At 43.9% G+C, this 144,179-nt stretch overlaps 1 protein-coding gene across 2 annotated transcripts; it reads left to right on the forward strand.

Moving 5' to 3' along the window:
• The first annotated feature begins 30,343 nt into the window (after positions 1 to 30,343).
• Positions 30,344 to 85,862, forward strand: C4H14orf132 (chromosome 4 C14orf132 homolog). 2 transcript variants are annotated; one of them, XM_042858680.2, is made up of 3 exons: positions 30,490 to 30,779; positions 51,131 to 51,193; positions 82,517 to 85,862. In XM_042858680.2, the coding sequence occupies exons 1-3, from the start codon at positions 30,753 to 30,755 to the stop codon at positions 82,739 to 82,741; spliced, it is 315 nt and encodes a 104-aa protein (XP_042714614.1). In that variant the 5' UTR covers positions 30,490 to 30,752; the 3' UTR covers positions 82,742 to 85,862. The 2 variants fall into 2 exon arrangements, with proteins under 2 accessions (XP_008164167.1, XP_042714614.1); XM_008165945.4 differs by lacking the exon at positions 51,131 to 51,193 and having other exon boundaries at positions 30,344 to 30,779.
• Positions 85,863 to 144,179: the final 58,317 nt, after the last annotated feature.

Consider the following 144,179-nt stretch of genomic DNA (forward strand, 5'->3'; position numbering starts at 1 on the left):
ATCCTAAACTTTGTATTTCCTTGTTTTTTATGCTTATATTTAACTAATATTACATGAAGTTTTCTGCTTGTGAATTTAATATGAAGTAGAAATATAGTTAAAAATGAATAATGGAAGTCTGCAAGTAACATTTCTAAGCTCTGACAAAAAGATGTTGAATGATCCTACCCCACAGGCTAGAAGCTGTTTGTCTGATCTAGGAGATAAACATTTGAAAGGAGGTTAATTAGCACTCCTAAAAGACATCTTGACATGTACGAAGGTGTGACTGGTAGAAGCCTAATTTTTTTTCCATAACAGTTTATTGATATGAATCATGGGAAACTAATGCTGTTGACAAGAAGAAAATTTAAGCTTTTAAAAGGGATGCTGACAAATACTCTTGCATCTCTCCTTGACAGAGAAAAAGATGAATGCCTATGGTAGAAATATTATTGGAAACAAGCAGGCTCTGACATCAGAAATCATAGATGCAAACTTGTATACTTTGGTCACGCTAGGTATAGAAATGGGAATAGCCTTGAGAAAGTTATTAGGGAAGGAATGGTGGAAGGTCATCGTAGTAGGGGACAACCAGAAAGGAGGTGGAAGGATGTGCGGCAGTTCACTAGAAAGTCAGCTGCTAAGTGCTTGAAGATAGCAATGGATTGTAAAGAATTCAAAAAATTCTGCTATGATGTCACTGATAGTCAGACATGAATAAATATTTACTTACTAAGAAGGCATTCTTCTCCTAAATGCATGATCACCCTGAGGATAGGGGAAGGGCTGAGGTGGGATGCAAAATGTTTACCCATGTATTGTGTGGAACTTCCCACAAAGGACTACGGGGCAAGCAGGTGTCTGGAATTAGGGGAGGGGGGAGGGCTTCAGCTGGGGGTGTGGGCTCTGGGGTGGGGATGAGGAGTTTGGGGTGCAGGAGTGTCCTCCGGCAGGAAGAGAGGACTCCCCCTCAGCTCTCTCCCCGCAGCAGCACCTGGGCTGTGGGGAGAGGCGCCTCTCCCCGCAGTGGCAGCTCCAGGGCTGGGGCCACAGGATAGGCGCCCCTGCAGGTCTGGGCCTGGGCTGGGTTCAGGGAAGGGCACCTTGGCTACGACAGGTCCGGGCCAGGGCTGGGTTCGGGGAGGGGTGCCACGCAACAGGTTTGGGCCGGGCTGTTTAGGCCGGGCCGCCCAGGTCACCCTAGCCATGGCTGGGTCCGGGCCATGCCACCCGGGTTCAGGTTTGGGCTAGGGTAGTGGTGCCCTGGCCATGGCAGGTTGGGGGCTGGGCTATGTTGGGGCCAGGGGAGGGGCACCCCTCCCCAGGCTGTGCCAGGTCCCTGGGCGGGTTCCCGGAGCACCTGCACAGCGCTAAATAGGCTGCTGTGCGGCCGTGCAGCTTACAGGGAACTTAGATCTGAACATATATAAACGTACACGTTTGAAGCTGATAGCAGGTAATGGTTTAAAGATTTGACACACTAAAATGGGAAGAAAATGAAAATCTGTATCAGATCAAAAGTTTTAAAAAAACAAACAGGAGAAAAGGCTGAAGTTGAGTGTATGCGCTGAAAATGGTGTGGCCCAATTATTAAATCTAAATATTTAGAGGCTAATAATTCTAAGTCTACAACAGTAAACTGTTTATTCAAATGAAAAGTTTTATTTGGGGATTAGGGATATATAGTTTTCTTAAACGCAGAGGTGGCATTGTGTTTTGAGTTCTGTTTTAGTTCTGCAGCAAACCACACTGATGAACAGAAGTCAAAACATTAATCTACTTAATACTTTTCCCCCTGTCTTTCCATCCACCAAAATAAACCCTGATATTTACCCGGAAAAATTAATAATTTTTTGCACTGATTTTCACCAGTTTTTGTTGTTATGGTAATAAACACTGATAAATTCCTGGGAAAAATTGAATACAAAAACCTGAAAACGAAGGGCCCTACTTCTGACGCAGTAGGGGGCTTAGCTAGCTCTGGGGCACCAATCCTCCCTCTCTGAATTCTGGGCTCTGTGCTGGGGAAGAGGCTGGGGATATGAAGTAATTCCCACTCTAACACTATGGAAATTGTTTTTAAAATGTTATGCAGCCTGGGGCAGCTGTATTGTCCCATCCACGGAGTTCTACCCCATCAGGATGGCAGAAGCAGTTCTAGCTAGAGGTGGGCCTACAGTTTCAATGGAGCTGTACTGTCAGGAATCTGTAGTGGGAGCCAGAATAGGGACAGTAGTGCAGAATAACCTTGACCTCCCACGCATCCCCAAGGAGCCACACAGAACCTTTTGGGGCTTTTTCTGTGAGAAGACAAAGTTCACACTGGGGGCACAATGGGTCTCCACATGCAATCATCACCAGCACTTATTCTCTCTGAGACCCTGTCCTGCTGATTTTACCATAGCAGGGGACAGCTGGTGACATACAATTTTATCTGTTTACTGTTGGTAAAACCTTAAAAAAAGAAAGTCATAATAGTCACAAGGGGGCAGAAGCAGCTCAGGATAAGTATTGAGTGTGTCTCCTAATAGTGAGTATATCTAATAAGTTCTCTTACAATAGTTTCTGGTTTTAGGTTCTGATAAAATCCCACTAGAGCAAAGATGTGAGTGTAGGATTTCATAAAATGAACACCAGATATACCCCAATTGGGTCGTTATTATTGCCGTGGTGAAAAATGTTTTCAAAGCGGGTTGATTAGCAGCCCCTAAAAGTTAAGGCCTAAGATCAGGCTTCCTGGGAGTGTGGGGCTATGGAGTGGGTGTTTGGTTGGTTGAAGTTCTTGAAAACACTTTCTTTTAAACCTCAACAGAGATCCTGGTTTTACACCTAGAAAAGGTAATTACAAAACTTACCAAATCAATAACAAATATCTGAGGTCTATACACACACTTTGTATGTATGTGACTTTCTCCAGGAGTACTATTCACAGTGTGTAAGGATTTGCAGGCTCAGGGCCTTGCACTGCAAAGATTTTTTTATGCAGAGATTATAGCTACCGTTATGGACTTGGCTCTGCAAGCTGCCCCGGGCTCTTAGAGCTCTCACACCCATGAAGAGCCCAACTGGTTTTGGAAGAGCTTGTGTTAAACATGCTCTTTTATTTTTAATTTTACAGCCATGTAATGGCATCCAAAGCAGAGCCTGATCCTAACTTCAGCAGGCAGCCCTCTGTTCTGATCAGCATTCAGAATCCTGAATTGACTGGCAGCTTTGAACTTGCCAGTCAAACCCAACAATAGTAACTATTCCACGCAAACACACCTACCTGCATGGAGCAGCTTACAGGATCTGGGCCTATATTTGTACAGCACCTAGTAGAATGGAGCTGTGGTTCTTAAGTGGGCCTCCGGATGAAACTGTGACAGAAATATTAAATAAAACTAATCCTTCAACTTAAAATTCTGAATGGTCTGACTGTTTTGCATATAAATGAATAACTTAGCTACTGAAATGTACATTATGGATCAAGCCAGTGAGAGCAGTACTGCATGATAAAATCAATACAGCTAATAGGGAAATACACCACTTTTAGAAACAAAACTGTCCATCACTTCATGAAAAAGACAGAACACTCAGAGAACTGGATTATTCACCTACCAAATGGAACACGTTGCACATTGCATCAACCCATTTATCAATATGCATCTGGAGAGAATTTAATCTACTTCATGTGATGATAATGCATCTCAAAAATAAACACAAACATTAAAAATGGCAAACATTTCCTGGAACAAATCTTGCAAAATCTTGCAATACAGGTGCCTGATGTAGCAACTCTTGGTGTGGTAAAAACACCTTTTCCCTTCACTTGGCTGAAAAATCCTTGGAGTAGCAACCTGAAAAATAAAGGCTGCAAAGTAAAGAAGGCAAAATGTAGGGCAACATTCTCCTTTCCTATCAGATTGAACTCCTATGTAAATGCATAGACACCAAATAATTGGAGGAAAATACAAAGTGAGTTGCTTCATTTTGTACTAATCAATAAGACAAATGGGTGCAGTTATCTAATTGTGAATTTTATTCTTGCTTAAAGACTGGCTCAAAACTAAATCTTAATTCTCTGCAGGTGTCAGAATTTGAACCTTGATCCATCTCCATCTACTAATCTATTACTGACAATGTTCTATAAGTTGGCCCTTAATGGGTGTGAGAAATTGGTTCCTATATGAGATGAATTTGTATTTGTTCAGCCTTTTTGCTATACTTTCCTAGTTAAACTTTTCTTCTCCCTGCATTCATTTAAATAAAGCTGCTGTGGGTGGACTGCCCACCTTCTGCATTCGCACTGTTCAGTTTTTGTGTATTCATTGATTTCATTAGATTATCTACCATATAGTTTTACACTGCTGCTCACCTAAGTAGTAACTGAGTGCCTTCCACGTAAAATCAATAGGGAAGTCCCTGGTGGGCTTCATGAAGTCTCTGGCCTTCTCCATTTTCAGGTTGAAAACTCTGCAAGGGTTAGGGTTTTTTTTTTTATTTTTTTAGATTTTATTCATTTACTCTTTTTTACTTACTCTAAAGGCTTGTCTTCACTACTGGGATAAGTCTACCTAAGTTACGCTACTCCAGCTGGAGTCAATGTAGCTCAGGTTGACTTACCCCGGTGTCTTCACTGCGCTGAGTCAATGGGAGACACTCTCTGGTTGACTTCCCTTACTCTTCTCGGAGAGCTGGAGTACTGGGGTCGACTGGAGACCACTCTGCCATTGATTTAGTGAGTCTTCACTAGACCAGCTAAATCAATCCCTGCTGCATCAATTGCAGCAGTGTCGATCTCCCTGTAGTGGAGCCCAGTCCAAAGTATTGCTATTATAAGTGTAAGGACAGTCTCCTGAGGGCAGGAACTAAAATCATCATTCTGGTTATGGAGACTGTTTCCCTAGGTACAGGCACAGCACATTCTAATATTTGGTACTGGCCTTTTTCCTCCTGGACAGTCTATACAGAGTTCTTGTAAACCTAAGTCTTTTGCTCCAAACTTGAGGAAAATTGCCCAGAAGCAAATGGATAGAGTCTCTATCAGGGAGACATTACAGCTTTATCTGTTTTTATTTTTTTGTCTAAATAGTCGGAGTCCATTAACTGGCACCTTTCATGAGCATTAGAGTCACTTTTAAAAGAATGTCCAATGCAAATAACTCTTTTACTGAAATGTTAAGTTAAAGACACTAACCTCCCCAAAGCCAGGAAACTTAGACATACTGTAATTTTGCAAAGCAACTTCAACTTTAGCGCCCGCTTCCTGCCCTTTCAATAATCTTTGGTGAAAGGGATTTTCTATACATTTTCACATAATGTAATGTGGTGGTTTGTGCAGAGAGGGTTAACACACTTCGGCCTGGTCTACACTGGGGGATGGGGGGAATCAATCTAAGATATGCAACTTCAGCTATGAGAATAGCGTAGCTGAAGTCGACGTATCTTAGATCGACTTAGAATCACTTACTTCGCATCCTCGCAGCGTGGGATCGACGACCGCCGCTCCCCCGTCGACTCTGCTTCTGCCTCTCACCGTGGTGGAGTTCCGGAGTTGACGGCAGAGCGATTGGGGATCGATTTATCCGTGTCTACACTAGATACGATAAATTGATCCCCGATAGATAGTGTAGATGTACCCTTTCTCTGAGTAGCATAAAGAAGGCAGCTGCCTGTCTAAAGATCAGGGATTGTCCAGGGTAGAAGGTTAACTTGGGCCAGCTGTGTTTGATTAAATAAATCCCACAGTACACTAGGAGATGGTAGAGATCTGGAGAACTAGGTTGTTTGTTTGGTATTAAGAGTTAGAACCTCCTTGATGGGGGAGACTCAAAATTTGGCTGCACTCAGCCTGATAGACCATACTCATGAAAGTTCTTTGCTTGAGCAGGGTCTGAGGCCGTGCTGAAGGAAGAGTTTAAACCCTGACAATGGAAATGTTTGATTATTTTGGAAGGCCAGATGCCTCTGTCAGTTGGACTTTGTGACTTTCTGCTATTGGTCCAGAACCCAAATGCAGCTCCCCAAGCTCTCTGCCTACAGTACTACAAGACAATCATGGCTTGTTCAGCAGATTGTCTCCTAACACTAACTCATATAAATGCAACCCCACACAATGGAATAGATCCTGTAACAAAACTGTGGCACATTTGAAACTGCATGAGAAAATCGGAGAGGGGAATGTGAATCAGATGGTTTAGAAATCTTGCTATCAATATGCTGATATGATATTCAGAGTCTTGTTTCCAAGTGAATTAAAAACATCACTTGGCTAGAACACCCAAAGATTGTGTATTGCCAGGCTATTACTCAAATTGCTCATGAGGAAAACTCTAAACAAGCTCCGAACACCATATCAAATGCAGGAACGTGTGCTTCGGTGACACTGAACTCTGTTACAGTGTAGACAGTAACAAAGCAGCTGAAAGTCATCTTATTCTAAATAAAAAATGTAACTTGAATTACATGCTCAACCAGCTCATTCAGTTTTATGCTACATGATGATCTTATAAGGCAAATAAGTTCTAAAACAGCTGCACAATTGCACAACGCCTTCTAGTACTCTGGAAACTAAGACCCTTCAAGGTCCAATAATTCCACTTAAGGTCCAATAATTAAGGCCCAATAATTCCTATTTCAAATTACAGCATGAGGCAATGAACAAGATAATTTATCTGACAAAATATACAAATATTTTATTTGAACACATTAAAGATATTTAATGCTGAGGGATCTATTATCATGAGAGGATTGTAATTGCACTCAGTTAATGATCAACTTCAGAGAGCAAGAGACAGTGAAACAGGCTTTAGCATACACTGTATATGCACAAATCCCCACGTATGCAGCACAAGCACATTATATTTCTACATTGGTTCCCCTAAAGCAATTTTTGACAGCTGATGATGGCTGGGTTGCTCAAGCTGACGGCACCTAAATTTGTACATCCAGGATGTTTTCAGTTGGAGGGTCTGCAACTTTGGGGCTTCCTTTCCCAGCAGAGCCAGAGTTTCACACATTCATAGTCTGACTTCCAGGGTATGTTGAAAGGCAAATCTATTTATTGTGGCTAAGACTTTAAAAAGTATTCATAATTCTGGGTATCCACTTTGAGACATCGTAAAGGGCAGGGGCGGCTTCAGGCACCAGCGCAGCAAGCGCGTGCCTGGGACGGCAAACTGCGGGGGGCAGCGTGCTGGTCGCCATGAGGGCAGCAGTCAGGCAGCCTTTGGCGGCATGCCTGCGGGAGGTCCACCGGTCCTGCGGCTTCGGCGGCATTTAGGCAGCGGGTACGCCGAAGGCGCGGGACCGACAGATCACTGCCTGACTGCCGTGCTTGGGGCGGCAAAAAACATAAAGCCGCCCCTGGTAAAGGGACCTGATTTTCAAAAGGTGGATGCCCAGCAATTTCTGAAAACCAGGCCCTTAAAGGCATTGCCAACAGTCAGCTGGAAGTCGGGGCTCCCAAATGACTAGTTGCTTTTGAAAATCTTGGCTCTTCCTCTAGGGCGTGGGTGATTCTGGTCTTTTGGAAGCTGTGTGGGGCATTCTTTTAGTATTGTTTGCACTTTGTCAGTGTAATTGGGTTTTTTGGTATGTTTTACTGTAAATGTGTTTAGAGGACTGTTAGACACATGATATAAATTTGAATAAATAGCTATAGCCCCTCAATAGTCAACAATCTAACACTTCACTTATTTTAATAACATTTAGGGCTAGAGTCACAAAGGGACTAACTGTCACTAAATGCCAGAATCAGGCACCACTGGTATGCACAAAGTTCCCGCTCAGCTGTGGCCAAACTCTGTAGAGGCCTAAACTCATTTGGCACCTAAATGTTTCCGGTAAAAGTTCTCTGACTCCTATGTTTCTGCCTCTGTTCATGTGCACTGCTGATCCTAGGCATTTGAATGCCTAAGTCCCAGTGCAATGCACAACCTGAAGAAAGAGAGGTGTTTCTATGCCTAGCTCGCCTGCGTGGTCCGATCCAGCGAGCATACTCAGCTCTCACCTACTGGTGGGAGCCCTGCAAGTGAGCTCTCACAAAATGGCAAAAGGAAGAGGACCTTCCTCACAACTTTTAGGCCCCAGGGTTAGAGTACTCACTTGGGATGTGGGAGACTCCCTGCTAAATACCCCCCTCCACCACATGGGGAGAAGGGATTTGAATGTGGGTCTACCACTTCTTAGCTGAGTGCGTTAATCAGTTAGCTATGGGATATTCTGATGTGGGAGTCCCTCCATCTTTCCTTCGAAGCTATTCCATCATTGTGGATAACTAGAGTCAGTAGAGCAGGGGAGTGGATCCTGGGCCTCCCACTTCTATGGTGAGTGCCCTACCCGCAACCCTACAGCGTCATTCTCATGTTTGCGCTCATGCTCACTCTCTCTCTCTGTCCCAATAACTTCTTAGTTATTTAGCCACAGTGGACTAGCTTCAACAGGAAAGATTGAGAGAATCTCACACCAATGTTCCAAGCTCAGAAGTTGGGGTACTGACTCCCGGTAGAAAAGGGACTTGAACAGGGCAGGGATCTCCCATATCCCAGCAAAGTTCCCTAGCCACTGGGCTGAAGGTTTTGATCTGAGAATCTCCACTAGAGGGAGGCACCTTCCTGCAACCAGAATTTAGATGCTAAACTCCCTCAGAGGGGTGGGGCTTAGGACACCCCCCTCCTCTTGGCATTTCCCATTGGCTAGCATGCTGGTTTTTGTGAATCCCATTTTTAGGTGCCCATCTCCCTCCATTCATTGTACAGGGAGCCTGAGTGTATTACACTCCAGACGTTGCTAGTTACCACCCTTATCCTTCTACCTGCTAGTTCAAACAAAACATCCATTATCCTGTCATCCCCTCCTTATCTTTACGAGGAGTTGGTGTGTTCTTGTACCGTTTCTTAGGAATGTGTTTACGTAGTTATTTGAGAGATCTGTGTGTTTTTATACCATCCTCTCCAGTCAGAAATGTGCTTACTTGCTCTTAGCTAATACCTAGTGTGTTGTTGTTCTGCCAAGTCCAGGCCTATTCTGGTTCACAGCCTTTGGTTCACACTGCTAGTTATACGTAGGGCTCCAGCAAGGCCTACAGTCTCAATGGGAGTTAGGTGCCACAATATATTTGAGGCTCTGGGCCTAAGTGACTTGCCCAAGGTGACACAGTGAGTAACAGTCAGAGCCAGGACTGGAAAGCTGTAGCAGAGCTGGACCAACTTTGCAGTGAACAACTTATTCAATCAATTTCGCCTCTTTCATTTGTCATAAACAATCTGCAGACAAACTTAGATAATTTTGAACAACAAATTCCATGAAAATCTAACAGTTTGTGAGCAGTGTTTAAGCATGTAGCCCAAATCAAAACCTTGGATATGAATAAACATACCCGAAGGCCAAGGGCTTTGTGAAATTAAGATAATTGTCTGCATTTCAAATGGCCCTTAACTTTAGAGTAGGCTGAACTATAAGCCCAGATCCAAACATCCTGGAATGTTAGGATGATTGAAATCTGCATCTGTTTTTTGTGTCTTGACCCATCTCAGATTGAAAGGGAAGAACAAAATGTCTGTGTCAGAACCTTTGACTTATTAACAGTACTCTATGCAAAATGACAATGCCGAGCAAACATGCAAATCATACATATGCAGCCCACAAATGAGCAGCCTACAGAAACCAGCCGCCATGCTGTGCTCTCATTATGGTGGCATCAGAGACTGCTGCTTCAGCTCCTACATCCTTCTGTACTCGGGACTTTGATATATCTGCTTCCTGTGCTACTGAATCCCACTTGAACATGAGAGCACAAGTAGCCATTGACTGCTGTTGCTATGCAATGAGAAGCTGAGTGATGCAAAGGGAAGGTAAGTTTATCTTTCTGGTGATTGAACTGCTGTTGATGCAGAAAGAGTGAGTAAGCACTAAGGACTGAAGCTTTTTTTTTAAATCTGGGCACAGGGGAGGGAAAGAGACAGACAGAGAGAGATACTGTCATAAAAGAAAAGACTTAGAACAGAATCCAGCAGCCTGTAAACGCCTTAGACAGTTCTAGAAGGACCTAAGAGATGAAAATGGAATGAATCTTTATGGGCTGCAGTTTAATCATTTAAAAAAAATCTTTGTAATCAGTTTTTGGAAAAGCTGACCTCCCTTTAATAGTTTGTGATGAAGGCCATTAGCTGGTGGTATCACAATGCTGGATGCCTCTTGAGAAGGGACCTCTGAAGGAGATGGACTTTGGTCTGTCAATTGGGGTATCAGTTCTATCCTCCAAAAGACTTTATTGTAGAGCCACAAGAGTTCTCCATTAGCCTATGGCATAGTGTGATGGGGTTCAGATTCACCACCGCTGGCGCCTCCCGCTGGTTGCTCTGGGAATTAGCTCTGTCTACTGCACGTGTTGTGTCTTGTCTGCTGTCTGTTCTGTTAGGGACAGTACTTGGTCCTGCTAGTGAAGGCAGTGGACTGGACTCATGACCTTTCAAGGTCCCTTCCAATTCTTTGAGATAAGGTATATCTCCATAAATTTATTTTTATGTTTAAATACCCTAGTTGGGAGGGAGATAAATGCAGGTCTCTTACCAAGAGAAGTGACGGATGAGGAACCTGGAATCTAGGGTGGGTGCTATTGCTGGACCTTAGAGGGAGAATACAGATGTAGTTTCTCTGAACTGTGATGAAGAACAAAAGTTACATCAGAGTTTTATCTCAGTAGTTAACTTACATCCCTTCAATGTCTGATTTGATAGGTGATTTGTTTCATTATATAGGCAATGTATCTGATTTGATTAGTTCATGGTGTGTTTGACTTGGCAGGTGCTATATATTTGTCAGGGAACAATGGATTTATTTTGTCAGATAGTAATGGTCTTTGGCAGCATGAGCAACATAGGTTTTACTAGGAGATGTGTTCTGCACATCAAATTAGTGATGTACAAGGCAATACAGGTTACCCTTTTGGTGTATGTTTTAGTAATTAATTTCAAGATGTAATCTATCCACATGTTTTCCGTAGTGAATCTTTATGGCATCACAAACCTTTCTTGTTAAAGGCATTTGCCTGACAGGGTTTGGGGAATAAGATTTGACTCACTGTAGGAGTCTGGTCCTTTACAACCATTTCTGAAAATAGTGGAGTTGTGTGTAATGACAGTATCTTTATTATATGTTGTATGTGCACCCTGAGCTTTATGCCAGGAAGTATTTTATTTATCTAAAATATAACTAAATAATATGAACATATTGTTAATGACTCTTAATGACTGCTACAAAGGTTCCTAAAGTAGCTTCTAGTCTGTGCTGAAATGTTACATACAGTATTTGTCATCTGTTTGGGGCAGGAACTGTCTTTCACTATATGTTAGTTGTACAGCATCTAGTTCCAATCCGTTTGCTTCCTGAAACATAAATGTTAAATCATCATCATTTTGGATATTGCCTGATTTTATGCAGAAATGGCTGAACTGATTTCTGAAAGTAAAGATTAGGTTATTCAAGAGCCTGGGAGCGCCTTAGAATTGGTTTCTTTACCTAACAATAAATGTTTCCGGGGCTCATGGTGCACTACACTTTTTCAGATACCACAGGGAAGGACATGGCATAAAAACCTAAGTAGAAGTCTGTTTCTTAATAAAAATAAATAACTAACAAACTAAATGTGAATCCAATACAGAGTTTCATATGTTTTATTTCAGGACATAATCTTGTACCCAAGACATTCTGCAGGAGTCATTAGGATATTGTCTCGCACTTGGGTGAAAACCAATTAATGTTGGCCTTTTATCTGCAAGGTAGAGCTTGTTATATTGTAACTTTTATTGAACGAAAATGGAAGCCATATAAAAATAAGAAAAGCTTAGTCCCCAGTGTAAGACATACTGGATATCATCTGTGCATGTATTATTTTTAAAGAAAGAAATGGTTTTAAGGACAAAGTTTGTCTCCTCCCCTCCCGAATTCCTCTCAAATTATATAACTGACAGGTGAAATACAGATTAAAATACCCACCACAGATTTTCAGAAACATGATAGGAAGCTGCTAGGCAGCTTGCCATAGTGATACATTGTAAAGGCTGACACCGTTAGGTTTTGGTTTGATACTCAGCATTTCAAACAGCAATCTGGGTTTGAGCTGTGTCGTTCTAAGATATAACCACCTGCTCCTCTGCTTAGAAAACGGAAGAATATGGGTGAAATCCTGACTCCAGTGAACTCAATGGCAAAACTACCATTAACTTTAATAGGTCAGGATTTCATTCTTTGACTTCAAAACAGAATTTAAAGTGGCAGTCAGGGGCGGCTCCAGGCACCAGTGCAGCAAGCGCGTGCCTGGGGCGGCAAGCCGCGGGGGGGCGGCCTGCCAGTCGCTGTGAGGGTGGCAGTCAGGCGGCCTTCGGCGGCATGCCTGCGGGAGGTCCTCCAGTCCCGCGGTTTCGGTGGCAATTCGGCAGTGGGTACTCCGAACCCACGGGACCAGCAGATCACCCACAGAAATGCCGCCAAATCCGCGTGATCGTGGACCGCCCGCAGGCGTGCCGCTGAAGGCCGCCTGACTGCCATGCTTGGGGTAGCAAAAAAACATAGAGCCGCCCCTGGTGGCAGTGTACAGCCCTTTTAAGTGAGGTTACAGTCAGAGTGACTATTGGCTTCAGCCAACACTTGTTGAAGTCGATGGGATTCTCTCCATTTACTTTCACAGACACTGGATCAGGCTCTGTGTAAAAATGCCCTCTCTTTGCTCAACAGATTTGCTTCCTGTGTACATTTCAAGTCCTGTCTGCTTACGTTTCTGACTAACATAATATTAGTGAGACAAGATGGGTGAGGTTAGATCTTTTATTGGTCCAGTTTCTGTTGGTGAGAGAGACGAGCTTTTGAGCTTTCACCAAGCTCTCCTTCAGGTCTGGAGAGATCTGCGCAAGCTCAAAAGCTTGTCTCACTCACCCACCTTGTCTCTCTGCTATCCTGGGACCAACATGACTACAACCGCACTGCAAACATATTTGACTCTTTTTACTTCTCTTAGAACTTGAGAGCCAATACAGTCCTGGGAGACTGAGCTGGATTCTGTTCCGACTCACAAATCATCATAGGACTTCTTATGCAGAATCTTTATTAGTGATGATAAATGAGCCAGAAAGAACCCAGCTTGACAGCCAGAACCTATTTTGAGATTGCAGGACTAGTACTTAAAAAAAAACCCTCTCTTTTACTTGTTAACTGAGGAAATTACATATGGAAATTTAGACACAGTAAAGATGGAAACCCATGATGATACTCTTTTCAGGGTATAACCACATTGTAGGAAATACTTCATGTTTTGGAAACCTTAATGCCGTCTTTTTTGTCCTTCACAGGTCAAATACACCCCTATATTTACTGTTGCAGAGTGTGGCAATGGTGGTGGGAGGGATCTATGTTATCCTATGACCCTAGCATACTGTGCAAGTGATATGGAGGATAGTAACTGTGCAAAGCCAGGTCCAGGGCTGAGTGATGGGCCTTATGTATGAGCTACTTACAATCTGATTACCTGCTATAATGCTGCTGTAGTCTGAAATGTAATGAGGACATGACCATATACTTACATGTAGTAACAGAAGAAAAAAGGAAAACCCAATGTCCATCAGTCCCCAGTTTCTGTCTTCCTCCTGCAATCACCAGAAATTGATCACAAGGGATATGTCATCATAGGCTCTGAAGGAAAGGAAACATTCCCAGCCTACTCTCCACAAATAGGCCTGGACCATACACCTGAGGAGGGGGATTTCTTTCAAACCTCAGGTCAGGTTCATAAGTTAGAGCTGACTAAGAAACTAACATTGAATTATGTGCCCTAGAAAGGAGTGTTTTAAGCTGGTAATTTTATCACAAAAATTACCAAGAATTTACAGTGTTGTGGTATCTGTGTTGGTCCCAGGCTAGTAGAGATACAAGGTGGGTGAGGTAATATATTTTATTGGACCAACTTCTGTTGGTGAGAGAGACAAGCTTTTGAACATACACAGAGCTCTTGCAAGCTTGTCTCTCTCACCAACAGAAGTGGGTGGCATGGATCAGCGTTCATGTCGCATTCCCAGTCAATACCCAGCCCAGGCTGGGGAAGCTAATGATCCAACCAACGGACCAAATTTGGTGATGAATCCTGGTCACATGCCACTCGAGGCATGTTGTGCATACGCTAAGAAGACGACCAACAGAAATTGGTCCAATAAAAGATATTACCTCACCGACCACGTCTCTTTAAAAAATTATAGTCTAGAGAAACAACAAATAGTCTGCCAAATCTAATCATTATTTCTTTTAATGCCAATTCAAGGATATTACTCCCTCTATTTTAGTCATATAGATTCTTGGCGTGGCTTAGGGGACACCATGATTAAAAAGTGCCCCAGCCACTAGGCTATTAGCTATTCTCGTGTGTCTCTCTGGTTTCATTAGAAATTCCATCCTGGACCAGAGAAACTTTCCCAGCAAAAGTGTCATCAAAATTTTGGTTTTAATGAATCACCATTTTCCAACAAGCAATTCTGTTGAAAAATTCCTGACCAGCTCGAAGAAACTGTCAATTTTTTCTAAAATCTTAGTTCAGTTCTACAAATATCTCCAATGGACACAGTTCATGAGAATTACAGCCATTGTTTACACCTTCAATCCCTTTGCAAAAAGACTGCTGAATGAAATGAAATGGAAATGAAAGGTTCTACACATGCTTCTGCATCTCAAAAGAATTGATGCTTCAGTAAGGACTCACAGGACACCATGCACTAAATTACAAAATCTAAATGGTTATATTTCATGGCATCAGAGGGTCACTACTCTAATGAGCTAGTGCACCATAGCAACAATTGTCAAGAATGGCTAGTTAGTTCAGGTGACTGAATTTTGGGTGCCCAACAAGAAATATCTTAGAAGGTCCTGAGTTCAGAGGACAGGTGCTGAGCACTTCCTGAAAATCAAGCCCTTTTGAGATGCCTCAGGTTGGGCACCCAAAATCACCAGTCACTTTTTTGAAAATCTTGGCCAAGGCTCTTTGAGGACTAGGTATAATTTTTTCCTATCGAGAACACACATGTTTTTGGATGTATTTTGAGTATGTCTTTCAGTAGGTTATCATCTCTTGTATTCATTCATCAATACAGGCTAGTATGGGGCCGGGGGGTGGGGGGGGGGGGAGGAATCAAAGCCTATTAATTTTGGCTACATGATACGTCTTCTCTTTGCCAGCAAATGATGAATGTGCACTAACTGGTTATTGGCTGGGAGAAGGTGGCAGAGTGAGTTGTGAACAACTCTCTAATTGACCATAAAGTAGCAGAGCTGTTGCTGGGGTGACAGGCAAAAGGGGAACAGTTTTCTTTTTTCTTGTGCATGGACTGCTCCCTGTCCCTTAAGAAGTTGCACATCAATATACAGGATACCAGGATTTTCTGACCACTTGTGCTCCCTCTTCAGCCAGAGTGAATACAATAGCAACGGAGTGGCAGCGAAGATAAGACAGAGAGTATGTCTGGTAAGCTCTCTAAAATGACAATCTCACATCCTCTTAGGGTTGAAGCTTCTGTTAAGCCTTGCAAAGTCAACTCAAAAGAAAGAAAAGTGCCCTTTTGTGAAGGGGAAAAGTAAGCAGACGCCTTTCCCTCTTTAGTAGAGATGGGAAGAGCATTAGCAGGGAGCAAAACTGTCTTTTCCTTCTTCTGAAGCCTGCAACTGGAAATGATGTGAAAGGTGCTCATTAAACCAGAAGCTCCTTTCCAGATTCTCTCCTGCCTTCTCTCTGTTCTCTGCTTTAATAAGAATTCTGGAGGATGTGTTGTGAAAATACATTCATTTGTACTCTTGCTTTTCAGGATTAATTACCTAATGTCAGAGAGGCTGGAGGGGAGAGAGTTCCCAAACAATCTCCTTTCTTCAGTTCATATTTTAGTTGCCACACATCCCCAGGGCTGACACTGCCACTCAGGCTGAAGAGGGGTGCTTAGGGACAGTATAATACTAGGGACAGCAAACAAAGTTTAATGCCTGTTCATTGGATGAGTGACTTTGGGTTCCAAGGAGGTAGACATGTTGCAGTTTGCTTAAAGTGGAACAAATTTTGTATATCCCCTCAGGAGGCCCTGCAGTCCTATAATTTCTCTTTGATTGCATTAAAGTGTTTTAATTAAAAAAGTGAATGAATTTGGCCATGCAAAACACTGTTAACTGAGAGGAAGAAAATTGGCTTCTTTGGTAAATGGAGGCCGTTTGATACTTTTTGGACTAAATAGTACTGATGTTTCTTGATGGTAAAAAACAGTGGGAAGTACTGATGTGACTTACCTGGTTCTTCAGGAAACCGAAGTATTTGTTGCATTTACATTTATGTTTCAGCTAGACTTTTTTTTTCTGTCCTGAAAGCTTGCTGGGGTGCATTCTGTCACAGAGCTCACTGGAAGGTGATACAGTACCACTGTGATGGCTGTGGTATAAAGACCTAGATTGATCCACAGGGCAGGATTTGAGCCACTTCAGGAAATGCTGGACAAATGGGAATGTTTCTTTTTAAAAAAAAATTACAAACACTTTCTATCCTTTTTAGTATTCACTAATGGAGCAGGATATCCTCTACCCTGTGACAGTGCAAGCAGAGGCAGTGCAAGATTTCCCCATGCTGCTCTTCCATTGTAGCTCATCCATGACTAGGAGGGATCACCTCTAGCACAGAGGATCTCGTGTTTTGACACCATATAATGATTTTTCTTTGTGTGCGTATGTCCTTTAGGCAGTAGCTCTGCACCCAAGAGATGATCCAATCAGAGATTCAGGAAGAGAGGACAAATCTTACTGTTGATAGGCACAACTTCTAAAAGGAACTGCCAGACAGCTCTTGCAGCACCGGTAACTGTTAACTCTGTTGATACATCAAATAAAAAGAACATATTGTATAAGACCGTCTGTAATAACACCATCTGATCACTTCTATAAGAACTTTATAGGGGTGAGGAGATGCTATAGTATTCATTCTTTATTTAGAACTTGGGCTCTCTACTGAGATTGCCAACTGGTGGTGAATTTTGTGACCTGAGGGCCTCTTCGGGGGGTGAGATGGATGGAGACCCTCAGACTCCTCTCACATAAAGAGGTGGCGCTCCAAATGTTGCCATTTATTTAAGATATATGTAGCCACCTACAATTATTTGAAGGTTGCAACCATCATTGAGACAGGAATAAAATGGTGTACACAGCAGAGGAATGGGATGAAACGGCGAAAAAGAAAACTTAGGTTCAATGTCAGGAAATAAGTCTGGAAATAAGGCATACATTTTTAACAGTGAGTAACTACTGGAACAATTTACCAAGGGTTGTGGTGGATTCTCCATCGAAAGCAATTTTTAAATCAAGATTACATGTCTTTCTAAAAGATCTGCTCTAGTACCAGCTCCATGACCCTTGTTTCCCCAACTTTAAAATGGGGATGATGATACTGACCTTCATAAAGCGTTCTGCGACTTACACATGGACAGTGCTACATAGGCGCTACAGTAACACAAATAATAATACACCTCTACCCCGATATAACGCAACCCGATATAACACAAATTCGGATATAACGCGGTAAAGCGGTGCTCTGGGGGGGGGGGGGGGAAGAGGGGTGGCTGTGCACTCCAGCGGTTCAAAGCAAGTTCGATATAACGTGGTTTCACCTATAATGCGATAAGATTTTTTGGCTCCCGAGGACAGCATTATATCGGGGTAGAGGTGTATATGGGCTATGAACTATTATTATTACGCTGGCAATTGGTTTAGAAGTAGTCAGTGGAATACAGCAGGGATGAATTTGGCCCTGTACGTGTTTTCCCATCTCTTTTTACTTTTGTATATATCATGTAATCTAAAGATAGAAGAAGCTGTTTCTTTGATGTAGCTATTTTGTCTTTCAGTGTTAGGAGAAAATGAAATCTCATTATTTTCCTTCTATTTGTATTTTTTTAATGTAGAAGCCTCAGACTCGCCCAATGTACACTCCTTTGAAGTTTCTATGTCACTTTTCTATCAACAGTATCCAATTATAGATCCCAGACAAGTTGCATATTAAGGTGACATTCTTTGCTTGCAGAATATCTTGCCATATCATGCTTCTATGATTTTAAAGTTTTTAATGGGCTTTTGCAAAACACAGTATAGCTTTGTGTCTAATTCTCTTCTCTTTTATTGTGATTCCCTCCTTTATAATATCCATTAGGTTTCTTTTAAGGATGGAAATTCTCTTCCAATAGAGCACTGACATATGAAAACATGCTGTTCATTGTATGGAAACAGGTCTGCATAAGTTTTGCTCATTGGTAAAGAAAATGGAAGGTTTGGTGATGAACAAATTCAGTTAGCGTCTGAACACCAAAGGCTAGATCATCTCCCATTTTGGAAAATTAACATGCAGGTAATAGGAAACTTGATGAGATTCCCTTTGACTTTCACTGGATAGCTCCCTTGGGGGAGAAAGGAAACAGGATTTACCCCCTATGGAATCACCATTGAGTTTGCTCCTGCCCACAACAAACCTTGTAAAGCTAAACAATTCCATTCCCCACTATTTTTATGTGAATGTGGGACTTAGCGGTTTGAGTCCAATACTAAACCAGAAATTCCTGTGTTCTAATCCTGCTGAGCGAGTTCTGATACAGACTTGTGATAAGGCCTTGGTAAGCTCCATAACCTCTGTTTCAATTTCCTTGGCTGTGAAAACTGGGCTAGTAACACTGACCTACCTTTAAGGACTGAATCGCTAATGTTGGTACAGTGGTTTAATGATATGAATCATTTTGTAAACCCTGAGGGGAATGAACTGTAAAGCACTCCAACATGTTGCATGCTCACTTCATGATCCGTGGAACTGGAGGCAGAGGGCTCATGTGTCCTGAAAGACTATTATTATGTGGATACCAGGGAATGGCAGGTAGTTAGGGACAGAGCAGTCTAAAGGGTGTAAAGTTGCATTTGTTCAACTTAACCTGCAAGCATCTCTCTTTGCAAATGAAATGATGTAGAGCCAGCTGGCATGCACTAAAAGTTGCCTAGGGCACATTAACGTAGTACTGTTAAAAAGTACTTTTGTTAACATGCACTAGGGAATGTTTCCTGTGCGCCAGCAGGGTCTGCATGGGCCAGTTAGTGCGCAACATGTTGGTGCACTTTAGAATTCACACCCCTCCAGTTCATGTTGCCACAGCACACAGACCAGCCCTAAATATTCCTTTAATATCCATGTAGGGTTATCTGACCAGACACACAGCCTTCTGTGCTCTCCTTCACTGTGTAATGTGGAAGAGAGGAAATAAAAAAGGAAAGGGACAGTATGCTCCCCTGCTCTTTGAGAGCACGTGGAAGCCCCCTAGAGCCTGCCTTGAGGTAGGCACTCACAGTTGTGAGGCACTCCAGACATAAGGTTGCCAGGTGTCCGGTTTTTCGACCGGAAAGCCCGGTCAAAAAGGGCCCCCTCTCGGCTCCGATCAGTGCTGCTGACTGGGCCATTAAAAGTCCAGTTGGCTGTCCGCAGCGGGACAGGCAGGGTGCCTGCTCAGTTCTGCGCGGCTCCCGGGAAGCTGCCGGCATCTCCCTCTGGCTCCTAGGTGTAGGGGCAGCCTTGGGAGCTCTGCACGCTGCCCCTGCCCTGAGTGCTGGCTCTGCAGCTCTCATTGTCCAGGAACCATGGCCAGTGGGAGCTGCAGGGCTGGCGCCTGCAGGCAGGGACAGCATGCGGAGCCACACCTCCACCTAGGAGCCAGAAGGAGATGTCACTGTTTCTGGGAGCCACCTTAGGTAAGCACCACCTGGAGCCCACATCCGAAACCCCCTCCCATGCCCCAACCCCATGTCCCAGCCTTGAGCCCCCTCCCACACCCGAACTCCCTCCCAGAGCCCACACCCCCTCGCACACCTCAACCACCTGCCCCAGCTGAGAGCCCTCTCCTGCACCCTGGACCCCTCATTTCTGGCCCCACTCTGGACCCTGCACCCCCAGCCCATAGCCCGTACCCCCTCCCACATCCCAACCCCCTGCACAGCCTGAAGTCCCCTCCCATACTCCGAACCCCTTGGTCCCAGCCCGGAGCCTCTTCCTGCATCCCAAACCCCTCATCTCCGGCCCCATGCCAGAGTCTGCACCCCCAGCCAGAGCTCTCACCCCCTCCCACAGCCCAACCCCCTGCCCCAGCCCGGTGAAAATGAGTGAGCGAGGATGGGGAGAGTGATTGACAGAGGGAAGGGGGATGCAGTGAATGGGGTGGTGGGGCCTTGGAGAAGGGACTGGGCAGGGGCAATGCCTGGGGATGGGGTGGGGCAGAGGCAGGGCAAGGGTGTTCGGTTTTCTGCAAATAGAAAGCTGGCAACCCTATCCAGACAGCCTGACACTGGTAACCCAAGGAAATATATGTGATATTTGTTTGGGTTTCGTGGGCATTATTGCTTGTAGTACTAAATTCTTAAGGATGCTCAACAGCCCTGCACTGTTAAGAATTCTCAGGCGGTCACTGCTGACATTTATGATATTATTGTTTTCAAGAGGGACTTGAATCCATCCCTCTTCTGAAAGGAATATTTTGCCAGCCCTGATTTGAAGATAGCCCCTAGTATTATAATTCTTAAATGAGTAACTGGCTGAACTTGTGGAAATGTAGGTGTCTTGTAAAATATTGCAAACTGTTTTTTTCCCCCAACTAGTTGCAATTAATTTATTTTACCAGCTAGTTATGTATGGATGAATGGCTGTGAGGGTACGTCTATACAGCAATTAAACACCCACAGGAGACCAAGGCCAGCTGGCTTGGGCTGTAAAATTGCTGTGTAGACGTATGGTCTTGGGCTGGAGGCTGAGCTCTGGTACCCCATGATGGGGGAAGGTCCCAGAGCCCAGGCTCCAGCCTGAGCCCGAATTTCTACACAGAATGTTTTAGCCCTGCAGCACAAGCCCCGCAAGGTCTGAGCCAGCTGACCATGGCCTGGCTGTGGTTGGCCTGGGTCTTTATTCCAGTGTAGATGTACCTTGATAGACTTGTGCCCATTAAGTATGCTTGATACTGTAAATTTGAAGCAAGTTATGGATGCTGATGAAACCTACATCAACTCAACGTGACACTCTGTTTCCCCTCTGTTGGTGATTAGGACACACAGAAGTTGACAAACCAGTTACAGTTTTGGTTAACAGAAAGTTTCTTTTAGTTCAGGCAATAGAGGCTCATGGTTTGGATTTTGAGGTAATGGGTTTGATCCTCACTGTTGACTCAGCCAGGAACATGGCCGTGTACTGATAACAAACCAAATAACAGTTGTGGTATGGAAGTTTTTAAAATTTCAAAATATAGGTTTATGTGGTGCCTTTTCAATGATTGGAATGTGAAAATTCAGGATGACATGAGAGCATACTGATTTATGCCACAAGCAAGTTTATTGATGTCAAGAAGGTATATGTTACTGCGAGGAAGCATGAGCCAAATTTTAATGAACTCCTTCATGAATATTGCTCGAGGTAGGGACAGTCCAACCAGATATATACAAGTATCTTTTATTTCCAGCTGGATATTTCGATGTTCACTTTATCTTAGTTGTTTTCTGTTAAGCTGAAATAGGCTAAAAGACTCATTCCCTAGAAGCTTTTGTAAAACACATATAGCTAAATGGAAGTGGTATGTTTGCAAGACATATTTTGAGATGGCAAAAAAACCAATAGTTCAGGACATCAATTGTAATGTATCGTAAGCAAGAGTAAAGGAAGTGACTCATACAAAAAAGCCTTACGTATATTGATATCCATCTATAAAAGCTCCAAAGAAGCAATAATGAATCCAACCTGATCCTGGGTTGTATTTACAAGGAAGATCAAGTTTTTATGCCGAGAAAAGAGAAAGAGGGGACCTGGGTTCTGTTCTAGCCACTGCCACACAGAGTTGGCATGTCACTGAGCAAGTCATAACTCTGTCCCCCTGTTTCCTGTAACATGGGTATAAAAAGTCTTATCTCGGTGTCATGAGGCTAAATTTCTTCATAGCATTCTAAAATCCTTGCTTTGCATTTCTGTAGCACTTCTGATGTATTAATTGGGGAATATAGTGCAAAATACTTACATTTTAAGCCAAAATCTTCAAATTTAGGCATTGAAGGGCTTGTCTCCAGGAACACTTAATTCATGGCAAGTTGGGGTGTAAATTTTCCCCCACACTAGCCTGCCGCACACTGATTTTCCATGAGGACTCTGCTGCCGTGCACTAAAAGTTCCCTAGTGCACTTAGATCTACTCTGCTTTGAAACAGGAGTAGATAAAAGTGCACTAGGGAATATTTAGTGAGTGGCCATAGGGTCCACATAGACACTTAGTGCATAGCAGGCCAGTGCAAAGTAGACTTACACCCCAACTTGTTACTAACAAAGTGTTCACACAGACAAGTCCCAAACTTCTGTTTTGAGCTATAGCATATCTTTTAGAAACGTTAAGACAAAGTAGTGTTTGTGGCCTACAAATACCTACATGAGGAAAAGATTTATGAGAAGAGAGAGTTCTTAGATCTTGCAGAAAAAGGCATGATGAGATCCTGTGGTTGGAAGCTGAAGCAAGACAAATTCCAACTAGAAATAGGGTGAGTTTCGTTGGATAACACTGAGTTTCTGTAACAAGAAAGGCGGTATTTTAAGGCTCCTGGATTTAACTAATACCAAAGGCCTGGACTCTGGAAAAATTAAAAAAATATGGGCTAGATCGTCAGTTAGTGTAAACTGGAATAACTCAGTTGACTTCCATTACTTCAGTGGAGCTCTGCTGACTTACACCAGCAGAGGATCTGGCCTTGTGTTTTCAAGATAATGCCAAGGAAGAGGATAATGCTTCTGGGTGGGTTGTGATGGCAAGATGGAGGAAGACAGCCGACTGACTGAATAGGTCAGCTTCACTATAGTGGATCATTGGCACCACTATATAGGTCTGCCAACAATGCTTGTCCTTTTGGCTCAAACTCTTAAGGGATTTGGGATAAATACCATCCTTGCCAGCAGCTTTTCCCACTGCTATTGGCCATAAGGGCCTTGTTTATTTCTTTTGTAGTATATGGAGATGATATCGGTGGAGTAGCAGGGCTCTGTCAGATGTTTATAACGAGCTCTTTCTGAGCCTTCTATCTAACCAGCTTGTCACTTTTGGTCTTAGAATTATGGAGAGGGTGTGAGGCAATAGCCTTCGCTGACACTTTCAGCTGACTGCGTTATACTGAGTCAGCAGCTCCCAGTTTACGGAGGAGTGCCCAGGCTTTGCAACTGGAATGAGCGAAGTCAAGATAAGGGCTAGTAAATGTCTGTAAAAACTTTGAGACCTTCCTATGAAAGGTGCTACAGGGGTGAAGGCTAAGAGGTGACTTACAGTTCAATAAGTCTCTGCACAGGAAGAAGATTTCTGATAGTAGAGCATTCTTTAATCTAGCAGACAAAGCCATAACAAGATCTAATAGCTGGGAAGTGAAGCTAGACAAATTCAGACTGGAAATAAGGCATACATTTTTAACAGTGAGGGTAATTATCCATTAGAATAACTTCCTAGGGATATGGCAGATTCTCTATCACTTGAAGTCTTTAAATCAAGATTGAATGTCTTTCTAAAAGATACAAACTCTTGCTCAACCATAAGTTACCAGCTTGATTCAGGAAGTATTGGGTGAAATTCTATGGCCTGTGTTATGAACGAGGTCAGTATAGAATATCATAATGGTACCTACTGGACTTATAATGCATTAATTTATAAATGCAAAGTGTTACCAAACAACATTATTCTCCTTACTGATTAAGCATTCAGTTCCCTGAATGGCACCAAAAAGAATGATAAAGGGAAAATATTTCTAAGTGAATTATCCTTTGGTAATTCAGTCCAATCAGGCTCTGTATTAAAAATTCAGAATCCCTCTGCTTAAATTATGATGTATTGTAACAACAGGGGTCTGTCAGAAACAATGCACTCAGTCTCCAGGTAGGGTTCCAAACATCACTTTGAATGATTCCTCCTGAAGAGAACTAACTGTCAGCTGCAGCTGTGAATGAACCAGGCTTGGTACAGTGAAGAGAGTAGGTTAAAACTGAGGTTCAGAAGAGCATAGCATTTGTTTAATTATATCACAAATTCACCAAAACCTCAGATTCACCTTCTCTCCAACATGGAGAAATATTATCTATGTAAATATAAAATTTGAGATCAAAGGGAGGCAGAATTGGGAATGCTACAGCACTGCTTTGGTAGTAAAATACAACATTACAATAAATATGACTGTACAGATACAAGCACACTTAAAATCCTTTTCAGTAGCAAGACTCAATTGTCAAGTTTTGTTAAGTCTGCATTGTGAAGCAAAAACAGAGCTGATGTATGCATTCAGTGCAACAAAGGATTTCCTACTATGCCCCAGGAAATCTAACAAACCAAACTATTCTTTAATTGACTTATGTTCCACTGCACTGAAAAATGTGGTCTTTTTAATGAACATCTCTAAGCAAATTAAGAAGCACGTTAGGCAATTGTAGCTTGTTTTTGGAATGCAATAATGTTACACAACTGTATTTGCATGTTAAGCTAGGTGCTTTTATGCTGAATTTGTCAAAGGCACTAATAAATCATAACTCTATTTAAATGTTCTCAATCTACTTCATGAGACCCATGGTTGGCATGCTAGCTACTGGACCTCTATTCACACCTTCCACCATCATTAATAGAAGACAGAAGCAGCCCACAGATTTATTTTACAGCAGAATTTAAAGAATTTGAATGATACTATAGAGTAGTTTAGATGCAAAATTTAGTTTTGCATAAGGAAAAAGTGTTTATAAATTCTCTTCTAGTAAATTAATGAAAGCAGTTCATTTTTCATGGCATAGTGTTTGCAATTAAAACTTTTCTGCATTGTGCTGTTGCAGGAGCCAAGAAGAGAAATTGACAATGAATAGAAGTGAAAATTGACTAGTCTATTTCCATCAGGCAAGCAGAGTGAAATGCAAAAAGTAAACAAACAGCGTAAATCATATAAAAAAATTATCTGTCAAATTCTTTTACTTAAATCACCTAAGGCCTTGTTAGTAAGGGAGTTGAGGACATTTTGTTTTTAAAATGTGGAGCTTATGACTTCCGTTTAGAACAAAACATGACCAAATATCATACCCATTATAAACAAAAACAGTAAATTTACCTCTTTCGAAAAAGAATGACATCTGAAACAGTAACCTCCATTGTGGTGAAGAAGGAAGCTGGAAGTTATAAAGTTCTCTTAGGCAGTTTTTCCCAGGCAACACTGGCAAATTCTGCCCAGGTATTATTCCCAGAAAGCAGACTGCCTAAACAGTGTTGACAGGCCCCAGTAGACAAAGTTCTAGCTCTGGTCAAGCCATTCAGGAAGTAATTCTCAATGGTAACCATTGGACTTCACTACTGCTTATAGCTAGATCCCATACTGAGTACATCTTGAACCTGCAATAATCCATTACTTTATTATTCCTCTACCATCTGCCACTTCAGTCAAACTTCTAGAGTGCTTAGCAAATAAAAGATATAATTTACCTTCTGTATATCCAATGAATGGATATACTGCAAAGTATAATACTGGCACCATATTCCAATGGCACCAGATGTAATGAGACCCTCCTCCTTCTCAGATAGTAGAAGAGCATGTAAGAAATCAAATGTAAGCAAAGTTCTACATAACCCAAACTATGGAAGTGAAGAAGAAGAAGAAGAAATGAAGCTAAGCATTTGGGGTTCAGAGTAGGAACAGACTGGGGGTGAGTTGCTGTCTTCTGTGCTAAGCGCCACAATGTTAAAAAATCGTTTATATTAAGTAGTTTTTCTACTAAGTCCAAACTATGCTCTCACCTACAAGGGTGTCATTCCACAAGGCATATGCACCATGGAAGTGAAAATTTTGAAACTTGATTCCAAATGGAAGACCAGTCTAGGGTCTGGGCCATTGGCCCAGTAGACTGTCTCATCAATACTGCACAAAACCGGACACCGTCACCTTGATTTCCTTTTGCTTGAGTTTGTGCCTTTCTCTGTTGTATGACATTCCTTCATAGGCCTTTGGCCTTTGAACTATTGTAACTGTTGATTAATGTGTTGCGTATTGTGCTATTCCAGCTGTATTCTCCCTGACCTTAAGTTACGTAGGTCTGCAGTGGAATTCAGGAGTTGGACACGTTTCTTGTGACTCAAGACTACAACGAATAAGAGAATATCAGCGGTTTGATGCTCGAGCTAAATCACAAACTTGGCTCTAATATGCTAGTCCTACACCACTGGGGGGGGGGGGGGGGGGGGGAGGGGGAGCACGGAGACAAAAAAAACCCAACCCCTCAGACCTTAATGAGCAGATTGAACGACTGCCAGTTAACCACCTAAGCATCATTTGATTGTCCAATAAACCTGCAGGAAATTCATTGCACCCTTCCAAAATCAAAACTGGAGAGAAAACCACAGGTTAAGCTATATTCCTTCCTTCCTGCATATTTCTGGCCATCTTTCACAGGATTAATGCAGAGATAGGCCGAATGTCAGTGCCAGAGCCATGCCCCTGCAAAGCTCTTAATACACAGATCAAATAATATCCTCCTTTAGGCCCCAATTCTGAAGAGACTTAAGCACATGCCTAATCTTATGCACTGTGAGTAGCTTATTGGCTTCAATTAGATTGCTGAAAGTGCATAAAGGTAAGCAAGTGTGTAAGTAATTGCAGTATCAGGGCCCTTGCTACTTTATTTTCCTACTGAAGTGATACTGCTATAGCTTTGATTGTGGAGGGAGCCAAATGACCCTATTACACTCACAGGGATGGCTATAAATGCATGGAAAGTTCATCTCTAGACAATTAATTATTGCAACTGCTTTGAAATTACCTTATGGCTTGTGATGCATGTGTCAATAACCTTTTAAACCTTTTAAGACTTTGGAGGATTTCCCAAAGTGAGACAATTCCATTATTCATAGAATCTAATTTAAAATCTTAAAATGAGAGAGCCTCATTTAGATTCTGTTGTGGGTTTTGTTTTGTTTTTTCCTTCAGTTAATGGGAATCTTGACATGTAGGAGAATGTTTGGCAGGGACACAAACCAAGTCATTAAAGTAACTGAGAATTGATTTTTTTAATATATCATCATCTTTCCATTGTCACCCTCTGCAAAACTATACATAATTATATTGAAAAAAATTGTAAAAGATGTGTCTACTGATTGGAGGGAGGGGGAAACATAGTTTAAAACCCTAGTGGACAGAATCAGGGTAAAGCTGATTCTCTAGATATTGCTGCCATTAATATGCTCTTACTTTATTATTTGTATCATAGTAGCATCTAGAAGCCATGATCAGGACCACATTGTGTTAGGCTCTGTACAAACATGAAGCAATAAAAACCCAGCTCCATCCCCAAATAGCTTAAAATCTTGAAGCTGTTGCAACATGGATGAAACAACCAGATGTGTGGCAGGGGCAAGATGAGGTAACAGCAATACAAATAAGTCTAGCATAGTGAGCAGTAGTTGCAGCTTTCTACCACAGTTGCCAACTTTCATGCGGTAAATAAGCATCCCGACTTTCACAATAAGCCAAAAATCAAACTAATCCCATTTCAAAACAAGGCCAAAACAAGCCAATCCCTAAGAACCCCAACACTCTATGTGACTAGATCCCCCCCAGGCGTACAGTCTGGGACCATGGTGGGCCCGCTGTGCACCCATGACTCTCTCCCCCCCCTTGCTCCCACTTGCTGGGAGCTGATCAAAAAAAAAAAAGCTAAAAGCTACAAGCCAAACAAGCAACAAGCTACAAACCAAAAACTACCCAACAAGCAACTCACAAGCCAATTAAGCCAAAAACAAGCCCAATTTCTGCATTTTTTTCATGGGTTTGGCATGTCTGCTTTCTACCCATCTAATGATGGCCAATGGGCAAGGTTTTTAAGGCATCTCAGCAGAGGTGAGACTTCAGGAGGGATCTAAAAGTGGATAAAATAGCAGCTGTATGGGTGATTTTTTTCCTATGTGTAAGGGACAGCATAAGAAAAGGTGTGAAGATGTTTGAGGATGAAGCTGCCTATTGAGTGGGAAAGGCTGGTAATGCGGGGGGAGTGAGGGCACCAGTAGATGTCATAATGAATTAGAGTGGCTAGGTAAGGTGGGGCTAAGTCATGGAGGGGCTTAAAGTGTGATGTGGTGGAGCAGAGGGAACCAATGCAGTGATGCAAAGGGAGGGGTTATGTGGCCAGAGTGAGGAGCCAGGAAGATAACCTCAGCAGCATTTTGGATAGACTTGAGGGAGGCAAGTTTACAGCAGTCAAGTACCTCCGTGAACCGGGATGGATTGGTACAATGTAATATAAGTCTCTGTGAATGAAATGCAGGCAAACTGGAAACTCTTATTCCTTATTCTGTTAATTGGTCTGGCCCTGTCTTACTGGGAGTTCTACAGAACCCAGCACACACCCCCACACTCAGTACCATCATAATGCATACACACAAGGAGGCTGAATTAAGGTAGCACAGGCAAGTTTAATTTTTGGCACTCAAACCTTAACCTAACTTTTCTTACCCAGCCAGTCCTTACCCATCTGGGCTCACTGTCCAAGCTCCAGCCCTCCACTGTCCTTGCTTCCAAATCACTCCCTGCCCCAATCTCAGTCTCCTTGCCCAGCCAGTCCCAGTTCCCCCCTGAAATGTTTTCCCCAACTCCACTAGTTCCCACTTATTCTCCCTTCACACTCCTCTTCCAGTCTGTCTCCTCTCTTTCCCCTCCCTGCTTACTTACCCCAGTTTCTTCACTAGCCAGTCCCACTTCTCTACCTGCATCCCAGCTCCTTGTCAATTTTGTCTTTCCTTGTCGCCTTCTCCTTCTCCAGCCAGTCCCAGTCTCCTTCCTCCTCCCAGCTCCTCATCCTGATCTGTGTCCACCTTCAATTGGCTGGTGCCCAGTCATCCCCCATTCCCTTGCCAGCTCCCACTCCCAGTCTCCTTGTCTAATTAGCCCTTGCCTCCCCTCCCACCCAGCTCCAAGTTCCAGTCTCTCCACCCAGCCAGTTCCAGCCTCTCTTCCACAATTGCCAGTCTCCCCAGACATAGTTTTGTCTGGTATCAGACAGGAGTTTGTGATTTTTTTTTTAACGAGGTCACGCCAGTGGGGGTGGGGTAGCATGTTCTTAAAAATGGCGCCCTGTTGCAATGTGACTTCATACACACCAGCATGACCTTGCATGTATGGTGGGGACTCATGCCAGTCTCATAAGTACCGGAATGTCTTATATTAGAGGAACGTGTGAGTGGCCTAGTCCTAGTGCCCAGCCCAATCTCGCTGGGTGCAGACATAACAGGGATAGTTCTTCTGAGTGCCTGTACTTCTGGGCTGAAATATGCTTAATCGCTCTGTGGGGATCAGGCAGGCGCAGTCTGGAAACTTCTGAGATTTTAGTTGTTAAGCTCCAGAACGTCTCTACCAAGCATGTGCAAATTGTGATTTTTTTTCAAAGGCTTATATCTCAGCCAAATTTGGGTGGATTTTCATGGAGATGAAAATTATCCTTGACACTAAACTATCCACCTGCCCAATTTCAAGTCTCCGCTCCAAAGCAAGGGGGGTATTAGAGCATTTCAGAGGCAAGGTCTCACATTTTTAATGTTTTTTCCCTAGCCTCCTTCTTAGAAACAGCTGGAACATTTGGGCTGAAATTTTCCACTAATATTTCAGCCCGAGGCAGAATCCAGCATGGACATTTTTAGTCCAAATAAGTGTGGCAAAGTTATAAGCAACTGAAAACAGGGTCTTATGATGGGAAGTGTCAGGCAACCTTATGGTCTACTAAACCTGCCTCTAATATCATAACTAATTGTATTAGCATCTCAAACACTTGCAGAAAAGGAAGCTTGCACCCTGATAGTTATCACCATTACCCTACAGTACAACACAGGGGAGTGATGGGTAGTTTTTAATCAATGTAGCGTTCAGGGGTTGATTGTTCCTGGATAGGGAAAGAGAGCGATGCCACTTCAAGCAAAGTTGAGGTCTTGGTCTCCCCCAAGCCAGAGGCCTTGCCCTTCCTTTCAGGCCTAAAAGTGTTAGGCTTTGCATGCACTAGTAGTCGTCTCTGGGAGTGGTCTTTTTTTTGGGGGGGGGGGGAATCCCCTTAGAGGCCAGTACATCCCCTCGCCCCAGGTTTGAAGGCTTGCCTGTGCCTGACGCAGTGAGCCTGGTTCCCGCTGCCCTGGCAGGAGTAAGTGGGGTGAAACCAGTGGCAATGCGCTGGTGGCGCAGCGGGGCCAGGGAAGGCGCAATGCCTGTCCAAGGGCGGCAGTGGATTGGAGCGGGGAAGGCCCGAAGAGCAGGCGCCGCACGCAGCTAATCGCTATGACAGGCTCAGCCAGGCTGGCGCGGCCCCGCTGCGGCTGGCAGCAGAGCGGGCTTGTCCCCTGGGCAGGCGAGGGAGAGCCCGGGCAGGGCTGCGGGGCTTTGCCCGAGCAGCAGGTGGGGAGCGGGGAGGGGTGGGGGGATCACATGACAGCATGGGCTGGCTCGGCGGCTGCTGCGCTGGGAGCTGCCGCTGCCTGAGCCGCTGCCCGCGCAGACCATGAGAGGAGGCTGCGGGGAGTCGGGCTGCTGGCGGGGCGCCGCGATCGCACTGAGCTGGAACTGCTAACGCGCCCGCGGCTGCTGCTGGGGGAGGACCAGCTCCCTCCTCCTCCTCCTCCGCAGCGCCACAGGGACCTGCCGACCCCGGGCAGCAGCAGCAGCCTCTCCAGCAGCAGCACCACCACCAGCAGCAGCACCATGGACCTTTCCTTCATGGCTGCACAGGTAAGTGGCCAGTCCCGCCAGAGGCACCAGATTTCAGTGCCTGGTTAGCCCCCGCCTCTCCCTTCCCCACAGGATCTGAGTCCCCTTCCTCCCCAGAAACTCCACCCTCTCCCGCCCCCAGGGGCTGCCCGGCCTTAGCCTCCAGTCCGGAGAGCTTGGCAGGTGCGCGGGGTGACACGGGAAGATGCTGCTTTCTCCCCGCTGCTCCTGCCTGAGGCTCCGGGGTGGCCCGTGCCCGGCAGGGGCTGCTGTATTGCCACAGCTAGCCAGAGGCTGCGAGAGGGAGCGGGGCATGTGGATCAGAGCGGATGCATTGTGATAACCGATCTTCCCCCACTCCCTGCCCAGCAGGGAGGGTCCTTTTCCTAGTGACTCTGAAGCCCTGTTTAGAACAGAGCGAAAAGCGAGCACGGACCCAAACAGCTGGCAATAGAGGGAGTGTTTTGTGTACAGTCAATCCTGCTCGTTTTCTTTAAAGGGCACTTAATGATCATTTAAATTGTACATTGTCATTATTTGGCAAAGGGGAGAAGGGATTCTCCTTGTGCTCCCTGGGGAAAGAAAACCAGCAAGATTTCAATGCCAGCCACTACCCTTTCACATAAATAAAAAATTGTATTGACTTGATTACAGAAACTGTTAATCACAATTGGTTTCATAACAATCATTAAAAAATACCCAGTACAGTCGCTTTATTTTCTCAAAGACCTTCCAGGAAATCAGTAGGCACCATATTAATTAGAGTTCCTATGCGCAAATCAGCATACAGCACAACAGCTGTTTACATTGAACAGAGCTGCACTTCTGAAAATGGAGCTGCTGTTCTCTATAAATAGTTTCACAGTTGCCTCTCTACTGCTAGGTTTATATTCTTGCAGGGGCACAACAGCAGCAACATTAGAAGCAAAATCTTATTTTTTAGTTGCCTATTGGTACTCAGCTGGCTGCCAGACCATTCGTTTATATTACGTTACGCTTCAAGTTTATGCTGGGTGATTTCATGTTAAATTGGATTATGTTGTATTCAGGGAGGAGGAAACATGAAATATTTCCAGTGCTAATGTCTGCTGGGTGCCTCCAAGGCTGAAATATGGTTGTATAAAATCAATGGTCATCTTCTTATGTAGCCCTGCTTTATATTATATTTATTTTGTTTGCAAATTGGAGTGAGAACAGTATTTTTCCCACCAGAGCCAGAGATTATTTTATCCCCTGAAATATTAATGGGAGTACAGTGGACAATTTGTTTTTCTCTCTTTAAGTGTGCGTTTGTGCATGTCTGTGTGTTTATATATATTATTTTCTGGTTCTGAAAACTGTTTCTGTATATGTCATGTGCATGTGCAAACGTATGATAAGCTGCCAACTAAGTTCTGTGGGGTAGTCCTATAAATATATAATTAAATAAACATTTGCTATGGGGAGAGCGACTCAGTGGTTCCAGATATCCTCAAGGCCAGGAAAAGTCTGTGACCTGTGTGATACAGACATATTTTTTTTGTATTGTTTTGTTTTGAAGAGAGAAGCTGTATCTAAGATATGCTATGAAAACACAGGTTTTTATGCCAATAGGGCATCTTCAATAGACTACTTTTAGGAGACCTTAAGGTCATTTTTAGTGGGTTTTGTTGGTTTGTTTGTTTTGGTTTTTACAGAGAGGTGGGTATGATCTGCAAAATTTGGAACTTTGCCAAAGGATTCAGCCCATCTCTCTTTAAAAATATACTAAGGGCCAATTTCTGGTCTCAGTTTACATCAGTGTAATGGCCTGGACACTGCATACAAGTGCATTTTATGAGTGTAACTGAGAGCAAAATTTGGTCCCAAGTGTGCTGTATTTCATTAATGAGATGGTAGTGTTCTCTTCTATGCAGTCCTCTCCTCTCCACAGCCTACATTTTCTTGGTGTGGGTATTGGGCTATGTCCTCCTGAAGGAGGGCTGACCCCATTGCCCAAAAGTGAAGTAGTCTTTTGTGTTTAGTGGAAATGTCCATAATAAGAATATTCTCTAAGCAATGTCATACTGGGGGGGGGGAGGCAGACGGGTGGTGGTGGGAATCAGTGGTTCATCTAATCTGCTCTCGTTCCTTCAACAGAGTTCCATGCTGGATTATTCAAAGAAAATTGCCATGCATGCCAAGTGTCCCTTTAAGAGAGAATATACTTCTTTAGTTATAGGGTTTTCTATGGTTCCTATTACCATAGTCTCTGGGTGAGTGGACTTAGACAGGGACAAATGATTGTCCCAGTGGATTGTAGGAGGAAAAGGTTAAACAACCTGGAGCTGTATTATCTTTTCCACATGCCCCTCCCCCCCCCCCGTGGTCCCGGGAATTGCCATGGCCAAAGGAGTCCCTGGGAGTGCAGCTCCAAAGCCATGCTGCCAGAGGCCAGAGCCAGTATAGCGGCAGAGGGCCCCTATGGGCCTTCTGTGCTATTCCCAGGAGCCAAATGAATTCCAAGGGATCTGCCCATTGGGGGAAAAGGGGGAACTCCATGAGGAGATCCTCGTGCAGATTTCCCTCCATAAAACTCTGTTGCATAGGAGGTGATGATCTGGGGTCTTATGTGCATACTATGTAAATTCATGTTAAGGATTGCTATGTTTAGTAGAGATGTCCAACTAGCCTTCACTAGACTTTTACCACAACACCGCTTACTCTGTCTTCTTTCTGAACGAAACAATCCTTTCCCCAAGTGGAATTTCGTACAGACAGACACACGTCTCAAATTTTTGTTGCCCTTCTTTTTCTGGCCTCCTTTTCCTGCTGTTTTTGTAATTCAAAGTCAAGACGTATGGTCTGTTTGACATAACGGCATTATCCTAAGGGTTCCAATGCTTAGTGTTGTCATCATGTCGCCTACTGTATTTACGCAACTCTTCATCTTTCAAACTACCCCTTGGCTTTCAATCTGCTCGATGTGGCTGGAGCCATCTGTGTCCATAGCGTCTGTGGTGACATGGTGCACTGACAAGGAAAGTGAGGAGTTGGTGGTTAAAGGAGAGGATGTGTGAGGACAGCAGATGAGATGGGGGCAGGAGGAGATCCAGTAGGATTGTGTTTGCCATTTTACTGCATAAATGCCCGATGCATAAATATTATACCTGATTTTTATGACAAGGTAGGCAGTGCTTATGAGCGAAGAGCATAGTTGGCAAGGGTTAAATCTTAATTGAATTTCCTTGCTCTTGTGAGTTCATCAGGCTATTAATATTTCTGTGAGAGAGGCTTTGTATATTGATCTTTAAGTAGTGCATTCACACAATACATCAGGGATGAGCAACTTTAAGGTAGCAGAGGACCACTAAAACCCTTTGTTTTTAGGCTGCATATTGCATAACTCAGAAATGTTTGCTACATATAGCATGTTGACCATACAAATAACTATGTACTAAGAGTGTAAAAACGGAAGTATTTTTAAATATAAAAGCCCCTTATAGCTCAACCTTTAATTAACTACAAAAAAGTTTAAACAAATCTTTCATGAATCTTTTTTTTCAGTGTGCAGAAGAGCAGGGGATTAGAGGTTGTCCATTAATTATGTAACACATTAAGGGTGGATCCTTAATTTTCATGTTTGTTTCAGTGTTACAAGAGTCAGAGGAAGGTCTCGAAAAATTACTAGAAAAGATGTTATGTCATTTATGGACAGCCCATTAGTAAAAGAAAATAACAAAAAATAACTATGAAAGATGTTTTTGTCTTTGTTGCTCTTAGTCTGCCTCCGCTCTGCTTCCCCATTAGGGTGACCAGATAACAAGTGTGAAAAATCGGGACAGAGGGTGGGAGGTAAAAGGCACCTATGTAAGAGAAAGCCCCAAATATCTGGATTGTCCCTATAAAATTGGGACATCTGGTCACCCTATTCCCCATGGACTCGGGCTCCACCCTGGGAGCAGGAGCCCATGCGCTGGATCAAAAAAGACATTCAAATCTGACCCAGCCCCACCCCTTCATCATGCCAGCAGGGAAGAGAATCTGATATTACCCAACTCTGGTTATTGCCTCCCCATTGAACCCACCCATGACTGAGGGAGGTGTGTGTGGGGGGGAGGCAGACTGGGGCTGGCCATAGTCAGATTGTCTGTGGCAGATGAGATCCAATGGGAAGGCAGTAACCAAAGTCGGGAGGCATGGGACAGAGCCCCTCCCCTGTGTAAGTGATGGAGAGGTGGTTGGGCCAACGAGTGCCATTGTGACCTGGCACATGGGCACCTATGCCTAGTCCTGGGCTGTGCTGTGTTCCCCATCAACACAGGCTCCAGCTTCATCTCATGCCACTCAGCTCTGGGTATTTCCTCCCTATTGGCAGAGGTGTGCCCTGCCCTAGCCCTTTGTTAAGGGAGCCTGGCCAGAATCTGATTAGCTCTCAGTTCCCAAGCAATTAGACAATGGGGGACAGTAAGTGGAGCAGGGTGGTGTGGGGTGGCACTGGAGTCTGCGTTGATTGGTAAATGGAGCCAAACAGAGGCACCAGCAGTTTTATTAAAAGATTGCACCTCTCAGCAACCTGACTCAATCTTAAATTCTGAGGCTGCAACCCTGCTATGGGTGGGACAAATAAAATGATCTGGTGTACTGGATACGGCCAGTTGCCCACCTGTACCATATATCATGAGCCAAAGCCTGAATGGGTGAAGCCTTGTGAAACACCATGAAACAATACTATATATCTCAGAGCTTCTTTGAGCTACACACTTTGGTGGCTGGTATAAAATGGGTTAGCTCAAGTGACCTCAGTGGTACTAGGCTGACTTACACTGACATAAGATCTGGCCTCATTTAATTTACACAAAGTCTCCTTCTCTTCATGTCTCAGTGAAGATGTAATGCTGGTAGTGAAGTTCCCTCTTAGACTCCAGTGTATCTACTAAAAATGAGCTGTTGGTCAAAATTCGCAAACTTGTACATCTTTAAAATTAGGCACCTACATTCCCATTTAGGCATCTGTATAAAAGTCGCCTGGTTTTCAGAAGTGCTGAGCACCCAAAACTATTGAAATCAATAGGAGCTTTGAATGCTCAGCACCTCTGAAAATCTGACTACTTTTGTTTAGGTTCCTAAATATGGAGTTAGTTGCTTAACTTTGGACACCCATAGTTAGAAAATCTTGGTTCGAGTGCATTTATTCCTATGTTCTGAAGTACTATACTTGATCACAACAACTAAGTCACAGTTGTCAAAAAAACACATTTTGCGAGGCTGTGTCCGTGCTTTCTTACTGTGTGTGTTCACTTATGGCCCAATCTCGCAGACCTGAACAATCATTACTCTTGCAAACGCTCCCATTGATTTCAGTGGGGTGACTCATGCTAATAAGGTTTTGCATTTTAATACAGACTTTGAAGAGTATAGTTATGTACTACCGAAAAACAGTACACGAGATATGTTGGAATGTAAGTTTTGAGCTATATTGTAGTATATATATTTTTCTTTTGTGTGCTGTGTGTTCACCTGGGAGCACATTTGTACTGTAAATAATCTTAGAAATAAAATTGGCTTCTCTTTATTTAACATAGCGATTCAGTCTTTCAAAATAAAGGCCCAATTCTGTGAGGTGCTGAACACCCTCAGTGCCCAATGGGAGCTGAGGGCATGCAGGACTTTGCAGGACTGAGCCCTGAATTCTGACTGCATATCAGAAGGCTGTGCTGGTTAAAAAACTGACCTAGTTTAGGGGGGGGGGGGGAGTGAAAGCAGCTATACAAATAAAAAACGAATAGAAGAAAGAGGAAATTGATAATAATGACTATAAATCATAAGTTAGAAATTGTAGAAAATCGATAAGGAAAGCAAAAGAACACAAGGAGAAATCTATGGCCAGCAGAGTTAAGAACAATAAGGAGTTTTAAAAATATATTAGGAACAAAAAGAATCATGACAGTGGTATTGGTCCATTACTAAATGGAAATGGTAAAATTATCAATAATAATGTAGAAAAGGCAGAAGTATTCAATAGATATTTCTGTTCTGTATTTGGGGGAAAACAGATGATATAGTCTCACTATATAGTGTTGATAACACTCTTTTCATTCCACTAGTATCTCTGGAGGATATTAAGCAGAAGCTACTGAAGTTAAACATTTTTACATCAGTAAGTCCAGATAGCTCGCATCCAAACATTTTTAAAAGAGCTGGCTGAGGAGCTCACAGGACAGTTTAATGTTGATTTTTCAAAAAGTTCTGGAGCACTGGGCAAATTCAAAAAGACTGAAAGAAGGTGACTGTTGTGCCAATTTGGGGAAATGAGATGACATGGGTAGGCCTGTCAGCCTGACATTGATCCTGGGTAAGATATTGGAGCGGCTGTTCTGGAACTTGATTAATACAAAATTAAAGAAGGATAATGTTGTTAATGGAAATCAACATGGGTTTATAGAAAATAGATCCTGTCAAACTAAGTGGATATTATTTTTAAATGATATTACAAATTTGGGTGATAAAGGTAATAGTGTTAGATTTCTGTAAGTCATTTGACTTGGTACTGCATGACATTTTGATTTAAAAAACTAGAACTATATAAAATTAACATGGTACACATGAAACAGATTAAAAACTGGCTGATAAATCTCAACATGTAGTTGTAAATGGGGAACTGTCATCAAGCAGGTGTGTTTCCAGTGGGATCCTCCAGAAATCAGTTATTGGCCCTAGGTTATTAGAAATTTTATCAATGACCCGGAAGAAAACGTAACTCATCACTGATAAAGTTTGCAGATGAGACAAACTGGGGGAGAGGTAAACAATGACGAGGACAAGTCACTGATTCAGAGCAATCTGGATTGCTTGGTAAACAACATGTGTTTCAATACAGCTAAATGTACATATATACAGCGAGGAACCAAGAATGTAGGCCATACTTACATGATGAGGGACACTATCCTGGACACTATCCTCTGACAAAGATTGGGAGGGGGGTTCATGGTGGATAATCAGCTGAACATGAGCTCCCGGTGTGATGCTGTGACCCAGCGAATGTAATTCTGGGATGTGTAAACAGGGGACTCTTGAGTAGGGAGTAGAGAGGTTATTTTACTTCTGTATTTGGCACTAGTGCAACCACTGCTGGAAGATTGTGGCCAGTTCTGGTGCCTTCAGTTCAAAAAGGATGTTGATAAATTGTAAAGGGTTCAGACAAGAGCCATGAGAATGATTAAAAGATTAGAAAACGTTCCTTAAAATAATAGACTCAAGGAGCTCAATCTATTTTGCTTAACAAAGAGAAGGTTAAGGGGTGATTTGATTACAGTCTAAGTACCTATATGGAGAACAAATATTTAATAATGGGTGCTTCAGACTAACAGATAAAGATGTAATGCAATCCAATGGCTGGAAGCTAAAGCTAGACAAATTCGGACTGCAAAAAAGGTGTAAATTTTTGATTGTGAGGGAATTAACCCCAACAGTTGTGATTCTCCATCACTGACGATTTTAAAATCAAGGTTAGATATTTTTCTAAAAGGTATTTTCTTGGAATTATTTTAGGGAAGTTCCATCGCCTGTGTCATACAGAAGATCTGACTAGATCACAATGGTCCCTTCTGGCCTTGGGATCTATTAATTATTTTGTCAGTGAACACAACTCAGTACCAGGCAAAGATGTGTTTTCTGTTTCTGTTTTTGTTTTGTTCTTTGTTTTTAAAAACTCTGTAATTAGACAACAACTTTAAGTGATTAAAAAAATGTGGTGAAAAAGAATGGTTATATGGTCTTCAGTGTAATACATATCATTGCTATGGTACATGCCAATTGTATAACTAGTTCCAGTGAGTTATGTTTTAGGATTTACATTTGCAATATTCCCTACCCCCACAATGATTAAAAGAATAGAAAAGATAGGAGTAATTTTTGCTCCATAGTGAAAATGAAAATTGAGGAATCCTGCTTTCCTTTCTTTGTATTTTTATTGCACTACGTGCTATGTAAACTACTACTATTTTCTGGACCCCATCAATGTCCTTTGCATTGTACCAACAAAAAGAGTACCTGGTAAGGAAAAAACTAAGCCATTTAAGACTCTAGAGAATGTGGTCAAGGTTCTAAATGAGTTCATTGACACAAGTGTAAATTACAAAATTAAATGATCTTTGTGTTCTGCCTGGTTCAAAAGATATTTTTGTACAACTTCTGAGAATCCAAGATCAAGTTAAGGTTAACTCTTAGGGCTGCAATTTGAGTTTGCTCAGATTAAGTACAAATTCTTGACATTGCTAGAGTGACTTTTCTAACCTTGAATTTGTGATAGGGCTAGGTACATCTTATACCTTGTCCTCCATAGACATTAAAGTTCAGCTCAGCAGTGCACTGTGGAGGTTAAAGAAACACATTTAAAATAATATATAGCAGATTCTATTTTAATTGTTCCCCTATTCTGTGTAGGATGTGAGTCATTCCATTGACTTTAATAGGCATGGATCAGGTCCTTTTCACAGGAATGTGTTCTTTATCCCCAGTGCAGCTTAGAGAAACTCCAGGGCTCTAAATTGTGCCATCTTGTTAATATACTCCATGGACTGTTACACTAGCACAGAACAGCCAGATCATAGTGTGATCTTGCCATGATCCCACCTCCCCAGTCAACCCTACCACATCCTCTACCAGAGGGTCCAGGAAGTGATGCCAGTGTAGAGCTATTATAAAGACTGTATGCTATTTGGAGAACCTCCGACAATGAGGTTATTCTGTAGGGGCCTTTTAAAACCTTTATGGCCCCTTTACACTACTAGAGCAGCATAAAGGGGTCCCAGCATAAGGCAGTATCTTGACTACTGATTCTAGATGAGTGTGTTCAAACCTGGATTCAGTATCAGCTTAAAGAGTTAGATCTTGCAGACTTGCTTGGTACCTTGAGTAGGTGTGTCTGATATTCAGGAATGCACTGATCACACTTGGGAACTTGTTCTTTGTCTGGCACAAGTTCAGGAAAATGTTCTGATCTTCAAAACAGTATATCATGTGGAAGAAAACAAATTAGAAAAGGAGATTTAAAGATGCATGAGTATCACACGTCAGCTTTTTAGACTTAAAAGCCAAATCCTCTTTGATTCTTAGAATCCAACATTAATAATCCTACCTAAGTGGATGCAGACCTTCCCTTATATGAAAACTTAATCGTTTCAATACAAACTTGCATAAACTCTTACAATATAATAAAGCACCATAAATTCCTCTACCAGCTTTTCTGTTTTCCAAAAGTTAAAGTAATTTTCAAAATTCAGGTCCAGATCCAGGTTTCAAATCCTCAAAGTTCAGGGCATCTTTTAAAATCAGGGGTTTTGATATGGCCCACTTGTGAAATTTAGATACAGATCAAATTCCACCCCATTCCCCTTTACCACAGAAGTCAGTCGTGTTCAGATCCAGGACATTTGTTGGAGCCCATTACTATACAAAAGGCTACCTGCTGCTAGGGGCTCTGGTGTGAGCAGTCTTTGGTTTGGCCTGTTTGGGATTTGATCCCATATGCGATTTATTTCTCTCACCAACAGAAGTTGGTCCAAAGAGAGCGATTACCTTACCCATCTTGTCTCATTGGAAATTACTAAAACTTTTAGGGAAGGAAAGGTGGGTGGGTAGGATTGTGTGTGTGTGTGTATGTGTACTTATTGTGGACACCAGGGTTTCACATTCACTAGTTTGTGTTTGTGTGGGGTTTTGCACATGTGCATGGATACACAGTTTAGTGAGAACAGTGCCCCTCTTTGCTGTCAGTTTTATGTGGCAATCAGCTAATAACTGAATTTTATGAAGCATTACAATTATGATTTTATTTCTGAGTCTGTTATGAATCACCGCATCCCCAGTCACTACATTCTGAATTTTTGACAATTAGTGTCTGAGTCTTTTTTAAAATTTCCTGCTAGTGCAAAAATGAAGTGGATAAAAATTTCCCAGTTTTGTTATGGCAGCTCTGTCGGGGTCCCATTGTAAAGAGGAAATTGCAAGAGATGGAAGTGTGGAGAGGAACCAAGATTGAAGAAGCACCACATGCTGGTTGAATATACTGCTCATGTTTATGTGCGTATTTTGCCTTGCCCTTAGATCCCAGTACTGCAGTGTTCTGGGCACTCTTTAATGGGCTGAGCACTGTCAACTCCTTTGAAATCAATGGGAAGTGAATTCTTGGAGTACTCCCTTCATTCTTATATTATTGGGTTCTAAGTGTACATAAACAGAGTTGCAACCTGTATTCTTTAGAAAATTTGGCCCTGAGTTTTATACAAATCCCCTTTTCATGGACATAGACTGAATCTCACAGTGCAGGAATAAAGTGCAAACAGAAAAGCGTGCTAAATTAGACAGACACTTTATGAAGAATGAATAAACTGACAAACTTTACTGGCAAGTAACATTCTTTGTGGGCTAGAAAGTTATCATTAGTTGTTTTAATTATAATAATCATTACCGTTGTTACAAGGATTTTTTATGGACCGTGTGGCAGGGCCTGCTCGCTCCTGTCCCTGCTCAATTCCACAAACAGCTCAGAGACCTTTATGCTAGTAAAACATTTGGTGCAGTTTATTTACAATGCTGGTTCCCATTACCCTTGTATACTATACAGCCTTATACCTAGGGAGCCCCCCGGCTTAATTAGCCTTTTAGTTCTCCTCAGTCCATCAATTAGGCCCAGCTCTTCTTAATGAGGTGTGCTCTGGAGAAAGTACAGCACTTAGAACTGCAGTGACCAGAGTGCTGACTTAGCTGCTGTTGCTCAGTTCTCTGTTGCAGGCTGATACACTTTCTTGAGAATTTTGTATGGCTGCTATAGATATTGGACAAGATTCTGTGGCCTGTGATTGTTCTCTTTGCACCACTTCTCCACCACAGCATCCCTCCTAAGGCCACTCTGCCAGTGGGAGACACTGCCTGGCAGAATCTTTCAGTTGTGCTGGAGATGCAGTTGAGAATTAGGGAGCCAGTTCCGGCTCTTGATGCACCTGCTCCAATTCCTGTGCCAGGCAACACTCAGTATAGAAGAGTTTAGCCCAATGACACCATTTTATTTTTTTTTTAAAGCAAACTATTTCCCCGCCCCACTCAGAAAACCCCCAAACCAACCAAAACTTGGTAGGAGACTTAGAGCTACAAAATGAGAATCCATTCTACTGCTTGTTTGCTTTAAGTTCCAGAGATCCCAGGTTCGATCCTGCCCACTGACGGCACTAGGCATAAGCAGGCTAAGCAATTGCTTAGGGCAATGGTTCTCAACTAGGGGTAACGTACCACTAGGGGTACGCAGAGGTCTTCCAGCGGTACATCAACTCATCTAGATAGTTATCTAATTTTACAACAGGCTACATAAAAAGCACTAGCAAAGTCAATAGACTTTGACTCGTTTATATTGATCTATATACTACACACTGAAATGTAAGTACAGTACTTATATTCCAGTTGATTTATTTTATAATTATATGGTAAAAATTAGAAATACTGAAAAATTGCTTAATAATGTGCTGTGCCACTTTTGTGTGTTTATGTCTGATTTTTGTAAGCAAGTAGTTTTTAAGTGAAGTGAAAGTTGGGGGTACGCAAGACAGATCAGACTCCTGAAAGGGGTACAGTAGTCTGGAATGGTTGGGAGCCACTGGCTCAGGGCCTCAGGCAGCTCAAGGGGCCCCCTATTAATTATTATGCATTTTGGGGGGGGTCAAAAATATTCCTACTTAGGACCCTGAATGGGCTAGTGCCGGCACTGCTATGATTTCACATAGTCCCTTGACTAGGTGAGTGTTAGACTATAAAAAGAACCTGCTAAATCAGAGGTCCCCAAACTTTGGGGCATGCCCCATAGGGGGGCACAGAGGAACGTTCACGGAGGGCGTGGCTGGGCACGGGGAGGAAACACCACACAGCTCTGTTCCTGGCCCCAGCCCTGGCTGCCGGCTCCGTGCCTCGAGCTCCGCTCCCGGCCCACGCCCAGGGCCCCGGCTGCCAGCCCCACACCCAGGGCTCTGCTCCTGGCCCCACTTCTAGGGTCCCGGTTGCCAGCCCCATGCTTGAGGCCCTGGCTGCTGGCCCCGCAGCCGGTGCCCCAGCTGCTGGCCTCTGGCCAAGGCTCTGTCCCTAGCTATGGGCCCAACCTCGGTCCCTTACCCTGGTCTGTGTCCCCCTGTTCCAGAGCTGCAGCCCCACTCCCGGCTCTGGCTCCTGGGGCGGGGGGGGCGGGAGGACAGACAGGGTAAGGGGTGGGCGCGAGATAAAATATTTGGGGACCACTGCCCTAAATGGCTTACACGGACCACCATGTAAAATGGGTGCCTTAAAATAGAAATGGTAAATCAGTCTTGCTCTTAATAAAAAAGTGCTTTCAACAGACGAGTGCTGTCATCTCACTGGAGGTCCACCCAGGGCAGCAGTAAATCAGCAACATTTGTGCCATCCACTAAGGGCCTGATTCTCCTCTCACACTCAGGGCTGAATCGGGACTAATTCCATCGACATCAATGGAGTAACACCTGTGTGAAACCGGTATAAGTGAAAGGAGAATCTGGCCTGCATGTTGTTCATGCCAGAAGCACAAATAACTTGCATATCCGGGATGTCTGTAATTCCCATTGTAGGGCCAGGGGCCAGATGCACTCAAGGGTGCATTTTGAAGAGTTAAGTGATGCGCAAACCTTGCACTGCCCTCACCTGTGGAAGAGTAAATTTAACCTACAAATGGTTAATGCCCCTTCCCTCCAACCCCAGCACATGGCCTGAAGATGTCTGGTGCTGAATGTTTGGTGAATGTCCTCTCCACAGCTCTGGGAGAAAACCAGGAGCAGAGGAAAACATTCCCCGTTATGATACCTCTCTGCGTGCAAATGCTCTGACATGAGTTTCTGGGTGGATGATAGCCATAATTTGGTTTATTACTTGCAGCTACTGTACGCCCACACACACACACAGGCTCACACCCACGCGCAGCTCCTTTTATGTACGACTCCCAGCAAGGCAAGTTTGAAACCACAATTATTCCTGCTCCTCGACTGAACCTTTCGTCGCTCCCATTCAGTGTTGAATTCTGCACTTGTATTAGCTGTCAGGCCCTGAACCTGCCAAGAACCAGCTAACTAGGAAAAATTAGTATTCCAGTCACTTCAAGTGAGCTGGAAGCCTGTTAGGAACAGACGTTGGGAGGCAGAGGCAGACCAAGTGCCAGTTCTTTTGTTATATGACAAGCTGAGTCCTCTGTGCTGAATGATCAAATAGTACATTTTTGACCCCAAAACTGGCTTTTTAGCTGCTACTGCTGCTGTTCTGCTTATTTCTGAGAAGTGGTTATAATGTTATAAAAAGGGGAAACATCTCCGAAATGATGTTTAGTTTTTTAAACAATAATACTTACAACATTATTTATCCTCTGCCAAACCCACCAGTCAAGCATCAGTAAGGCACACGCTCCCCTGCTGGGTATCAGGGTTTGGGCTGCAGGAACCTGGAGCTGGCAGGAGCTGGTCGCACGGTAGAAGCAGCATGTTCAGTCCCGCGGGAGGAGGAAGAACCTAAGAGTCACCCCCCTCTGGAGGGCGCTGCAGCATGCGCATGCTTGGAGCAGAGAGGAGTAACGGGAGAATGAGGCAGATCAAAAAGAGTCTCCCCAAATAAAAGAGTTTCCAAGACAGAGCATCTGATGCTGAAGACTCAGAGGGGCTGGTTCTCTGCAGCCGATCTATGGCTCCAACTGAGCGAGATACTTAAGCATGTGCCTAACTTTGAGCTTGTGAGCAACCCCATGGACTTCTCTTGTGATTAAAGTGCCTTGCTGATTTGGGGTCACTGGCTCACAACTCTGGGGCTACATGTGATTGCTGTGATACAACGGACTCTGCTTCAAGTGGATGTAGGATATCTGGACAATCGGACCAGAGGGAGAAAGGTCATTTTCCAGAGCCAGGCTTCTATTATCACACAGTTAGCATTTGCTAGGCCTGTCCCATAACCTTCCTTTCTACGCCTGTGTCTTCAGACTGTATGAAAATTTTCTTTGAGGAAGGAGTCCCACAGATCTGCCTGGCACTTCTTGGACTTTCCAGTCTCATTTCCTAACTCAGCTTTTGTGCTCTAGTGCAGGGATTCTCAACCTTTTTCTTTCTGAACCTCCCCTCCCCCCCCAACATGCTATAAAACAGAGGTATGCAAACTATGGCCAGCGGGACCGTCCTGCCCGGCCCCTGAGCTCCCGGCCAGGGAGGCTAGCCCCCGGCCCCTCCCTGCTGTCTCCCCTTCCCCGCAGCCTCACCTCGCTGCACCGCCAGTGCGTGGCTGGCTCCGGCATGGTAAGGGGATGGGAAGCAGGTGGTCCCGGGAGGCAGTCAGGGGACAGGGAGTAGGGGGAAGTTGGATAGGGTGGAGGTTCTGGGGGGGGCGTCAGGGGACTGGGAACGGGGGGGGGTTGGATAGGCGTAGGAGTCCCGGGGGGGGGGGCGTGTCAGGGGTGGGGGTGTGGATAGGGGGTCGGGGCAGTCAGGGAGCAGGGGGGGTTGGATAGGGGGTGGGGTCCTGGGGGGCGGTTAGGGGCAGGGAGTCCCGGGAGGGGGCGGTCAAGGGAGAAGGAGCAGGGGGGGGGTTGGATGGGTCAGGGCTTCGGAGGGGGGCAGGCTGTTTGGGGAGGCACAGCCTTCCCTACCCGGCCCTCCAAAAAGTTTGCCCACCCCTGCTATAAAAGCTTCACAGCTCACTTGTGCCACAATAACTGGTTTTCTGCATATAAAGGACGGGGCTGGTGTTACGGGATAGCAAGCAGAACAGTTGCCTGGGGTCCTATGTTTACAGGGGTCCCTGCGAAGCTACATTGCTCAGGCTTCAGCTTTGGCCAGGGTGCCGGGGCTCAGGGCCCTGGGCTTCAGCCCTATGTGGTGGGGCTTTGGCTTTCTGCTCTGGGCCCCAGCAAATCTAATGCTTGGCGGCACCCATGGAACCTGCTCGCGGCCCCCTAGGGGTCTCTGGACCCCTGGTTGAGAACCGTTGCTCTAGTGCACTCAACAAACTAAAGCCCCGATCTTCAAAGCCTTACATTCATAGCCATGCTTGGGTCTTTGTAAGATTTGGGCCAAAAGGTGAAATTTGTTCTTGTGGAGAGGGCCACCATAAAACAGGGATTAAGTGGGTGTGCTGGCCCGCTGCTTAAAGGGACCCCAAACTTGCAAATGTCTGCATTATTGCCACTACTACAATTGTCTGTAGCCAGTTCTCTCACGTTTTAGCACAGCCCTTTTGGAAGGACTAACAAGAGCCATTGCTTTGTGGCAGAGCTGCAAAGTTCAGGTTGGCCAAGGCGACCAGTAGCACAGATTAGGAGGGCATCTTTATTGGCCTATGGGACTCAGAGCCAACAGACATAAATTCTTGTCCTGATAGTGACACTGGTTCAGCGTGTGAACTTGAGCAAATAACTTAATCTCCCCATGCCTCAATTTCCCCATCTGTAAAATAGGGGTAATAAACACTACCTTGCAAAGCACTTTGAATTAAGTGTGCTATATATTATTATTTAGGTGGAGGATTTTTATAATATTTGTACATAGTTTGTGAATTGTGCTGGATTAGCAGCCCAGCAGACTGAACTCCTGTGTTCACTGAATACGCAGAATACAGGCAGCAGCAGCATAAGCTTTCCCATGCTGCTCTGTACCAGTTTGCCTTTGATTTTTATAGGAGAAAAGGTACTTCTGTCTTTGTTCATTCTTCTCTTGGCTTCTCTGCCGAGTCTCCCAACCAGAGTGCCAGTTAGTGTCAACTGTGATATAGAATCTAATGCACCTGGCATGAAAACAACCACACTCATTTCATAGAGGTCATCAAAATATCAGAGGGTAAAATCTTGTGGTCACTCTTAATCTGGGCTGATTGATCCAGCAACCCAGATCTGAACAGCTCTGAATCCCATTTTCAGTACATGGCGACACCTAATCACTTGGAGAAAAATGTTTAAAATGTAAAAATAAAACAATTGAGGGGAAGGGAGTGAGTTCAGACACCTCCTTTTTTTTTTCCTGTTCACCTGTCCTCAAATTTCCTCCCTTGCTTACCAACATTGTGGGTGGACTTTATCAACATAAAAATGCTTGTTATTTGTCATGTCCTAACTTTAATGAGCATCATTTGGTATTACTGGCAACCCCTTCTGTGCTAGTCTTTGCCAAATGTGCTACCTTTTCACAATTCTAGGCCTCGCACCACTTGACCAGGCATGCTGTGAAAATGCACAGATGGCTACGTCAGTGAAATCCTGAACTGATTCATTGTCAAAGTGTAACAGTTGGTTTATTCGCCTGGTGTGTTCTTTGGCACTCAACATGTAGATGGGATAGAAAGAGCAGAAAATCAGTTTTTTTTCTCCCAGATGCCTTGCCTTCCTGTGTAGCTTTGCAAATCATTATCTATGTAATGTCCTAGAGAATGAATAGAACCAGGCCTCCTTTGAAAACTTTCTTTTACAACTGTGCTTTACGCTTTCCACGTGGCCCTCATCTTTACCCAGACATCCCTGATTTAGCATGCAGAGAGGATTTAGAATAGAATACACTTTGTTTTGATAGTATCTTCCTTACTCAGCATGAAGGGGTATGATGTATTCTTAACAAAATTTGAAATGCAAGTATTTTTCAAATGTTGTTAATACATAATTAATCCCATTTCCATAATATTTGCCTGGTGATATCTGTTCCCTGGAATATGCAACAGCCATAAAAAGAGAATTTAGTGATCTGTCAGCAAAAGGTAATATGCTAAAGAAGCTGCCATTGAGGGCCCCAATTCAACAAACCATTTCTGTTCAGCAAAGCAAAGGGTGTCGGGGTGAGGAGAACATGGGAAATGGAAGAAAGGCAGTGGCCAAATTCTGCCATTTGATAGCTGGACCTTTCTGATATCAAGAAAAATAGCTTCAGCTGTGTGTGTGTGTGAGAGAGAGAGAGATCTGTTCCTCTCATAATACATCAGTGCATGCTCTCTGGAATGCTAAGAACTGGATGTGCCTTTTATGATAACATGGCACTGATTACTGTCTACTTATTGGGTATACAATATAGAATGGTTTGAATTGATTTTGAGTATGTTTGCCATAGTCTGGATGCCAGCTCATTATTTCCAGCAGTGTTGGATTAGGAAACTGCATCTAGGTTATAAAATTTTAATTCAGTGCTAGAGGAGAGACTATGGATTTATCGAGGTCTCCTGTGAAATTAAATCAGTCCTGTCATGCTGTTTAACCCGTGTTATTTAAGAAATTTAATAAAACAAAAACAATTGAAAATTATATAAATAAAGTATTGTTAATATATTAAGAAACTGTATCAGTGAATAAACAGCAGTCCTGCTTTGTCAGGCCAGACAAGGTGATTTAATTAAATGTTTCTTCCCTCTCTAATTTCCATTTTAACAGCGATACTGTTCTGTATATTGCTCTTGCACAAGAAATGTCATATGAAGGAACCACACTTAAAGCCTAAGTAACTATATTTACTAAATATATATCACATGCGAGGCCTAGCTACAGATATACACTGCTGCTCTCTCATAGGTCTGGTGGCTTCTAAAACAGAAGATGGTTGGGACCACTGGAGGGCTCACACCCTATTTAAAAGGATATTACCCAATTCCTAAACGCTACAGATGCTTGCCATTTTTAGGCCCTGATTTAACTTCAATTATGTGCTTAAGTCCTGTTGATTTCAAGCCACTTTCCAGAGGAAGGTAAGTATCATTTACAGACAGGGCACCTGAGGCATAGAACAGTGGCATGACTCACTTAAGATGTCAAGGAGTAAATTAGTAGCATAATCAGGCCTGGGGGGAGGGATAGCTCAGTGGTTTGAGCATTGGCCTGCTAAACCCAGGGTTGTAAATTCAATCCTTGAGGAGGCCATTTAGGGATCTGGGGCAAAAATCTGTCTGGGGATTGGTCCTGCTTTGAGCAGCGGGTTAGACTAGATAACCTCCAGAGGTTCCTTCCAATCTATGACTCCCAGTTTGGTGGTGTGTCCAGTGGAACATACTGCCTCCTCCAGGTCAAGTTGAGACTAGTCCTTCATGGGGGCAGGAAGGTTTCTCCTACTTCCTGTGTCATGCACAGCGAGCCAGCTGTGGTGGTGTGCACATGTGTCCTATTCCACTGTTCACCCCTCTCCCCCTGCCTGGGTTACATGAGGAACTTATACTACTGCATATCCCCATCCAGTATAACCAGTATTTCAAAGCCAACATTCTGATTCTCTTTGAACTTGATGAAGTCTAATCTCCTTCCCCATCTTAAGCAAGTCTTGCCCTTCCACACTGCACACACTGCAATCGAACTTCTACACAATCAGTTATTAGGGCCCCCTTTCATTCGAAGTGACTTCAATAAGTATCATCGCTGTGCTGTGAAAGCAAAAATAATCTTTTCAGGCCCAATCTTGCAAGCTCTCTGAGGGCAAATCTTTCAGTAAAGCCAGGGCAGGCTGGCAGGATCAGGCTCTACATGTACACATCCCAGGCAAAACTCAGTGATTGTTGATTTACTCAGAGGCAACAAATGCAGGGTTGTGGGAGGAGAACCCACTTTCAGCTTACGTAGGGCTATTTATTGAGGGTTATCCCATATTCAGCTCAGTTATGGTAGCTGCAAGTTCCTTACCTTCTCTCAAAGAAGGAACAAGATGGTGACAAAAGAGATAATACTCCAACTGACTGTCATATTTAGACCTTGTTGTTCCATGTCTGCCAGCGTGCACCTGTTTTTGGCACAGAAAGTTCTAAAACACAGGAGTAAATGGATTCAATATTCACTCAGTAGTATGAAAATATTTTCTAATTATTTTTAAAGTAGACCATTAAAAAACTAAGTCACAAGTAATAATGTAATATCCCTGCTAGTTGCTTAGACAATATTGACAACATGCCGTATAAGTTGGTAATTGAATTTCTTCTACTTCCTGTACTAAATTAGTAGGCAGTCTAAGCATTTAATGCCAGATCCTTAGCTGTTTTAAGTTGGCAAAGCTCCATTGATTAAATTTATACCAGTTGAGGATCTGGCCCTTAAAGTAAAGATTTTATTCTTGGATTCAGTGGGTGTGTTATCTCAGGCTTACCAAATCTACTAAAATGAAAAAATATTCAGCACATGGCCAAACAATCTTTACTGTAAAAAGGCTGAGAGGATTCATAGTTGTGTGACTATCAAATCAAATTAAAGATTTCTTTTGTTTGTTTTTTGAAAACAGTGGTGGGGGAAAAACATTTGAAACAATTAACGCTTTCTCCCTTATAACCTAAAAACAAACACTTAGCCTCACACCTTCCAACTCATCCTCCCCAAAAACATGGGCACAAGACCAATTTTATAACAGCTCATTTAGTCACTAGATATTTATTAAAGTCAAACCAAATTGTTGATAGTACATTCTTTTCTAAATAATGCAATAAGTCCCGATTCAGCAAAGCTGACCTGCTTAAAGTTAAATATGTGTTTGTGTACTTTGTTGAATCGATGCCTGGTATAGGGGACTCAGTTAAACAAAATATAAGAATATAGCAGAGTTGGTAAAACTTCACCTCCTCAGGAAACAACCAAAGGATCTGATCCTAGGAGGTGGTGAGCACCTGCAACTCCCATTAAAGTCAGTGGGACTTGAGTATACCCAGCACCTCAAGATCAGGACGATTTTCTACAATATCTGTTTTCAACACATTGATAAACTTCATTTAGAATAAGACCTTTCTGAGCTCCTTGCCATAGGATCATCAGCCTAGGAGATTTGTGTTTCATGAAAATCCCACCCAGTTTGCAGGACTTCACTCACGCCACCTCCAATAGAATAGACAGATTCATGAAATGAACAGATGCCCACTAATTACTCCTGCCAAAGATCAGGTTAAAAGGGCCGCCTAGTCCACCCCCTAAATTAGATTGAATTAATTATCCCTGACCTATTCCTGATAGATGGGCATCTGATTATCTCCAGTGAAGGTGATTGTCCATTCTTCCTTGTCTGCTGGCTCAGTGCTACAGTATACTGGCTAGTGCCTTAAAGTATTATCATAAATCATTAAAACTAAGCTACAGTTGTTAAAATAAATGAAGAGAATACATGGGATGCAATATATTTGCATTTATAATTGTTTGTTTGTGTACTCAGTAAGCCACAATAGCTCACCCAGTTATTAATGTGAATTAAGAGATACGTGACGCAACTAACTATTCCTTTCCCATCCACAACTCAAGCTAGTGTTAAATTAATTCAGCCCGTGTCTTTTAGGGTTGTTAAATGCATTCCCCATTAAAGATGTTAAAAGCATAATCCTATGTAGGATTCTGTTTGCCTGTTCCTGAGCCTTCCCTTTAATAACATTTTGAATTCTACCTCTACTCTTGCAAATAGGGCACTTCCCAGAAGGCATCAGGAGTGACTAAGTGGAGCAATCCTTCAACTGACAAAATCAAGGTTCTTGAATATTTTTCAATTTAAATTTCTCTTGCAGTTTTCTAAATGACAGTAAACCAGACTCGTTGGTACAAGGCCCATATCACTGTAACCAACCCTCCTAGCAATACAGTTCCCCATCCTTTCTTAAATTTGGTATTGCCTGGGAGCATTTACTTAATAACCTGTCTTAAATTATTCCCTTAGGTCCAAATTTTACTGTTACAATGCACAAATATAGTGTAACACCATAAAACCCATTAGAATGACTCCAGATTTACACCATGGTAACCTTTTGTTAATTTTCCAAACTCTCCAGACAGCCAGGTTGATGGGCACAGAGATGGGCCAAAGCATTAGTAATGGCATATGCATATTTCTATATTGCAGACCTGTCTACCGATCTCATGCGATGCAGTGTGTGTGTTCTTACTATCAGAAAACCTCAGAAGTGATAGGATCTCACCTCATATTGTTACCATTTAGGGGCTAGGCTGTACCAGCCTTAATGCCATTGTGCAGGGGAATAAGTCTCCCCCAAACCTCCCACCGCCCCTATAGGCCACCATGTTAGGGCTATGGGGATCAAACACTGAAGCTGTTTACCTGATGCTACGCTAAAGGTACATGTACACTGAATGCTCCATACAGCAACGTGTAGAGTATAGACACAACACCCCTCCCCGCCCAGCTTGGGTATGAATAGCAGTGTAGAGAGTGAGGCGGCTGCTTAGGTGCAAAAAGACATGCCAGACCCTTAGGGTACGGTTACCGTATTTCAACAATCAAAAAAGAGGACACGGGATGCCGCCCTAGCCCCGCCCCCTCCCACTTCCCACCCCCCTCAGAATCCCACTACCCCCACCTGTCCCCTGACTGCCCTCTCCCCGCACCCTAACTGCCCCCAGGACCCCACCCCCTATCTAAGTCTCCCTGCTCCCTGTCCCCTGACTGCCCCAACCGCTCTCTACACCCCCTTCTCCTGACAGCCCCCCCAGAACCCCCGACCAATCTAACCCCCCCGTTCCCTGTCCCCTGCCTGCCCCAACCGCTCTCTACACCCCCTTCTCCTGACAGCCCCCCCAGAACCCCCGACCAATCTAACCCCCCCGTTCCCTGTCCCTTACCTGCCCCAACTGCTCTCTACACCCCCTTCTGACAGCCCCCCCAGAACCCCCGACCAATCTAACCCCCCGTTCCCTGTCCCTTACCTGCCCCAACCGCTCTCTACACCCCCTTCTCCTGACAGCCCCCCCAGAACCCCCGACCAATCTAACCCCCCCATTCCCTGTCCCCTGCCTGCCCCAACCGCTCTCTACACCCCCTTCTCCTGACAGCCCCCCCAGAACCCCCGACCAATCTAACCCCCATTCCCTGTCCCTTACCTGCCCCAACCGCTCTCTACACCCCCTTCTCCTGACAGCCCCCCCAGAACCCCTGACCAATCTAACCCCCCCTGTTCCCTGTCCCTTGCCTGCCCCAACCACTCTCTACACCCCCTTCTCCTGACAGCCCCCCCAGAACCTCTGACCAATCTAACCCCCCCTGTTCCCTGTCCCTTGCCTGCCCCAACCGCTCTCTACACCCCCTTCTCCTGACAGCCCTCCCAGAACCTCTGACCAATCTAACCCCCCCTGTTCCCTGTCCCTTGCCTGCCCCAACCGCTCTCTACACCCCCTTCTCCTGACAGCCCCCCCAGAACCCCCGACCAATCTAACCGCCCCCGTTCCCTGTCCCTTGCCTGCCCCCTCCACCAGGCCGAGGGAGAGCTGCGAGCTCCACATGCAGCCAGCCAAACACTGTGGCACTGCTCTGCGGGGGAGGAGGGAGCGGGGGAGTTGGAGGGACTCTGGCTGCTAAAAAAAAAAAAAAAGAAAAGAAAAAGGCCCCAGTGGCTGCAAGCGGCTTTCAATCAGGCCCAGCCGTCCAATCAGCCGCGCCACACTCTGCATGTAGGGAAAGGGGAAATCCCGGACATTTCTACTTTATTAGCAATCCCCCCCCCTCCCCCCCGGACGGCATTTAAAGCTGAAAAAGCCGGACATGTCCGGGCAAACCCAGATGGATGGTAACCCTACCTTAGGGTATGTACTCAAGTACATACTCTGTGTGGCTTTCTACTCACCAAAGAAGTGCCCCTCTATCTACACTGCTGTTTTTAGCAGTGTAGTATCCTTCAGCTGTCTCCCAGCTGCCAGAGTCTTTCCCCTCACAGGGACCTGCAGGAGAGGTGAAGGACTCCAGCAGCAGGGAAAGGGTCTGGCAGATCCCCACTACCAGGCCTTTCCCTGCTTCCTCCCCCTGCCAGAGCCTTTCACTGACAAAGCTACAGGCTACAATGTGGATTTAGCCTGCTTTTCACTGTGGCATGTAGCTACACATACCCTACACATTGCCACAAGAGGTCTGCAGTGTAGACATAGGCTTAAGGTATGTACCCGACACAGTTCTCTACACACCCAAGCAGTGCCTCCCCCACCGGCACAGCTATTTTAGCAGTGTAGTGTCCCACTGCCAGAGCCCTTCCCCACCACAGGGACCTGCCAGAGCCTTTTCCTGCTCTAGGGATTGACTCCAGCAGTGAGGAAAGGTCCGTCAGATCCCTGCAGCGGGGATAGGCTCTGACAGGGGGAGGCTCTAGCAGCTCCTGATCTGCCAGAATTTTTCTTGCTGCCTCCCCTCTGCAAAAGCCTTTCACTGCCATCTCTAGCTACACACCGCAGTGCGGATGCAGCCTGTTTTTTGCTGCAGCATATAGCTACACATGGCCTGCATGCTGCCATCACTGGTGTGCAGTGCAGACTTACCTTAAGGAGCAAGCGGGCAGTCAGGGATGGATAGTTGCTGGAGCTTTAGCACTGTCTCCCACCACCTCCACATAGCAGCAAACAAAGCGGCACCCTTTCAAAGGGTGAAATAAGTGCCCCCTCTTCCCAAGAGCAATAGGGGAGCACCACAGAAATTGTGCCTCACTGATGCACAGTGCCCCTTAGGCTGCCCCTGGATTTTCCCAGCTCCATGCCACCCATAACTGCAGGCTAAGTGCTATAAACACAAACTAGCCTTAGGCTTTTAGTGGGAGCAGCAACAGGTACTACCTGCACAGAGCTAGTTACCCATTCCAAAGAAAAAAGAGTCCAGTGAGACATGTTATAATTGTCACATGCATAAAACATACAGCAGGGTTTGTAAAATATGCAGAGGTCATGAGCAGGTATTCTGAACATGCACGTTGCTGCTAATCACAGCTCCGGTCACACACACTTTGCCTTCAGCGCTCAATTATTATTATTTTTTTTTACATTACTGTTTTCCATCTGAATGTAGTATCCTCTCACAGCTCTGCACCTGAATAATCAGTAACTGCAATGAATCATTTGTACACAGAAATTTAAAAAATAGAAGCTTAATAAAGCAAGTAATCAGCACTCAGCAGGTAGCATAGCTAGTCATGAATGCCGGATGTTATATGATGAATTGGAAAATTGAAATTATTAAACAAAGGAACTATTGATCATCCTTTTTATTTTTTCCTCATGGATGTAATAGATCCAAATGTCAGACTGCAACACACCAAACTTTGAATTCTGAACATTTCATGCAAACATCTGTTTGCAATGACACATGACACCTTATTGGGACAGCCACCTGTGTGTGCCTTTTTGCAGGCATGAAAAGAAAGGCCACAGCGCTACATATTTTCCCTTAAAAATTCTCTCCTCATTAATTGATGGATCATTTTAGAAACTGCTTATAAGAACTTGTTGGGAATTTTCCATCTGAATGATTTTTCAATGGAGAAAACAATTTTGACAATAGTGAAATTTTCTGTGGAATTTTTTTTTTATTTTTGTCAATTTTCTGTTGGGAAAACTAAATGAAATACATCAGTTTGGGTCGGTTTGATCTGAATCAAAATATTTCAGTTTGTGGAACTGATCTGAAATGCTTCTTTTCCAGTCAGTTCAACACTAAACTGCATCTCCCTATAATGCTGCATTTGCCTTATGGGTGTTGTTAATGCAGATGTCTGATGCCCCCATTTTCTCCTATGGGCCAGACCTCTTGTCTGGACTACACTTCCTATGATGCAGTATGGTCTCCCTTCTGACTGAACCACTTGCTGCATCATGGGAGGTGTAGTCCTGCCAGGGAGCCCAGCCCTCAGGGGAGGATGGGGCCATCAGACACATGAAAAATGGTGAAACTGTAAGCATGCAAATTTGATGTGCTAGTTACAGCAGTTAGTGCTGTTCCCAGGGTGGTGCTAACTGAACTGATGCAAATATACAGAGATGTCCTGGCAGAATTAGATGTTACACAAGCTGGTCAAAATACCTATGTTAACTATAGCTCCACTGAAAACAGAAAAATAGCTTATGACAAATGATAGAGGATAATATATAATATAATATAACATATCATAAATTAATTAATACAATTAATTTTAAAAGTCCAGATTTAAGGGGACCTGTGCAGTCAGAAGTGCACTATGTTGACCGGACTATGTTACCAGGCTCTAATTTAATTATAAGTCAATGAGAAGATTAATTGAAATTAGGAAAAGCTCAATACAGTTGTACATTGAAAGAGAAAGAATGGGGAAGGGGAGTGTTAAAAAGGCTGCGAGTGTGCTAACTATGCTCCTTTTCTGAGCCAGAGCCCGACCGCTGTGCCCCGATTGGGCAGGTGGGCAGGCTCCGTGTCCGCTCCTCCCAGCTTGGCTCTGCAGGCAGCAGGTGAGTCCCAGGAGAGCGGGGAGTGAGCCGGGGTGGGCTGAAGAACAAGTGATGGGGGGAGGAGGGGAGGGGAGTTATTGGGGGAGGCTCAGGGGTGGGGGGGCATCTGGGGAAGAAGCCGGGCAGGGGATAGGCCAAAGGTGTTCAGTTTTCAGCAGTGAGAACGTTGGCAACCTTAGATGGAAATTCTGACTTTCACACAGTAGTACTGCTTATGTAGTCTCAAGATTAGGGATCTGTTTCTCTTGCATTTGCTATTACTGTTTTGACCTTTGACTTTGGCCTCATATTTTTCATTGTCAATAATCTTTCAATTTCTTTTTGTTCCTCTTTCCACTTAATAGAGACTGACTCCTTGCGTCCCAAATTTCTTTTGAATCTATTTGTCCAGACAATGCTGTGTCTGTAAGACCACAGTAGTGAGCATTTTAGAGCTTACATGCCAAAATATTAAAAGTTTAATAGGCAGATATCTATTATTTTTTTCCAAAGTGAGACTTTGCAAACTGAGACTATATATAGCAAATTTCTCTGAAAATGACATTTGAAAAGGATACATGCAATGCTCGTATCAGTCCGTTTGAAACTGAGGAGGATTAAAGTGTAATCCATAGATATATAGTGCTCGAGAGGTCATCTAGTCCATCCCTCTATGCTGATATACCTAGACCATCCGTGACAGGTGTTTATCTAACCTGTCCTTAAAAACCTCCAAAGACGGGGGATTCCACAACCTCCCTTGGAAGCCTATTCCAGGACTTAACTGTCTGTATAGTTACAAACTTTTTCCTATTATCTGACCTAAATCTCCCTTGCTGTAGATTAAGCTGATTACTTCCTGTACTACCTTCAGTGGACATGGAGAACAATTGATCGCTGTCCTCTTTATAGGAGCCAATGTAAAGGCCAATCAAGGCCCAGTGCTCTGAATGGGCATCCACATTTCTAAGTATGAATGAATATCACATTTCCTTGCAAACACACCCCTCTCCGTACATACATATTTCTAGACACCTTGTCTCTCCCCTATAACCTCATCTCATGATTCTGTAACCAAGGCCCCAAATTTTACAGATGATCAAGGCCACGGTTCATTTGAATCCACCTCTGGCTTAAATTGTTTAATTTTCTGAATTTTAACTCAGCGACAACTGTGGTTTGCAATAGTATTTGATATACAAATGAGAAACTAGCCTTGAATGAAATAAATTCTGCTGTCTGCAAAACTAATCATGATTCTGCATTTTAACAAAAATGGAAAAGTGATTGCAGCTCCATTATTTTGATGATTTCTGTGGATAAAAACAAAAAGTGGTTTATTTGGAGGCAAAAATCTTGCCATTTGTACACAAAGATTTGCAGAGGTGGGAGCATTTCTGATTTAACTCATGGTGAAACTTCATGTTTTTAGGGGGGGGGAAAGCATTTGCTGATATATATATATATATGGCTAAATTTCACTTCTTATCAAATCTAGAGGTTAAGACCAAGAGTAAAAAGATCTGGGTTTTTCTATTCCTGAACTCCTGTTTCTGCTGCTATCTTGCTATGTGACCTTGGACAAGTCATTCTATTTTATTTAATTTCTCTGGGCCAAGTTAACCTCTTGTTAAGTGTTAAACTCCATTGATTTCTTTGGGTTTACGTGTAGGCCGAATGTGATCCCTAGGAGCTGAGGTTTTTTTTGTAGCTGTAAAATGAGGATACTATTTCCCTACCTTATTCAAATGGAGTTTCTGAGGCTTAATTACAGTATATGCATCAAAATGAAAACTGGTAAAGTGGTTTCACACAGCTCAACAAAGAGTGTAATGACAGAGTACAGTTACAAAGGACTCCAGAACACTGTAACCATCAGACAAAGAATTTCACACTTTAAAAAGTTAATTATTTGTGCTTACAGTCTGTGTGCCTTCCAATTAATTATTCTCTGTCTCCTCACACTGCATTGATCAAAAAGCTAAATTTGAAAGGGCACAGTCCTCTAATGTATTCTGCACACAAATTTGATCACCTGGGCACACAAGCAATTTTGGGCAGAAAAACAGTGCATGGGAGGGGGCGCAAATTTGCTTATCTATAAGTTGAATCCACCTAGTAAAAATCAGATCAATATTTTTATTATTTTCGCACTTTTTGGTGATGCCAGCATTTATTTGAACAGGTCAGTAAATAATGTATGTGGATAAATGTTTGCTATAGACAAGGAAAGGAAACAGATATTATTAGAGCCCTGCGCAGATACAAAATTTGTATCTGCATCCGATCTGCAAACACAGTCCACGGATATCCAGAGATTTGCGGAGCTTTATATATTATGTAGGGTTACCATATTTCAGCAAGAAAAAAAGAGGACGGGAGGAGCCCCGCCCTAGCCCCGCCCCTGCCCCTCCCACTTCCCGCCCCCCCAGAACCCCCAACCCTCCCCCCGTTCCTTGTCCCCTGACTGCCCCCTCCTGGGACCCCTGCCCCTAACTGCCCCCCAGGACTCCACTCCCTATCTAAGCCTCCCTGCCTCTTGTCCCCTGACTGCCCCAACCCTTATCCACACCCCCACCCCCAGACAGACCCCTGGGACTCCCACGCCCCATCCAACCACTCCCCACCCCCTGACAGCCCCCCCCAGAACTCCCAACCCATCTAAACCCCTCTGCTCCCTGTCCCCTGACTGCTCCGATCCATCTCCCCACCCCTGCCACCTGACAGCCCCCCCCAGAACTCCCAAACACTCCCCCCCTGCTCCTTGTCCCCTGACTGCCCCCTCCTGGGACCCCTGCTCCTAACTGCCCTCCAGAACCCCACCCCCTACCTAAGACTCCCTGTTCCTTGTCCCCTAACTGCCCCCTCCTAAGACCCCCCCCAACTGCCCCCCAGGACCCTACCCCCTACCTGTACCCTGACTGCCCAAAACTTTCTCCACTCCCCCCAAAAAGCCCCCCCCGTTTCTTGACCTCCACCTCCAGAACCTTCCTGCCCCCTGACCTCCTTACCCTGCTGCTCAGAACAGAGTGTTGGGCTCTGTGCAGCCGAGCCGGACACGTGGCTGAGCTCCCCAGCACAACAAAACCTGGTCCCTGGCCCTGCACAACAAAACCCGGTCTGGCCCTGCACAGTGCTGCTGGACTGGGCTGCAAGGGAGCTGCTGGCTCAGAATGCAGGGCGGATCCGGCTCCTCTACAGCTGCTCCTGAGTCCAGCCCGGGACTTCCCTGCAGCCCTCCCAGCCACTCGCTCTGCTAATCCCGGACATTGTGAGTGCTTTACAAATTCCCCCCGGACACTATTTTTAGCACACAAAAGGAGGACATGTCCGGGTAAATCCGGACGAATGGTAACCCTATATTATGCTGTTGGTGGCTATTTTGGTTGTTTCTTTTTAATATAATGTGGATATGCTGCCCATAACCCAGCTCCTAGCCATACAAAACAATCTCTAACTCTAAAAACTCTAGCTAGCTTGTCAGGGGCTGTGGGTTGAAGCTTGAGTGGGGCTGATGCTCCAGCTAGTAATGCAGTGGGATGCTGCCAGTACAAACACTCAGGACCAGCTCTAGGCACCAGTTATTTTTTTTTTTTTTTGCACTCTCGAAGGTGTTTTTTTATTTTTATTTTTTGCTTGGGGTGGCAAAAAACCTAGAGCCAGCCCTGCAAACACTCTGTGCTGCTCCAGTATTATTTTGCAGTATGGCCAATGGTACTCAAGCTAGGCTAACACAAGAAGAGATAACTTGAACTACTCTGCATTGAAGACGTACCCTAAAACTTTGGGCTTCTCTCATTGTAATCTTCTGGTGATTATTCCCCTCTATTCGGCACTGGTGAGGCCACATCTGGAGTATTGCGTCCAGTTTTGGTCCCCCCACTACAGAAGGGATGTGGACAAATTGGAGAGAGTCCAGCAGAGGGCAACAAAAATGATTAGGAGCCTGGGGCACATGACTTACGAGGAGATGCTGAGGAAACTGGGGTTATTTAGTCTGCAGAAGAGAAGAGTGATGGGGGGCGATTTGATAGCAGCCTTCAACTACCTGAAGGGGGGTTCCAAAGAGGATGGAGCTAGGTTGTTCTCAGTGGTAGCAGTTGAGAACAAGAAGCAATGGTGTCAAGTTGCAGTGGGGGAGGCCTAGGTTGGATATTAGGAAACACTATTTCACTAGGAGCGGGGTGAAGCACTAGAATGGGTTACCTAGGGAGGTGATGGAATCTCCATCCTTAGAGGTTTTTAAGGCCCGGCTTGACAAAGCCCTGGCTAAGATGATTTAGTTGGTGTTGGTCCTGCTTTGAGCAAGGGGTTAGACTAGATGATCTCCTGAGGTCTCTTCCAACCCTAAGATTCTATGATTCTCCTCCTTCTTCTCTAGTTGCTCCATCAGTGTGTCCTTTGGAGAATCCTCATCATCCCCCACCCCCCACTTTCGGTGTGGGTTCCACAGGGCTTTTTCCCTCTACATCTCATCGTTGGTTAATCTCATCTGCAAACACAAATTCAACTACCATCTCTATATGCTGACAACTCACAGATCTACCTCCCTACTCCAGACTGGATCCTGTCCAAATTAAAATCTCAGTCTTTCATTCTAACATCTTCTCCTGGATGTCTAGTCATCAGCTCAAGCTCAACATAGCTAAAATAGAGTTCTTAATCTTTCTTTCCAAACCTTCCCTTCCACCTCCTTTCTCAGGTCACTGTGGACAACATCATCATCCTACCTTTTGCTCAGGCCTCTAACCTGGGCATCATTTTCTACTTGGATCTCTCTCTAGATCCTCACATCCAGGCTATGTGTAAATCATGAAGATTTTGTCTACGTAACCTTTTCTCTGGCCTTGACAAATGCAGTCTTGCTCTGCTCGTATCTACTCTGAATGCTGCTGCAGAAATCATTTTCCTAGCTCCTCACTTGGATTATATCACCCCCCTCCTCTTCACATCCCTCCAGTGGCCTCCCCTTTTCTATCACAACAAACATAAACTGCTTGTCTTAACTTTCAAAGCCCTTCACAGCCTATCTATCCTCTCTCATTCAGTATGGACATGGTGACTTCCTCCTCCGATTGTCCAGTAATGCCAGCCTCCATTGCCCACTGTTAAATCTTCAAACAAACACCTTCGTGCAGGGACAGCTCCAGGCAGCAGCACAGCAAGCACGTGCCTGGGGCGGGAAGCCGCGGGGGGGTGGGGGGGTGGGGCGGCCTGCCTGTCGCTGTGATAGTGGCAGATAGGCTGACGAATCTGCGTGACCAGCGGACCACCCGCAGCCACACTGCCGTGCTTGGGGCGGCAAAAACCATAGAGTCGCCCCTGCCTTCGTGTTGTCTCCCATGCTGCATCTCATGCTTGGGAGGAGCTCCCCGTAAACATCCACAAAGCTACCTCATTTTCCTCCTTCAAATCGCTCTTTAAAACTCACCTCTGTCCTGAGGCCTACAAAAAACTTGACAGTTCGGCTGTTGGTGTTCCAAGACCACTGCCTGTCATGTTGACCAATATTGTCTCGTTGTTTCCTCCCTTGTCTTTCTGTCTCCATCTGTTCTCTCTTGCCTTGTACTTAGATTGTTAACTCTTTGGGGGCAGGAACTGCATGTGTATGGCACCTAGCACAATGGGTTCCTGGTCCTTGACTGACTCCTAAGTGCTATGGTAATACAAATAATAGTTAATAATAATAATAAATAATAAAAAAATTCAATTTGTAGCCCATTGAACTGGAAAGGATTCAGCTTATTAAATATAATCTTCATGAAATTTTATCCCTTTGGCAGAAATGCTGAAAGCTAGTGAGTAGTATGTTCCCATGCATATAGCCAAATACTTCTGAAAGCTGTTGACCTCCTGTGGATCTTCTCAGAATGACCTCAAATGTCCAGTGGTCTGTAGCTGCTTACTCGTAGTCCTGCTACATGTTGTATGGACTGACCATATTTTACTGGACAAGTTGGATCACATAGTGTTTTTTCATATATCCCAAGCACATTTGGTTTGATGATAAACTCTCAGTTCTTGCTCAGGAAAGGAAATGGTTTGTTCAAACTATTAGCTGTTGGGGCAAAGCTAAAGAGACAAACAACATGCAATAGAAAAAGATCAGTTACACTAATTGAGCTCAGTCTCTTTTTGTCATTCCGGTTTCCTCATGCTCATCCCTTTCCTCTTACTCTGGGTTAGCCGAGTACAACCCTCAAAGGAGTTAACCAGACTGGCAAATCCAGTTACCTCTTTAGTTTTAATCACCTTGTCTCAACAACAATGCCAGGGAATTATCCAGTCAATAAAGTTGCATTTAGAAGAGTAATTCTTTTGTAGATTTATTTATTTGTGTGAGATTTCTTTCCCCTGAAACAGTCTGAGTTTCAGTGATTCTTCATCCAACTTGCTGGCAGCACTAAGAACAATCATTGCCAGACTCTTATGAATGCTCACATCATTGCATCCTTCGTGGAGCAGTGAGAAAATGCTAGCTTTTCACTTATCAGTCCTGAGTTATCCACTGGCACCACATACATATATCACTATATCAACCAAGCACACATCAATTACCACATTACCACCTGCCTTTTTTCAGTTTTGTCTAGCTAGCCATGCTGCAAAAACACAATACATTTGTAATGACTGTGTATTGAAGGTAAAGATGGCTTCATGCCAAAGGATTTGAATCTGCTTTTGGATCCGGATTTCAAACACCACCAAAATACAGGGTGTTCTGATCTAGGTTTCTGGATTGGCTCATGACAAAGATGGGACTAGGGTTGCCAGGTGTTCGGTTTTTGACTGGAAAGTCTGGTTGAAAAGGGAACCTGGCAGCATCCGTTCAGCAGTGCTGACCAAACAGTAAAAGTCCGGTTACCGGAGTAACCACGATCAGGCTCCCTGCCAAGAGACAGGAAGAGCACCCTAGAGGAGTTGCTGTCTGCTCAGCTGCTGAGGGATAGAAGTGGCAGGCTGGCTCCTTGACACAGCTCCAGCCTCTCTGGCAGAGACGTAGGTACCAGTGCTGCCACCGCCTGAGAGAGGGATCCTGTCTGTCCCCGCTCCACTGTGCTCCTGCTCTGGCCCCTCACTCAGGGTACCAACCACGCCAGCCTTGCTGTGCTCCTGCCTCGACCCCTCCAGGGACCAACCCCCTCCTCCGCCCCACTGTCCCCTGACTGGCCAGCCAGGCAGGCGCCATGTCAGCCCAGCTCTACAGGAGGCAAGTGAGTCCCTGGACAGCAGGGAGTGAGTGACGGTGGGAGGTGGGAAGAAGAGTGAGTGGGGGCAGGGCCTGGGGGAAGGAGTGGGACAGAGGTGTCTGGTTTTTAGCAGTTAGAAAGCTGGCAACCTTAGATGTGGCACATTTGCAAAGTTCAGATTCAGAGTATCCCTCACTCTCACAGATCTTGGGAGACAGACCAGTCCTCGCTTACAGACAGCCCCCTAACCTGAAGCAAATACTCACCAGCAACCACACAACAAAAACACTAACCCAGGAACCTATCTTTGCAACAAAGCCCAATGCCAACTCTATCCACATATCTATTCAAGTGACACCATCACTGGACCTAATCACATCAGCCACGCCATCAGGGGCTTGTTCACCTGCACATCTACCAATGTGATATATGCCATCATGTGCCAGCAATGCCCCTCTGCCATGTACATTGGTCAAACCGGACAGTCTCTATGCAAAAGAATAAATGGACACAAATCTGACAACAGGAATCATAACACTCAAAAACCAGTAGGAGAACACTTCAACCTCTCTGGCCACTCAGTAACAGACCTGAAGGTGGCACTTTTGCAACAGAAAGACTTCAAAAACAGACTCCAACCAGAAACTGCTGAGCTTGAATTGATTTGCAAATTAGATACCATTAACTCTGGCTTGAATAGAGACTGGGAATGGCTGAGTCATTACACTACTTGAATCTATTTCCTTATGATAACTATCCTTACACCTCTTGTCAACTGTCTGTAATTGACCATCTGGATTATCACTACAAAAGTTTTTTTCCTGATGATAATAGGTCATCTTAATTAATTAGCCTCTTAGAGCTGGTATGGCATCTTCTCTGTATGTATATATATATACTCTTATTATATGTTCCATTCTATGCATCCGATGAAGTGGGCTGTAGCCCACAAAAGCTTATGCTCAAAAAAATTTGTTAGTCTCTAAGGTGCCATAAGTACTCCTGTTCTTTTTACGGATACAGACTAACACGGCTGCCACTCTGAAACTTGTCACTATTAGTTATATAGCACCCAAAAAAGTGCCAGGGGCTGTATATTAAGACAGGTCACTGTCCTAAAGAGCTTGCAATCTAAAACATAAAGGACAGACAAGGGACTAGGGGGCACGGAACATTGAATCTTCAGGATGTATTTCAAACATCCTTGAAATTTGAGGGAAATTTGAAACTCAGTGTTTTGATTTACTCCAGTTTGAAATGATCTCATGAAGGATATTAAGGAAGTTCTCCGTTTTGGGTACATGGACAAGCTAGTTAGCAAGTGCTGTCTCTGGAAGAATGAGTTCTTTTTATCTTCTCTCTGCTATAGTTTATTTTTGCATAACAGAGACATCTCAACAGTCATTTAATAGCGAGTGCTAAAAGATTCACTCTTTCATCTCACATGCTAACTAGAGGTTGTCAAATTTTTTCAGACAAAACATATTTCCATCAGAAAATGCTGTGTTGTCTAAAGGAACATGTCAATTACAACAACATTTTCTTTTAAAAAAATGGAGAAAAGAGTTCTGATCAGGCCAAATGTTCTGATTTTTCATTTTGTAATATTTTCAGCGTTTAAAAAATCCATTATCAGAAAAAAAATTCAAATTTTTGTTTCAAAATGGCTTTTTGACGTGAATTTTCATTATTTTTTTCTTAAAATATGAAATCAGAATGAAACATTTAGATTTGATCAAAACAGAATGCTCTGATCAACCCAAAATGTTTTACAGAAAGGAAATTCTGGTTCCTGCACAGCTCTGTTACTAACATTGTGCATTTTCAAAGATTTTAAAGCAGTTGGATACATTTTAATTATGTTGAGCTCAATAACTTAAATGCATCTATTTCCTGATAGGCACAAAAGATGTGGAACCTAGAGCACTGTTGGAAATCAGGCTTTCTAATGTTCATCTATTCTTCTGCTCTATCAAAGAATAAAACATCTTTGTAGGTAAGAATTGCCATGGCATTGCAAGGAGCACCAAAAAGTTAGAGATCAGGCATGATCCTTCCTATTGGAAAACATATTCTGGATACCTTGGTATCTGACTAGATTTTTCAGGATGCTCAACTTCTCCATGGGATAGTCATAGACTTTGTCCTACCTAAGCATTGGAAGGATATGCACAGCTGACTAACAGCTGGGTGGAACCATGAATGGAATATGCCTCCTTAATATAGCACTCCTAGTGACAGATCCGGACCAGAGCTGTATCAAGGATAGGAGTTGTGGCTCAAGGTACCATTTGGTTTGGTTTGATTTTATGGCTCTATCCTGGTCCCTACAGCTGCAAGTGGGAGAGAGGGGAAGCAGGCTAAATAAAGGTGAGTTCAGGGTATGGAGCAAGGAGTTCATTTTCACAATCCTTTGCCAGCTGTTCCATCAGCCTTGAATACAGGCTATGTGTTCAGAGCCCGTCTACCCCCCTTCTTTTCTGAACTGAGCCAGCTCCCCTCTGGATTAGTCAGCAAGGCCACACTAACCAATAGGCTCATGAAGCCCAGGACTAGGGTACAGCAATTGTAGGACCACCATTCTGGAGAGGTGGCAAGATATGTAAACAGGGGAGTGGTAGCAGTGAAGAGAACTAGACAACTAAGTGGAATCTGAGGCTGTCTGGCATGACTTAAGCAGCTATCGCTGTTCCAGTCTTGGGGAGGAGCTGCAGGTGCATGCTGGCCATCCAGCTGGAGGAGAACCATGCCAGCGAGGGGATGATATATGAACAAGAGAATCTGTGAGAAGAAGAGAAAATGGACTGCTGCCATCAGCTGTCTGAACTGGCATCTCAGAATGAATATAGGTTGTGTTTATGCAAACATAGATATGTATTGGGTTAATCTGTCTCTGTTGGGCAGGCGCATACAGACCCAGTATATGTAGCAATAATGGATTTCCAATCTCCTTACTGGTGCAGTGCCAGGATTTTAATATTAATTAATAATAATTAATAAATTAATATTGTAACAACTAGGGATCAACGGAGTTTGAGATCCCATTGATTAGGCACTGTTCAGACACAGAGTAATAGACTGTACCTGTCCCAAAGAGCTTACAAACTAAATAGACAAGACAGATAAAGGGTAAGGGAAGGGATATAATATACAAGTAGAGGAAGTAGAGTGAGTCTGCAAACACCATGTGAGTATCACAATTTAAAAATATTATTTGACTGGGATTTAGTTAGGAGGGGATTAGCTAGATGGAAAGACAAGAGAAGGGAGAGCGGTGAGGGGGCAGAGCAGGGGAGAATAGTAGGGTGAGAAAGTAGAAGGGTGTGCAGGCTGGTAGAGTGAGGCTTGGGTGTAGAGAAGGTGAGGGAGGGAGTTGGAGCAAACAGCCAGTCAGCACTGGGGAGAAAGTGTCCAGCCAAAACAGTATAAAGCACTCTGATTACATCATCAGTGTCCACCGGTCCCTCTGTGTCTGTATCCATTCCTTTGGTCCCTGGGATTGGCAGCTCCTCCCTGGAATTTCTTCCCCTAATTTATCCCTGTGATATTATATTGCTACATTGCTTAACGGCTGATCTTAAACCCATCCTTTCCATATGAAGATATACAACACTGATATACAACAGAGTGTCAGCTCCGCTATGGTTGAGGCTGAGCGTCGCTTTCTCCTCTGGTATGCTCCTCCCCAAGCTATTGGACCCAACCTTCATTCATTAATCTACACACAAGAACTACATTTCTTTATTTATTATTTTGACTGAATTTGTGAAACTATTTGCTACATTTTAGCTTGTTTAATGTTATGAAGCTACTGGCTCACTGAGAATGGTGCTCTATAAACTAATGAGAATAACGATAACAATAAAAATAGTTATAGCGAGACTAATAATTACTAATAACCGCATCTTTTATTAGAGTTGGACTTAACAACAGCAACCTACTACCTGGAGGATTGTCTGAGATCTGCGGTCCAAGATAGTCAAAAGTGACTAGTAATAGCGGGTACCTCTTTTGGGAGGTGCCCAGTTTAAGACACGCTAAAGCGGCTTCACATTCAGAGGGTGGTTACTCAGCTGTTTCTGAAAATCAAGCAGCACTAAGGGGTTTCAAATCAGCTACCCACAAACCTGAGGTTCCTAACATCACTAGTTAACTTTTAGCAATTTTGCCCCCATGTATCTATATGGCATAATTCCAAATTACATCATAGTATTAATAGCCCTGATTGGCCAGCCATTTCTGGAATTATCCCATACCAGGAAGAGGAATGATATAAAAACATGGCTTCCCTTACTGCTGTCAGCACTTGATTTGCCAGTGGGCAAATGATGGGAGGTAAATGAGGAATATGTGAATGGAAGACCTTGGCTGGTGCGTTATTTTGATCCTGATGCATCAGTCGTATTTATATATTTCTACCCTGACAGTATCTTGGGTCCAATCATGAATGGGGTTCCATTGTACTGGGCAGTGCACAAACATGGAGTAAGAGACCATCCCTGTCTTGCAGGGCTTACAGTCTATATCAGTGGTTTTCAACCTTTTCGTTTGCAGGATCCCTAAAAATTTTCAAATGGAGATGCGGAGCCCTTTGGAAATCTCAGACTTAGTCTGCAGACCCCAGGTTAAAAACCACTGTTCTACAGTAACAACAACCTTTCATGGACCCCTTAAACATAATCTGTGGAACCCCAGGGATCTGCAGACCACAGGTTAAAAACCACTCATCTAAATAGAAAAGACTGGCCCAGATAGAAGTAAGGGATATAATAGAGAAGCAAAATTTGCTTATTTTCACAATGTTCCTCCTGCAGGTGTGAAACAAATCAAGACATGAGAATTGTGTTGCTCTCAGGTCTTGTTTTTTCTGTGTTTTGTAGGTAATGTCATACTCAAAATCCATCTCACTTGATCCTGTGCTGTAAAGGTTCCAATAAATACCTAGATTCGATTATTTTTTGGCACTGTTCCTTTTTTGCAACATGTCAGTTCAGTTCTAAGATAGATAGGATACAGAGACGCTCCCTTGGTAATGAATCATCCTCTTATCTGCTTTCTAGAAACTTTCTGTCTTCGGAGCGGGGGAGTTTTCACATTGTCAAAAATTTCCAACGTGCACAATTCTGTTTTTTTATTTCAAAATGACTTTTAGTTAGTTTATAGTAAAACAAAATTTTAAAGAATGTAAAAGCTCACAACTGAAATGTTGCAAAATTATTAAAGCAAAACATTTTGAGTGCTGAGCTAATTTCTTTTGCCTTTTTGATTTGTGAAAATTTTCAAGATTTCAACTTTTTACCGGAAATGTTTTAAAAATCTCGAGAATTTTCATGGGACAGGAAAACCACTTCCCACTCTGATCCACCTGTGACAGCAGTGTTCTGTAATTACAGATCTTGTTAGCATTTCCAGCGTGAACTCCTATTTTCATGTGTTCTTAACTAAGCTGGTAAACCATACATGTGTATTGTATTCCCTTGGTATGGAATAAACATGTATTTCCTGCCTCGATCCTTCCAGGCACGTTGCAGGAAGTTGGTGGTATGCCAAAGTCCAGGGCTTGTTGTAGGGTTTGTACAGTCCTCTGGGCCTGATCCAAAGTCCACTGAAGTCAATGAGTCTTTCCACTGACTTCAGTGGACTTTGGATCAGGCCCAATGTGAAGTATGCAGGGCCCCAACTGATCATCCCTAACCTTCATATACCCATGATGTCCTTCTTCCTCTGCAGCTGCCTCCTGCCTGTCTGTGACACTCTAGGCTGTGGCAATTTCCCTTTTCCCTCAACTAGTTTGTGAAGTTCCGACAACACTCCTTGTTGACCCAAGAAGCCTAGAGAAGGACCTACAGCACAACTTTTCAAGCAGGGATCAGAGTAGGGCAGTGTTCTCCAGAGAAGCTAATGCAGACACTGCAAATGCTGGTGATTACACTGTCCACCTCTTTGAATTATTGTAACTGCATCACAGTCTAGTTCTCTTACCTCCACAATAGTACCCCAGCTATCTCTGTTGGACTCACCAGGGTGTTGGCTTAAGTACATTTGTTTGCTGTGACTTATCAGCATTTGCCTACCAGCGGGTAAACCCCGTAACCTTTGAAACCAGAGACATAATTGTGTACGACAGTCATTAGTGGATAAAACAGAAATCTGTCTGAGAGCATCTGTTTTAAGAGATTCCAACATTATTAAAGTTTAACCATACTATGTTTGGAAGTTAAATTACCATGCTAATTAGACAGTACAACTACTTCACAAGCCATAGGTCCTTTTTCTTTAGGGTCACATGCACATTTCATGTGGACTTCCTGAGTAGTTGAGAGTTTGGCCTACTATTTCATGCAATCATGAATCTACAGCCTGCAGTGTGATCTGCAAGCACATTTCATATCAAATAGGGACTAAGTAACCCAGGATACTTGGAGCTCACAGGTTGTTGCTATTGCAGAATAAGTGGACTCCACTTGCTTGGATCTCTTCTTTCTCTGAGCTGCCAATCCAGTTAAACAACCACAGATTACATCACAGCTTCAGCTTGTTCGGAATGGCTGCCATTCCTAGAAACATTTCCAGATGATGTACTTCCTGAAATAATAGTGTGAGTGGGGGAAAAGTGAGGGGGCCTGAGTCTCCTCTCACTTACACATCTGTAAATCAGGTGTAAAGCTATTGAAGTCAATGTTGTTATACCAGTGAAAAATCAGTGTGAGAGGAGAATTGGAGCTTCTGTATCCAATGACTTGAAATCTCATAGATAGATCAGGTATCTGGAGTGGATACCTGCCAGCAACTAGTCTCTCCCACTCTTCTATGCCACGCATTAATACAGGTGTTGGTATAAAGCATCACTAGTAATCGTGACATGCAGTTGATACTGATCTTAGATAAAGTAATTTTTTTATTTCTTTTAATGTGGGTAACAAGAAAAAGGTAAAAAATGGGCTGATGCTGCAGAACGTTTCCAAGTGTAACTAATCACCATTTAAAACAGAAATGAAAAAACAAGGGATGGATCAGGGTTCTGAAATATTCTGATATTCATCTGATTGAAATATCCACTGTTAATAGAACCAGAAGTGATTCTTTAAGCCACTTCAAAGCAGATATGTCTTCATGTATGTTGGTTCAATGCCCAGGACGATAAAGACCCAATTTTGATTGAGGTTTCTGAGAACTACAGTAATGCAAACAATTGTGTTATTATTTATATTACACAAGTGACTAGACTCCCCAGTTGAGATTGGGGCCTCATTGTTCTAGGTGCTGTATTAAAAACATAATAAGAAGCAGTTCCTGCCGTGAAGAGCTAAAATGTAAATAAGGAATTGATATAAAAGTGGAGAGCAAAGAGAAGCAAAGGAACGTGAAGTGACTTATTCAAGTCATAGAGCAGGTCAGTGGCAGAGCCAGAAGTAAAAGCCAAGTTTCATGAGTAACCATGCCAATGCCCTATCCACTGGACCATAGTGCCTCTCATCCCCTCAGCCCTGACCAGAACTGACCACCTCCAGGAGAGAAAGGATAGGTCAGGCTTCATGTCTTTCCAGTCCTTGGTGTCTCTGCTGAGAATGTAAATAAAAGCTTGATCCAAAATCCATTGAATGTAATAGGAGCCTTTCCATTTACTTCAGTGTCGTTTGGATCATGGGTAAGTGACGTGGGCTTTTGAATTGGGCTGAGATCACCAAATTCATTTTTCATAGGCCACAAAACAGCCTTCAAATGATCAGAGTTTTCATTTTCTACTGACTTGGCTCAGATTCATATCAGCAACCTGTATACAGTCTGTGATACCTGCTTGCCAGTCACAAACCATGGCTGGTGAGGCTCTCGTCCTGGCTCAAGCACATCAGTACACGTTAGCTCCTAACAGCAATGGCCAGCCCTGACAGTGCCATTAGAGTACTTCCTGACTAGCAGTTCACTGAATTGCCATCCCAGTTGTTCAGTGCCACCAATACAGAATGCAAAAGGTGCACTCAGGCTGCTTCAATGATTGCACTTTCCAGGTACACATTCTGTATATGTATCAAAGCCCTATTCTCACTAACCATACCCTTCATTTGACAGAACCATGCCTGCTTATGAAGGAATGTCATGGTACACAAGGAATAACCAATCTTGGTTAGTCAAGTGTCAGAGTTCAAATCACTCCTAACTATTAGGGATTAGGAAGAGACCTTAATGGGGGGTAGATTATCCCATATCTGCCAACTACAGGGTTTCTTATTTTTGTACCATCCTATGAAATTTCTGGTATCGGCCACCATCAGATATAGGATTTAGATTAGATGGACCTTGAGTTGGATCCTCTTTTTCTATATTCCAATATTATATTTTATCTGAAAAAAAGCAACACAGCCCAGCGCACAATGCCTTGTGGGAGGACATTTCATTTCAGACACATGGAAATGTATTTAATGCATTTAGCAATACCATCTACATTGTATTAGTGGAATGTTTCAATAGATGCTGTGCAAAAACTAAGGCCAGGTCTACACTAACCCCCTAATTCGAACTAAGGTACGGAACTTCAGCTACGTGAATAACGTAGCTGAAGTTCGAAGTACCTTAGTTCGAACTTACCTTGGTTCACACTTGGCAGGCAGGCTCCCCCGTCAACTCCGCGGTACTCCTCTCGCCGAGCTGGAGTACCGCAGTCGACGGCGAACACTTCCGGGTTCGACTTATCGCGTCCAGACTAGACGCGATAAGTCGAACCCAGAAGTTCGATCGCTCGCCGCCGAACTACCAGGTAAGTGTAGCCAAGGCCTAAGAGGAGGTTTATCTGTCAGATGAAAAAGTCCACGTGCATGCACCTCATAATGCCACACCTTATATTTTAAAAAATCCTTCTCTTAAAAATAAATCAGGTAATGATGCCAAATGGAATCCTCTACCAAGTAAAAGCCCCAATGTTTCATGGCCACCTCTCTTGGCTTTGGATGTGGTACTGGTGTAAAACACTGGTGGAGAGGGGGGTCAACTGTCTCATTCTCTTGATTATAATTAAATAGTATAAAACTAGCAATTACAGAGTGTTTTTCATGAACAGATCTCAAAGTACTTGACAAGGGTAGATAAGTATCATTAATCTTTTTTTTAAGGAATGGGAAACTAAGGCACAGACATATCATGTTAATTGTCCAAAGTCACATAGCAAATTACTGGCAGAGCCAGGAATAGAACACAGGTCTTTCTGATGCTACATCAACTGCCTCCTGAAATCACTGAAGACGATTTTTTCAATTAGCTAGTGGATTTAATATAATGATATTATATCAGGGGTAAGCAACGTTCGGCACGCTGCTCGCCAGGATAAGCACTCTAGCGGGCCGGGCCAGTTTATTTACCTGCTGACGCGGCAAGTTCGGCCGATCACGGCCCCCACTCGCCGCGGTTAGCCGTCCCGGGCCAATGGGGGCGGCGGGAAGCGGCGCGGGCCGAGGGATGTGCTGACCGCGGCTTCCCCCCGCCCCCATTGGCCCAGGACGGCGAACCGCGGCGAGTGGGGGCCACGATCGGCCGAACCTGCCGCATCAGCAGGTAAATAAACTGGCCCGGCCGCTAGGGTGCTTACCCTGACGAGCCGCGTGCCGAACGTTGCCGACCCCTGTATTATATTATGTGCCTTTGGGGCCTGATCCAATGCTTGTTGACGTTAATGGGATTCTTACCATTGATTTCAATGGGCCTTGGATCAAAGCTTTGTATTTTTTCACCCCTGTCTGTTGTTATCTGCCTAACAGGATGTTTAGTCTATTGCTGTATCACTAGATAGGGAATGAGGGTGTTTGGCTCTCATTAGCAGAGATGGAAGTGCAAGTGTATATCTCAACAAAGGTTGAGTTCAAAACTAATTATTATTAAATGACTAGAACTCATTACCGATTGGCTTGGTGAGTTCATAAAAAATAAAAATCTGTCCACGCCAAATGGCTACATTTGATACCGATTTAGGTAGTTTTGGTGCTTCTGACAAAGGCTGGAAGATTTCAGAGGGCAAGTGTTGGAGGGGCTAAATCTAGAGGGACCCATTATGTGAGAGTAAATCTTAGTGGGTCTAAAACATGAAGAATTTTTTAAAAAACCCACCACGTAGCCTATGTTGACCATTGTGTGAACCAGCTCGTACTGGGAATAATAATATCTTGTAGGCTAGATCAGACTCAGTTGCACTCCCCATAAAACATTAACCAGCTGAGCCTTAGCTATGCCACACTAACAAGTTAATACAATTTAGCTCTACTTCATCAAAGAAACATATAGCTATTCCACGCAGATTGAAGATCCATCAAACTATCTGCCTGATGCATTTTATATAGTGTTGGTTGTAGTACAAAGGCAGGCTAGGATACATTTGCCTACTGAGGGGAGTAATTGCTATCACGGCACCACTACTGTAGGTAATGATACAAAATAGCTGTCTCATTGTCAGCAACTCTGAGACAGCTATAAGAGTTATATCCTCAAATATACCTAGGGTGACAGATGTCCCGATTTTATAAGGACAGTCCCGATTTTGGGGTCTTTTTCTTATATAGGCTCCTATTATCCCCCACCCCTGTCCCGATTTTTCATACTTGCAGTACCCTCATCATGGTGTAACCCTACTGATAACATCATTATATTAAATCATTCTAAATATTAGTTCCTTCATGGAAAACACATGCAGGAATGGAAGAAAATATCTGGCTTTCAAAGGGAAATGCTTCAAAGGGAAAAAAGCCTCAGCTTTTTCCTTAATGGATATTTTCCTTAAAACCACATGTTTTCAGACCCGCTGCAAGAACTGAGGAGTAAGAATACTGCTAATGATGTATTGGTTTTCATAAGAATTGTAACTCATTTTTGTTCAGCATTTTCTTTCCCTATTTATTTTCTTCCTTTCTCTTCATCTTTATGTTGCATTAGCTATTTCAGAATCAAAGAGAGACATGATGTAGGAGATGAGGAAATGTGATGTGTATTCTATAGTCTTTTACTTAAGCTCTTTTTTTATTTGAACGCATTTTCTCTCTTTCCCAGGACCCAAATCAAGATCTAGAAATATATTTGGCCCAATCACCTTTGTAAACATAAAAATACATCTAGGGGGGAGATAAAGGTGTTCTGAAATAAAGTAGCATTACTTCTCCCAGCCCACCCCCTTTATTTATGAAGACAGGCAGGTCACAGTAGATATGGCTAGCAGCAGGGCACCTTGACCCAATAAAGGAGATGTCATTTACAGCAGCTTTCAGGAAAACCAGAGGATGTCATTGTGAGTACAGACCTGCTGAGGGAAAAAAAAAAATTAATGGAGATATCCCATCTCCTAGAACTGGAAGGGACCTTGAAAGGTCATTGAGTCCAGCCCCCTGCCTTCACTAGCAGGGCCAAGTACTGATTTTGCCCCAGATCCCCAACTGGCCCCCTCAAGGATTAAACTCACAACCCTGGGTTTAGTAGGCCAATGCGCAAACCACTGAGCTATCCCTCCCCCCAAAGCTACCTAAGTCTCTCAACGCAACCCACTTGGGCGTCCCGACCCATGGACTTCAGAAGGAGTCAGAGCAGGCACAGCGAGGATGCCAGTCTGCCATGGTAGAATGACATGGGCAAGATCCTCAGCTGCTGTAAATCAATGCATCTTCAATTATCTCAATGGAGCTACACTAAATTACAACAGCTGAGCATCTTGTCCGTATTTCCTGCTTTCCATTCTTAAGACCTACTAGGTGAATCTGTCTATCTTAGGTAGTTAGAGGGCCCCATCACTGTAGTATCTGAGCACCTCACAGTCTTTGAGTTCTCCCCATAACACCCCTGTGGTGCACAGTGCTGTTATCCTTATTTTACAAATGGGGAACAAAGGCACAGAAAGACTAAATGACTTGCCCAAAGGTGCACAGGAAGTCTATGGCTGAGCTGGGACTTGAACGCAGCTCTTTCAAATCCCAGTCTAAAGGCCTCACCACTGGACTGTCTTTCCTCTCTCACTGCTGTATGACAAGGAGATACCAGACTCAGAGGAAAGCAATTTTAGCAGTGTTTTGTGCTAAGGGAGATGCGAATTTAATCAGAAGGCAACTATTAGAGACTAAATGCCTTCCAATCTGTGATGAAGAGTGAACCTATAAATAGAGAGACTCAATGTTATAAAATATGTCTGTACCAGCTGCTGAAAGTCAGCACTTCATAATGGGTCACTGCAAGTCCTTCAAAAAGTCGGCTGAGCTTTTTCACCATGTGCTACTCTCAGATGTTGAAAACTATTCATTTGCATTGTGTGTGGTATTGCAGGGTTCCGACTTGACATTACTTGCAATGCTGTGCGTGTCCACACTGTCCATGTACTCTGAATGGTACTTACACAGAAGTGGCAGCACCATGTGTCTTAAGGTACTTATAGCTTCTCGGATTCAAATAATAAATAATCTAAGTCTAGTAAAATGATTTTGTTTAAGAGGCAAGCCCTTCAAATGAAGTGTTCTACTGATAGCATTACAAATGCACACACACAACATCTCTCTCTGTTTGTGTAGTACAGGGGTTCTCAAACTTCATTGCACCGCGACACCCTTCTGACAACAAAAATTACTACACGACTCCCGGAGGGAGGACTGAAGCCTGAGCCCACTCAAGCCCCGCTGCCCCGGGCCAGAGGGGGACCAAAGTTGAAGCCCACGGGCTTCAGCCCCAGGTAGGGGCGGGGGCCTTTAACCTGAGCTCACGGCTCAGGCTTGGGGCTCAGGCTTCGGCCCCAGGCCCCAGCAAGTCTAACGCCAGCCCTGGCGACCCCATTAAAAGAAGGTCGCAACCCACTTTGGGATCCCGACCTGTGTTCCCTGGAAGCTGTGCGCTTGGGCAGCCGCCCAGGAGAGATTCAAGTGCTGTGCACTTGAATAGCAGAGCCACGCACATCCAGACGGCAGTGTGTGTTCAGGTGCCTCTCTCCCCCTCGCTGCTTTGCAGCCACCTTGCTTCTGCAGCTGCTCCCAGGACCCTCCTGCTGGCTCTGCAGAGCAGGGCTGGGGTGGAGGAAAGGATGGTGCTGATGTCAGGGTGTCTCCCTTCCCCTCCCCCAGCCCCTGTACTCCATCTCCACAGAGCAGGGTAGAGGGAATAGGCCTCAGGACTCGCAGCAGCTCTGAGGTCTGAACAAGCCTTTGGGTGAGTGAGTGCCTTAAAGAGACAGTGCAGGGTCTCTCAGACACACACACACACTGTCTCTCCCCCTCTCCCCTGCCCATCTCCGCAGAGCAGGAGAGGGGGGGGACATGGTTCAGGAGGAGGAGAGCTTTCAGTGAGTGCCGTAAAGAGACAGTGGACAGGCGTCTCTCAGAAACTTCCCCAGCAGCCATCATACACACAGTCTCTGTGTCACACACACAGTGTGTGTGTCACACACATGCACATGATCTCTCTCTCTCACAGACACACACAGAGTCTGTGTAACACACCTCACAGCACTGTTGTTGTTGTTACTTCTTGGTACTTCCTGCAATGCACATATATTCTCTGTGATTTTATTCTTTCAAAGTGTGTTATTTTAATTTTTTGACTGGTCTATGCATTTCATAATTTTTATTTCTCTCTTACACTTATATTTAATTCTTTGAGTAGTGAGTTCTAAAATGCCTAACTTGACCTGGCTGGAGAAATTATCTCTATTGGTCACTTTTAAAAAATATATATTGTATCTAGTTTTTTTTTGTTTCTACTGGTGGCACACATCTGCACATTAACTTGGTGCACATAACAAAATTTATTCCACACATGGGTGAAAAAAATTAAATAGAACATTGGTCCCAACCCACATTTTGAGAACCACTGATGTAGTATAAATATTACACTGGTTATTTTCCATTAAAAATGAAATATGCTTTACATTCCGCTTGAAACCTTTAGAGCAGGCCACACTGAAGGAGGGTCTGCCTTTTACAGCTTTGAGTGCTATTGATAACAGTTTACATGTATCAAACACATTTCATCCCAGAAGGTCCCCCACATGCTTTACAAATGATGGGCCAAATTCTGCAAAGCAGAGTTGAGTAGAGGTCCTGTCATGGGGGAAAGTGGCTATGCTCTGTTATCCTCCACATTAAGCTGCTTCTCTTGAGTTCAGCTGTACATGACGAAGAGGGGTGTGGCTAGGTGTGCTGGTGAGAAGTTAAATCCACATAGATAGGAAGTGAGGGGGAAGAGTTACCTTGTTCCCTTTGCAGGTAAGTGGGACTTGACATTTGAGGCAATGCAATTTAATGCTGCTAGAAGCAATAACCCTCTGTGGCAAAGTAGTGGGAGTATGTGCACAGTGAAGGGCAAGGGCACCATATGACAATGCTGCAGAGCAGAAATAGGGGCCAGGGGACTCCCAGAGACAGATCCCTGCCACATGGAAGGCCAGAGATCCACCAGTCCACCCCTGCATCTCAGCTTCTTCACCTCTTGATGGTCACTCCCCATGGCAAGACTACTGCAAGCCTCACCTCTCACAAGAGGTGATATGGTTGAACAGCAACAGGACATGTAAGCCTGCCCTGCCCTTGTAGGTCTTTTATGGTGTGGTGAAGGAGAAAATTTGATCCTCAGTCTATAAACTGTTGGTACCGTATATAGGAATCACTAGCCCACTACTCAAGTACACTGCACCCACCTTCCCAGTGAAACATGGCAACTGATTAATAATGCCCTGCTCCATAAGCATCTGGGGCCATGACTTCACTCCTCCCACTCTTCACTGGCCCACGATGCTGTTCAACCACCCAGAAGAGAGCCTGTTAAACCACACATGCCCCTGTATTCTTTGGAGCAAAGGAAACCAAATCGTTTTTAGAAGAGAATTGATTTTACACAGGCTGTTCCCACAAAAACGGTGGGATCCCTGAGAAGTTGTTAGCCTCTTCTTTCCCTGGGATGTGCAGAGCTTAGAGCTGTGTTTGGTCCAAATTCTTAGTGCAGGCTCTAATGCTCTGGTCCTTTCTCGTTAAAAAACTATTTTCTGAAAGATTGTCTCTCAAGTGCCTTGAATAAAGTAGGTTTTTAAAATGTAATCCCAACCTGAGACTGCACTCTCCTCATTTCAAGGCCTGTTTGATACTTATAGCATCATTTACTAATGCTCCCCTAGGGATATTTTGAGAAATCTGTCTGTATAAGCTCAGGCTTGAGTAAAGATTAATATGAGAATAACAGGATTGTTCAAAGCTTTGACTTCACTCCACATTTCATCTTTTGAAGATAGATAATGCACTAATCATCCCCCCCTCTAATAACTTAGAAATAGGTTCTTGATTCAGAAATAAATGATCATTTACTGTTGAAAACCAAAAGGTGGAAGGTGCATCAGACATGCTACTGAAACTTGATCCATCTCCCATTGATGTTAATAGGTGTTTTCCATTGAGGTTAAAGAGAACTAGATCAGGCCCTGGAGAGCCTGTTGAACAACAAGCACCAGTTCCCCCTGCAAACAATGTGTGGTGTTTGTGGTAAACATAATTTCCCCTTCCCCCCATAAGTAAAGGTTCATTTGTTGACCAAAGATTTTTTTCCAAGGGCTTTTTCAAACATTCTAGCCTAAACCCAAGAAGCTATGATTATTGTGACAGGTTTTAGAGTTGTAGCCGTGTTAGTCTGTATCAGCAAAAACAACGAGGAGTACTTGTGGCACTTTAGAGACTAACAAATTTATTTGGGCATAAACTTTCATGGGCTAAAACCCACTTCATCAGATGCAAGTGGAGTGGAAAATACAGTAGGAAGATATATATACATAGTACGTGAAAAGATGGGCGTTGTCTTACCAATGCTAACGAGACAATTCAATTAAAGTGAGCTATTATCAACAGGAGGAAAAATCACTTTTGTAGTGATAATCAGGGTGGCCCATTTCAAACAGTTGACAAGAAGGTGTGAGTAACAGTAGGGGGAAATTAGCATGGGGAAATTAGTTTTTAGCTTTTGTAGTGACCCATCCACTCCCAGTCTTTATTCAGGCCTAATTTGATGGTGTCCAGTTTGCAAATTAATTCCAGTTCTGCAGTTTCTCGTTGGAATCTGTTTTTGAAGTTTTGTTGTTGAAGAATTGCCACTTTTAAGTCTGTTATTGAGTGTCCAGGGAGGTTGAAGTGTTCTCTGACTGGTTTTTGAATTATGCTCTGGAAATGTTTAGGAAAGCAAAAAATGATCTTGCCCCCTCATTCTTAAACGGTTTAAAAGAAAATCAGACTGTGGAGTGATAATATAATAAGGCATTTGTAAATGTCTGCTTCTGGATTTGGAATTTTGTGAATCATTTATTTTAGGATCAGAGGCTGACTGGTGATCGGTTTTAGGTTCCGTTTTTGTAATAAAAATATTTTCTGTCCCTGGAATACTCAGTTCATTACAGATTTTTTTGCAAAGTGCCTTTTACTAAGTTTCCTTGCTGTAGTCCATTCTCCTTAGGTGAAAGAGTTGTATTTTATGTGGCCAGTCTTACAATGTGCTGAGGACCCTCGACTCCTAATGACTCCATCAGGAGCTGCGGGTAGTGGGAAAGGCTCAGCACCTTGCAGGATCAGCCTGTTTGATGCTAATGGCAATCATCTTTTAAGAAATAGGATCAGTACAGTGAGATAACTATCCATTCTTGTTTCCTTCACAGAATCTATTCTTTCCTTTTCATTCCTATAAAGGAAGAAAAGGACCACCTGTCATCAGGGCCGGCTCCAGGCACCAGCTGAGCAAGCAGGTGCTTGGGGCGGCCAAGGGGAAGGGGCGGCATGTCGGGCTCTTCGGCGGCAATTCGGCGGAGGGTCCCTGTCCCTCTCGGAATCACCCTGACATTAGCATCCCTATCCCCCGCCCTCTGCACAGCAAGCAGGAGGCTCCCGGGAGCAGCTCCAAGGCAGAGGGCAGGAGCAGCGCACGGCAGTGGGAGGAGGGACAGCTGAACTGCCGGCAATTGCTAGCCTGCTGGGCAGCTGCCGCACAGGGAACTTAGGGGAGCTGATGGGGGGCTGCCGGTCTACCCTGGTTCCAAGCCCCCACCACTAGTTCCAAGGGGCTGCTCTTTCTGCAAGCAGAGGACAAAGCAGGCAGCTGCCAAACAACGTTATAAGGGAGCATTGCACAACTTTTTAGAGCATGTTCTCTAATTGATCAGCAAGGTAACAACGAAACAACATTAAGCAGGGCAACTTCTTAAAGTTAAGCATGGGCATACTTTTTTACAGGTTCAGGGCCTTAATGATCAAAGTATTACAAGATTTCCACCATTCTTAAATTGTGGGTCCCATCTGATACCATTTGATGGGACCCATAACCAGGCTGGGTTAAAGCTCTGGCTTCTTTACAATGAAGCAAAAACCAGCTAAAGATTAATAGTGTTTTTATTTATGTGGTTTGATTCAGCTGTCTTCCCAAGTAAATCAAAAGCACTGTATTTTCCCAGGCTTGCCTCCGAGTCATGTTTATTAGGTCAGAATGGATACAAAGTTCTGGAATAGATCTTTTTACTGCCACATGCAATAAACTGTTAATAGAGAAATGTATGTAAATATTACTTCTTGGTGTCTGATCCACAGGGCACAGCATGTTTTGATGCTGTGTGATCAGTCAACCCTCCCACAGAAAAACCACTGGAGGGATTTGGGGGTGGGGAATCTCAGTGAGACTCGCCTCATGATACTTTCCCCAAAGAGTGTTAAGAGTGAGTGTCAGTGACAAGTTTGCCTCATGCACCAGCCCACCCCACCCTGTGAAATGAGCAGGGGATACTGATGGCAGAACCTGGGGATATGCAAAAGACTTATCCATGCAAAGGCCTCATACCTCTGCACCTGCTCTGAGGTCCTTTGTGCCCCCTCTAGCTTCCTGGCAACGTGGCTGCGCAGGAAGGCTGTGATGTAGATTGCTCTGGAAGCACCTATGAAAGTAGGTCCAAACCTTTCCCCCTGGTCAAGGGTATCTGGCAAGAGCCTCCTGCTCACTGCAGCTCTTCTGACTGCAGCCTCTACCACAGCTTCCTCTCATTGTCTCTCCCTGAGTGTCTCCCCTCTCTCTACCTCTTCCTGCTGCTCTTAGAGTGGAATCACCCTATCCCAGCTCAGAAGTACCTACTTAGTCACAAGAGCTGGCTGGCCCTTAAAGGAGGCTTGTTCGGGCAGGGAAGGGTGGTTCTTCAGCTGCTCCCGTCTTATAGCCCTCCCATTTTGGATGATTGTCCAAAGAGAGGAGCAAAGTCAAGTAGCCAAAGAAAGGAGCTGAGCAGCTACTTTACAATATAAGATTATCCTGCTTGAGAGAAGTAAAAATGCAGGCATGGTTTTAAAAGTGCCTGATTCCCCAATCACAGACTGAATTTAAAGTCCAGCCACCTCCACTCAGAAATGTTGATGAGAGTCATATAAGTACCCAGACGTACAGAAAGAAAACTGTCTTTCTCAGATCCATGTATAATATCACAGGTCCCCTGAAATGAAGTTAATAGTGCTGATGGAAATGTTATGATGTGCACATTTAAAACCTGCCTATACTATCAAAAAGTGCAAAGATCCCATGAAGATGATGCAAGGCATGGACAGATCCATTGTCTAATGCAGGGGTGGGCAAACTTTTTGGCCCGAGGGCCACATCTGGGTGGAGAAATTGAATGCAGGGCCATGAATGTAGGGCTGGGGCAGGAGGTTGGGGTGCGGGAGGAAGTGTGGGGTATGGGAGGGTGTGCCATGTGCAGGAAGGGGCTATGGGTAAGGGGTTGGGGTGCAGGGGGGGCCTGGGGTGCAGGGTCCAGCCCAGCGCTGCTTACCCGGAGCAGCTCCAGGGTGGCAGTGGCATGAAGTGAGGCTAAGGCAGGCTCCCTGCCTGCGCTGGCACCACGTTGCTCCCATAAGCGGCCGGCACCACGTCACTGCAGCCCCTGGGGGGAGGGAAGGGCAGAGGGCTCTGCGTGCTGCCCTCGCCTGCGGCTACCTCCTCCAAAGCTCCCATTGGCCGTGGTTCCCCGTTCCCGGCCAATGGGAGCTACAGGGGGCAGTGTCTACAGGCAAGGGCAGCATGCAGAGCCCTCTGCCCCACCTTCCCCTCCAGGGACCGCAGGGACATGGTGCCGGCTGCTTCTGGGAGCAGCGCGGGGGCAGGAAATGCAGGGAGCCTGCCTTAGCCCCGTGGCGCCATGGGGCTGGTAATCCCGCAGGGTGGATCCAAAGCCCTGATGGGCTGGATCCAGCCTGCAGGCTGTAGTTTGCCCACCCCTAGTCTAATTATTAAGGCAAGGAATGTGCCTGGCAAAGGACGGTCTTCCATATATGATCATTGCATCCCAACATTGTGCATGTGAGAGCTTTGCAGTTTTGCCAGAATGAGTGGTAGTTACTGCTTTGTATGAAAAGATAAATAACATATTAAGACCCCAAAAAAAGTTGACCCTGAACTTTAATCTAATGTTGTCAAATTCTTCTTCACAGATTCCTGTCATGGGAGGAGCTTTCATGGACTCACCCAATGAGGACTTTGGTACAGAATACTCCTTGTTTAATTCATCGGCCAATGTCCATGCAGCTGCTTCAATGCAGAACCAGCCAGAAGAGACATCCCGCTCCTCAAACGATGCCATATTGTTATGGATTGCGATCATAGCAACAATTGGAAACATTGTGGTTGTGGGAGTGGTGTATGCCTTCACGTTCTAAGAAGACAGGAGACTGGAATACTGCAGGAGTGGATGGCTACAAGCGTGTTTGTTGTGCGTGTTTGTGTATATATACATGTATAGCTATATAAATATATCTAGGTAGACACATTTTGTTCATTAAAAGCTGCCACAGTACTGGAAATGAAGTGCAAGTTATTAAACTTGAACTTCAGTAGCAAAGTTTGGATGCATTGGCAAATTTTGTGGAGGCAAAAGCTTTAATCAAGAACAGCCAATACATGTCATATATAAATTTGATGTGAAAGGCCAATGCCGATATGCAAAATACAAAATGAAAGTGGGATTTATGTAGAAAATGCTTATTTCCTATTGGTTGGATTTTCTAGTAGCTCTTCTGTTTTTCGTTTGTTCCTTTTGTTACGTTTTTAATCTGCTTTTGGGATTGGTATTTCTGTCACAACATTATATGAAAAATGCTCTGTATCTTATGCTCCATGGAAATCTAGTTATCTAGATGTGCAGATGCATTGGATGGTCAGCATTGGCTCAATTGTAAGTAGCGGATTTTCAGGATTCTTGTGTATTGAACTAAAATGCACATGATCTGTTGGTTATGTGTAAAGTGTAGATATTATTAATCTTAAAGCAGTGGCATGCAGATGGATGCATGGCTGGTTTAACTAGGACTCCCCTTCTAAAGACAGTGAGCAGAGATGATAATCTGAGTGTTAGTACTGAATCTGCTTGATATTTCCAGAACCTGTATTCCAGAAATGATAATGATTATAGTTCATTGGATTGACTCCTTCTAGAAAATGAAGTCCGTGGCTCTTTTTGGTTCATTATGCTGAAATCCAAATTTCCCACAAAAGCCATGTGGTCAAATAAGCTTTATTTATGAATGAAAGAAATGACTTAAAGTGCAGTAATTCTGCAGCCTAATTAACTGCCAATGATTCATCTATGGGGATAAATGAATCACAAGGTTTACCAGGTAGCCCTACTGTGCACATACATAACCTCCCATGGTGAATTGGGTACATGAGTTACATTCAGTGGTGGGATATATGGAGCATTGGAGGGAAGTAGCTTAAGGGAAGTTGCTGATAGACCTTGACAAATGTTTACATTTAGGCACTAATATGTTTCTATGGCCTGCTAACGAGGGGGGAAATGTAAAATCATTTGTGGTAGCAATTTTATACAAATATTTGTATTCAGTGTTCTATTAATGGGTAATGTCTTTGTTGTATTAATCTTGTGAGCAATGATTTTTAAGGGCTGTATCCATCCAAAATAATCTGTAGCCTTCCTTGCCAAAGGAAGGATATATATCCATCTTCAGCCAAAGCTCATCTGAGCTGTAAAAGTCTGCCCCATTTCTCCTCTTTTAAAAAAGGTGACGGATGTGAGCATAGAGAAATGGCAGCAGATAAATACTTTCCACAAAACCTCTGTGTATTGGACAGTTCTCCCTCTACTCTTGTCCCCTACATCTATTACCCTGATTCCAGAAGGCCCTGTCTGCAGGCAAGGTGGCTATTTTTGACACTTCTCTGTCACTCAGCTCAAGGCTGGAATAAGAGCTGGCAAACGGATGGAGAGGTTTTGCTTTGATTTTTCTCTCTAAACCAATTTTCCTGCAGGGTTAGTGGATAGTCACACAATCCAGAGCAATATGTCCCAAATGAGCATTTCAGCTTTTGCATTTATTTATTGTTAGTCAAAGTGCTGGCCTGTAAAGCTGCCCCGGTTCTTTTGCAGCTGGCTCACTGTCAGTCAACTGCAAAGATCCTTGATCCATGAAATCACAGGAGAGGATTCCCAAGGCCCTTTTCTAGGGGCCATACCGTACTCTGTATGGCTACCACTTCAGTAGGGAAGTGCAGTACCATTCCACACCACTGAACCTCTGAAACCAGACTCCTGGTTAAACTGTATGGATGATCAGTCACGGAGTATCTGTGACAGGCACCTGTGAAGCTGGTATTTTAGATGATTGGCATCCTACTATGTCTACTCCCTCCTTTATAGACAGAGAATTTAGCATCTATTAATGCTCATGTAAGAGAATAAGCCATTAAGTGCCAAATCCTGTAGCCCAAGTAAAGCCCTGAATGCAGTGAAATTAGTGTGGCAGGGTGCAGAAGGGCCTCTACAGTAGACTCAAAGAGGAGGCATTTGGGGGTAGGATGAGTTATGTCAGCAGTGCATTTGTAGTCCCCTCTCCCCGCCCCCATGTACATGTGTATGTAGTGGAAGAGCACAGCCCTCCATGGAGCAGCCTGGTGAAGTCAACCTCCCACCCCACCACCAATAGCAATTGTCAAGTGAAGTCCTTAGTGCAAGGCCCGTCTAATCAGGCTTTGGGCAGGGGAAAAGATTTGGTCCTAAGTGTGTGTGTGCCTCCTCGGCTTTCTGTTTTAAGATGCTCATGTATGGTAGAATAGTTTAATGTCATGCCCTCAGCTATTTCAGGTGTGTCACTAGCATCATAATTGCATCAATTAGTTACTAATAGGATTTTTCGGTGCCTCAAAAAGGCTCTGTAGTGATGCTACCTCATGCAGTAAAACTATTTTTGCATGGTTAATAGTAAAGCATTTTCACGCTAATTAAAACCAGTTAGACAACGTTGTATTTATCTAATGGGAATCTTTTGCTGCTCAGTGAATTTGCCAGTAGAATGCTTTGCTTCAACTTTTTAGGATTTTAATCTAAATGCAATTAGCAAAGTTTATCTTTAATCTCACAAAGTATTGGACCAAATTGAAAAGGTACAGTCAACCATGAAAAAAATACTTAAGAATGAGTTGTTTTAAAATGAGAGATACTGCCATGTTGTCTTGTGCAAAGAAGTGCCCTACTTTCATATGAAGTCAACAGGAATTTCAGGAAAGATTGGAACGAACCAGTTCTCCCCCTGTCCTCTCTCTATATATATTTTTCATCATCAGAGTTGACTTGCCAGGAGGGGCCTGATGTAACTTAATGTAACTGATTTAAGAGGGTGACATTTAAAGTAGGGTATCTAAGGAAAATATTCGCTCTTGCCACATCTCACACTTGAAAAGATTGTAAATGTGTGGTTAGCACTGTGAATTCAGGAGATTTCCACAAAATAAAGGCAGGTGCGATGGGAACTTTATGATTAAAAATAGCCTTCTCCAGGGATATATATGGACTATTGAATGAAAAGTCTGGGCAGTGTGTTGTCAAGCATATTAGGCTTGCACTGAGGTGGAATCTCATCAAACTAGGTGGATATGCAGCTCCAGAACCAGATATTAGCTGTCTAGGTATTTGTAACAGGATCTCAATGTGGTAGCTGAATCTAAGATCTAGATATGGATTGGAACATCAGCGCTTGGCCCTCTTTCTGTATTGGGCCAAACCAGAAGGCGGAATCCAAATACCTCCATGTATTGGGGAATTTCAGATTTGGATCCAATTCTGCATCCAAACATTACAAAATGGACCCAACTTCCAATCCTAACTGGTGAAAGCAGCAGTTCTGGGAAAATAAGTAGGGCCACGGCAGATGCTTCTGCATCAGGAACTCTGTTAGGATCCTTGTACTTTTGACTGCATTTTAGTGCTCTTCTTAAGCAGGTGTATGCTATGCCCTGACCTGCTCCAGCTAGCACTTACTGCTGACTGCACCATGGCCACTAGCCACCTGTGGACTGTGTAGCCCCCTCTTCCAACAGCCCTCACTCTCTTTGGGATGTGGTATGAGCTTCGGCATATCAATCAGGAATTTCTGCCTGTGCATTTGTGCATGCTGGGAAGCCATTCTACGTGGCTATTTGGCAGGGGAGGAGGAGCCCCTCTACACTTCTCCCTTGGCCCCCTTGCACACCAAGGCAGGAGTCAGCTCAAAGATTAGTTCAGGTCAGTATTAAAATAGAGGCACATAACACAAGCAAATGACAATGAGATACTCAGTGACATGCAGAGAGTGTTCATAGTTGTATTAGGCCTTTGTAGTGGAGAAGGCAGAATACCTTCTAAATCTAGCATAAGACCCCTAGCTGTATAAATGCCACACCTTGCAAATGCATGTAGTAACAATATCTGTCCTGTTCAAGTAGGGTTACCATATTTCAACAAGCAAAAAAGAGGACAGGAGGAGCCCCGCCCTAGCCCCGCCCCTGCCCCTCCCATTTCCCGCCCCCCCAGAACCCCCAACCCTCCCCCCGTTCCTTGTCCCCTGACTGCCCCCTCCTGGGACCCCTGCCCTTAACTGCCCCCCAGGACTCCACTCCCTATCTAAGCCTCCTTGCCTCTTGTCCCCTGACTGCCCCAACCCTTATCCACACCCCCACCCCCAGACAGACCCCTGGGACTCCCACGCCCCATCCAACCACTTCCCACCCCCTGACAGCCCCCCCCAGAACTCCCAACCCATCTAAACCCCTCTGCTCCCTGTCCCCTGACTGCTCCGATCCCTCTCCCCACTCCTGCCCCCTGACAGCTCCCCCCCAGAACTCCCAGCCCCCTACCCCCCGCTCCTTGTCCCCTGACTGCTCCGATCCCTCTCCCCACTCCTGCCCCCTGACAGCTCCCCCCCAGAACTCCCAGCCCCCCACCCCCCCACTCCTTGTCCCCTAACTGCCCCCTCCTAAGACCCCCCCCAACTGCCCCCCAGGACCCTACCCCCTACCTGTACCTGACTGCCCAAAACTTTCTCCACTCCCCCCAAAAAGCCCCCCCCCCCGTTTCTTGACTGCCACCTCCAGAACCTTCCTGCCCCCTGGCCCCCTTACCCTGCTGCTCAGAACAGGGTGTTGGGCTCTGTGCCAGCCGGACACATGGCTGAGCTCCCCAGCACAACAAAACCCGGTCCCTGGCCCTGCACAGGGCTGCGGGACCGGGCTGCAGGAGGAGGAGCTGCTGCCGGCTCAGAATGCAGGGAGGAGGAAGCTGCTCCGGAGTCCAGCCCGGGACTTTCCTGCAGCCCTCCCAGCCACTCGCTCTGCTCTGCCGGGGGAGGGGTGAAATCCCGGACATTGTGAGTGCTTTACAAATTCCCCCCGGACGCTATTTTTAGAACAAAAAGGAGGACATGTCCGGGTAAATCCGGACGAATGGTAACCCTAGTTCAAGGTTGTTAATGTACCTCAAGCTGATGTGCTGGGGGGAGCAAGGAGATGGACTGGGTGATCTTCCATAACTTTAGAGCACTGTCTCTCAACCTTTCCAGACGACTGTACCTCTTTGTGGAGTCTGATTTGTCTTGAGTACCCACAAGTTGCACCTCACTTAAAAATGACTTGCTTACAAAATCAGAGATAAAACTACAAAAGTGTCAGAGCACACTATTACTGAAAAATGGCTTCCTTTCTTATTTTTACCATATAATTATAAAATAAATCAATTGGAATATAAATATTGTACTTACATTTCAGTATATAGTATATAGAGCAGTATAAAGAAGTCATTGTCTGAAATTGTAGTTTGTACTGACTTTGCTAGTGCTTTTTATGTAGCCTGTTGTAAAACTAGGCAAATATCTAGATGAGGTGATGTTCCCTGTAGAAGACCTCTATGTACCCTGGTTGAGAATCACTGTTCTAGGGCTCTATGCTCATGTATCTCACTATTTTAAGAATGATTTGACCATGAGCAGCCACCATCCCAACTGAGCAGCCCTGTTGGCATTTTAGCAAAGAGACAAAGAATTGAACAGGTATGGAGACTGCTGGTTCCTCCAGGTCAGGAAGGAGGCATGTTAGTAGGGAGAGGTGAGGGGGGAAGCTTACAGAGCTGCCCCTGCTGTCCTTGTTCTCTTTGGCCTCCATCACTATTAATCCAGTACATGCCCCCAGCACTAACATTCCTTTACAACAAAATGAGAGAGGCGGAAAACATGCCTGTTTCCCAGCAAATGTGGTTTGAAATCAATCATTTCCCTTCGTTAACAACAACTAACAACAAGCAAAATGGAGGAAAGAGATGGCTCGTGTGTTTCAAGCAATATAGATCACCATTTAACAGCGCTCTTGTCAGGCGCTGAGCCCCCTCAACTCTTCCCGACTTCAGTGAGAGCTGGGGGCACTCAGCATCTTGCAGGAGTGCTCAGCACCATTCAAGAATGAGATGAGAGAGGATGCAAGCTAGACAAACATCTGCTTCAGATACACCCATATCGAGCCAACTGGAAGCTTTACTACGGTGGGTGAGTCCAATCCAAATACAGCCACAGTCTTTGTTCAGTGAGCCATTATATATTTTCTCTATTATTGAAAGCCTCCTGTTTAATATCCTGCCATTATTCAATTCTTAATATCCTCTTTGCATTTTCCTGCAGGGAGCTAGTAACTATTAATTTAACACAGCTCTGCTTTTCACACCATGTCCCTGCAAAGTATAATTTTACTGAGTTTTCTGTGGTTAATCACAGAAGTAGATCTGGAAAATGACATTTTGTTAAAAAAATATGATTTTTGTTAATGAAAAGAATTGGCCAAAATCAAAACCACAGTTGGAAACACTTCTGAGCTTTGGAGTTTCGATATCTGGAACAGACTTTCATCTCACTAATGCTAGGGAAGATGAAGGGCATCCCGTGTTTCACCTAATGGTATAAAGTCCCATGCAGAATTCAGAGCATTCTGTTCCTATGCTCCCAATTCAGTTACTCTGATCTCTGTTCACACAAGAGCTGGACATCCCATGGGGACATAGTGTACAGCAGCTCCTCCCTATTTCTGTTGTTGAGACTCCTGAGGGAAGCATTTGTATTTACCCTGCTAGCACTAGCAACTGTGGCCAGGGTTCAAGACTAGTGTGACCAGACAGCAAGTGTGAAATATCGGGACAGGGGGTGGGAGGGTAATAGGAACCCATATAAAAAAAAAGCCCCAAATATCGGGACTGTCCCTATAAAATTGGGACATCTGGTCACCCTAATCAAGACTGAGCTATCTGTACCTTGATTTGTCACCAAAAGAAAGGCATAGGAGAATTTATGCAGGGCATGGAAGATGAGGGGTTGTCCCGCCTTAGCTCCAGCCTTGGGCATGTCCTACACCGGTTGGAGCTTCCTGGGGCCTGCTTTAAACTATGCCAGCTTTCATGGTCCCCTAGCTGGGCATTGCTGGAGTACATTGAGCTCCTCATGCCCACCTCTCTCATCCCACTCTGCCTCTGACATAGCGCCTGCACCAAAGGCTGCAGGGTAAGGTGGTGTAGGAGGCAACCACGCTGATTCTGTGTTGACTGAGGATTCCCACACACATCAGGAATCCCCAGCAGATAGTCTCTGCTCTCTTTGCGCTGCCTGAAAGTCACAAAGCGGGTAGAGTGAGGCCAAGAATCTACCCTTCCATATCAAGAGTGATACGTGCCTTCACAGAATGAAGTGGGTGACATTTTTATGTGGTCCTAGCCTATTCCAGAGTATTTAGACTGATTCAATATGGTTTGGCCTGTGACAACAGGTAGGTTATTTTAAGGGTGTCAATTATCCTAGTCAATTTTGTGATGGGTTGTGTGTGCCTGTCATGTCTGCATTGGCTAAAAGAAGCCAAAACAAACCTGACAGGCTTACACAATAGATAAGTGATTTGACTAGCACAATTGAACCTGCAGGCTATGGTTTTTTAGGCCTATCTATTACATCAGAGCTACTTGTTGCTGAATATTCAGTGGAAGGGAAGAAAACATTTACTTCTGAATGGCTTGGCGTTTAGGCCCCTTTAAACTGATGTTTTTTTCCTCTTTTGTTAATTCTTTTTCTCCTGATCTTGCTACTGCAGTCACTCATTTTGGGAACTATCATAACACTTAGCCAGGAAGACTCCCCTAAATTATAAAACTGCTTGTGACAGAAAAGCCTTTGAGCACACTAGGTCTCTGTAGCATACTGCAGGGTCCAGCCCCAAAGACAGGTTCACCTTGAGGTTCATGGACATGTTCAAGATGTTACCAAGGCAACTAGCCCTTTAGCATGAGCACAACCTTGTTATCTCATCATCTGGAAGTCTTAACAAAGTCGGAAAATCCCCAAAGGCCCCCTTTGTTAGATCTGTCCTGTACTTCCTATGCCAGGCAGTGTGGCTGACGAGGTAGGGGATGGAGGCCTTCAGGTACAGAAACAGCAAAAGAGGCCTCCCAATTTTGGAGAAATGTTTGAGGAACGATTTATTATGTAAAGCCCTATGTTGTATATAAAGAGATATAGACAACAATAGAAAACTATATAACAGACAGATCTCTCGTCCATAAATAGTTAATGAGGAAGCATTATTTGCATAATGCTAACACCACCAGCTGTTCTATAGAACTTTACAGTGGTAGCTCTCAAAGTGCTTTATAAGGGAGGTCAGGATCCTTATTCTCATTTTACAGAGGAGGTAACTGAATCTCTGAGAGCTGAAGCAATTTGCCCAACATCATCCAGCAGGCCAGTGGAAGAGCCAGGGCTAGAACTGAGGTCTCACAATTCCCTGTCTAGGGCACAATCCTTTAGGCCATACTGTCTCCCTTGACTGTTTTATTTCAAATGCACCTTCCTCTAAAGTAACTGGCTACAACAAATCAAACACAACATGACACAATTCCTTTATTTTGTTATCTTCCCCCATTGGCACTTTTTAAAATCTCCCTTAGGGGCACGTGAGTTAATTCCCAATCAACCCATCAAGGAACCAGATTAGGAACCAGAAATAGTCTTCATCCCTTCTCTCAATTTTGCAGACATTCCAAATACTGCTAGAGAAAGTCCAGGAGAGCAAGTGCATCTTCCCTTCCCATAGGTAAGTGTTAGTTACCAAGGGCCATACAAAACTACCCAATATTTCTGCAAGCCAGGCAATACTTTGGGGGCCTCTGAGTCATGGCCCCACTATGTTGTGATTCCCTCTGAGACCTCTTTCCACTCAGCTTCCCAAGAACTTAGTTCAACTCCAAACTTTGTCATTCAGGTATCTCTATGTGGCACAGCAATACTGTGCTGAGTTGATCAAACTCAAACACCAGGGGTGGATGCAGGGTACATCACTGATCTAAAGTTACAGAGAAACCCTCTCCCTTTACATACATTTACACTTCTCATTGCATTTACTATACATTGCATCATGCATTTTTATATTGGCTTGGTTATTGTGTCGGAACCATCCCTGGACAGCATGCTCTGTTCATGCCTTGTCCATGCTCAACCTTCTCTTTACCGCATCTTCACATTCCTGACTTATCTTGTTCATAGTAAATGATTCCTTGGGTGTTCCCCTTGTTATCTGAGCTAGTCAGACATTCTCTCTTAGCCTACTGACACATTTATTTATCTTAGTTACTACAAATATTCCATCTTTAGTCTGCTGATCAATTTCCCTCTCTAATCCTGTCTTCCAAAAAATGAGGCTTCCCCCATATTTAATTACTTATGTCAAGCCAGGCTTACATTCCTACACCTTCTCATTTATAGCATCTATGCTCATCAATATTTGTGCAGCTTAAACATGCCTGCTGCCTGAGTCAATAGACGCTCAGCCTTTATCAGCAAGCTGGCACCCACAAGTGCAAGCTCCTACCTAGCCAGCTTTTAGTAATCAGCCTCAAACCTCAAAACCCAGTCCTCATGTAATTCTACAGCTGGAACTAGGGTATTATGATTACTAATAGAAAACGGGGTGGGAGGAGGAGAAAAGGAGGTTGATGGTGTAGCACTAAGAGCCGCATCCCAGAAAGTGGAAAAATCTTATGAATACCCACATTGTTGTTGTTGTTATTTGTTTGTTTCTGGTAGCATTAACAACGTGTTAGGCACTGTACATACACACAAAAAAGACACAGCCACTAATTCAAAGAGCTTCCCATCAAGAAATTCAGTTTAAAGGGTTCTGAGGATAAAATTCTTGATGAAGTAAGAGTTTGTCTAAGAATAATGCGTGGCTGTGTTGATGTCAATGGCTAAACTCCCATTGGCTTCCGTGGAGCTAGAATTTTACCCAATGTGAAATCATACTCCTCAGTGTATCTGTGATCAGAGCAGGTGTTTGGAGCTCACATGTCAGGGTATTTGTGCCCATCTTATCTCCAATAAGTACCAGAACTCTAGCAGCCAGGATTAAATGTTTTTGGATGTTGAATACTGATCAATATAATATTGTTGAATATTGACCAATATCGTACTGCATTTAAATATTCTAGCAAGCACTGGAAATGCAAATTTTCACAGCTAATGTAATGTTGGATTTATACAGTAATTGGCTACAGTTTATAGCAATTTTTTCTTGATATGGAGAGAATCCTTTCTGTTAAAGGTTGGGGTAATATTGTGTATCGAAAAACCGATCCAATCTTGCTTCTATGGAGTAGGAGAATCCAGAGCCCCAAGAATATGGAGACTTTCTCCCAAAGTTTAATACCCTGTCATCTTGACTTTTTTTCCAGGTGTCTGGCAAAGTGATATTTTAAAAAACATATGGGAAAGCTACTTAATAGACTGTTCATGCTTTATTGTGTTTCATTGTGCTGTAATCAGCACGGGTAGCACAAATAGATCAGACAGATTCTATGGGACCCTTTTCCATAATAGAGACAAAGATGCAGGACTGACCTTACACCAGTATACGGCATTACGATAAAACCATCATCATGGATTTAAACTGCACCGTGCACTCATATCCAATGAAACAATCATGTCAGTCTCTTTGGGTGACTTTTCAATACACACACTTTTTGTGATGATGTGAAATCAGACACGTCTTTTTATGTCATCATTTGGTATGTGGACCTGTCCCTAAATATTCCCTACGGTTCCATTTTACAGTGTGTTTAATTTTGCCTCTTCCAGAAATAATGATGGGCCAGTTTTGATACAGGTATTGCTATCTATGAACTCTTTTCCTCTTGGCTGTTCTTCATGTTGACATGGGGGCAGGATTGAGGCCAGAAAAGGCTAATGTATCATTCAGTTAAAGAAAAATAACCTGAATTGAAATACTTCTGGAGTCCTAGTATTATAATTTATTTTCTGTATTAATGTGCCTCAGAGCCGTAGTCATGAACCAACCCCTCATTGTGCTAGAAGTTCTGCAAACACAGAACAAAAAGATAATTCCTGACCTTAGCGGCTCCTAAGCCACAGATATTTAAAACCCGGGGATCTCTTTTGCTCTCAGGTGTTCATTGAAGCAGATGTATGAACATTCCTAAAGGCCACCCACCTGCTTCCACATGTGGGGGAACATCATGGGCCCAGAAGTGAAGAGGGACAGCCCCAGCAACAAGGGAGGGAGACACTCACAGAGGGACAGATGGTAGCTCCTCCCTCACCTTGGAGTCTCTGGGGCCCTTCGTGGGAGTCAGGCATTGATTGGGCCATTCAGAGATTTAACCTGGAGCCTGGTCCATGTGGAACCTCTTTTGGTTCCATTCCAGCAGATGATATGTGATCATTCCTAAATCAACTTCTGACCAAAGACCATGGATGTGGGAACTTGCTTGGAACTTTTCTGATAGAACTGAAAAAAAGTTTAATAGCGAGGCAGTGAAAAACCCCTAAAACACCTTCAAACACAAACTGATCCTGCTGCCACTGGAATCAGTGGAATCAGACAGCTAAACTATATGCGTAATTTTACTCACACGAGTAGTCTCTTCGATGGCAATGGGCTTACTCATATGAATTAAATTAAACTGCAGGATCAAAGCCTAAAATTCATACTGGGTTATTAGGCTCCTCCCTTCACAAGAATGCCTACAGCCCCAGTGCTGCAAGCTGGTCCATGCAGACAGAACCTTGCCCTCTTGTGGAGCCCCCATTGGCTTGACTAAGGTTCCTTGCTGATCAAATGGGTCTGCCTGTGCAGAACAGCTTGCAGGACTGGGGACTTAAATCTCTTTTATATCTCTAAAATCTTTGTTATTTAAAAAGAAATCAGATCAATGTATTTTTTAAATGAATGGGTAATAGAAAATCTGAGAATTTTGATAGATGGGGCAGAGGGGTGTATAATATAGCAAATTTGTAACTTGCCTTCTCCTTCCATTTCGCTGCTTGCTTGAGGAGCGTCTGAACTTAATCAAGTGAAGACTTGCTTCAGTTCTGAAGTTGACAAGCCCTTAATTGGGTGCAAAATCTCAAAAGAGTTTGTAGGTGATGTAAATAGGCCAAAGAGGTAGCTTTGTTACCTAACTTGCAATGTATTTATTTTTTTCAAATTTGGTTAGCTTTTCATTTCAATTACCACTTGCAGAATTTTTGCAAAAATTCAAACTAATTCCATTGATGCTGTCCAAACTTCACCCCAACTCTCACTGTTTTAGGAAGCTAACCCTTCCTTTTAATCTTATTTAAGTCACCGGCTTTCACAAGAGTGAAAGTACCATTTTTATTAAGTATCCTGACAATATAACGCTCATGTTCTTTCTCTCTGCTACTTCTTTCTCTGCTTGGTTTGCTTTGAAGGGGCTTCACTGTACTGTTTTATATTGTATGGGTTGGTTTACAGAAACTTTATTCTTGTAATGAATTGTTCTTGAAATGTGGATTTATCTGTACAGATAAAAAGTTTGAAAACTGTTCTGTGTCTAATTGGATTTTTCATAATTTATTGTAATCCTTACTGGTATAGTAAACAGAAAAATGTTCCTTTAAGCTTCTGCTACATTCATTTTCTAGTTATTTAACTGGCTTCACTATGTATTTACTTATTACTTGTTTACTCTTTTTACTATGATGAGAATAACAAAATTTGTTAATGTAAGATTAAATTTGTGCTTTTTCTTGATAAAGTTCTTGAAATTGACCACAACAGGATGATTTTTATTTCATTCTCTCTGTTAATTTGAAAGAGATTGGATTATAATTAAAGTTGAGTCTATCAGTATATTAATAATCACCTATAATTTACAGATTCCATTATTTGTTAATCTCTGAGAATTTATTAAAAATAAAATAACATAATTTAAAATAAATGCACCACTCATCTGTTACACACAATACCAAGAAGAAAGGCTGTAGATCAATACAGATAACAGATTAGGGTGACCAGACATCCCAATATTAGCAGGTCCATCCTGATATTAGGGGCTTTGTCTTATATATGCAACTATACTCTCCTCCCCCCCAAAAAAAAAGTGTCCCAATTTTTCACACTTACTATCTGGTCAACCTATATGGCAGGGCAGGGGTAAACCCCTTGAATGCCCTGCTAAAATGCTGGCTAAGCCCTGCTTTTTGGTAAGGAGGCCAAGTGCAGGGGCTCGGGCGCCCAGCAGAGGGCCCAGCTGCAGGCCCTAATGAGGGCTGACTCACAGCAATGACTTGAGTTGAATGCCAGCAGCTGGGCTGAGTAAAGGAGGGCTATAAAAGCCCTGAGGAAAGCTCACTCAGGAGGCTAGCCAGGGGGGAGACAGGAGGGCTCTGTCTCCCCACCCCAGGAAAGGAGCCTCATGGGCCAGCAGACCCTGGGGAGGGTCTAAATGTGGATAACTGTTGGGGGAACAAGGTGGGGTTGCACTGTTGTACTGTAAATAAAGACACAAAGGTGAAGCACTGAAGACTTGAAGGGTGAAGTGCGAGGACTATTTTTTTAACCAGCCAACACAGGGCATAGGCTCGAGAGAGCAGAGACCTGTGCGGACCTTGTGACACCCTATAACAGGTATACACACTTATATCTCCACCCTACAACTCAGCTAGATGATCCCTCTCTCCAGCTGTCTGGAAGGTTGGTTAGCCTTAACCACCAACCCTATGTTCACTGTAATAGGAATGCTGCTTGCAACCCTTAAAATCCATTCTGCTCCTCTTGCAATGCTGTTACCACTTCTCAAGGTCTTTTGCCTCACTATAGTTATTGCCATGGTGATGCACTCTTGGGTCTCTTATCCCAGGAGTGAGATAAAGGGCTTTGAGCTCTGTCAGTAGCACAGTTAAAGCAGCATGTCCTGCTCTTGGTGCTACAGAATGGGACAGGGGTAGCTCTCTGACTTCCTGATGATACTTGATGGGGGAGCAGACCTATTGGCTGGCCTCTAAGGGTAGGTCTACATTCCAGTTAGACACCTGCGGCTGGCCCATGCCAGCTGACTCAGGTTCGCGGGGCTCAGGCTGCAGGGTTGATTAATTACAGTATAGATTATAATCATTACTGAGTGGTACCCCCGAGAACAGAAAAGACCACCTGGTCGGTCTCCAAGAAGATGGGAAGATGACATTGTAAAACGTTTTGGATGAACGTGGAGAAGAAAGGGAAGAATGCGAGAAGAATGGTGGACGTGTTGTGATCGGCGCAGTCTTAATGACAGCTGAAGACAGATCGATTCAGGTGATAGATGTTTGGGATTGGGCTAGGATTTTGAGCTCCTGGACTCTCCCACCTCACACAGTCCTAGACCCCAGGCTCCAGCCCAAGATTGAACGTCTATGCTGCAGTTAAAGAGCCCCACAACCTGAGCCCTGTGAGCTCAAGTCAGCTGGCATGAGCCAGCTGCAGGTTTTTAATTGCAGGGTAGACATTCTCTGAAGAGGCAAGATGAAGTGGAAAGTGGCCCAGACATCTTCTCTTAAGGGGAGTTACTGACAGTGCAGGTAGAAGGCTGATTTCATGGGCCTCCAACAGACGGCTAAGAGGAAATCCAACTCTGTTGAGAGGAGGCAGAAAGGAGTGCTATGAAACTCACCTTACATGGTTTCAAATAAATATTTGTCTTAATTTTGTTGGGGTTGGGTGAATCTGCAACCCAAAACTCACAAATCTGCATGGATGGTAAATTTGGCTAAAACTCATAAAAACCCAGATCAGCTGATACTTATCAGTTACAGTGAGTATGAATCTCTAACACTGGAGTGAATTATGTCATTCAATGGACTAGAGTCACTACTTTTCAGCAGGCAATGCCTAATCATAGTTCATTTACCTGTTGCCATTGTGGAAATCTGGTTGCATATTTGAATTTTTACAAATGTGTGGAAAATTTGAAATAAAACAAATAAACAAAGGTATGTATTGTGTGAAGGCTAATTACAGATAGCAGTGAGAATTCTCTTCAGTAGTCAAGGAGGAAAATAGCAATCCATTTACAGTGAAAGGTCTATCAGGTCTGAGTAGCATACACCAGTTTAGTTTGATAGTATTATAAATATTCTTGAGCTCCACTACCACTTCCTTTTCAGTTCAGGGGTATGAATGCCTTCTGTGACCTAATTAGCAAAGGCATTAAGTAGTCTCCATGTTAAGAGGAGGGATAGCTCAGTGGTTTGAGCATTGGCCTGCTAAACCCAGGCTTGTAAGCTCAATTCTTGAGGGGGCCATTTAGGGTTCTAAGGCAAAAATCTGTTTGGGGATTGGGCCTGCTTTGAGCAGTGGGTTGGACTAGATAACCTTCTGAGGTCCCTTCCAACCCTGATATTCTATGATAATGGGAAAGATTCTGATTTCCTGTTAACTTTAAGGAGTTTTGGGTGAGCTTCTTCATTCTTTTTCCCCCTCTAAATTCTCAACTCTAAAGTTTTGTGTCACAGTGCTAGTTAGAGCTGGCCAGAGCCAAGATTTCCCACCCATGGGATATGCCAACATTCTGATTTTTTTTATTCTCAATTGGAACAATAATAAATAAACAAATAAATAAATAAATAATCAAAAATTTTGAACTTTACCACATAACAAAATTTTGAAATTTCATTTGGGAAAAACTGAAATGACATTTCATTTTGACGTTTTCAAAAATTGCTTTGATAAGGTTGAAATAACTTAGATAAGGTAGAAACATTTAGTTTTGACTTTCTCGACTTGACTACTATATTATGTCACGTCGTCATTATATTATACATATGTATATATATTATACACATTATATTATGACATGACATAACAATTGAAATGATTTGACTTTTGTATTATAAATTGTAATATAACAAATCAAAAATATAATAAAGTCAAAATGAAATATTTCAATAAGGTTAAAATGAATCATTTTGATAGATTTTTCATTGAAAATTCCAATGCATTCGATATGTTCCCATGAAATGTTTGGATTTAATCAAATCAGCATTTTCCAGCAAAAAAACATTGTGTCAGAATAATTTTGACCAACTTTAGTACTAATGTTTGATATGAATCCCTTCCCCCAGGTGCTAAATTGAATTATATTGCACTTATATATATCAGTGGCTTACTTTTTCAACCAATTTCTCTGTAATCACTCCTGTGTGCTATTTAGTTCCAAGGAAAGTAGCCTTCTCAGGAACCAGCTGTGCCAAAGAGCAATTGTATAAGGGTCCTCCTCCAAACCTTGTCTTAGCAGCTGTTTCCCAAAACATTCTACAAACATAACTAAACTAAAAATCATAATGTCTTCGGCTTGAGAAAATTACATGTTTTGTTCATTGAGAAAGTGATACATTTTCCATGAGTCAATGCAGAGAAATTACCAGGGGCTTCTTCACATCTGTTCAGTGAAAATCTTCTGCTGCAATGCACCAATTTTTAATTGGAAAGGAAGCACTGAAGAAAATACATTTTAAACTAAATAAGGAAGCACCACTTTATATACAATTTTTAGCGAGGTAAAATGAGCATAAAAAAAGACAATGCTCCTCTTAGATCCTTTGCAAGTTCCCGTTCTATCACAGTGCAAGAAGGAAGAAAGTCATCATGTTAAGTCTCTATTATTTAGCATGATTCTTTGGTGCAAGTTCACTCAAATATTCTCCTCCTTTATTTGCACTGCAGGTCTCTCTCTCTCTTTGCCTATTCTGTACACATCCCACATGCAGAATTGCAGAGTAACAATAGAGACACCCCAGAGAAGAGATCCACCCTGAGAATTGGAGAGGAGAATTTTGCCTGGAGGCTCTGTTCTGACTCTTAATCCTTATGGGCCACTTTGTGTCCTTGGTACCCTGAAGCTTGCTGGAGGGGGCAGCTCCACAACCATAATTCCCAGGAGGATTTCTAGCTGACTGAGGCATGGTACCAAAAAAGAGTGACTCTGGCAAGATTGCCAGACCAATGTTTGTATTGAACATTATATCTTGTCACTGAAGACATCTTTATCCTTCTGCTGAGCCACAGTCACATCTCATCAACTGCATTCAGTTCACACATATATTTTGTAAAGATTATATCAGCGGTTCTCAAACGGCGGGTTGGGACCCCATTTTAATGGGAATGCCAGGGCTGGTGTTAGACTCGCTGGGGTCCAGGGCTGAAGTTCGAGCCCCACCACCCAGGGCCGAAGCCTGAGACCCACCGCCCGGGGTCACAGTTGAAGCTTGAGCCCCACCCAGGGCAGTGGGGCTCGGGCTTTGGTTTCCATCCCCACTCCTCGGGTCATGTAGTAATTTTTGTTGTCAGAAGGGGGTAGCAGTGCAATGAAGTTTGAGAACCGCTGGATTACATTGAAATGCTGCCAGAATTAGTGTCTAAGTCTCCATCCTATTCTAAACACAGCACACAAACATTGGCTTAGTGGCCAGAACTCTCCTCCCCAGCCTTCCGTTTTCCTCCCTTCTTAGTTTAAGAACCATAAACCTCAGCCTAAACTTCCCCCTGAGCTAGGCTATTCCTAGAGTTCTCCCAGTGGCAATCCCTCTGCAGGGCCGCCCAGAGGATTCAGGGGGCCTGGGGTCTTCGGCGGCGGGTCTTGGGGCGGAAGGACCCTCCCACCGCAGGTCTTCAGGGCACTTCAGCGGCGGGTCCCGGAGCGGAAGGACCCCCCGCCGCTGAATTGCCGCCGAAGACCCGGAGCGGAAGAAGCTCCGGGGGCCTGGGCCTCGCGAGAGTTTTCCGGGGCCCCTGGAGCGAGTTAAAGACCCTGCTCCAGGGACCCCGAAAAACTCTCGTGGGGGCCCCTGTGGGGCCCAGGGAAAATTGCCCCACTTGCCCCCCCTCCCTGGGCAGCCCTGCCCCTCTGTCCCAACTCTAGGTCCTTCTGCCTTACAGAGAGACTCTCTAGGGGACTGATTTACTATCTTACTACATTTTTACGCCAGTGTGAATTTAACAATGGTGTGTGGGTAGAAAGGAGTCGTTTTAAATTGTTGGACACCAAGTCATTTTATTTTAAAATTAATGAAAATATTTAGTCCAGCAAAACAAGAAATGGTAGGCCTGCTCTCCTGAATTGTTTCTTTTACTACCAACTCAGGGGTGAGACTCCCACTATTTTGGAACATAAGAATGGCCATGGCCAGACCAACAGTCCATCTAGTCTAGTATCCTGGCTAGTGCCAGATGCTTTCAAGGAACTGAACAGAAGAAGACAATATCGAGTGATCTATCCTCTGTTGTCCAGTCCCAATTTCTGGCAATTGGGGGTTTAGGGCCACTCAGAGCACAGGGTTGCTTCCCTGACTGTCCTTGCTAATAGCCATTGATGGACCTATCCTCCATGAATTTATCTAATTCTATTTTTTGAACCCAGTTATACTTTTGGCCTTCACAACATCCCATGGCAAAATGTGCTCCCGGTTGACTTTGCATTGTGGGAAGAAGTACTTCCTATTGTTTGTTTTAAACCTGCTGCCTTTTAATTTCATTGAATGATCCCTTGTTCTTGTGTTATGTGAAGGGGTAAATAACACTTTTTCTCCATACTATTCATGATTGTATAGACCTCTGCCATATCCCCCCTTTAGCTGTCTCTTTTTTAAGCTGAGCAGTCCAAGTCTTTTTAATCTTTCTTCCAATGGAAGTTGTTCCATACCACTAATCATTTTTGTTGCACTTCTATGCACTTTTCCCAATTCTAATATATCTTTTTTGAGATGGAGCAACTAGAACTGCACACAGAGTTCCAGTTGTGGGCACACAATAGATTTATACAGTGGTATTATGATACTTTGTTTTATTATCTATCCTTTTCCTAATGGCCTGTACCATTGCTAGCTTTTTTGACTGACACTGCACACTGAGTGGATGCTTATAGAGAACTATCCACAAGGACTTCAAGAGCTCTTTTTGGAGTGGTAACAGCTAATTTAGACCCCATTGTTTTGTCTGTATAGTTGGAATTATGTTTCCCAATGTGCATTACTTAGCACTTATCAACATTAAATTTCATCTGCCATTTTGTTGCCCAGTTACCCTGGTTTGTGAGATCCTTTTGGAAATCTTTGCCGTCTGCTTTGGACTAAAGCAGGGGTGGGCAAACTTTTTGGCCTGAGGGCCACATCTGGGTATGGAAATTGTATGGCGGGCCATGAATGTTCACAAAATTGAGGGTTGGGGTCAGGGCCGGCTCCAGGCACCAGCCTGGCAAGCAGGTGCTTGGGGCGGCCGCTCCGGAGAGGGGTGGCAGGTCCAGCTATTCGGCGGCAATTCGGCAGACAGTCCCTCACTCCCGCTCGGAGCGAAGGACCTCCCGCCGAATTGTCGCCGCAGATCACGATCGCGGCTTTTTTTTTTTTTTTGGCTGCTTGGGGCGGCCAAAATCCTGGAGCCGGCCCTGGTTGGGGTGCAGGAGGGGGTGAGGGCTCCAGCTGGGGGGTGCAGGCTCTGGGGTGGGGCTAGGGATGAGGGGCTTGGGGTGCAGGAGGGTGCCATAAGAACCTGACATGAACCAGCGACCTAGCGAAGGAAAACCTGCAGACTGCTCAGGGGGCCCAAGCCCAAACCTACAACCAAGGGGCCCAAACCCGGACCTTTGAACCCGGGACTGGGTCCTTGTGTTGCTCCCCTTTGAGAAGTCCAAGCTGCTAGCCCAGTGGCAAGGCCCCTACAGAATCATCCGCCAAGTTGGCCCCGTTACTTATGAGGTCTGCCAACTGGAGCAATGGAAGAAGCCCCAGGTCTATCATGTAAACCTCTTGAAGGCCTGGTGTGGGCGGGAGGGTCTGCTAATAACCCCACCACTGAGCAGCAAAAACAAGCAAGATGTCTGTTGGAGGCCTTCCCCCGGACATTCACAGCGATACCAGGACAGATCCTGCTGGCCCAGCATGTCATCTGGACCCCCCTGGGAGAGGCAGTTTTGGAAAAACCCTGACCCCTCCCACACCGCCAGCAGGATGTGATGGAGTAAGAAGTGCACGCGATGCTGGAGCTAGGGGTCATAGAATGGTCACAAAGAGAGTGGCGCAGCTGCATTGTGCTTGTCCCTAAGCCCGATGGGACCCGTCGATTCTGTATTGATTTCTGGAGAGTTAATACCATTTCTAAGTTTGACGCATACCCAATACCCTGGGTAGATGAACTACTCAACTGTTTAGGGGAAGCATGCTATATTACCACCCTAGACTTGACGAAGGGGTACTGGCAGATCCCGCTGGACCTAAGCTTGAAGGAGAAGATGGCCTTTGCTACCCACAGCAGCTCTACCAGTTTACCCACATGCCTTTCGGACTCATGGGGCCCCTGCGACCTTCCAGCAGCTGATGGAGCGCCTACTCCAGTCACACCTGGAGTATGCCGCCATCTACCTGGATGATGTCATGATCTACCACCATCACTGGGAGGAGCACCTGAACTAGGTGGTGGCTGTTCTATGAACTCCCTGAGCCATGGGACTGACGGCCAACCCCAAGAAGTGCCGAATCAGCTACCAGGAGACCACCTACTTGGGGTACGTCCTGGGACGGGGGAAGGTGCATTCAGCCCATTCAAGAACACACTGCCCTGACCATAAAGAAACAAGTGAGACAATTGCTGGGGTTGGTGGGCTACTACTGCCGCTTCATCCCCACCTTCGCCTCGATTGCCACCCTCCGACAGAACCCCTAACAAAGAACCAACTGCAAGATGTCACCTGGTCCCCCGAGTGTGCCAAAGTGTTCAAAACTCTAAAGGACCATCTCTGCCATGAACCAGTGCTTTATAGCCCCGATTTCTATCATAGGTTTGTGGTCCAGACCGATGCCTCGGCAGTGGGACTCAGGGCTGTCCTCTCTCAGACCCTCGAAGGAGAGGAACACCTTGTCCTTTAGATTAGTTGGAAGCTCTTCCCCTGAGAATGCAAATATTCAACCTTCAAGAAGGAGGCCCTGGCAATTAAATGGGCAGTGGAGGCCCTTCGATATTACCTCCTGGGGGACTCCTTCATTGTGGTCAAGGATCATGCCCCCTCAAGTGGCTTCAGACCATGAAACACACTAACGGGAGGCTAATGAGGTGGTACCTCACACTTCAACTGTTTGCATTTACCATACAAAATAGGGCAGGTAAGGAGAATGCAAATGTGGATGGGGGACGGGGACCATACAAGCCCTGGAGAGTGGGGGTTGGACTTGAGGTGGGTGGGTGTAGCGAGGGGGCATGGTCTCCCTCCCTGATGGACAGGGAGAGAACCATGACTGTCCCCTTGTGGGAGGAACTGGGATACTCACGGCTACCTCGCCAGAAGCAGAGGTGAGGCAGGAACTGGAAATATAAAAGGCTGGCCCTCCAGCTCAGTTGGGCCAGAGCTGCCGAAGGAGCAGGACGTCTCCCCCTGCTGCTGGAGCCGGACCTGACGGAGCCCACTACACTGCCAGAGACCCAGAAGGACTGCTGGAGTTGCCAGACACTGGGGACACCGAGGAGCTGTTGGGGCTGCCACTAGCCGTCTACCCCAGCAAGGTGAATGACAACCATGGAACCCAGGTACCCCCTGACTGGGAGTAGGGTGACCAGATAGCAAATGTGAAAAATTGAGACAGGGGTGGGGGGTAATAGAAGCCCATATAAAAAAAAAAGCCCCAAATATCAGGACTGTCCCTATAAAATTGGGACATCTGGTCACCCTAACTGGGAGAGTAGGAAGGAGCTCAAAAGAGCCGAATAGGGTTTGGCTGTGTTGCAAACTGCAAGTCGACCAGCGTGTTGTGGCCAGATTGCCCCGCTGACCCAGTTTAGGCCCTGGAGTGGGACACAGTGGAGTGGGTGGGCCTGCATCCCCCTATTCTCCGCCACCCTACCCCTGGGAGTGGCAGCCTCCCCATCTTTAGGCCAGGAGGCCTGCATTGGTCTGGCGCCCGCCCGAGATAGGACGCTAGATGGTTTGGCTGGCTCTCTTGCCAAGAACTAATCCCCCGTAGATTGCTGTGTTGCGCTACCTGACTGTAGGCCAGAACCATTACTTGATGCTGTCCCACCCTGATTGAGGGCCCCGGGCAGACAGATGCCCTACTGCTCTTCCTGACTGCATGCCAGAGCCATTAACTGATTACGCTCCCGCCCTGATTGAGGGCGCCAGGCCTATAGACTTACTGCTACACTGCCCGTCTGCTGGCAAGAAGCATTAACTGTGTGCTGTCCCACTCTGGCTGAGAGCCAAGGCTCACAGACCCAATTGCTGCCCAGCCTGGACTGCAGGTGTGGACCTACTAACTGTTGGCTAATTCCCCCCCATGAACGGAGTCACTATAGGAGCATTGCAGTGAGAGGGTGGGGTCTCCCTCCCTGATGGATGGGGAGAGAATCATAGAAGATTAGGGTTGGAAGAGATCTCAGGAGGTCATCTAGTCCAATCCCCTGCTCAAAGCAAGACCAACACCAACTAAATCATCCAAGCCAGGGCTTTGTCAAGCCGGGCCTTAAAAACCTCTAAGGATGGAGATTCCGCCACCTCTTTAGGCAACCCATTCTAGTACTTCACCACCCTCCTAGTGAAATAGTGTTTCCTAATATCCAACCTAGACCTCCCGCACTGCAATTTGAGATCATTGCTTCTTGTTCTGTCATCTGCCCCCACTGAGAACAGCCGAGCTCCATCCTCTTTGGACCCCCCTTCAGGTAGTTGAAGGCTGCTATCAAATCCCCCCTCATTCTTCTCTCCTGCAGACTAAATAATCCCAGTTCCCTCAGCCTCTCCTCATAAATCATGTGCCCCAGCCCCCTAATCATTTTCATTGCCCTTCGCTGGACTCTCCAATTTGTCCACAGCAACCACCTTACAGTTCTCAAAAAAGTATTTTTTAAATTCAATAATTCTTAGAGTGTCTTTAGCTTATTAGTTATTAAATAAGTTGTTGATTCTTCATAACAATTTTGGAAAGATTAATCTTGTTTTCCTGAACTGACTGAGGGAGTCAATTGAGCACTGGCAATAATTAATGTTCAGTTAATATAAATAATCTATTCTTAAATAGCTTCTTACATTAGTAATTTGATTAGCAAGGTCATTAGATTCCATGCTGGTACATAATTTTTTAACCATTTACATAGCAATCATATTAGGAAATCATATTAGGAGCTTTGCATTTAGTTAAGATATTTGCAAGTATGCAAAGGGGTTTGCCATTTCAACATTTAAGAAATAGACAAAAGGTTTAAAATATTTCCTACTGCACATATTTTTTCTGGAGTTTTAAAGACGCAAGCAGAGGTTTTTCTATAAAAGAAAAGGGGGCAGAGGGGAATGGTATAGTCCACTTTACCACCTAGATTTATTGCTCTGATAAGACTTTCCCGTTTCCTACCTTCGTTTTTAAAGTATACTGCATAAAGAACATCCTCACATTTTTTCCAACTTGATCAGGTCTTTATTTAAAACATGACTGTTTTGTGTGCTCTGTATTCCTAACATTAGGATTACATTTGTACCAAACCTATATCTTATGTAAGAGGGAGGTGTCCTAGATAAGACATTTTTTTGGTTTGTCTGTTGACCCAAGCTCCTTAGAGTTACAACCTTATTGTTATAACAATTAAATATTTTGTACAAAACACCCATTTTAATAACCAATACATCTTTTAAACATAGCACAAAAGAAAACAGTATAAAGTTAAAGCAAGGTAAAGTTTAAAATGCAGTTTTCCTGAGTTTCTGTAACACTGTTGGGTAATAAACATGGTTTTATGGCTAAGGAGGTGTTATCTTCCTGGCATTTGCTTTTCTCTATGGTGACAGATGCAGAAGCCTCCTGGAATTTCTTTGATTAGCTTGAACATTTTTCTTATAATCACATGGAAGAAGTTAATAGATTTTGGAAGAAAATGATAGTGTCTATAAACCATTTGATGGTGTTGTTTGAATGCAATATATTGGAGGCTGCCAGAAGATGGTACTGTGGTTTTTCTATGTTTAAGAGCAAACTCTCAAGGAGGATGGGAGGGTCAAAGTAAGGAAACTGCTGAAAGCAGGAATAGCTACCACTTCTCTGTGTAAATGTGCATGTAATTCTAGTAAGACCTGGGAACAGCACTTTGCGCTGTTAGATTGGCCAAACCACGTGAAACTTGCTTGGTTTAATGATGAACTTGAAACTCAGAAAAGGTTTGTCCAATGAACATGAGCTGATCAATCAACATATTTTACACCAAAACCCTGGCAACTTTATGTTTTTTAAAAAAAGCCCACAAAACCAGGTGAAGGTTAGCAGCATTGACTGGGTTGTATGTTGAGTTTGGGGCTCATTTGAACCCAGGAACTCCAAGTGAAATACAGGGGCTGCAAACACACAAGGACCAAAGAAAATGTGCACATGAACTCACTGTGATTTTTGCACAGCTGGCTTGCTTGCATCATGGAGTGAATAGCCCCAAAGCTGACACTCTCCCGGTGCCATTCCTACTATATGTATTCCCTTGCAGCTTGAGCCAACCTGCCTACTTTCCATTCCTGAAAACATCCCTGTTTATAAAACAGCAGTTCTGTTAGACAGGCCAAAGAATAGCGCGCAAATGTTCAGTTAACAAAGGAATGTTTAATTCTCATTGCAACATAATGACTTTGCATGGGGTAACTAATACAAAGCAGACAGCAAGAGGGTATCTGAGCCCTTCCTAAGCAAACATTATTTCTCACTTCTCATGCAGAGAAAGGACTTATCAGTAAACAACGTTACAGCCCTGGCTGAATATAGGCATTGTATTATACCAAACCAATTCCCAATCAAAGGCTGGAGATGGAGTAACCTGCACTGCAAATGAGCTGAAGCAATAACTTCCCCAGTAATTTCAAGTGAATTGTGTAAACAGCGGATGGCTCACTTAATTAGAGCAATCTGGGAAAAGGACTGCAAGAGGCTGGCTTAGTTTTCATACTATTTTCTGCCATGTTCATCAACTGGATTCTTCTGTCAAGTGACATTATCTTAATTTTCCTTTGATCTAAATTAACTCTGACTGAATTTTCCTATTTTTGCATCTTCTTAATTTGTTATTCCTTAATCATATCAAAACGTCCAATTGAGTCAAAATGACATTTTTTTTTATTGACAGTAACTTTTCAGAGATCTACATTTTTATGTAGATACCACTTCTAATGATACCACTTCTCTAGCTAGAGAAGCAGCTTTTTAGTTACTCATGGTCTTTTTCCATGCACACTGTTTATAGAACTGGTTAAAACTCAGGAATTTTTATTTGGGAGAAATTTTGAGTTTTCAGAATTTAGTTTAGTTCTGAATTAGAACAAAACCCAAATGTTTTGAAATGTTTCGCAAACCAGAAATCTAAACAAAAAAATTGTTTCAAAACCATGGACATATGGTGATTCAGAAACATCCTGGCCTGGACTGGAACTACTGGCTGAAATTCACATTCTCGATATTAGCTGTGCTTTTACAAGACATTTAAGTTCAACAAGCCATCAATTTTTCCATGAAACTGTTTCGTCAGAAAATTTCCAACCAGTGCTAATTATTTATAACTATTGTGATGGTGTTTTTAAAAGCTCATCATTAATACTGTACTTAGGCCCAAATTTAACAAACATTGAATCGGCAACAAATGCATGGTGGAGGAGCTCACAACACGATGGCAATATATAAGTTTTCACTGGTCACTTGAGGAGAAATTCACTGCTGTGAGAGGGCCAGCACAAGTAATGGCCATCATTTAAGTCCCCTTAACTGCTCATATCAGTATTTAACTTGGTCTTCAGTGATTCAAAGGTCATATGAGTTTCACCATTGAGTTGTAATCCTGCTTCTATCGAAGTAAATTGGAAGAGTCCTATTGACTTGAACAGAGAAGGATCCTTGTTTAGCAAATGTCTCAAACTTCTGAACCCTAGTGCGCTTCATGTCCCATTCTTCTCTTGCTCCAGGAAGTCAATCCAGTTAGTGCCTATATTTTAAGGGTTATCCTTCCTTCTACTTTGGGTATTTTTCCCTTGCCTCCTATAAAATCTGCCTTCAACTATTGTTGTTGTTTTGGATACTGTTAATACCTTCCACTCATCAGACCATTTCTCATATTTGAAAAGTATATTGGCTTATAGTTGCAAAGACTTCTATCTATTATGAATGATACAAATTGTCTTCCTTATGAATAATTCTTTGAGGGATGCGTCATAATACTGAAGGCTTTTCTTTCTCTTTTCCCTCCAGTCTGTGGTTTAGTGATCACCCTTGATATTACAGAAATCAAATATTCTCCTTTGTCTAGATCATCAATTATGACTCCTCCATAATGTAATTTTTTAGCCTTGAGATATCATTAGAATTCAGTGCGGTGGGGAGAGGTCTCCAATGGAATGCTTCATTATGTACTATCAACTAATCATTAGAGCATATCATCATTGAATTATGTTTCTGTTTTCTTTCTAAGTTATAAAAGCAAAATGATCTACATCCCATCTACCTTGGTCTGAATCACACTGTACCTCAGCACCCCACCACAAAACTAAAATGAAAATTGAATCAGAAACACACTCTTCATGCTTCTCTAAGCAGGCTGGGGGAGGTATTCAGCACAGATATACTTTTGGACATAGTGTACCCAGGGGTGAAAGTAACTTAAGGGCCAGAGCAAGGTGGGGGGCCCCCCTCAGGCAGAAGGGGCGGGGCCTTGGGTGGAAGGGGATGGGCCTTTAAATCCCCGGGCCCTTAACATCGCCACCAGAGCCTGAGGGCTCCCGGCCACCACCGCTACCCCGGGGCTCTGGCTGTGATAACAGTAGCTGGGAGCCCCAGGGCCTTTAAATTGCCACCAGAGCCCCAGGGCTCCTGGCCACTGCTGCTACCCCAGGAGGCAGCTTCCCCAGGCCAGAAATTTAAAAGGGCCCTGGGCTCCCGGCAGTGACCAGAGCCCCTGGCCCTTTAAATCGCCACCAGAGGCCTGCTTCTGGGAGCTCTGGGCCCTTTAAAACGCTGTCAGAGCCCTGGGGCTCCCAGCCATTGCCGCCACTGCTACCCCAGGGCTCTGGCAGCGGGGCTCTGGCGGCGATTTAAACAGCTAGGGGCTCCGGTTGTTGCCGGGAACCCAGGACCCTTTTGTATTGTCGGCCTGGGGAAGCTGCCCCCTGCTGGTACGGTTGGTTGTGTCGGTCTCTTGCCGTACGGTCAGGGCCGGCTTTAGGCCGATTCAGCCGATTTGGCTGAATTGGGCCCTCCGCTAAAAGGGCCCCGCGCCACAGCTCTCCACCCCGCCCCCAGCTCACTTCCCCCTCCTCCCGCGCCCCTGCTTCCCGCGAATCAGAGGTTCGCGGGAAGTCTGAAAAGAAGCAGGGGCGGGCAGGCAGCACCTGGTAAGCTGAGTCAGGGGTGTGGGAGTGGGATGTGAGAAGCGCTCCGGGGAGGCGCGGCCCAGTCCGGCCCCGGCCGAGCACCTCCGGCCCCAGCAGCTCCGGCCCCGGGGCACCGGCTCCGTTCTGGCCGAGCGTGCCGTCCCGGCCCCCGCGGCTCGGCTCGGCTCCGGCCCAACTCCCTCAGCTTGGGCCCGGCCCCCGCAACTCAGCTTGGGCCCGGCCTGGCCCGGCCCGGCCCCCGCGGCTCAGCTCGGGCCCGGCCCCCGCGGCTTGGCTCGGCTCGGGCCCGGCCCCCCGGCTTGGCCCCCCGGTCCGGCTCGGGTTCGGCTTGGGCCCGGCCCCCCGGCTCAGCTCAGGCCCGGCCCCGGCTGAGCGGCTCCAGGCCAGACCCAAGCCCCACGACCCTGGCTGGAGCTCCGGCCGGAGCGCAGCCCGATTCCTGGGGGCGGGGCTTGCGGCAAGCCACGCCCCCATGAATCGGGCCCCGCTCTTGCTAAAGCCGGCCCTGCGTACGGTACCAGCTTACTTTCACCTCTGAGTGTACCTTTTAAAAATTCCTTCCTTCCCCACACTGTGAAAGTCTCTTCCTTATGGAATTATCCTTTAAAATTTAAATGAGAAAGCATTCATGGCTAAATTTGGTGGCCTGCGTTATCCATCAGATCGGACTAGATGATCATAATACAGTAGTTCCTTCTGGACTTAAATTCTATGTATAACCTTTTAGTGATTTTTTTGAATGATCTGATAAAATGTAATGGAAAATTCTCTCTCTTCTATGGAATAGTTTAAAAATATATAGAAAGTTTATCATATTCTACTAAATGCTATTGATTTTCAGAGTTAATTTCTATAGCACCCCAGTAAATTTCTGTAAGCCATAGTGTTTTCACCCCTACTTCAAGGTCTTAAATTGGGCATAAGTGGTGCAGGCCTTCAGCACAGCATTGCATTTCACTCTTAGTTCCTTTCTTTATTAAAGATAAAGAGAATTGTTGATCATACACATTATTTTCTTACATGAGTATTAAAGGAGAGGGTGACAAATAGGAGATTTCTTAGTTTGAGTTTAAAAAAAATACATGAATTGAACCTTGTTTGTCCGTAAACAGCAAAGCGTACTGAGTCCAGGCAACACATGTAGTTGAGCTAACCCATGGACTTTGAGATCTATTCTGAAAACTACTATGTAAGAGCAAGGTATTATCATTATTATTTATTATTTCCATACACAGAGAACAAAAAATATCCTCCCCCCTCTCATTTTGGAGCAAGGAGAACAAGAGCAAGAAATAACAAAAGTTCAGCGTGCATGGGAGAGCCCAGTGTGTGTCTGCTCTGCCGAGCATGGTGGAGCAACCTGGAGACAGGCAGAGTTCTTAAATATTTAATAAATGCAGTGGCCATGGAAACAAAGGCATCAAAGTTTTATGTACACCGCGTCTTAAAGAAAACCTTCATTTTTAAAATAAGGACATTTTCCTCCTAACTGAAGTTGAACTAACAACAACAGTGAGTGGGCTGCTTGTCAGCAAATGTCTAGTGAACAAGCTTTAGGACTTTAGCGCCATGTATTTGATTCATGGCCTGCTTCTGCTTTTCCGGTAGTTTTACCACAGGGTAGCTTAATTGGGCCTGATTCTCACAATCATTGTGCAAAGTGGATCTAACATGCTAAAATATCGCTCAGGTAGCATTTCATACCAGCATTGTACAGAGTGTTAAATGATGACATATGGTGCAAAGGGAATCAGCTCCATTGACTTCATTGGTGTTACTCCTGAGCTATACCACTCTGAGTTCAGAATTAGTCCCTCGGTCTCACACACAGCCCTGAAAGTGCTCATTAGGTTTTCAGTGCCATTCAAGCCTCGGGGGAAAAAACCAAAACAATAAGTCAGTCACCAGGATTATCAAACTGCTGCAAGCAAAAAGCCACTGCAGCTTGAAACCCTTTATATAGTTACCAAGATTCCTGTCATTGTTTGTATTTGCAGAATTATGACCAGGCTTTTCCTTCTCACACTCATAGTATGGAGAAGCAAACCTGCATGGTAGCTGCTGCAGATGTTTTTCTTTATTATAAACTCTGCAGGCATGTAGGAAGGAGATGGCAGGTGAAGTTGCTGCCCCGCCACCCCCTGGGGAAAAAAAGTGAGAGGGCAACTACTGGTAACTTGCTCTAGCTCTACATGAATTTTTAGAGTAGCAAAGCTCTCACTGAGGAGTGAGCTCTTTAAGAATCAAGCACTGAACCCCAAATCTCCCTGGGTGAAATCCTGCCATCACTGCTTTCTGCCACAGCTTTCTCAGCTTCCCATGAGTGATATCCTGTCCCACTAAATCATGTACTGGCAATAAAATACATTTCCTCCTCTTTGTTGTCTGCTTTACTGTCTAAGTTGGGACATCCAAAATTTGACCTAGTTTATTATTTCCCCAGGTGTCTCTGCAAAAGCCACGCATTGCTTTATGTACACCTCTTTGACGAACAAAAGCTTCAGGCACGGGGGGTGGGGGAGGGAGGAATATACAGCACTCCTTGCCTAAGTTTAGAAATGGTTGAGGGCAGGCATCAAAAGCCAAGTGAGGCTGAGTTATCATAGACCCTTCCCTGTTTGTGAGCAGAAAAGATATGCCCAGCTTCTTTGTAATCCAAAACAATGTGAAACCGCTCTGAATTGGTGGTTCGTTACTCCTGGAACTCAGCGCTGGTTCTTTCAGATTCACAAACCATTCTAGCAAACTGGGGCCTGGTTTCATAGATTCTAGGACTGGAAGGGACCTCGAGAGGTCATCGAGTCCAGTCCCCTGCCCGCATGGCAGGACCAAATACTGTCTAGACCATCCCTGATAGACATTTATGTGACGTTTCATGTGACTCTGGGCTGATTTATGGTTTTGCGTCTCTGCAGATTGTGCATCTCTGCTGCTCTTGCAGGTTTTAATGGTTTTAGAGCCTGAGCCAAAACCTAAGTGATGGCAACAGAGATTTCCAGTTGACTTCAAGGGACTTGGGACTAAGCCTTTGTTTGAAAACTGGTGAAACTCTTGAGTCAAAACCCCAAAGGAGATTGATGGCATGATCCCTGATGAATCACAATAGCCAGTTTCTGCCCAGCTCTAGTGAGCAGCCCTGCCATAGCACAAGTGTGTGTGTGTGTGTCTGTATGCACACATATCTTTGTGCATGTGCAGAGTGGGAGAAAAAGACATTTGCGGGAACCACAGATTTGAGTTTCAAGTGTTTAACAAATTAAAAGAAATTCTTTTAATTAAGAAAAATACTTTTAAAGTCTCTCAGTTTGACAAGCCAAATTGCCACTGTTATGATTAGCATTCCAGAGCAGCCCTATGGCATAACTGGCCTCTCATTACATGGCTCAGAGTTATGAGCACTCACATTCTGCCTCTTTCCTCTAAACTTTCTATCCCCTATGGATTAACGTAAAGGCTTCGCCTCAGGCCTTTGCTCTCCCATGTAACATCCTAACCTTATCAGATTTTCTCATGCATATGCTTATTCTCACAGCCTTTCTTCATGTTTTCAGCTGTGGGAATTCCTGCCACCTGCAGTAACTGTAATTCAAATGACACGCTGTGATTATCAAACTATTGTTTTTCTCGCATTATCACTACATAACCCTCAAGCGAACGCAGCCCAACACACTGATGTGTTTTACTTCAGTGGGAGGCTGAAAATAGCATAACTTCTTGCTAAAGCAATCAAAAATGTGTCCCCGATGCAGCATCTTGACACAGGACAGCATTTCTGCCTCAGTCTAATCCTTGAGCATCCTAAAGAAGAATCTTTGCTCAGACCCACTGCATTGAATAAATGCCTCCAGTTTCTTAGTGAACTGTTTCTCACTTCCCTTCCTTTTCTATCTGGGTTTTCCCTTTAATGAGAGAGAGAGCTAAGCTGTGATGTTTCCAAACTTTCCAAAACTGAGGAAAGATTCAGATCACATGATCTGGCTCAGAACCATCATTCATCTTAATTTTCACCCAGTGAAGCATACACTGGCATTTTAGATAAGAGTGGGAAATGGTTTTCCTGTGGTTACAAGCCCTATTCCCATTTCTGGATCTTTAATTTCCTCATGGGGAAAGACCCATACCAAAACTCCAGCTCTGAGGTGTCTGAATTTTCCAAATGATCCCTATGTTTAGAATGGGTGTGACCTGAAAGCCCTAATCTTAATACACCTCTACCCCGACATAACGCAACCCAATATAACATGAATTCAGATATAACGTGGTAAAGCAGCGCTCTTGGGGGGCAGGGCTGTGCACTCCAGGGGATCAGAGCAAGTTCGATATAACGCGGTTTCACCTATAACGCGGTAAGATTTTTTGGCTCCCGAGGACAGCGTTATATAGGGGTAGAGGTGTATATACACCCAGGTCTGAGACATTTAAAAGCAGATTGAAATGTACCTTGAGCCCATCCCGGTTTGTATGTAGCCCTTTCACTTTTGCCAGAGAGATTTTTCTCTTCTTGGTCTCTTACTTTAGGGGATGAGTCACTGCAAATTTACATTTCTTATTCCTTAAAAATGCTGCAGTATGTTGGCATGTTACAGTGGATTGTTATGTAGGACATCTTAAAATTAGAGCTGTGTCAGTCATTACATACCCACAATCCTGTTCTACCCACTGGCAGCCACTTTTAATACTAAAAGTCACTTTGTCCATTAGTTATTTGCCATAGGATGAGAATTATCCTGCACAATGTCAGCAACTAAAATCTTTTGGGATAGTTTGGTTTTTAAAATATATATTATAAAAGTTTTCTCTGGAAAAATTTGCTGACAGGAGCAAATGTTTAAACGGGTCTTGACTGGGATGCTGAGCCTGTGCCCAGGACTTGTTTCCACTGAAACAGTTAGCTCAGTTTAGTACTTTTGTGTTACGTCACTCATGTTAACCTAGCTTGAGCAACCACATGAAATACCCCGAGCTATAAAGAGTGACTGGAATAACAGCTGATGAGTTGTTGTAACTCAAGTTCCCACATCCCCACTGGATCACTAGGTCAAGCTTCAGGAGCTCTTGAACTTCACCCCACAGCCTGGACAGGTCGGCTAGCTCAAGATTAAAGCACCACTTAACTCAAGCTAGAGATCTGCATGTGTGGACAAGAGTCGGGTTAGGCTCAACACGAGAGTTATAGTGTGAGCTAACAATGCTGTGAAGACAAGCTCACATGCAACCATCAGAAGCAGACAGCTACACCCACACAGACGAGTTAGAAATTGCTGTATCGGGGCCTTAGTTTCTTCCTAATTGGTTTAGTTTTGGGTAGAATTCACCCTGTGCAAAGGGCCAGCACTATGTTATATCTGCCAATTACTCCCCCCCCCCTTTTTTTCCCTATTAGCACAATACAGCAATGCTTGTGCTGTAAAGAGTCTGAATATTTTTCATTATTCGTTTATCTTTTAAGCACGGAAATATTTTTTTAGACTTCATAAGAACTGTTAGAATTTTAAAATGATAAAAATCTATAAAATGTTTCCATTCCTTTAAAATGTTGGTCTTTAAAAAAAATAAACACATGTATAATAATAAGCATTTCAGCAGCTGACTCTGATTGTGGAGTCCAGTCCATTTGTAACCACAGGTGTAAGGAAGCATCTTGAATAGTTTCTTTAGATTTACTCAAAGAGGGCCCAATTCTGTTGCCCATACACTGAGCAGTACTTCACTCATTGAAAGTAATGGGACTATTTGTACAGTACGATACTACCATATGCAAACCATGGTCCTGGCCCTAGACAGACAGTGCTTGGCCAGGGTTACATTCTGGTCTCGATGCACGAGCCCATTGTTGCTTTCATTCTCTATCACCTCTCCTTTCCAGCTGCAGTCTGATATCCATCCCATTTCCTCATTCTTCCCCTCTTCCTGTATCCTGAACATAAGAAGGATCATTTCTTTCTAGCAAGCAGTGAGCCTCCTGCTCCTTGCCTGCCTTGCTTCCCCTGCTAACTGGCCTCTTCCACATGTAGCCACTGTCCACCACGCCAGGAATTCCCAATGCTGACCAGCTGAATTCCCTGTTTGAGACAAGGGGTGGGATCCAGCAATGGGAATAGGGGCAAGCCTCTCCTCCAGAACAGGGAATCACCATCAGATCTGCTCACTCACACTTGCTCTGTCCAGGAATCCAACAAGGCCCTTTCCCCTGGCAAACTCAGTCAAGCCCACTCCCCTGGCCTCAAATCTAGAAAAGTGGCTATCCCCGATGTGTAGAAGACTCAAGGACTGGCCAGCAACCTAAGAGTTAAATGCCTTAATAAGCTGAGGGGTGTTCTGCCAACACAGGCAGAACCAAGGACTACTAACAGCCTGTTACCTGTTTAGTCTTTGGAAGGAGATATTGACAAGATACAGATAACACCATATGGAGATGAGTGAAACCACAATATGATTACTCTCCTTAGAGTGGAGTGAGATAACCAGAAGATGCAGTTTTTAGGATCTCAGTGTGGTAGCCAAAGATTTCAGCTTGCCTTATTTGAACTATACTGTTTGCCTTCTGCTGAGTGTTTAAACGATGGATGGAATATTTACTTAATAAAAAGCCAAAGGAAAGAACAAACGGAATCATCTGACGCATTCAAATCTATTTTTCTATTTCCGCTTGGCTACAAAGTTCCTGAAATGTGTGACTGCCCTGCAGGGAATGTGTCATTTTTAATGTGGGTGTTCCAAGTTATTTCCCCTGTGTAAAGGAAGAAATGATTATTAACATTAATGATGATAAGATGAAAGGAATCAGACTCCTGTTATTGAGGAAGAAAATCTCCAACTGCCAGATCTGATAAGGTGTTATTCTATAAATAGCTGACCGTGGCACAACTGTAATGGAAGTAGATGCTGATCGTAAAGAGCTCAGTTAGGTGGGAATGTCTGAGAAAAAGATTATGCAATAGCCAACAAAAGCTTCAGTCAACAAAACCGCATGCAACTGCGGGGAATGAACTAAAAATAAATCATGCTCACAATGCAAGAAATTCTCAACAAGAGAGATGGTAAGGAAGGGGAAATGTAACAATTTCCTACACACTTGGATTCCCTGAATTAAACACCTCAGATGATCCCAACTTTGTACAATGGCAATGCCATTATCTAGTCCCCATCTGCACTATGGAAATGGCTCTTTGCTGGCATCTGTTGACATCAATGGGTCCACCTTCAGCTAGTGTTGAGCATAGGTAGGGCCCTTCATTTTCAGTTTTTATTTTATTTAATTTTTGCTGGGAATTTATCAGTGTTTATTACCACAACAAAAAGAGGTGAAAATCAGTGCAAAAAAACTATTAATAATTTTTCTAGGTAAATATCAGGGTTTATTTTGGTGGCTGGAAAGAGAGGGGGAAAGTATTCAGTAGACTAATGCTTTGAATTCTGTTCATCAGTGTGGTTTGCTGCAGAACTAAAACAGAAATCAAAACACAATTCCACCTCTGAGTTTAAGAAAATAATATATCTCTAATCCCCAAATAAAACTTTTCATTTGAACAAACAGTTCACAGTTGTAGTTTTAGGACTATTAGCCTATAAATATTTACATTTAATACTTGGGTCACGCCATTTGCAGCACATACACTCAACTTCATCCTTTTAACCTGTTTTTGTTTTTCTAAAACTTTCGAAAACTTTCTTGTGTTCTGAAATGTATTCTGATATAGATTTTCATTTTCTTCCCATTTTAATGTGTCAAATCTTTAAACCATTATCTGCTAACAGCTTGAAACGTGTCTGTGGTAGGCATGAGATTCATCAGTATGTTCAGATGCGCACGCACTTCAGAGCTCACGTGCGTGCCTGTTTGTTTATTGTGCATATCTTCTAGACTAATACATAGCCTTACTTCAATAGGCAGCTTTGCATATACACACAGTGTATTATCAGAATACATATATCTCATGCAATCTATTGTATTTTCCTAATAAAACAAATAATTTTTATATATTTGGATGATACAAAAGTAGGGCAAAAATCAGAAAAAAATGAATACTACTTTTTGTAAAACATGGGAATTTTTCAGTAAAAATTGGTTTAAACTGAAAACAAAGGTGCTTAAGTGTAGGTTAGGAGGCAATTGCATCTAGTAGCTAGATCATTAGACTGGAAGCTAGGAGGCCTGGCTTCTGATCCTGCTGAGTGATTATGGACAAGTCACTTCACCTCTGTTTTCCCTCCCAATGTTATTCTGTCGTGTCTATTTACAGACTAAGCACTTCAGAGCAGAGACTGTTTCGCATTATGTGTTTGTGCAGAGCTTATCACAATGGGCCCTCGTTCAGAGCTGGGACCTAAGGCATTGATGGAAACATAAACAATAGTAATAACAGACAAAACAAAACCATTTCCAGCACCATCACAGGCAGTGTGACTGGGGCCATGGGTTCTCTGGCTTTTTCTGTAGTAGTGCTTGGATAAGTCTGTGCTGTTTTAAACAAGGCCAGCTGCTAACAGTTCACAAGGGATGGTATGCTGGCTGGAGATCATAGGCGCGGACTCCATGGGTTCTCCAGGGCTGGAGCACCCACCAGCAGCCCCTCTATCAGTTTCCCCACCAATGCCTCCCGCCCGCTGGTGGCCCTGTGGATCAGCACCTCCCCCTCTCTCCCCACTGTTTCACAGCATGCTCGAGGCTGGGAGGGAGAGGGAGAAGCGAGGACGCAGCACGCTCGGCGGAGGGGGAAGAACTGGGTGGGAAGAGGCAGGGACGGGGTGGAACTGGGAAGGAAGAGGCGGGGTGGAGCAGGGGTGGGAAGAGGCAGGGTGGGGTGGAGCAGGGGTGGGAAGAGGCAGGGTGGGGATGGTGCCTTAGGGGCACCCTCCCAGCACTTTGGAAAGCTGGCACTTGTGCTGAAGGTTTTAGAACACAGCATGACCCAGCCACAGCCTCTGTGCCAGGGATGGATAGAGGAAGGAGCTGGTTACTTCATCTCTGCACCAGCTAAGAACTTCGCCACACCAGGGGAATTCTTAGCTGGGAAGATCCAGCAGCCTTTCAGCCTCTAAGTCATGTCTGAAAGGAGCAAAGGGATCGGAATGCACAAGAGAATCTGGCTCAGTGATTCATCTAAAGCGTCAGTCATGTTCTCACAACAATGATGAACAGAGTTTTGTCCCATATACACTTGCAGTTATACTATTTTTGACAGCATGCTAGAAACATGGCCACAGCAGTTCAGTGTGGAATGAAACACCCTGTTCCCACTTAGTTATGCATTTACATCACTTGCTGGAATTTTTCCCACCCCTCTAAACTAGCTATAAACAAAGCCATTGTGTTTATCTCGTTGATTTATAAACGTTGTTTATACACAGATGGATGGTGGGGGATGAGAGCTTGCTGGTCCATCTGGGGCTCTTCCTATTGCTTCACAGGCTGATTAAATATGCCCTCTGTCCTATTTTACTGTTACTCGGCCATACCACCTGTCAAGATGTTTTTAAAAAATAGAAATAGATTCTTTTGAAATCTAGATGAATGGAGAAAATCCATCAGGCTGGTGGCCAGTGCTTTCAACGTTGTTTTAAAATGGCAGTGCCAGAAGAGGCGAGGAAGACGAAAGAGCCAGTGTTGTCTATGCTGAATGCACACACAGAGGCTACATAACTGGAAAATGATGTCCATCACCCTGAGAGTGTACAGGATTTTCAAAAGAATTCAACTCCTGTTTAGGCACCTAAATGTCAGATTTTGAAAGCTTCCTACGGCTCCCAGGGTGATATTTAGAGCCAGACTTTCAAAAAGCTCAGCACCCAAAATGCTGATCTGTTTGAAAATCTGGCAGTGACAGAAGCGAATGCCACATCATAGTAAAAGCCTCAGTCAAGCCTTTTCTTATCAAGGGAGTTATTTGCAGTTTGGTCTTGCTCTGCTATGACGTACATTATTTATTTAAATGGTAAAAGTCCATATATGATCTAGTACATTAAAAGATAAAGCAAAAAAAAAATGTTTCCAAGTTATACATATGCACCTTTAGGAGAGGATTCTGCCATCATTCATGCACGTGAGTAACTTACTCATAGTAGTCCCATTGGCTTTAAGCTATAAGTGCTTTGATATCCTGCGAGTAGATAAGGTCACATTTTTATTGGCTCAGCTTCTGTTGGTGAGCGAGACAAGCTTTGTGTAAGTTCTGTGTAAACTCTAAAACATGCCGTTCTCACCAACAGAAGTTGGTTCAATAAAAGATATGACCTCACCCACCATGTCTCTCTAATATCCTGGGACTGACATGGCTACAACAACATTCAAATCCTGTGACAGATTTCTGACAAGCATTTTGCCTAATGGTCAACAGCTGGTTTTCATAGTATGGGGATATGCTTAAATCGGGGATGAAAATGAACTCTGGTCTAGAGAATTAACAGTCCTTTTATTTTTGTAAAGTGCTCTGGGATTTAGGTATTAGATAAACACAATTCTCTTTTATTTTTTTCTATTTCACTTTGCATCTCCAGAACAGAGAAACAAAGTCTGTGTCAAGTTCTTGCTCTTTATTTGAAAAACTTTAGCCAAGTACCATCCCATTAAGTGCCATGTGGGCAGAAGAGAGGAATAGCAGAGTGTTATCTCCTACTAACTCACTGATTGACCTTCTGTAAGTCACTGCTCACTTTGACGAGTTTCAGTTTACTCGTCTACAAACTGGAGATAATACTTGCCTACCTCACAGGTGTGGTATAAAGATTGAATGCTTGAGGTATGTAGAGCACTTTGACAGCCTCAGATGAAAGCTGTTATATAATTTGTGGCAAAGCTCCAACCTTGTCTCAGTGGGTCCCATGCTTCCAGGTGGATTATGCTAGCCTCAGAGACTCACTGTGACCTTCCACATAGCCGTTCTTTCTGTAGGGCCAAGGGTCATAGCCTACTGAGCCATTTTCATCATAAGCCAGCAAGGGAGGTATGAAAAAGCTACCCTCCCTCGCACAGTCTCTTTTGCTTCACAGTCTCTGTGATTAATTGGGGGAGAGGGGGAACCCAGGCCCACCTTCTACTTTGGGGTCCAGCCCAGGGACCCTAATAGCAGCAACTCTTGGCATCTGACTTTGAAACAGGATGGGTACAATTCCCTGGACCCCTTCCCCACAGCAGCCCCCCACCCCATCTACTCCACCTTTACCTCAGGGCCTCCTCCCCTGTGGCAGATAGGGTTTGTGCTGCCTATTTTCTCCAACAGCACAGCTTCCTCCTACCACTCCTGACACACACACCCACCTGACTAACTGGGAGGCTTTTAACTAGTTTCAGCGAGGCCTGATTGGCTTCAGGTGTCCCAATCAACCTACCTGTCTTCACTGCTTTCTGGAAGGATCTTAATTGGCCCCAGGTGTCTTAATTGACCTGGAGCAACTGCCATTTACTTACCCTGGTAACAGGGATTTGTTTAGCCTGGGGCTAATATATCTGTCTCCCACTACTTTCCTACAGCCATCTGGCCTTGCCCGTCAACAAATTGTTACGAAAAAAAGATTTGGGGGCCAACTTGAGTTGGTTGCTTTATGCTGCTATAGCAAAACAAAGCATCCAGAAAGCTGGAGTAGCTGGTCTCCTGGGTACTCTTCAATAACAGCTCCTGCACTGACCACCATCCCTCCCAGGCCAGGTGCAGGGGATGGATCTGGGAAAAGTTCAGCGTGGCTGTGGCATCTCTATGAGTTGGCAACTCTCCACTACTAGAACAGCCCATTGGGGCAATGGGAGCCTGGTGTGAGTGAGAGCAGCCCTGACTCTAAGAACAGAGCTACACTTAAAAAGCTGTAGCAGTGCAGTTGTGCCACGGCAGCTCTTTAGTAAAAATGCTACTACACCAATGGGAGATGCTCTTAGTTAATCCACCTCTGTGAGAGGCAGTAGCTATGTTGACAGGAGAAGCTGCCCCATTAACATGGTGCCATCTACAGTAGGGGTTAGGTTGTATAGCTATGTTGCTCAGTGATGTGGCTTTTTCACCCCTTCTTCTCCCCCACCCCCGCATGGCATAGTTCTACCGATGAAAGTTTGTAATGTAGCCTAAGTAAGCCAGGCGCCACAGCCCAGGATGTGCAGCACAACATATAACTTGGAATTTCTATTCTGAACGCAAAAATATCAAGACACAGTGTACATTTTTTTCCAAGGGATGAAAAATAGAACATGACATTTATTCACAGACTGAGCTGTCAGACTAAGTCCACATGAGGTTTGCTCAGACTTCTATGGGAAATATAATATACATCCATAAATGATATGTATCCATAAATGACTTTATTGTCTAATTCTCATGAGAGGTAATGCCTACTAATGCTGGACCCAGCCTGATCCTGCTTAGCTTATGAGATCTGATCAGAGCCCAGCAGGGTGTGGCATGGTTGTATACCTCATGTCCACCAAGACAGAATTCTGACCCTGGTTATGTGGAATAAGACTTTTATTTAAATCAGTGGAAGGTAGTCATGCACATCTAAGGGCAGAATTGGTCAGTCTCACTGCTCTGTTTTAAACTCTTGTCTTTCATTTGTAAACAAAAATTCTGCATATAATAGTAATATCCTGGGAAACCAAGTTTGAAAGCTGATTAAAGTACTGGTATTTTTATTAAATGTTTTTGTAATGCTTTGTGGGATACTAAAATCTTTAGATAAGAAAACCCTCCTATGAAGGATTCCAGAACACGCTTTAGAAATGGGAATACATTAAGGAGAATAATCTCAGCTGTGATAAATACTTCAAGGGGAATCTTTGAGTTACAAGAAGTTGGTCAACACAGAACCTGCTACTTATTAGTGTACTATCTTCCAGATTGTCTTTGTCACTATTTATGAGCACGTGGTTGGCCCTCTAACTAGTGGAGGTCAGCTGGGAGAGACTTTGTGGCTCCAAGTTGTAGGGCTGTGAGATCTGTGACTTGCCACTGAAGAATTGGAAAATCCTTGTAATCAGAATCAGTCATGCATAAGGTCTGAACAGACAAGCTCATTTTCCCTAATTCTAAAGCCACTCAAATATCAGACTGCAACATTACTGAGTTCATGTTTCACTTTGGAGACAAAAAAGGAGTGCAGAGATGGGCCAGAGTAAAACATACTGTGAAACAAATTGGATGAATAATGGAGTAGAGCGAAATAGCAAATACTGAGACATGAGAAATGGGTGGAGAAGGAACAGAGATGTTTAGAGGAAGAAATTCTGCTAAAGAAAGAAATTCTGTGAGCACCCATCAGTGCAAGCTTAGCTTTCTTGTGGGGTCGGTGGGAAGGGATTTTTTAATTTTTAAGGCCAGGTCTATGTGCAAGACGTCCCCGGGGTGCAACCTGGAAGTGGGGTACTCTCACCAGCTTGGCTCCCTTACTCATTGTGAGGCTGTGGCAAGCTGCAGACCTCTCCCAGTCCTCATAGACTCATAGACTTTAAGGTCAGAAGGGACCATTATGATCTTCTAGTCTGACCTTCTGTACAATGCAGGCCACAGAATCTCACCCACGCACTCCTGTAACAAACCCCTGACCTACGTCTGAGCTATTGAAGTCCTCGACTTGTGGTTTAAAGACTTCAAGGTGCAGAGAATCCTCCAGCAAATGACCCGTGACCCACGCTGCAGAGGAAGGTGAAAAAACCCACAGGGCCTCTGCCAATTTGCCCTGGAGGAAAATTCCTTCCTGACCCCAAATATGGCGATCAGCTAAACCCTGAGCATGTGGGAAAGACTCACCAGCCAGACACCCAGGAAAGAATTCTCTGTAGTAACTCAGATCCCACCCCATCTAACATCCCATCACAGGCCATTGGGCATATTTACCACTAATAGTCAAAGATCAATTAATTGCCAAAATTAGGCTATCCCATCACACCATCCCTTCCATAAACTTATCAAGCTTAGTCTTGAAGCCAGATATGTCTTTTGCCTCCACTGCTCCCCTTGGAAGGCTATTCCAGAACTTCACTCCTCTGGTGGTTAGAAACCTTTGTCTAATTTCAGGTCTAAACTTCCTGATGGACAGTTTATATCCATTTGTTCTTGTGTCCACAGTGGTACTGAGCTTAAATAATTCCTCTCCCTCCCTGGTATTTATCCCTCTGATATATTTATAGAGAGCAATCATATCTCCCCTCAGCCTTCTTTTGGTTAGGCTAAACAAGCCAAGCTCTTTGAGTCTCCTTTCATAAGACGGTTTTTCCATTCCTCGGATCATCCTAGTAGCCCTTCTCTGTACCTGTTCCAGGTTGAATTCATCCTTCTTAAACATGGGATACCAGAACTGCACACAATATTCCAGATGAGGTCTCACCAGTACCTTGTATAACGGTACTAACACCTCATCTCTACTGGAAATATCTCTCCTGATGCATCCCAAGACTGCATTAGCTTTTTTCACAGCCATATGACATTGGCGGCTCATAGTCATACTGTGATCAACCAATACTCTGAGGTCCTTCTCCTCCTCTGTTACTTCCAAGTGATGCGTCCCCAGTTTATAACCAAAATTCTTGTTATGAATCCCTAAATGCATGACCTTGCACTTTTCACTATTAAATTTCATCCTATTACTATTACTCCAGTTTACAAGGTCATCCAGATCTTCCTGTAGGATATCCCGGTCCCTCTCTGTATTGGCAATACCTCCCAGCTTCATGTCATCTGCAAACTTTATAAGCACATTCCCACTTTTTGTGCCAAGGGCAGTAATAAAAAGATTAAATAAGATTGATCCCAAAACTGATCCCTGAGGAACTCCACTAGTAACCTCCTTCCAGTCTGACAGTTCACCTTTCAGTATGACCCATTGTAGTCTCCCCTTTAACCAGTTCCTTATCCACCTTTCATTTTTCATATTGATCCCCATCTTTTCCAATTTAGCTAATAATTCCCCATGTGGAACCATATCAAATGCCTTACTGAAATTGAGGTAAATTAGATCCACTGTGTTTCCTTTGTCTAAAAAATCTGTTACCTTCTCAAAGAAGGAGATTAGGTTGGTTTGGCACAATCTACCTTTTGTAAAACCATGTTGTATTTTGTCCCAATTACCATTGACCTCAATGTCCTTTCTCCTTCAAAATTTTTTCCAAGACCTTGCATACTACAGATGTCAAACTAACAGGCCTGTAGTTACCCGGATCACTTTTTTCCCCTTTCTTAAAAATAGGAACTATGTTAGCAATTCTCCAGTCATACAGTACAACCCTTGAGTTTACAGATTCATTAAAAATTCTTGCTAATGGGCTTGCAATTTCATGTGCCAGTTCCTTTAATATTCTTGGATGAAGATTATCTGGGCCCCCCAATTTAGTCCCATTAAGCTGTTTGAGTTTGGCTTCTACCTCGGATGTGGTAATATCTACCTCCATATCCCCATTCCCATTTGTCATCCTACCATTATCCCTAAGCTCCTCATTAGTCTCATTAAAGACTGAGGCAAAGTATTTGTTTAGATATTGAGCCATGCCTAAATTATCCTTAACCTCCACTCCATTCTCAGTGTTTAGCGGTCCCACTTCTTCTTTCTTTGTTTTCTTCTTATTTATATGGCTATTGTGACAGACCCAGACCAGTGGGGTACAGGAGTCTGGTAGAGGGCAAATATACTGGTCACTGGATGAGTAGTTTTCTGTTCCCTGAGTGACCAGAGCAGGGACTGCACTAGAGTAATCAGGAACCTGCTAGAACCAGTTAAGGCAGGCAGGCTAATTAGGACACCTGCAGCCAATTAAGAAGAAGCTGTTAGAATCAATTAAGGCAGGCTAATCAGGGCACCTGGGTTTTAAAAGGAGCTCACTTCAGTTTGTGGTGTGAGTGTGAGGAGCTGGGAGCAAGAGGCACAAGGAGCTGAGAGTGAGAGGGTGTGCTGCTGGAGGACTGAGGAGCACAAGTGTTATCAGACACCAGGAGGAAGGTCCTGTGGTGAGACTAAGGAAGGTGTTTGGAGGAGGCCATGGGGAAGTATTAGAGGGAGTTGTAGCTGTCATGCAGCTGTTACAGAAGGCACTATAGACAGCTGCAGTCCACAGGGCCCTGGGCTGGAACCCGGAGTAGAGGGCGGGCCTGGGTTCCCCCCAAACCTCCCAATTGACCTGGACTGTGGGCTCTTCCAGAGGGGAAGGTCTCTGGGCTGTTCCCCAACCAACATGGTGAATCTCTGAGGCAAGAAAATCTGCCAATAAGCGCAGGACCCACCAAGATAGAGGAGGAACTTCGTCACACTATAGAACCTTTTACTATTGGTTTTAATTCCCTTTTCAAGGTCCAACTCTACACAAGCATTTACACCGGCAGGGACACACCCAGCAGCAGTTACTTGAATGCCTTTGCCAGTCACTCAACAATAAAGAGGCTTCAGCCTCCAGCCTAGGACCCCAGAGATGAACCATCTTGCCCCGGTCAAAACCCTGACCAGTGTAAGTTTATTTTCCAGTCCACCCTTCAAACAACACACTGTTTTAGGTAAAAAATATAAAACACATGTATTAACTACAGAAAAATAGATTCTAAGTGATTATAAGTAATAGCAAACAGATCAAAGTAAAAAGCAACAGAGTCCTGTGGCACCTTTAAGACTAACAGATGTATTGGAGCATAAGCTTTCGTGGGTGAATGCCCACTTTGTCGCATCCGACAAAGTGGGCATTCACCCACGAAAGCTTATGCTCCAATACATCTGTTAGTCTTAAAGGTGCCACAGGACTCTCTGTTGCTTTTTACAGATCCAGACTAACACGGCTACCCCTCTGATACTTGAGATCAAAGTAGATGACCATAAGAAATAAAACAAAAACGCAATCTAGGTTCTGCAAACTGGATGGGATTTGAATCAAGAAGTGTCTCATCCTATTAGCTAGTACAAGCAGGTCGCAGCTTTTGTATACACAGGCTGGAATTCTCCTGTCCTGCCTGGGACCCCATTCCAAAGTTCAGTCTTTGTTCCTAAAGTGTTTCCAGCCGTCAAATCGTGGGAGGAGTGATGCCAAGTGATGATGTCACTTCCCTCTTCTATATCTTCTTCCAGCTTACTGGAAAGATCTTTTGCTTTGACGTGAGTCAAACAGTCTCCATCGGGTATGTGCTATTTCTGATTTGTAGCAAGCAAAACAGGAGCCCTTTAGAAGACAAGGGAATAACTAACTTGATTTTAAATATTAAAATACTGTTCACAGTTCAGTAAAAATGCAAGTTATTATAACTCAGAGCCATTAGTCTGGAGCTGCCAAATAACATAAGGAGCCTTGAAACAAAAATACTTTTTCACTGCAACTTGTTTTAGGAGTAAAAGCAAAACCCATGTAATAATACAATTTACTTCTTTGTTATTTAGTAATGTTTAATACACATTACGACTATAACAAGGTTAAAAAAAGAACTAGATAAATTCATGGGGGATAGGTCCATCAATGGCTATTAGCCAGGATGGACAGGGATGATATCCCTAGCCTCTGTTTGCCAGAAACTGGGAATGAGCCATATGGGATGGATCCAGGCCCGCCGACAGGGGTGGCGGCAAAGAGGGCAATCACCTGGGCAGGCTTCAGAGGTGATGCTGGGGGTGGGCGGGAAGGGTCAGCCACTCACCCTCCCCAGATGCCTGCTCGGGGCACTCGACACAATTATTGGACACAATTATTTTTTCTGTCTCCAGTGGAGGAGGAATTACTAGTGCAGAGATTCACAGATACAGAAGTAAAGGGGAGACTTCTGTTATTGCACTGTGTAGAAATAAATATCAGATTGAAAGAAATAAAAATATTAGAAAGCTTCTCCTTACTCAGCTTGAAAGCATTGAATTTTCATAATCTCTTCTGCCATAATTCCAATTTGAGATGGGCTAGCTGAGTTCAGATAAATAAGAAGCAACATAAACCCGAAGCCTAATTCAAGCCACACTGTTCTAGAGGTCTGACAATGCTCTGCTACTACTACTATTATTATGGTAGTGCTTAGTACCCCAAACAGGAATTAGAGCCCATTGTACTAGGCAATGTTCAAGCAAACATCATATAGATAGTCCCTATCTCTAGAAATCTTACAAGCTAGGATTTAGACAATATGCAACAGGTGAATAAACAGACACATGGGAGGTAGGGATTGAACAACCAGGTTAAAGGTAGGTGGCATTACATAGGTTGTCAGTCTTGGTGGTCTCTGTAGTCAGAGGTGGTCTCCAATCTAACCAATGTCAGCTGTATCTTCTATTTTAAATTCTTGTCACTTTTTCTATTGCATTTCCTGGTTCTGTGTGGAACCCAGAATAGGAAATGAAAAGTTGCCAGGTGAAAAGCTAGTCTTGTGAGATCTCCAGTTCAAATTTGCATACTCAGGAGGTTTAGATTAGAGCTGGGGCCCAAACTAACACCATGCATATGAACCCCATGGAATTTGGGGAAAGTTCAAATTCAGAATCCAGCTTCACAGCCCTGGCCTATCTCTAGCTTATATAAGGTTTCAGTCAGATAAGCATCTGGATTTCAGGATGTTTCTATAGCGTGAACCTCTGAACCCTCTGAGGCTTCATCTATCACTGTCATCTGGCTACTAGCTTCCAGTCAGTGGAAGGAAGCACAACATATGCCCTGCCTTCTCACACAAGGCTTTTTGAAGCTACTGGAGTTTCCTCAAGCAGATAATTAGTCGTTTTAATTAATGAATGTGTAGAGAATTTGTTTACCCAAGTTGATTTGCCTAGGATGTTTCAAGCTTTGACAGAGGTGCTAAAATAGCAGCCCACTGCATATACCACCCAAAACTTTCCCCTTTTCAACATTCACAGTTTGGTAATGAGACTCTTCTGGCTCATAAACTTTTTGTTGTGTGGGGACAGTTGTCTGTATTCTCCTGAGCAAAACTGAAAACATCCTCATTAAATTTGATGAGCATTTGTTTAGTTTTTACCAGAGTGCTCAAGTTTTTTCCCTATTAAAGACTGAAAAGTGCTTATTTTCAGTGCCTTAATATCACCCACTCACAGTGTGATGGCCCATATTAAATAATGCTTTAAAAACAGCAACTCCTGTCACCATTCTTTTTTGTAGCAAATGTGGTAATGTGAAGACACTGCCATTGTCTAACATGAGACAAAAAAGGCTAAGGGACTTGAGGGTAAGTCATAGACCAAATAGCTGTTACAATGTTTAATAAAGAGAGTTCTTTATAGACCTTTAATGCAGAGTGACACACGTATTTTGGTATTGTGGGTCAGAAATACAGAAGAAGAGGCAGTATCTGAAAAATTGTCTAATATCATGCAGTTACTGACATCTAATATACTATTTGACCTATTGCCAACATGTCTGTTATGAACCAGATATCCTTAGGCTCTTCCCAAGTCATGCATAAGATTTTCTGTCTCCCTGTATTTCACTCTCTCTCTCTCTCTCTCTCTCTCTCTCAAAACAAAAACAAAACAATTCAAGCATTACACAGAATCTTGCCTCATTATTACAGTGTGGTGCTAATCCATCTGTAATTCAGGTTGCAGCTTTCATCTTGTTATAAGCCTGATTCTCAGCTCCTCTCCAACCTCCCAAAACTAGTCGCCTGAAATTTCACATTTGATTTGCATTTCATATATAGATAGCTATTTTTTCCTCAAAGTTCAGTGGAAATCAAGAATTTTACAGATAAGACTGAAATTGTCACCTTCTTTCTTTTTCCAGCCAATTTTGGACAAACAGAAACATTGAGAGGTCAAACCCACTCGGAAACCAAAGGCTAGAAGGCAAACACCCTTCAAAAAAACCTTAACTTTACTCCTAAAAATCTTTTTCAGACGTCTGAAGTGATGGTTCTTCAGATTTTACACTTGAGGTCAATTTAATATAGCATCATAATGTAGATGCTTACTACTTCAATGGAAGGGATTTTTCCATTGATGTCGTTAAGCCATGTTTCTGAATGATGGTACCGAGGTCAATGGAAGAATCCTTCTGTCAACTTAATGGTGTCTACACTGAGGCTTAGGTTGAGCTAACTTTGGGACTCGGGGCACAACATTGTTCACAGCCCTCAGTGCTGTAGCTTGGTCAATCTAATTTTTAAGTGTAGACCAAGCCCAAGATCACACAGGAAGTCTGTGGTAGAGCAGGGAACGGAACTTGCCTTTCCCAAGTTCCAGGCTAGCATCTTGGGCCAGCCTTCCTCCCTCTGAAACTTCTCATGCTACATCCTGCCCAGACATACAACTTTGCACAATATGTGCAAGCTACGTAGGTACAAATGTTTGTGTCTCTGAACTTTATTTAAACTCTCTAATTGTTTTTCTCCCTTTCCCTGTATTTCACAGATTCCTTTATTTAAAAACACGAGAATGATCTCTCCCTCGTTGAGTGAAAAGCATCCCTATGCAGAGGGCACAGCAAGACCAACACCTCACTTAAGCCTTGTGCTAGTTCTTTGCACAGTGGGGAATTTCAGCCTTTGCCTCCATGAGGAGAATGACTCCCACTGGATTCTTTTTCAAGACTGATTCCATAATGGTGGAGTTATTTAGCTATGTAGTCAAGTACAGAGAAAAAGATGCATCCCTCGCTGGAGCATTTTCATGCATATTACTTCCATGTGCGTAAATATTAATAAACATTACAAAAATGATGCATCTGACTCCCATGTGTACATGTTGGCCGGGGGAAGACTTTTGAGAGTTGGAGGGAGGGGAAATGCTTGAAGTTGACAGCACTGCTCACCAGACTGGATTTAAACTTGAAAGCATCCACTCTTGGTTTTTACAACATTTTTAAAGGCTTACAGGTTCACAGAAAATATATAAAGGTTTACAGTAAAGTTTCAAAAACCAGATAGGCCAGCAGTGCTGCCTGCTCTGTAACCCCTGTCCACCACCCTCCTCTGAGCCCCATCTCCTGCTCTGCTTGGAGCATGGGGCTAGCAGATGACTAGCATACAAGGAATAGCAGATGACTGGCATACAAGGGATACACCAAAGTGTGCTTTGGGGGAATGTGAAGGTGAGGCAGGGGAAGGTGATGGTGAGGATTCTTCATCAGATGATGGTTCTTGTGCAGGCTTGGATCCAGGTGCAGGCTTTGGTCCAGGTTCAGGTGTGGGGTCTGGTGGCAGTTGTGCAGATGGTGGTGATGATTGCTGTCTGGCCACAGGAGGGGGTGTCCCATCCTCGGGTGGGGAAGCATCACATGCCAACATGCTGCATGTGAACAACAGTCAATATAATGTGCACCTTTCCTTTCCGAGGTGTGCACCTTCACCAGACACCCCACAGTGGAATCATGTTGTGCAATGCATGCGAGTGACCCGCTCTCCTGGGACAGGGAGGGGGAACATGGATTGGGGGATGGGGGTCGCGCAGTGGGTGAAGGGAAATGGAATCTTGCTCTGTGGCTGTGTCCCCCTGCCCGTGCAGTGGTGCACTTGCTCACTGAGTACCTTACCCAGCCAGCTGGCTACTGTGGTTAAGCACCCATAAAGTGCATGCATGCAGTCATCGATGCCTTCCATTGGCCTCATGGAGCCATCCTACTGCTCCTACTTGCAGCATGGCTGGCAACTCATCCACATGGTGTTCAGCTCCCCAGTCCCCTTCACAGCCAGGACTGAAAGGGTGGCCCCTACCACCCTCAGATGCTCAGGGAGCTGTGGCACCCAGGCTTCTCCCCCACATGGCCCCCGCTCTCAACCAGCAATTCCCTGCAAACCTGTTCCTGAAGAAGTCCCCACTTCTTCTGAATGTCCTCCAGTTCCCATCCGTGACCTCCCAGGGAATTAACCTGATTCAGCAGCTGCCCCACAAGCCTGTCGCTATCAGCCAGGCCCAATTCCTGAGCCTGGGCACCAGTGAATTCATCAGCATGGGCAGCCATGAAGGTGTTAACTTCACTGAGGCTGAAATTGAAGCCTTTAAGACCTGTGCTGCCCAGGCCCCCCACTAGGGGTGCCCCGCGTCTGCTCTCTCCCTCTGGGACCGAGGACTTTCCTGGCTGGTGCTTGTGCACAGGCCAATTGGGGCTCAAGGTCTGTCTTGTATTAGCTGTTCAAACTTGGCGCTGTCCAGTGACCTGTGCTTCTGTGTGCAGCCGAAACATGCTCCTCTCTTAGTGCACAGCAACTGTGTAAGTGCCCAAGCCCAGCCCTTTGGATGGGACAAAGCATCTCCATCTGATGTAGTCGCTGCACCTAAGTAGTCGCTGCACCCCACCACAGGCAGGTGGCACAGCCTGGCCAGGAGCACCCTGCTGCATTGCACGGCAACCAGCCATTGGCCTTGAGCTCAACTGTATGCAAGGTGCTCTGGCAGGGTGGAGCAGGGAGGATTACCCAAGCCTGGGAATTTCTAAACAAGGGATTGCTCTTTGTGGAGGGCTGGGATGTGGGGAGGCCCCACTCCCAGACATGGGAGGTATGTGTGTCCCCACATCCTTGCTTGATTCTTCCTCCTGCTGGAGCAGGGGGAGTCCCTCGCCGGACTGGGTGGGAGGGGTTAAGCTGTGCCTGTCCTGGGGAGGTTGTTGCTGCTGTGTTCAGCTGTGAACCTCCTGTTCTTCCCCCCAGGCCTGTCCATGTCAGTAGTGAGTATTCTGATGTTGGGTGTCCTGTTGTGGTGTTCTGTGGGAGCTACACACCGTGGGGTGGTGTTTGGGGAGCACAGGATGGGATGGCCGGGTGCCTGATGGAATTTTGTTTTAGAGAGAAGGGATGGTCTGGGCTGTCTTCCTTGTCTGCCCAATGCTTCTGTGTGATGAATGTGTGTGTTTCAAGGTAGGAATGAGTTTATGATTTATCGGATGTTTTTCCAGTGGCCACCCAACACAGTAGTATAAATTTGGATCACCCTGTCCCCTAGGGAGGTGAGTAGGCCCAGTGGGAGGGCATCCCTGTTTCAGCTGCTGGGATCCGTGACCTCCATGACATAGTGCATCCCTGCAGCCTGTCATAAAGCCACTGAAGTCAATGGAAGTTGTGCCACATATCTGATAGCAGAACTTGATCTACAATGTCTGGTAGCAAAACAGATTATGTGATATTAAGTTTAAGGTCTGATGAAATAAAGGTGGGAAGCAGCAAAACCTCTGAAAAATACCCAGTTAGGTTATGCTCCTTCAACACTGCTGTAAAAAACAGTCAATTTAACTGAATGGGAGTTTGGCCCCCTATGACACTGCATCCCATATTCTTCATAGAGATAGTATTATAATACGATTATGGCATAACTATGATGTATTTTATACAAGATAGGTGATGTAAGATATAATTGGAAATGTTATAATTTACTGAATATGATTATCCTATTTGTTTGCATGTATCATTTTTGTATCTGAAGTTAGGAATATTGCCCATACAGCTGTATTACAAATATGTTTACACCTCGGGAATGCCCACTAGGCAGAATGCAATCAGATGGTTGGCTGGGAAGGGCCATTAGAGAAAACAGTAGGCCTTAGAAGAAGTTTATCTCCCACCAGGGAGCCTTCCTGACGATGCTACAAACAGCCTCTGAGTCATGGCTGCTATGACGCTAGAGGGGGCATGTGACCAGATCTCCTGGTACTGGACTCCATCTTGGAATACCAGTGTTTTTACGCTGAAAGGCATGGAAACCAAGCTTTGAGACTAAGGGTTCTCGCCATATACAAAAGCTATTTAAGGCAGGGGAGTGACCTCATCAAGGTCTTCACTGATTCCCTGCCCAAAGGAGACTCTTGGAAACACCTGAGGAACAAGGACTGAACTGGGGGGAAGTGCTGGACCCAGGCTAGAGGCGTTTCTAGCCTGTGAAAAGAATACCTGGGGTTTTAAGCTGAAAGCAAGTGCAGCTTGCCCTTTAAGAGCCTGCAGCTGGCTTAAATCATCATTTAGGGTGAGAATTTGCTACTCAAATTCAATCTCTTTAGTATATTAAGCCTAGATTGCATTTTTGTTTATTTGCTAGGTAATCTGCTTTGATATATTTGCTATCCCTTATAATCGCATAAAATCTATCTTTTGTAGTTAATAAATTTGTTTTTGCTTTATCACAAACCAGTATGTGGGAGTTATAACTTGGTGCAAAAAACTGTTGTATATTCTCTCTCCACATTGAGGGAGGGTGCGAATTTCATGAGCTTACGCTGTACTGTTCCAAGCAGCTTACATGCCAGAGGCTGTGCGTGAACAACCCAGAAATGGGGGTTCTCACAGCAGAGCAGGATAAGTCTGGCTCCCAGATTCAAGGTTTGGAGTGGCTTTGCAGATCACCGGTCCAGATAACACCAGGGGAACGTCACAGCCATCACACCCCCTATAACTGTAAGACTTTGGCTGCATGTAACTAACTATGGGCCCACTTGCAGCTTTGCCTCAAGAGTTACAATCTACCACAAGGCTTCTCTCTTGCTCTGAGGGTGAAGTTCTCTGTGACCAGTCTATACTTCTTGAAGCATATTTCCTCTAATGTGTCATCCAGCCAGTGCATTGTGAGGGCGAGGGGATCCAAGGGTCTGCCCACTTTCATGGGGGTGGGAAGTAGCAGCCCTGCAAAAGCCGCTCTCCTCCTTGTATGGTTATGTGAGATAGCCAAAAGCTGGCCCTATGCCTCCACAGTAAAATGGGGATAATGACCCTTATCTACTTCACAGGGATGTAGTGAGGTTAACTACAAAAATGTCTGCAAAGCACTCTGAGATCCTGGCAAGGAAGATGACAGGTTCCATACAAGTGCAAAATATTACTGGCTAGTGTTCATCATTACTCCTTCTGAACTCTGAATCTTTGTCTACACTTGGAGCTAGGGGTGTGATTCCCAGCTCAAGTAGACCTAATTGCACTAGCTCTCATGAAGGTAGTGCACTAAAAATAATAGCGTAGCTGTGGTAGCATGGGCAATGGTGAATGGCGGCACAGGCTAGACACCCTGAGTATATGACCCCAGGGTCCAGGCGGGTTTCTGTGATACATTTTTGATTTTTCTGCTTCATCACCAGTAATTTGTTTAGCAGGACATTTGAATAGAACCAAGCCATTTGTTGCAGGGGTCATCTGTTTCTGCCCTGGATGCTTATTTCACACCTGCTGTAGTCAGCATTTTCTATTTGTGGCATTATACTGATGTCCACTGACACTTGGAGCAGTGTCACTCATGCAAGACAGTGGCTGCCGGTGAGGAACAAGCAGCAAAAGCAGATGAGCTAGTCACAAAACAAAGATCGTTCTACAGTCCCTAGTACTAACAAATTAATAATTAAATAAAAATAAAAAACAGAGGATGAGATAACAGAAAATATTATCCTGGAGCAGATCTGTCCCTAAACAGAATGAGCCAAATTCACTGGTCCAATGTGTTTCAGAGTTTTCCCCAATTAGCAGCTCTTTAAAGAAACATTTTGGAGGTTTCTGTCTCCAGAGCTCCTAGATAGCTTATAGGAAAAGTTTCCTCTTCTCTTTTACAACATGCATGGGAATGCCCAAAGATAATAGTATTCTGGAGGAAAATAATTAATAGAATTTTCAAAATAATAAAGCTAGGCTACCCATAGTGGCTCTATTAAATTGCAGTCCAAGAAGTTATTGACTCAGGGAAGGACCCAATGATAACACAGGCCCAGATCCTCAAAGATATTTAGGCACCTAACGCCTCTTGATTTAAACGGGAGGTAGGTGTCTAAGTACCTTTGAGGATATGGGGGCACAGTTGCTACTAGCAGCCAGCTGTGTGATAGCTCATTTTTAGAAAAGGACAGATCTTCCCAATATTAGTGGCATAGAGAAATAAAGTATGAGGAATCCTTTCAATGAGAAAAATGGCAGGCAGCCTTATATCGGGATCAAATCGATTTTATAACGTAGGGTTATCATTTTGGGAGTCTGAACAAAATTAATACATAGATAATGGTAAGAGGCTAAGCAAACACAGATGAGGCTTTTAAAGGTAACAGAGGATATGAATAGGATTTGTTAATATTTGTATGGAAAGTCCAGGTATGTTACTAACGATCCAATGAAAAGTTTTTTAAAAAAGCACAAGACCACTGAATATCAAAACAGGAGGAAAGTAATTTGGGGCTCACACAAAGAGAGGCAAGAAGCATCTTGGGTAAAACTCCTGCCCTTCCCTGCCAAGAGAGAACATTGAAACTGCACTTGTTTTTTGTATAGGACTTTTTCTCCTTCATGGATGATTACAGTGTTTCCTGGTTAAATATTGTCTGGCAACCCACACTCTGAATTTGCACTTAACCTGTGGGCGGATTTTGTGTATAGATACTGAATGTTTGAAAAGTGCTCTCATTCTCTCTACAGCAATCTTAGTCACTTGGTCTTGGACTGCATAAAATGATAATTTCAAACATATTGAGAAATGGAGAAATTTCCAGTGTTTAGAAATAACTTAATGCTTTTGCCAAAACAAAGACCAAAATGACAAATGATATTGCAGAGAAGTCCAAGGGTGTTCTGGGCCAACATCTGATTCACTAGAGAGAGAGTGGCTAGTCATCGATTGCAGATCTTAATCTAATACCTTCCCCACAGTTCAAGGGTGTTCAGCTTGAGAGTTTCTTGGGTTCAGGTCCATAGTGTGGTCAGCAGTCCATTTCATGATTGGTTAGTCCAGACTATGATTTAAGGGAAGATGCCAAGTGACGTGGTGGCAGACTCTCGCTTTGAATGTGGAGTGAAGGGATTGGAGGCGAGGTTGGAATTATTATTATTTATGCACGATATTATCATGACACTAATTTAACCATAAATTCCTTTATTAAATCCAAAGGCCAAATGGTATGTTTATAATTGCTCTAAACATGTCTAAAAAGCCTAAATAAGAAGCAGTGTATTACATCCAGACAGTAACAAAACATTTATAAGCATTCAATCAAGAGATACTTACAAATGGGCTAACCACAGGGGTGCTTAGATCCATATTGACTGCCTCCAAACTCATCAGGCAGGTATTAGCAATGAATCTTTTAAGAGCTTACTTTTTTATACCCATTCACAAACAAACGATGTCATTGCCAATTACTGACATCAGCTAAAAAACAACTGGAGACAGTTCACCCTTATTTCCAGTCTTAATCCAGATAAGATTTACAACCTTCTTTCTCCCCCTCCTTCTTGCTGACCCACAGATTTTGCACCTGGGTTCACACAGGCCTTCATTTTTGCACCTGGGTTCAATTTTTGCAACCCTTTGCACCTGGGTTCACACAGGCCTTAATTTTTGAGCTAACACTGGTAGGTGTGGTGGGAAGGTCCAACCATCTGCAGTCATGCCCATCAGTCAGAGGCCCTCTTTTTAGGGTACGTCTTCACTGCCCGCCATATCGGCGGGTAGCAATCGATTTATCCGGGATTGATATATCGCGTCTCATTAAGACTCTGCATGGAGAGTAAGGGGAGCTATTGCAGCTAGGGGGACAGCCGACTCCAGGCTAGGAAGAGGGGTCCCAGCAATTTGCAAAATTCAGATCTTTTTGAAATTTCCCATGAAACAGAAATTCCAAAAAATTCTCAAGATCCTAGAAAAATGATTCCAGACTAACACAAGGATATTGGAAACAACAGCTCCCCTTACTCCTCTCATTACTGCCCTGAGTGCTTCTCTTATTCTCTAGATCAAAGTGTCTCTTCTATATGTTGTAATGAAAAGTTTGATACTTTGTCAAAGTGTTAGACTGTTTCATTCCAACACAAACAGGAGACTTGGCTCTAGAAAAGTTAAGATGTTTCAATCAGGACTAAGTAGCAGCTGCCTCTAATCATTTTAAAAATTATAATAAAAATATAATATTTAAACAATTATATTGTTTTATTATGACATGAGTAGTATTGGTGCATATTGTGCACTGTAACTTTGACATGTCATGAATAATATAAACATAAAAATATAAAATAAAAAAGCATAAAATAAAATTAAGAATGCTGAAATGAGAATTTTCTGAAACAAAAACATTTTGAAATTATTTTTCATGGGAAGTTTCAGAGTAGCAGCCGTGTTAGTCTGTATCTGCAAAAAGAACAGGAGTACTGTTGCAAAATTGCCACCCTCAGGTCTGTTATTGAGTGACCAGACAGGTTAAAGTGTTCTCCTACTGGTTTTTGAATTAAACAGAAAAGCTTCAAAAACAGACTCCAACGAGAAACTGCTGAACTTGAATTGATATGCAAACTAGATACAATCAACTTAGGCTTGAATAGAGACTGGGAATGGCTGAACCATTACAAACATTGAATCTATCTCCCTATGTAAGTATTCTCACACTTCTTATCAAACTGTCTGTACTGGGCTATTTGATTATCACTTCAAAAGTTTTTTCTCTTACTTAATTGGCCTCTCAGAGTTGGTAAGACAACTCCCACCTTTTCATGCTCTCTGTATGTGTATATATATCTCCTCAATATATGTTCCATTCTATGCATCCGAAGAAGTGGGCTGTTGCCCATGAAAGCTTATGCTCAAATAAATTTGTTAGTCTCTAAGGTGCCACAAGTACTCCTGTTCTTTTCATGGGAAGTTTCCCCAAATCTGATATTATTTCGCAAATGTTTCCAGATTCATCAAAACAGCTTTTTCCAATGAAAAACTGTTTACATTAAAATGTTATGACCAGCTCTGCTAGAGATCCAGGTAATGCTGCTGGGTCCTGTTGGGTTTGTGTCCCACAGCGTCAATAAAGAATCCCTTCCATATCCATTGTAAAAAAAGTTCTGTGTCTTCTCTACCATGCGCGACACTACATGGCACATCACATAGCTATATATATATGTACAAACATAAACAGAATGCAATGTAGTAAAAAGAGGAAACAGTTCTTTATCCATCTACAGAACCCACATCAATCCTGGGTAGACAAATAGACAATATCGTATCACTGGTGAGATTGTGTATTCCTGCTCACTGAAGTTGTAGCATCTCCTTTGCTTACAAACTAAATATAAATCAATAGCCAAGATTTTCAAAAATAGGTGCCTAAAATTAGTCTCCTAAATTCATCTTTTGGCAACAAATGAAATAGCCTGATTTTCAAAAGTGCTAGGAACCCAATGGGTTCCACTGACTTCATCAACTACTGCAGCTTTGCACCTCTATGACCTTCCTGACACTTCAAAACCCTGCTGCTCAGCGTACACTGTAACCATGTCTGTCCTTCTCTTTGAATATCTCTCCTGGGTCATTCTTCTGCACTGCATCAATTACTAGCTCCTGGTCTGCACCTTTAAGGCCTTCATAGCCTAGCTCTTCCCCACTTATCCACGCTTTGATCAGCCTCCATCATCCCTTTGTTCCCCTTGCTCCCAAGATCTGCTAATACCATCGTCTGTTTCTCAGCTTCTCACACAAGCACCTTTGCATTTAATCTCAACCTACTGTACATAAACCACCCTTCCCAAACTAGTCAGTACCCTATTTTACAAATCCCTCCCCAAGGCTCATTTCTTCTGAGATCCCTATCAAAAATGGCTGGCTAGGCGACCAGTAGAAACTTCTGGTATTTATCTTATTTCATTGGCCTATGTAAATACATGTTCTTATTACTTTTCCCACATCCTTTCTTCCTGGTTTCTCCTAATTGTTTGTTACAGTCACTTGTTGAGTCTTGTGAACTCTTCCTGCCAGGAGCCATCTTCTACTCAGCCTTTATACAACATCCAGGGCCGGCTCCAGGCACAAGCGAAGGAAGCAGGTGCCTGGGGCGGCCAATCAAAAGGGGCAGCACGTCCATCTGTTGTTGGGGCGGCACATCCGGATCATCGTCGTCGGCACTTCGGCAGCAGCTCAATCGGTCCGAGGCAGTCTTCTGTGGCAATTCAGCTGCGGGTCCTTCACTCCCTGTCTTCCTCGGTGACACTTCAGTGGTAGCTCAATCATTTTCTTTTCTTTTTTTTCTCGCCGCTTGGGACGGCAAAAAAGCTGGAGCCAGTGCTGACAACATCTAGTCAGAATGAGGCCCCAATCCTGACTGGGGCTTATAGGCACTACCTTAAGGAAAACACTATTCAAAATAGTTATATTAAAGCAGCTGAATGTTTGGTGCTAAAGATAGAGTTGGCACAGCAAGTGGATACAAATTGAGGGCCAGAGGTCACCTTCCTACCAGAGAGAGGTACATGTAAGTTATTGCTATTTCGCATTCTGTCCTTCTTAAACAAAGGGAACTGGGAACATGAAAAGCCATTCTAGAGAATAAGTGAAAGAGAATAAAAGTTAAAAATATTAAGCATCGTTTTAGGCTTCTTGGGTGAGACGCACAGTCCTGAATGGAACATGTAAAACCATACATATAGTTTGCTTCTGAATATCTGAAGTAGCCTGTATGCTTTCATGGCTCTTGCAGTATAGGGTGTCTCTCCCAAGAAGCCTAAAATATATTTAATGATTTTTAACCTTTATTAATTTCCATTTATTCTTCATTATGGCCTAGCTTGTTCCCATTGGTTAGCCACAAGAAATAACTATGTATGGTGCATACCTCTTTCTCTGGGTCACCTCCCAAAATTGTAGCAACCACTGCACTTTCATGGAAGTCTCCTCCATCAAAGGAACAGCGCAATTCAGGATAAATTCATTGGTACTGTGTAAAGAGGCTTTTTTTGCAGGAATACTTGCATGTGTATGTATGAGGAAGCTGGGAAAGGCTGAATCCACCTACCCAGAACACAGGCATTAGTCAGTACCCTGAGACCTCTACTCCAATCTCTGAGCTAGAATAAGAGCTGTGTCCCCGGTGAGCCCCTTGCAGATATTTATGAATGGGTTATGACTGGAACCATTTAATTTAACTGATCAGTATAGTACAGTTAGCCCATGTCACTGAACCATGCACAAGACGAGCCCCTGTCATGCAAATATAATAAAAGAACATACGCCCACTTTAAATAAACAATCACATTTATATCACATTATATCTAGTCACCAGTAATAATATGCCCTGGTATAACTTCCTCAATGCTGGAATATGGGAAGGTGAATAGATCAGATATGGCAAAGTTTATTTATTTCTTGTTGAATGTCATTGAGATTGTTTATTGAATATGGAAGCAAGTCCCTGTGCTGGTTTTAGACTCTGTATTCTACATCTTCAATTAAAAAACAAAAAACAACTATCTCTGGGCTCCTTCTTTTAGGCAGCTTCACTTCTTTTCAGAGGTTTAGTGCAATTTTAATCCACACCACCTTCTGATTGGTGAGTTGTTTGAAGGGCGAAAGAGATAACCCAGACAGTGGCTTTGAATCTTTTTGCACTGAAGAGAGAGCTGTGTATTTACTTTTGCCCATGTCACCCCTCTCTCTCTCTCTCTCTCTCTCTCTCTCTCAAAAGGAATACAATATTTTTGAATCTACCTGCTCAGCACCCAGTGCATGCACGTTAAGTGTAAAGTGATTCAGGAATTGCTGTTGATTGTCTTGCACATGCAAATAGCCCTGTGGACTTCAGTGTGACTATTCACATGAATTAAGTCAGCAGGATGGGCCCAGGGACTGACTAATGCTGGGTAAATTTCCAAAGGTTCTGAGGAATTCCAGGGGTTCTAATTCTCATCCAAACACATCTGACTCTGTTTCTTTTTAGAGGGTAAAAACAGCTGGGGTGAAATAGAATAAATGGTTTCCTGGAAACTATTTTCTAAAATTAAATTGTATATTTTTACTAAAACTGGTTGGGAATTTCCCATTGGAATGATTATCCGATGGAAAATATAGTTTTTGAAAAATCAAAATTTTCTACAAGAATGTATAATTTTGCTGAAAATTTTCAAAATTCTGTCAGGAAAATAGAAATTAAGTATTTCATTTCAGGCCAGCTTGACTTAATCAGAATATTTCATTTTGACTCAATACAATAAAATATTAAATATTGCTTGAACCCCGAGAGTCACCCATTGCACACTGTTGTAATAATCTTTGTGCAAAGTATTCCTTGTGAGGTGTCATTTGAAAACTCTTACTTTGCTGGTCATTATTGTCCTAGTAAAATATGCACGTGGCAACATGGTATGTAAAGTTATAAGATACCACTGTATGGTGTGACTAACACACGTTCCAAGTCTGGGGAGTAGCCAAACCAGTTCTGCAGAGACAAAGGGCAAGCTGACACCTCACCCAGGTGTAAAGAAGGCCAATGGGTCATTACTTGCTAAATGGCCATTCTTTGGCAGGAAAGGGGGCCTGGGTGAAAAATCTACATTTTAGCAAAGAAACAGCATGGAGCTCCTGTCTACACAAGACTGCATGTGGCCATGCTCCTAGCTGGAAATGCTTCTCACAGAGGGGAAGAGGACTATCAAAAGGAAGGAGAGACAGAGGAAGGAGCATTTGACTGGGGGAGGGGTTCTGACCTAAGAGTTTGTCCAGTATTCTGCTAAAGCATGTGGTGAGAACATTGCTTTGAACTTAACATAGTTTAAGTTAGGCACTAGTTGTATTTTATCTTTATTTTACTTGTAATCATTTCTGACTTTTATGCCTCATTACTTGTACTCACTTAAAATCTGTAGTTAATAAATTGGTTTTATTGTTTTATCTAATCCAGTGTGTTTGAAATGAAGTGTCTTGGAAACTCCATTTGGGGTATAAGACATGTGCACATCATTTCTATTAATTATATGATGGACCGTATATATGTTTGTATTGTCCAGAAGAGGGCTGGGCAGTACTGGAGATACATTTTTGGGGGGAAATCTAAGACTGGGAGTGTGCTGGGGTCACCCTGCAGCACAACCAAGGCTGGTAGGAGCCGAGGTGTGGCTGGCTGGCTGGCTGGCTGCAACATACACACAGACATAGCAGGGAGTGACTTACATGCTGGAGGCTAATTGTGAGCAGTCCAGGACTGGAGGCTTCAGCAGCAAAGCAGGGTAAAGGACACCCCAGGTTAGAGGGCAGGGAGACACAGCTACTCATTAGTCTAGATTGTACCCTGGTATGTCACAAGAATGTTCAAATGTTTCGGTTTGATCAAATAAAAAAAATTGAATTTCTACTCCACAAAAATGTCAACTTTTTGTCCTGATTTCGAACAAAAAGAATGTTAAAATGTCAGAATTTCCTGTAGGATGGAAATTGTGAATTTCTCTTAGCTCTAGTTTTCACTACTGGAACTATTTGCTTAATTGTTTTAAGTGGCACTTGGGGAAAAAATGGCATGTATTTCAGCAAATTTTAAATTTTAAGCAATTAAGGACTCCAAATATTTTAGACAACACTAAAGCACTCGTGAAATTACTCAATTAATCTCTCATTTCTGCCAGAGTTTCATTTATTTCATTGTAGAGCCATTTGCCTCTTGGTCACTGGTTTGAATATATTAGTGAGAGTGGGAATGATGGGCAGGGAAAATGGGTTATCCCTTACTATTCATCCCTTAGGTCTTCAGCTTCTATTTAGTCAGCACCTAGTGGCTGAATTCTTGGGAACATTGTATCTATTTGACTCCATCTCTGCCAATATAAAGGGACCACAAAGCAACCATAAAGGCACTCCAGGGTATTTCCCTTGACATAGGATGAGTCTCCAACAGGTACAGAGTATCATAGCTGCTGCCAGCTCTGTTGCAGTTGAGCCCCTGGATGTGTGCCAGAAGAGGGAAGGGACGGGTGGTGTGAGTGGAATTCTTCTATATTCCTGCTATTCCTGGCTGATGGAACACAAACAGGGTTCATTGCAGCCAGAGTGCAAGTTAGGGCAGCCTTTGGACTCTTTAAAACAAACAAAAGGAAGCATTTCTTCACACAACGCACAGTCAACCTGTGGAAGTCTTTGCCAGAGGATGTTGTGAAGGCCAAGACTAGAACAGGGTTCAAAAAAGAATTAAATAAATTCATGGAGGATAGCTCCATCAATGGCTATTAGCCAGGATGGGCAGGGATGGTGTCCCCAGCCTCTGTTTGCCAAAAGCTGGGAATGGGTAACAGGGGTGGATCACTTGATGATTACCTGAAGGGTCGGCTCCAGGCACCAGCTTCTCAAGCAGGTGCTTGGGGCGGCCGCTCCGGAGAGGGGCGGCAGGTCCAGGTATTTGGCGGCAATTCGGCGGACGGTCCCTCACTCCGCCGGGGAGTGAAGGACCTCCCGCCGAATTGCCGCCGCAGATCGCGATCGCGGCTTTTTTTAGATCGCGATCGCGGCTTTTTGTTGTTGTTGTTGTTTTGGCTGCTTGGGGCGGCCAAAACCCTGGAGCC

The sequence above is a fragment of the Chrysemys picta genome, chromosome 4 (genome assembly GCF_011386835.1).
Source record: "Chrysemys picta bellii isolate R12L10 chromosome 4, ASM1138683v2, whole genome shotgun sequence".
NCBI classification, from domain to species: domain Eukaryota; kingdom Metazoa; phylum Chordata; order Testudines; family Emydidae; genus Chrysemys; species Chrysemys picta.

Coding starts and splice junctions, on each gene's coding strand:
- C4H14orf132 (XM_042858680.2), top strand. CDS start 30,753: ATGGACCTTTCCTTCATGGCTGCACAG. Junction 30,780..51,130: donor TTTCCTTCATGGCTGCACAG/GTAAGTGGCCAG, acceptor TCTTGCAAATAG/GGCACTTCCCAGAAGGCATC. Junction 51,194..82,516: donor CTTCAACTGACAAAATCAAG/GTTCTTGAATAT, acceptor TCTTCTTCACAG/ATTCCTGTCATGGGAGGAGC.